The sequence below is a fragment of the Diceros bicornis genome, chromosome 6 (assembly GCF_020826845.1).
Source record: "Diceros bicornis minor isolate mBicDic1 chromosome 6, mDicBic1.mat.cur, whole genome shotgun sequence".
In the NCBI taxonomy this organism is placed as follows: domain Eukaryota; kingdom Metazoa; phylum Chordata; class Mammalia; order Perissodactyla; family Rhinocerotidae; genus Diceros; species Diceros bicornis.
The window spans coordinates 81897784-82028125 of record NC_080745.1 but is presented as its reverse complement, the minus strand read 5'-3'; the positions used below and the strand labels follow the sequence as shown (position 1 = coordinate 82028125).

General features: G+C 43.4%; 5 protein-coding genes and 2 non-coding genes across 10 annotated transcripts; 5 read left to right on the top strand and 2 right to left on the bottom strand.

Annotated features, from left to right (window-relative positions):
• Positions 1-15738: 15738 nt before the first annotated feature.
• Positions 15739-24323, top strand: PRDX3 (peroxiredoxin 3). The gene is made up of 7 exons (XM_058544107.1): positions 15739-15809; positions 17161-17296; positions 19131-19272; positions 19881-20016; positions 20847-20950; positions 22997-23162; positions 23504-24323. The coding sequence occupies exons 1-7, from the start codon at positions 15774-15776 to the stop codon at positions 23552-23554; spliced, it is 771 nt and encodes a 256-aa protein (XP_058400090.1). The 5' UTR covers positions 15739-15773; the 3' UTR covers positions 23555-24323.
• A 2190-nt stretch (positions 24324-26513) lies between these two features.
• Positions 26514-48130, top strand: SFXN4 (sideroflexin 4). Of its 2 annotated transcripts, none has more exons than XM_058544105.1 (14): positions 26514-26622; positions 27993-28058; positions 30549-30623; positions 31540-31566; positions 31653-31707; positions 34217-34242; positions 35002-35055; positions 35140-35196; positions 35322-35387; positions 35986-36064; positions 37200-37315; positions 41343-41428; positions 43414-43531; positions 47728-48130. In XM_058544105.1, the coding sequence occupies exons 1-14, from the start codon at positions 26584-26586 to the stop codon at positions 47803-47805; spliced, it is 942 nt and encodes a 313-aa protein (XP_058400088.1). In that variant the 5' UTR covers positions 26514-26583; the 3' UTR covers positions 47806-48130. The 2 variants fall into 2 exon arrangements, with proteins under 2 accessions (XP_058400088.1, XP_058400089.1); XM_058544106.1 differs by lacking the exon at positions 26514-26622 and adding an exon at positions 26829-26985.
• A 2016-nt stretch (positions 48131-50146) lies between these two features.
• On the bottom strand, positions 50147-71171 carry DENND10 (DENN domain containing 10). 3 transcript variants are annotated; one of them, XM_058544102.1, is made up of 9 exons: positions 71084-71171; positions 67809-68005; positions 66134-66213; positions 62689-62837; positions 61539-61650; positions 59586-59686; positions 56359-56466; positions 54070-54164; positions 50147-51687 (listed from the first exon to the last, which is right to left on the bottom strand). In XM_058544102.1, exons 1-9 carry the CDS (start codon positions 71136-71138, stop codon positions 51511-51513), a joined length of 1074 nt encoding a protein of 357 aa, XP_058400085.1. In that variant the 5' UTR covers positions 71139-71171; the 3' UTR covers positions 50147-51510. The 3 variants fall into 3 exon arrangements, 2 of the variants coding, with proteins under 2 accessions (XP_058400085.1, XP_058400087.1); XR_009220500.1 differs by lacking the exon at positions 50147-51687 and adding an exon at positions 54427-54628 and having other exon boundaries at positions 54105-54164; XM_058544104.1 differs by lacking the exons at positions 66134-66213; positions 71084-71171 and having other exon boundaries at positions 67809-67896.
• Positions 71172-90119: 18948 nt separating this feature from the next.
• On the top strand, positions 90120-123495 carry EIF3A (eukaryotic translation initiation factor 3 subunit A). Its single transcript, XM_058544101.1, has 22 exons — positions 90120-90289; positions 95971-96161; positions 96330-96466; positions 96948-97111; positions 98803-99002; positions 100307-100515; positions 102302-102473; positions 103445-103549; positions 103930-104028; positions 105458-105574; positions 105825-106010; positions 106625-106972; positions 107420-107524; positions 107611-107724; positions 108942-109064; positions 110193-110346; positions 110942-111126; positions 115741-115829; positions 116419-117107; positions 119913-120120; positions 121233-121414; positions 122278-123495. Exons 1-22 carry the CDS (start codon positions 90241-90243, stop codon positions 122505-122507), a joined length of 4056 nt encoding a protein of 1351 aa, XP_058400084.1. The 5' UTR covers positions 90120-90240; the 3' UTR covers positions 122508-123495.
• On the top strand, positions 103664-103793 carry LOC131407769 (small nucleolar RNA SNORA19). Its single transcript, XR_009220634.1, has one exon. It is a non-coding gene; the product is annotated as a small nucleolar RNA SNORA19 (small nucleolar RNA).
• On the top strand, positions 104988-105117 carry LOC131407768 (small nucleolar RNA SNORA19). Its single transcript, XR_009220633.1, has one exon. It is a non-coding gene; the product is annotated as a small nucleolar RNA SNORA19 (small nucleolar RNA).
• A 3430-nt stretch (positions 123496-126925) lies between the features above and the next one.
• NANOS1 (nanos C2HC-type zinc finger 1) lies at positions 126926-129032 on the bottom strand. The gene has a single exon (XM_058544100.1). The coding sequence runs from the start codon at positions 128818-128820 to the stop codon at positions 127936-127938; it is 885 nt and encodes a 294-aa protein (XP_058400083.1). The 5' UTR covers positions 128821-129032; the 3' UTR covers positions 126926-127935.
• Between the last annotated feature and the right edge of the window lie 1310 nt (positions 129033-130342).

Here is a 130342-nt window from a genome sequence, read left to right as displayed (position 1 = left end):
ATGGGCAATCTCTCAGGCCCTGGAATTTCCAGTTCTCTGACTATATCTCCGTCCTCAAATCCAGTTCTCTCCTGCAATCAGCCCAGTAGTTAAAACAATCACACAATTTTAAAGGACACTAAGCAGACTAATTTCAATTCACTTTTCAGACTGAGTGAAACACAAGATATTTACCCCAAAAATGGCATACGAAAAGCTGGGCATTTTTTGTTTGGTTCAGTGCTGAGCAATCAGATGGATTTAGATGGAGGAAAAATGTTCAGATTGGTAAGGAAATTACCCAGCAAAAGTATAAAAATTAATTCTGCACTTTCAAAGTAGGAGGAGGAAAAATGGCCTCTTCCCTAGTAATCTACTTAAAAGCCAATGATTTTCTGTTAATATGGATAAGGAAAGAATCCAAACCATTACTTGTAGTCTTTTTATGACTAGCATCTATCAGGTGATGACACGACCAAAGCCAGGCTCATTTGTTTGAGCCTGGTGGCCTACAATGGAAACGTGGATACAGTCTTGACAACAAAGGTAGAATTGCTTCTTAAGGAGAAGGAGAAGCTGAGATGAATTGAATGCAAGGTTAGGAGCCCTTAAACCCAGGTGACTCATAGGCGAGATGGGCTCCAGCAGTTTCTACCTTAATGCTGCAATAACATAAGCTTTCTCTTGCTCCAGAGACTCAGGGGCTAATTACCTTTGAGATCTTAATATGAAGCTTTTACTGTCCTAAGGTAGGCCATTGCAGGTATGTGAATATTTAATTGATTCAATAAAAGGAGGGCATACTTGCTTCCTCCTTAAAGTCACAGCTAGCTAGGTATATGCTAAATGGAATCTAACAAATACTCGGAGTTTAAAAAATGTAATGCTTTGCACAGATTGTTTTTTTGATCATTACATAAAATAAAATATAGTATCTAATTTGCCCAATTGATTTGGGGCAGCTTAATTCCCTCCTGTAGAAGCAAAGTCACGGGTTACCGTGCCATAGAAGTGAGCTTGTGCGGCAACAGGCAGGTTGGAGCACTCATTCCACAAAGCTGTCATAGTCTCCTCCATAGAGAGAGGATGCCATCTAGCATGGACTCTGGAGAGCTGCAGCCAGCCCCCAAATGGCAAAAGTAAGCCTTGGGTTCCACGTTTTGTGGTCTAAAATGAGGCCATGAGTGTGCTAGGCCAGTTGGTATACAACACAAACAGTTCCCATGTGCTCTTGAAGTGGTTATTGAGTCATAGAACATTTCCATTAGTGCTTACATCTCAAGCTCTACAATCCTCACGTGTTCTAGGATCCAACTGGGAGTCCCTCCTACCGAGGATGAATCTAACCTCTGTGTGTTTTGGGGAAGGTGTGGGGGAGTTGAGCTTGTTCTCATTAATGACACAGGATATTCATTCCATTGAATGGCTGGACCATAACTCATTTAACTAGTCCACTGATAAACATGTTTATTATTACAATCTTTTGCCCTAACAATGAGACAATGGTTTTTTAAAGAGTTAATGAGCATTTTTTTTCTTTTTGTCATCTACCTTTTAAATTTACATATAGTAAAATAAAATTCACTCTTTTTGGTGTTTAGTTCTGTGAATTTAGATAAATGTTACACTTGTGTAACCACCAACACAACCAAAATATAGAATAGTTCCATCACCCCTGATTTTTTAACATTCTTTCTTTCTTTCCAAAAAAAAAGTCTGAGTTCATGAAAAAATTAAACAGAATTAACATATGATCCAGCAATTCCACTCCTAGGTATATACCTGAAAGAATTGAAAACATGTGTCTACACAAAAACTTGTACACAAACAACGTCCATCAACAGATGAATGGATAAGCAAAGTATGGTATGTCCATATAATGGAATATTATTCAATCATAAAAAAGAATGAAGTACAAGGCTACAAGGAAAATGAACCTCGAAAACATTTTCCTAAGTGAAAGAAGCCAGACGTGAAAAAACAAATATTATATAATTCCAGAAAACTCATAAAGACAAAAATGCAGATTGGTGGTCAGATTGTCAGGGGCTGGGGGAGGGGGAATGGGGATAACCGCTTAATGGGTATCGGGTTTTCTTTTGGGGGGATGAAAATGTTCTGGAACTAGATATGGTGGTTCCCTAGCATTGTGAATGTACTAAATGCCACTGAACTGTTCACTTGAAAAAACTGTTAATTTTATGTTATGTGAATTTTGCCTCAATAAAAAATTTTGTAATCCAAGTAATAGTTGATGAATACTTGGATTAGACCAAGTGATGAATACTATCAATGCACTAAACAATTTACAAACTACCTGATGAGTAGGTAGACATCATTCCAATTTTTTAAGTAAGGAAATTTCAGGCCAGAGAAAAAAACGACCCCTAACCAGAGAGTTGCAGAGTTGGGACTCCCAGACCGGTCCCTGATTCCTTATACAGTGTGTTTTCCACTCTACAGTAGGGTCTCCTCGAATGATAGGAAAGGGGTAGCATTTTTGCCAAGTGGCACCCATCTTGCAGGGAAGAGAGAATGGGGCAGGAGGCCTAGAGTCCAGGGAGATAGACGAATGGACAGAAGGAGAGGCAGAGGAGAGGAGGAGGAAATCAACAAATAGAGGACCTGAGCATTAGATACTGAAAGAAACCATTGGGGAGGAGGGGGACACAGACAACAGGCAGACTGTCTTGCATGGGGGTGGCACAGTGGGACTCCTCTGCAGGAAAGAGGCTTTGAGCCATGATAAGCATTCCCCATTAGGAAATTCCAAATTAGGAGCTGTGCCACCCCACTGACCTAGAGGGGGCGGGCTAACCCACTGGCTCCCCTCCAGCGGCCCTCTCATCCTCTCTTCTCCCTGAGAGATGTCATTTTTCCCGCTGGAAGTGACCATAGACGGACAAAAACTGAACAATGTCTTCATTTTCAGCACAACCTCTTGTCCCACCTCTACTCAACCTCTCACTCCCTGGGCCCCAGCATCTCAAGCCCTCAGGGAAATGAAAGGCAGCTTCCCTTTGCACATGATTTGGGGCCCCTCACTAAGTAGCCTTAACAGCGTGAGAAGATGGAGCCCATAATAATGCTCTGAAAACAGTAAGGTTTAGTGTACAGGTTACATGCTTGTAACCTGGCACCAATATTTCTGAAATGTTGATGACTAAAAGGGATCACAAACTAGGCAAACAGTAGTTTTTTATTGTTATGGAAGGGGTAGAGGAAAAATGCATCTGAGGGGAAAGAAGGCTCTTTTGTTTTGGGAAAACACTTTGAGGGGCTTTTAGTTATTTGAAAGTCAAGCCATCTTCCTACTCTGGGATGGAGAAGTTGGAAACAATGAGGAGTTAAACTGTGCTGCATAATACTCTAAAAAGCTGTCTTCATCAGGGGAGGCTGATTGCTGGGGATTATTCTCTTTCTGGGAGAAGCCAAGAGTAGGAGTGCAGGGGGTGGAGTAGGGCTGAGATGGGGGAAAAGAGGCAAGATCAAGGGTGATCCATATGGTGTCCTTCCAAGTGAGCAGATCACTACAACATGAGGGAAGAAGGGGTATTGCAAAGGAGAAAGATGGCCCCTAAGGGGTCCTGATGGAGCTAGGAAGGTGAGAGAACATATGAACAGGATAGCTCACATCTGCTTTAGGTTTGCCTTGTCTGCATTATAATTCCTGTCGGTTATCCCCAAGCCTTCATCTTAAAACAATCACTTGTCTTAGCTGGCATTAGGGAATTGAAAGAAAGGCATGTGACCACCCTGGGGCCCAGAGGTACAAGAACACCAGCAGCAGCCCAGAGAAGCTTCTGGAGCAAGGGTAAGAAGGGAGCCGAGAAGCTCAGAGCAGTTGTCTGCAGTGGGGTGGATGCCTGAGGTGAAGAGCATGCCTGGGATCAGTATGGACAAGATGTGAAGATTGTTTGGGGCTCCGGAGAGGTCCTGGGAATGGAGGCTGGTAAAAGGCTGGACCACTTGCTAATCTGGGCTGGTGGGGGCTCTGGTTGATGGACTTTGGAATACCAATGTTGATGACATTTTTGCTAGTCCAGCATGTCAGAGCAGAATCTAATGATCACATAAGGTATCATCATTCAGTCATTTGTTACTTCCTTCCTTTGACATTTATTGAGTGACTATTGAGTAGGAAGAATCAATAGGCAACATGGGAGACCACAAAGATGAATAAGACATGCAAGCATTACCTTTAAACAGCTCTTAGGCTCTTAGGACCAACCAGCCACACAAGAAAGAAAGTGGAATAGAAGACAGATCAGGGGCCGGCCCAGTGGCCTAGTGGTTAAGTTCAGTGCTCTTCGCTTCGGCCGCCCGGGTTTGGTTCCTGGGCGCGGACCTAAACCACTAGTCGGCGGCCATGTTGTGGTGGCCACCCACATACAAAATAGAGGAAGATTGGCACAGACATTAGCTCAGAACAAATCTTCCTCAAGCAAAAAGAGGAGGATTAGGGGGCCGGCCCAGTGGCATAGTGGTTAAGTTCTCGCGCTCTGCTTCAGCAGCCCAGGGTTCACGGGTTTAGATCCGGGGCACAAACCTACACACTGCTCATCAAGCCATGCTATGGTCACGTCCCACATACAAAATAGAGGAAGATGGGCATGGATGTTAGCTCAGCGACAATCTTTGTCAAGCAAAAAGATGAAGATTGCCGATGGATGTTAGCTCAGGGCCAACCTTAAAAAAAAAAGAGAGAAGGAGTGACAACAGATGTTAGTTCAGGGCAAGTCTTCCTCAGCAAAAAAAAAAAAAAAAAGGAAGAAGAAGACAGATCAACGTGAGAAGCACAGACTGCCATAAGAAGGATGTTTTAAACTGTTTGGATCCAGTGTCAGCAAAATCTCCTAGAAACTGTTCCTTTCACTCACTGTGGAGGGAGTGTAAACTAGCCCAGCCTTTCTGGAAGGTGGTTTGATGAAATGTATCAAAATTCATAAAACACACATAACCCTTAGCCATAGCTGTTCCAGTTCTAGAAACACACCCTAGAGAAATCGATAAGAATGTGTACAAAGATTGGCTACAGGATGTATAAAGATCACAATATTGGTTATAATATAAAGAAAAATTTAAAACAACACAAATCTCCAACAACAGCAAATTGGTTAAGTAAATTATGGAACAACACTTCAGTGGTGTTCCTGTCAACAATGTTTAATCTGAATCTAATCAGGAGGAAAATTCAGACAAGTGAACTGAGGGGCATTCTACAAAGGAGCCAGCCTGTATTCTTCAGAACTATGAAGGTCAAGAAAGATAAAGAAAGACTGAGGAACCTAAAAAGGAGACTAAAAAGACCTGACAACTGAATGTGATGTGTGACTTTGCATTGGATCATTGCGGGGTGGGGGAGGGTTGTGTGGCCAGCTCTAAAGGACATTGTTGGGACAACTGATGAAATCTGGGTACAGACTGTGGATTACACAGTAGCGTGTCAATGTTAACATCCCTGATTTTGATCATTGCAATGTGGGTATTATATAGAAGAATGTCCTCGTTCTTAGAAAATACTCTCTCAAGTACTGTGGGGCGTTAAAGAGTGAAGTAAACAGTTATTCGATCTGCAAACCAGGATAGCCATCAGAAATGATTAAGAAACAAAACATAACTCAAATAACAGTTCAAGGCAACAGTAGAAGGTTTGTGATAAAACACACAGGATCAATCACCAAAAGAATTATGTTGAGGGCCGGCCCCGAGGCTTAGCTGTTAAGTGTGCGTGCTCCACTACTGGCGGCCGGGGTTCGGATCCCAGGAGCGCACCGACGCACCGCTTCTCCGGCCATGCTGAGGCCGCGTCCCACATACAGCAACTAGAAGGATGTGCAACTATGACATACAACTATCTACTGGGGCTTTGGGGAAAAATAAATAAATAAATAAAATTATATAAAAAAAAAAAGAATTATGTTGATGGTAACTGCCAAAGGCATTTAGCGAAAGGAAGTGTCAGCTGGAGAGGTCAGAAGTGGCTGCACGTGGTGAGTTTTTAGCCAGGTGTTCAACCAGATTCATCTAAACTTACTAGGAGTCTGCCATGGACCAGGCGCTGTGCTAGGTGCTGGAAATAGAAGAATGAACAAGAGGGGTGAGATCCTTGCCCTGTTGGGGCTTCTCCTCCAGGAGGGAGCCTGACAAATACCCAGTAAACAGACAGATAAAGTAATTGTAATTGTAAGTTAATCATCAAAGGAAACAAACAACAGCCAAGACAGAATAACAGACACAATCACCAGGGAAGTCCTCTTGGTGAGGATGACAGCTAAACTGTGACCTAAATAAGGAGTAGGAGCCAGCCAGCTGTGATCAGAGAGCCTTCTGGTCAAAGAGCACAGCATGTGCCAAGGTGGGAGGTGGGGGTGGGGAGGTGGGAGTGAACCACTATGTCTGGAGCAGGAATGGGTGGGAGGAGCCCAAAATAAGTTGTCTGAAAGCAGGCAAGGGGCCCAGATTGTGTAGGGCCTTATACGAATTTGGGTTTGACTCTAATGAAGTGGGAAGCTGTTGAAGAGTTTTAAGTGGGAGATGGAATGACCTGGTTGGTGTTTGAAGAAGAACCACTGTTGCTGCTGAGCAGAGAAGGGGTTGGAAGGAGGCAAGATGGAGGCAGAGAGCAGGTGAGGAAGCTGCAGGGCCCTCAGAGGAGGGGAGAGGGGAAGGAGGCAGACAGGGGTGGGCTCATGCTTGGACTTCTACAGTGTCTCCAAATCAAGTTCTCTGGACCAATACAGAGAGAGGTTGACAGGACTAACAAAGATGGCCTCCATCCCCCTGCCTTTCAACCTGGTTCCCATGACCAGCTCTCCCGGCCTGGAGCATATTACAAATACTAAATATTTCTCCCTAAATCCTATAATCAGCCTGTGGATAGCATTTTATATCACAGTTTTTGTAGTGCTGTGTCTTGGTTTGGGTTCTCCTAGACCTTGAGACTAGGATTCAACACAAGTAGCTGATTTGGGATGTGCAGGAAGTGTAGGTGAAGGAGGGGAAATCCTACCGGAAAGCAGCTGGTGAAAGTGGAAGTAACTTCTTTGGGTGACTAGAACTTAGTCTGGGAGGAAACTCTGGGAAACATACCTCAGCTTGTCCACCTCGGGGGCGAGGGAGCTGGGGTATGTGTACACCCACTCCCTCCACCCAGTCATCGCCCTAACAAGGGCTGCTGGGCAGGGGGTTAATTCTCTCACATTTCTGCCTGTCTGCAGGGATGCGCAGAGCAGCCCTCCCCAGTTCTGAAGAAAGGCCCAGCACGGAGGTGCAAGTATTGATGGTTGGAAATCTCCGGAGCCCAAAGAAGCGGCAGGGTGTGAGGGATACCAGAGACACGTGCCATAGTCGCCTGGACTCTGTGTGGTATTTTCTTTCACTTTTAAAACAGACCTCACATTATGAAAGTGACCTAAGCCTTTCTGACCGCCAAGAGTCCCTGAGAAGCTGTGAAAGCATTCCAGGGAAGAAAGGATAGTGGCCTGGACTGAGATAGGGGCAGTGGAGGTGGAGAGAAGATAGTGTATCTTTGGGTGCTGGTTGGTGCAGGGTCGGGGGAGGGCATCGAGGAATAGGTTTGAGGAGAGAAAGCAACAGTTTGGTTTTGTGTTTGTTGAGTCTGCAGTGTGAGAGACATCTGAGCAGATGTTGGCAGGAGACACAGGTCTAAAAAGGGGGCAGCTGGCCAGGGGTTGGGGGGACAGAGGGCTGAATGGGGGAGCAAGAGGGTTTTTAGGGCAGTGAACTATTCTGTATGATACTACAATGGTGGATACATGTCCTTAAACATTTGTCTAGATCCATAGACTACAACACCAAGAGTGAACCCTAATGTAAACTGTGGACTCTGCATGACAATGTAGGCTCACCTATTGTAACAAATGTACCACCCCAGTGTGGGATGGCGATGGTGGGGGAGGCTGTGCACGTGTGGGGTCAGGAAGTATATGGGAACTCCCTGTACATTCACTTAATTTTGCTGTGAACCTAAAACTGCTCTAAAAATTAAGTCTATTAAAAAAAAAAAAAAAGGCCAAGGGATAGGCTGGCGATAGGGAACAAAGATAAGGAAGGGAAGGGCTCAGAAGAAAGCCCAGGTGTGCTGGGAGGTGGGCAGAGAAGGGAACTGCAAAGTGTAAGTGAACACTGACTAACCGAGGGTTATTGTGAGGGTCTCTCACTCCAGCTTCACAAGAAGCCTGTGAGGTGAGTGTTTTTAGATGGAGACCCTCAGACTCTGCAAGGTCAAATCATCCGTGGGGTTTGAAGTGAGGACAACTCGATTCCTTCCGTTAATCTGCTGCCTGCCTTGGAGGAGATCAACTTGGAGCAGCATAGGGTCATGCAGGAGAATGCTAGGGGCTTACGTTGGAAGACAGGCCTTTGCTGGGAGATGCGGCTCAGCTTCAAGGCTTCATCTTCCCTGAACCCAGGATAGAGCTGAATCTGGGGCTCCTCGTCAATGGGAAAAGAAGGAAAAAAAGATGAATGCTTTTTGCCATGGACAGAGGAAGAACTCAGCAAAACCCAGAGTAATGTTTGCCATCCTTAATTGCAGCCCCAGCCACCAGAATGTTAACTTGTGGTTCCAGGGAGGTATTTTCCTAATCATCATAAAAAGGAACATATATCTTTTCATTTGCCTTTCTCTCAACTAGATCCAAAAATTCTTCTCCCAAACTCAAAAGGGAGAATTTCAGTTACTGTCTACTCTTTTGGTAATGAGAACAAGGTCAGTTTGTCTTTTTCCTTTAGGGAAACAATTTGTGTCCTTGTTGTGACAGCTAGAGAAAGCCAAATAAAAAGATGTTTTTTTCCAGAATGAGTATGGAAAGAACGTTTTGGCCACCGTGTCAGCCACTGCTTATTCATTCATTTGACAAACTTTTTCTGAGCAGTTGCTATGAGCCAGGCTCTAGCATAGCCATTGGGACCACAGAGATGAGTAAGACATGAGCTCTACCCTCAAGAGGTTCACAGTATGGTTAAGACATCAACAAGGCAATAGAAAATTCCAGGGGGTGGCCCGGTGGTGTAGTGGTTAAGTTCACACGCTCTGCTTCAGCGGCCCAGAGTTCGCAGGTTTGGATCCCGGGTGTGGACCTACACACTGCTCATCAAGCCATGCTGTGGTGGCATCCCACATACAAAATAGAGGAAGATGGGCACAGATGTTAGCTCAGGGCTAATCCTCCTTACCAAAAAGAGGAAGATGGGCAACAGATGTTAGCTCAGGGCCAATCTTCCTCACCAAACAAACAAACAAATAAAGATAAAAAATAAAAAAATAATAATGATTAAAAAAAAGAAAATTCCAATGTGATGTGACAAGAGTGATGAGAATGAGAAAGGCATTTGCACAACACTTTCTAGGCACCTGAGAGGATTCTCTAACCCAGACAGATGGGCGAGGTGGTGAGGGAAGACTTGGCAGAACAGTACTGATACTGGTGATCAAATCCAATCATGGTTATCTTTTCTCAGAATGAACAAATGAAGGACTCTTCTTGTCCTTCCAGAGGAAGTCTTTGGCTGCAGCCTGGGCTTAGCTGGAGGCCACTCACTTGGCCATTCTGAACAGGACATTGGAAGGCTCATGTATGAAATTCCTTCTGGGCCTCTGGGCCTGAAACTCTAGAGTATTTCAGTCCCTTTAGGACAAGGGAGCTCAGACTTTAGACAGAGATCAGCAGACCAGGAGAACAGGTTCACCGGAGAGTTCTTGGTTCTAATGTCCCTGAGCCAATGAATCCCTGCGTGACTTGAAGAAAGCTCTTTAACCACAGGCAACTGCCTCAGCTTCCTGCTTGGAAAAGAAGTGATAAGCAGTGAGACTTCCTCTCCAATGGCCAAAAGACCTGGGAATTAGGCTGCAGTGCTGGGCCTCTCCTTGGTGTGAGGGAAATAGTAACACTTTGTTGGGCATGCCTAAAATGCCGACGTGAAGACTGACTGTGGAATGATTGAGATTTATGGAGATCAAAATTACAAAATGTCCTAGCTTGATTTATGTCGAGGGAAAAGGCAAAAAGACACCTATCAGGCAGTACATTCTTAAGATGAAAATTAAACCATATAGTAAAAAGGAAACATAAAAATGTAGACACAAGTTAATACAGTAGAAGTTGTCTTTCCATATGACAAAGAGAATTTTTTCAAAATTGTACCAAGCTATTGGATACCCAAGAAGTAAGAAACTGAAATCTGCATCCATCTTAGAAATGGTCATGATTTCTTTCTAATCATAACTAAAACCTATTTCAGGTACACGGATGTCTGGCCACACACCCCATTGCACAAGCAGTGTGTGATAGGTTGCAGAGAGACAGAAGAAAAGACCTGGAGACAGCGTACCAGACATATAGGTTTATTGGGACTTACGTACAGGGAGTGTCCAGGAGCGGCTGGATGGATGGAGTTTTGCACCCGCTACCGAGGGCAGAGAAGGGTTGCTTATATAGGCGGGGAGTAAAGACTACGTGCTTGCCCAGACGGACTGTCCTTGGTACAACCAGCGTTCCCAGGAACAGTAGCACATGTGGAAGGGCTCTGTGTTCCTTCAAGACATGATGTTCTTTGAGTAAGATAAGTTAAGATCCGGGTTGGCCAGGCCCTGTATAGTTATAAATCCCAGATGGTTGGCATCCTGCCCCGAAGGGGGCCAGAAAGACACATGGTTGCTATAGGGCACATAGGCTAGTGCCCCTACAGCAGGGGTCTGATAAGTGTCTTACCATTGTGGTCACTCTTATTCCTCATAGTTAGCTTCAAAAGAAAAAAAATTCAAGGTTTCCTGAGTCAGAACGTAGTCCAGGAGCAGGGGCTTTAACGCAGGAAAGATTAAGCTGCAGTGAGCAGGTAGGTACCTGGCATCTTCCTTTCCTTGACTTCGCATCCTTCTAGCTTCCAGAAAAGCCTAATTTGAGCCTGTCTGGATCAGTGCTCGTGTAAAACTCTCATCCTTCACTCCTGAAGGAAAGGAGGACGAGGAAGTTCATCACTTTGAGAAAAACAAAATGTATTCAAAGTCTGTGCCAGTTGTTTGAAAATGTAGCATGTCTGCTTGTGGGCAAAATAATAACTAATATCTATTTAACCCTACTCTGTGCCAAGTACCCCCTAAGCATCTTGCATGCATTATCTCACTGCTCACAGCTAATGCTTTGAGGTAGTGAGAACGGAGTGGACCACACCAAGCAAGTCCCCAAAATGGTGACCATCAATTGCAAGTGCAGAGCCCACTAGAACTGCTCAGACAAAAGAGCAGAGGGATGGGAGCAGAGTATTTGAAGACATTTCCCCGAAGGATAGATGGCTAATACTCCCCCATGCTCCAACACAGACCACCTTTTTAGCAGCATCTCCTATTACCAGCATCTCCCATCGAGTACCTGATGCTCCAACAATTACTGCAGGAGGTGGGACAACACTGTTAAGCATGGGGGCTCTGCAGTCAGCTTTTGGGGTTTAAATCCTGGCTCCTTCCCTTTCTAGTTGTGCGAGATTGGGCAAATTACTAAACCTCCGTCAGCCTCAGTATCCCCACCTATGAAATAGAGGTGGAGAATTCAAAACAGTACCTGTCTCACAGGGTTGTGTGAAGATCAGATAAGCTACTGCCTTCAACCCAGACACTGGCCCCATAGTAAGTTCTCAATAAATTTTGGCTGTCAATAGTGACAAACCGAAGGGATAAAGGTCACGGATTACTTCTATCTGCCATTTTCCCCCATTCCTCCCTCAAGGACAGAATCCATAAATTCTGATAGCACTTTTTTTCTCTATGAGACCCTTCTTGTCTCCCTTTCTCTAAACTCTCATAGCATGTTACCTGGACTTCTCTTTTATTTAACATAACAAACCTTTATAGTACTTACTATGTGCCTGCAGACTGTGCTAAGTGCCTTTGAAATATTAACTCACTTATTCCTCACAACAACCCTTGGAGGAAGTATTAATATCATTCCCATTTTACAGATGGGAAAACAGGCAGACAGTTAAGCAACTTGCCTGAGAGAGTTAAGTACGAAGCGGCAGAGTTGGAGTTTGAACCCAGGCTATCCACACTTTTATGCCCCTTAAAATGTTGGATCTTGGATTTTGTTTTTTTTATGATTTTGTCATTACTCTCTGAATACACGCGGAGTTCCTTGGAAGCACTGCTTGCACGATCCACTCAATATATGCTTATTAACTGATTCAAATCACGTTGATAATTGATGCACATTCATCCAACCCCAGTAGGCTGTACCTGGGACCTAAATAGGAAAGGAATGCATGACTCCAGAGGCTAAAATGGGCTGGGGCGGGGAGGATGCACCTGAAATTTCAGTAACTGAAATAACTGAAAGGCTGCAGGAGGGGCGTGGGCTAAATGGAAAACAGAAAGTAAACTCACCTTTCAGCCTAAAGAGGCCCCAGCCAACAAGTCAGGACTAACTGAAGTATCTCATCTTTAAAACTGAAACCAGGCTGAGTAAGGCTAATCCTGAGGGACTCCACTCTGTCCTGTTGCTTTGGCTGGCACTTGCTGTACATTACAGTGAAGTTTAGTTATGAACCAAACTGCCTATGTGTGGAGACTAGACTACATGTGCATAAAATAGGAGGGAGAGAAGGAGGTGCCCTCCAAAATGAGGAGAAAACAAGGGGTAGGCAGCAAAGGGCTACGGGCCTAAGGAACACGAAAAGAGATAGCTACCCCTTGGCTTTTCCTGGCTTAAGCTATGGCAACTAAGTATCTAAAACCTGCAGTATGGGGGCTGGCCTGATGATATAGCAGTTAAGTTCACACTTTCAGCTTCAGTGGCACTGGGTTCGCTGGTTCGGATCCTGGGCATGGACCTGCTCACCGCTCATCAAGCCATGCTGAGGCGGCGTCCCATATAGAAGAGCTACAACTCTACAACTATGATACACAACTATGTACTTGGGCTGTGGGGAGAAAAAAGAAAAAAGAGAGGAAGATTGGCAACAGATGTTAGTGCAGGGCCAATCTTCCTCAAAAAAAACCAAAAAAAAACCAAAAAAACACACAAAACCTGTAGTACGAGGGAAAAGATGAGAAGACTAGAGCGTCCCTCATGTCATCTCACAAAATGGCTGGTGAAGTGGTGCCGAGGCTGAACTCCAAGCCAGCCACAAATACTGGCATTAGGTATGAGGAGGTTCTGGGTTCTAGTCCTGCCTCTGCTTCCAACTGGCTATTGTTGGAAGGTGGGGTTCTCCTACCCAATGTGCATTAAAAAAGCCAATTATTACAGCAGCAGCTTTTGCGAAAAGAAAGCAGCTTTATCGCCAGATCAATCTGCAAGGAGACAGGAGGCATATGCTCTCAGATCTGTCTCATCGATCCAGGGGTTGGGGCAAAATTTATGGGATGAAGGGCAGGGCAGTCTGAAGTGTGGAGATAGACAATTGGAGGTAGGAGAAGTGAGGTAACTGATGATCTGCACAAGCGTAGTCAAGCTTCATGGCTCTTCATAGGATGCGTGTTCACAAAATGGCGGCATCACCATGACCTGAGGGTGGAGTTTTCAGCTCCTTGACGTCAAAAGGTCACTTATCAAGCATTTACACAGGCCCACTTGATGGGTTGGTGGTCTCAACCCACCTGAACTGGACAAGGGGGAACTCTCAGATCCTGAAAAACAACTCTTAATTACTCTGTTGATAAGATGTGGTCAGTTGAACTGGTCCTAGTAGGCCTATGGTTATACTCTATGACTTTGGGAGAGTCTCTCCATCTCTAAAAGTCTCAGTTTTCTCGTGTACATAATCACTGGGCTAGACTACAGCATGCTTTTTGTTTTTTTGTTTTCTTCTGTTTTGTTTTTTGGCTGAGGCAGATTCACCCTGAGCTAACATCTGTTGCCAATCTTCCTCTTTTTGCTTGAGGAAGACTGGCCCTGGGCTAACATCTGTGGCATTCTTTCTCCATTTTGTATGTGGGTCACCACCACAGCATGGCTAATGAGTGGTGTAGGTATGCACCTGGGAACTGAACCAGCGAATATGGGCTGCTGAAGTGGAGCATACTAAACTCAACTATTACGCCACGTGGCTGGCTCCATGATTTTTGTTTTTGTTGTTGTTCCCTATTTGTTCTTCTTTTTAAAAACTGAGGTAACATTCACATAACATAAAATTAACCATTTTAAAGTGGACAATCCAGTAGTATTTAGTACATTCACAATGTTGTGCAACCACCACCTCTATCTAATTCCAAAACATTTTCGTTACCGCAAAAGAAAACCCTATATCCATTAAGCAGTCAGTCTCCTTGCCCCCCAGCACTTGCCAGCCACCAATTTGCTTTCTGTTTCTATCAATTTACCTAGTCTATATATGTCATATGAAAGGCATAATATAATATGTGGCTTTTGCGTCTGGCTTCCTTCACTTCGCATAACGCTTTTTTTTGAAGTTCATCGATGTTACAATATGTATCAATCCTTCATTCCTTTTTATGGCTGAATAAACTTCCATTATAGACTACAGTATGATTTTGAGATCCAACACTATGATCCCTTTTCCTGTTCAAACATTTGTTCAACAAACACACGACGAGCACCAATTAAACACAAGGCAGGTGCTGAGGGGACTTGGTCAAGAAACCTGTGGCCTTGTGCTTCTAAAGCAGTCCTTTCCAAAGCATGGGACTGGTACCCAGGGCTGTACCTAATGGTCTCTGTGATGATTTTAGGAAATGCACTGCTGGAGGCGTGGGGAGCAAAATAAATAACATCAAACCCCAAAGTGAGAAAGTTATTGTCCTTTTAATGCTCTTTAAATCCTGATTACACCAAAGTCTCACGTGATTCTAGGATGTCTCCAACTACCTCTCATTCTCTCTTTTTAATAAAAGACTCAGACTTTCAGCAGGCAACTGTATCTAGTTGATACTGAATAACATTTTGTTTTAATGTATTCATTTTAAATTACTTTCTATTTATAGAAAATTATAAATTTTTTCTATCTTAGTTATTTAACATTTTCTTTCAAATAAATTCACTTAAGTTTTTATAAAGTGAGTCAAATTAAAGAAAATAGTAAATTATATGCAGACTCAAGGAACTAAGTTGGTATTGGAATGACTGGTGTTTAGAAAATACTCAGAGGCTGCAATTGGTACATTTAGTGTAAGCCCAGTGTGCGATTTTTATCTGTGTTTGATGAGCTTGCTTCAAAGGATCATGCTCACTACTGAGCAGTTGGCTTTACTAATCGACAGAAAACAAATTTTAAATTTGTTCCAATTCTCCCAATTTGGGGAAGAGAGGCCAAAATGGAAGCCCACACACGATCCCAAAGTTTTCTGGACACCAAAACCTTGATGTGTCTGACCCACTTAGCTTATTAATAGACTAAAATTGAATTAATAATTCCATTTCATGCAGAAGCCAGAAGACTCTATCTGAGACCGAAATAGGAAAGAGATCCTTTTACAGAAATAGTAGAAACAGGAATCCACACAGATTAACAAAAAAATCAGCAGCAAATATAGAAATAAATATCTAGCTCGCTGCGTGGATAGGTTGTTTTTAGGTTGGGGCTACAAATAGAGACAAGTGTCGTTTTCCCAAGTATTCAGCTACTCAGAAGCCATAATGGTAATGTTCCCCTCAGAATCAGGGCGGAGGGACCCAACAGTAGACGTTCACAGGCCCGGGGTCCCCAAAAGGCGGGAAGACTCCTCCGGGCCCCGCCCCGCCCGCCGAGGCCCCGCCCTCCCCGTAGGCCCCGCCTCCTCCGCTTCTCCGTCGACCTCGCGGCTCCCGCGCGCAGTGAAGATGGCGGCCGCGGTGGGAAGGTTACTCCGGGCTTCGGTGAGTGGCTGCCGGCTCGGGGACACTGCGGTGGCTCCAGGAACGTGCTTCCCGGACAGGATCCCGCTCCCCTGCGGCCTGAGGGCCTTTTGTCCTTCTTGGAGGGTGCCAGCGGGTAACCGACCGGCAGGTCTCCTCCTCCACCGCCCTCCCCCACCCCTCTGCGGTCCCCTCCCCGATCCCTCCTCGCTGCGAGCCGCGGCTCCCCAGTCCCCTCTCCACCTAAGCACCTGGTTCTGGCCCTCGAGACAGGCGACCTTGGCTCTGGCCCGGGTTCTGTAACCAACTCTATGACCTTGGACAAGTGACTTCGCTTCTGCGAACCTCAGTTTTCCTGTCCTCACCTTAGGATAGAAAGAATGATGCCTCCATCAAGGCGTTGCTCTGAGGATCCGCTACATGCTGGATGGAAACCACAGTGCTACAGTAACCAAAGTGCTAACGTGCGAAAGGCACTCCCTCCTCCCCAGGCCTGTCCCCTCGATTTTCTCCCGGCAAAGCCTGGTACCCGCTTGCTACCCACTCTCCTCTTTCTCGTGGCGGGTTGAGCGCAGGCTCTTTCTTCTTCCTGAGTCATGCTCGACCCTAAAGTTGAGCAAACATTTCCTTTGAGCCCTGTCCAAACTCTTCCCAGAAGCTGAACTTTGCTCTACTTGTTTACTTGTCTGTGGGGCTGGAAGGGCCTTGTCTTGTCTAAGGAAAACCTTGACGTGGTAGAAAATGCTCAGCAAATGGTGCTGGTAAAGGGCTGCATACCCGGGCCTGGCCAAGTGCCCTTGGTTTTTGAACCCTCGGATTGCTGTTAAGAGCATGGAGTCTTTGTTCTTATAATTCCCCTCTGCTTGCAGTCTTTTTTTTTCATTTATATATTTTTTAAATAAAAATTATATATATATAAGGTGTACAACATGATTTGATATACATAATGAAATCATTTCGGTAGTCATGCTAATTAACATATCTTTTCATGTAGTTAGCATTTTTATGTGTGTAATGGGTGCACGGGAAATCTACTCTCTGAGCATGTTCCCAGTGTTCAATACAGTATTAAGTATAGTCGATATGCCTGTACATTAGATTTGTAGAGTATTCATCCTACATAATTGCAACTTTGTACCTTTGACTAACATCCATCTCCCCATCACCCACCTCCCCTGCAGTCTTGAAGGAGGAGGAAGCAGAAGGGAATGTTAAGAACACGGAGATTCAATCCATGCTCTGAGGGTTTTGGGTTTGGTATTTGGTTCACAGGAACAAGGACAGCTGAGGCCACCCCTGGCCTGATGCCCTTTCAGCAGGGCCAGCCTTTTGGCTGGGACTACTTCCTAATATAAAGTGTCGCTCTTTCCAGGTTGCCCGACATGTGAGCGCCATTCCTTGGGGCATTTCTGCCTCTGCAGCCCTTAGGCCTGCTGCTTCTCCAAGAACATGCTTGACAAGTGGATTGTGGTCTGGTTCCAGTCAGGCAAAACTCGCCTTTAGCACCAGTAAGTGTTGTTATGCCTTGGTTTGTCCCAGGTAATGGAAACATGAATAATCGTCTCTGGATGGGAGCTCGAACCCTGGCTGTACATTAGACTCAGCTGGGGAGCTTTTAAAAACAGAGCACTGCCCCAGTCCCACCCCAGACAAATTAAGACAATCTCTGGGGTGAGACCAGGACGTCAGTATTTTTTAAAAGTCGCCAAGTGATTCTAATGTGCATTCAGGGTTGAGAATCACAAACTGCCTTGTGTCACATTTCCTTGTTGGTTGCCAGAGGTTTTGATCCTCTGTTGAGGAACATGGAGGGAGTAGGGGGTGTGTGTGGGGGTGTGTCTCAGATGCCTTCTGGCCTGCTGTGTGTGTGGGGGTGTGTCTCAGATGCCTTCTGGGCTGCTATGTGTGAAGGGGTGTGAGATAACTGGGAGCTGACAGTGTAGCTCCTCCAAAGGCTTTTGGATTCAGACCTCTGTGCTGGCTCCAGTTGGCCACATTAGACCAATCTGATGGACTCCTCTGTGATCTGAGTGAAGCATAGCTATTTCTTGAAGTTTACACTCCATTCTCTAGAATGTGGACTTTACTAAGATCAGCCTCAGATAAATGGTATTTGAAAATGCCTCCTTTAGATCTGTCCCACCTTTTAAAAAGCATGCATTTAACATGTAATGGTTTTGGGGATATACTTTAGCAAAGCCTTTGTTTGTGGGTGAAATGTTCTAAAAAGTTTCACATTTTACTACCCTGGGGCTTTAAAAGATTTTCTACTAGTGATTTGATGCCACAGGTTTAAAACTTTCCTTGTCACCAGTCCCAAACTCCTGCTCCCAACAGCTCCTCCTGAAGTTTCTGAAGCCCAGGCATTTTGACACTTAATCTCCTTTGTCCCATGTTCCCAGGTAGAGGCAAGTCCTTTCCAGTTCTGACACATCTCTTGCGTCCTTTTCTTTCTTCCTGTTTTCTCTTGCCACACCCCTCCCCTCCATACCTCTCACTTAGATAACTGAAATCACCTCCTAACATCAGTCTCCCCTCCTCCTGCTCCCCTCACCCCCCCTTGCCCGACTAATCTTCCTAAGAACAGCTGACTCATCTTCCGTCTCCTCCATGAAAACCTCCAGTGATTTTTATCTCTTCTTTTGAGAACAAGCCGGTCAGCCTGATGTTTAAGGGCCCTCACAGCACGGCTTCAGCCATTCTTGCTTTGCCTCTTACTCTTCTTCCTTCCACACACACCGCTTCTCTCTGTTCTCATCAAATTGTGCCACAGGCTGTTGCCCACACCTGCCCCGTTCTTTCCTCTGTGCCATTTGCCCTGTCCTACCTGGGCTTGGAGAAATCAGAACCACGTTTAGAACCCACCTCTAGGGCCGGCCCCGTGGCTTGGCGGTTAAGTGCGCGCGCTCCGCTACTGGCAGCCCGGGTTCGGATCCTGGGCGCGCACCGACACACCGCTTCTCTGGCCACGCTGAGGCCGCGTCCCACATACAGCAACTAGAAGGATCTGCAGCTATGACATACAACTAGCTACTGGGGCTTTGGGGAAAAATAAATGAATAAAATTATTAAAAAAAAAAAAAAAGAACCCACCTCTGATCTCATGTCTTCCTTAATTCCATCCCTACACTCTTCTGTCTTCTTTTTGGTCTCCAAAGCACTTTGAATTGAATTTCTGTACAATCTAGAACTATGGAAAGACAGAAGTTACCTAAGATGTACAGTTGAACTGAACCTTTTAATTAATTTATACTGATTAATTATTGTGAGAATTTTAAATAAAATTAAATAGGTGCTTGATTAGCAAATAAACTATATATGCCTGTGGTTTCTTTTCTTCAGGTTCCTCATACCACGCCCCTGCCGTCACCCAGCATGCACCCTATTTTACGGGGACAGCCGTTGTCAAGGGAGAGTTCAAAGAACTAAGCCTTGATGACTTTAAGGGGAAATATTTGGTGCTCTTCTTCTATCCTTTGGATTTGTAAGTGTAATTTCTACAACACTTTAATGTCATTTTGAGAGTGAGCAAAGATCCCTGCTTCCCCCTAACTGCCTGCCTCTAGTTTCTCTTGGCAAGGGCAGGGTTCTTGGTCACCCTTTATCACTGATGGCCTTGTCAATACAGCCTGCATCTGTAGCTAATGTACAAGTGATAAGTTTAGGGGTGGAATGGCATTCCTTTTCATGGGGTAGGGTTTTAACGTGGCTCTGTTTTATGTGCTGTGGAGCAGTGGCTCCTGTAAGCCAGTCTACGGGGAAATTTTCACTGGTCTAGGGGAAAATGAGAGAAGTAAGGATAATAAAATGAATTTTCTCATAAAGCTACTTTATTTACATAATTTTTTTAATTCTTAGAATATACCTCCCCCTGCTCACTCTCATTTTTTGATACAATTCTTAAATAGAAAGGTGATAAATGTTTTTTTTTCACTGGAGTATCATTGTCACCAGGAGTCCAGTGAGGATGGTTAACCATTTTGCCTTTTTTACCTTCAAGAAAATTGAACTAGTTTTTAGACTACTGACTGTTCAAATTTTAAATCCTTGTCTTTGCATTCTCTGATGAGAATTTCTGCCCTTTGTTCCTAGCACCTTTGTGTGTCCGACAGAGATTGTTGCTTTTAGTGACAAAGCCAATGAGTTTCACGACGTGAACTGTGAAGTTGTCGCTGTCTCAGTGGACTCTCACTTCAGCCATCTCGCTTGGATAAATACCCCGAGGAAGGTATGAGCATCATTCATCTTGGCTTTGCACTTACAATCTTAAAAACGGAAATGATCCTGTAAAAGAGCAAGCTAGAAGTTGTTAATGCATCGCTGGTCTGACATGGGCTATTTGTAAGTCCTAAGCTACTGGCAAATTCTGTTAAACTCTGTCCATATCTCTCTTGACATTGCATGTGTTTACTTCCCACTCTGCTTGTATTTTCCAAGGTACAGACTAACACAGAACGGGCTCAGGGCAGGGGGAACAGCTGGGGTCATTGCCTCCCCGCTCACCTGTACACTGCAGATCTCATGTACCTTGCATGGCATGTGGGATGGTGGTTAGGTTCTCTGATTTCATTGTTCTGTGTGATCAGGATTCTTGCCTAGACTTGCTTAGGAGAATCAAAATTTTCAGCTATGCTGCTGGACTATCAATATCAAATTATTCAGAGTATTTTTTTATTACTCTTCCATTTTTGTATTTCAAAAATTAATCTTCAACTAAAAGAATACTTTAAGAATTAGAAAAAGAAAGGTCTCTAGTATTAGCTGGGTTTAAATCCTGCCTCTGCCGCTTTCTACCTGTGACCTGGAGCAAGTTACTTAACCTTCGTGTGCCTCAGTTTCCTCATCTGTAAAATGGTGATGATAATGCTGTCTCCTCAGGATGGTTGAGAGGAGGAAGTGAGTTAATAGGAATAGCATAGAGCAGTGCTTGGCGCGTGGTTGGTGCTCAGTTACAGCCACCTATTGCTGTTATTGTTGGTCTCAAACGTTGTCTATCCCAGCTGAGAATGTTGCAAGAGCGCACAGTATAACAGCCAATCATGTTTGCGTTTTTATTAGAATGGCGGTTTGGGCCACATGAACATCCCACTCTTGTCAGATTTAACTAAACAAATTTCCCGAGACTACGGTGTGCTTTTAGAAGGTCCCGGTCTTGCACTAAGGTAAGATCTTGTTTCTTATGAACCTAAAATTGTTCATGTTTAGCATCATCCTACTTCGTAGGGGTTTTATGGAGACCTTGGTAAACCATTTTTAAAACCCCAAATCCTTAATTTTAGTCATTTAATAAGCATTAATGGATGCCTCCTACAAGGGTTGGCAGTCTTTCAGAAATGGCTGAGACATATTTTCCCCCTGAACCACCCTGGGTCTGTTTCCGAAGAAGGATAACATTTCTTGATTGTCACACTGCTCCGCTCTCCCTGACTGTCTGGGAGCCACTTCTGTGGCTCTGAGTATGAGGGGCGTACTCCTGGCACTGAAGCTGCCAGAGTGTTTGGAGAAGCGGGGGACTAGCAAGGTAGGAGTCAGTATCCTGGAATGGTGAAGATCTCATACAAGCCCTGGAATCAGATTGGAGTTTGATTTTATTTTATTGTTATTTTTTTTAACTCAGCTACTTAGTAGCTGTATGACTTTGGGCAAGTTATTTAACCTCTTTGAGTCCGAGTTTTCCCATAACTAAAATGAGAATGTACCTCCCAGGTTGGTTGTGAGGATTGAATAAGGTGAGGCAGCTGAAGTTTTTAGCGCGGGTCCCGGTAGCTGTTGTGTCCTGGAATGTATTTTCTGCCCTCATTCATTCTGTGGTTAAACCTTTATTCCTTTGAGTGTGAAAGCTTTCCATCTTTAACAGTGCCATATTCAAACGCAACCTTCCGGGGAGGGATGAGAGTGTAGGCCTCAGAACTGGCACCTTGGCTGCTGAGTGAAGGAGGGCCTGGGCGGAACTTGCCCTCCAGGAAGCTGGCAAGGACCCCACTTTGATGTGCCTAACAGTTTTGCTGGGTTCTGGCTTGAAGCCACTCAGCTGCCCTCCTGTAGCTGACCTCTGGCCTGCTTTCTTCTTGGGTCACCCTGGAATTTTAGCTCTGGGAGCCACCTTGGAGCTTGGGCCTTTTTGACTTCAAGGAGATTACTGTCTTCCTTTAATAAACTAAAGTCTAGCTTTGACAGAGCTGGCAAGAGAAGGAGAAAAGGAGTGCCGGCTTTTCCCCCCAGGGTCCCCTTCCCTGTAGGGTCTTGCTAATTTCGCGGTTACCTCCCTCCTGGTTTCACTATTGGGATTGACAAGGGAGAGGAGCCGAGCCTGGCTTGTAAGATGAGGTTTGCTTTCTGGAGTCCGTGGGCCCTGCTGCATCCTAGCTCTGCATCTGCACCATGGGCTCAGCTGGGCTCCACTTTCCAGGAGCATGCACCAGGACCTGTTAAGCCTCAAAGTCTAGATCCCCAAGGGCCTGGCCCAAGGAGGGAGAACCACCTTTTTACGTTGTGAGTTTTCTCTAACTCACCTTTTCCCTGAGTGATTAACACTTGGAAAGCCACACCCTTTTAAGACAGACTGTTAAAACCTGTGGGTTGAACATATCTGCATATGTCATAGTAACACCAACACTCATACAGAAGATGAACACAGGCCACAGGGCCAGTCATCTCAGGACAGTGCTGCCAAGTGATAAAGAGTGACGGGCTTGGTTTGTCCTTTAGCTTTCTGCTCTGCATAGACCTGAGGTTAGTACATTCTTCTACAAAGATTTTCCCATGGGATTTTTCCCATTTACCCAAGAATTCACTTATTTCATATTTCCTGAACATAGTTAAGATACATCTCTGTCCTTTCCTATTGTTTACGGTTTCTTGCCAAGATTTGATACAGCAGCCTAAAGAATGCTAATAAGTAAAGAAGCCTTTGCTCTCTCTAGTTCAATGACTTTCAGATACTGTGTGACATTCAGGTCACATTTGTAAATGTGACCATACTGCCTGTTTTCCATGGTGGCCTGGTCCAGTCCTGCCGTTGTTAAAGCATCTGTCATCAGTAAGAGATGATAAACTTTTTGTGCAACGAGGAAAACACCATTTTTAACCATATGATAGTGCTTAATAAATGCTTTATTAAGGAGAATTAAAGACAGAAGAGGGAGAAGTTAAGCATCTGTCTAGCTCTGGTACTGTTGAGGTACTAATGAGGATAAATTCTGATGCAGAGGGCTCTTCATAATTGACCCCAATGGAGTCATCAAGCATTTGAGCGTCAATGATCTCCCAGTGGGCCGAAGCGTGGAAGAGACCCTCCGCTTGGTGAAAGCATTCCAGTTTGTGGAAGCCCATGGAGAAGTCTGCCCGGCAAACTGGACACCAGATTCTCCTACAGTAGGTTTCTTTTCCAAAAACAATGGGACCCCCACAGAGGGTCCCAGGTCCTCACTGCCTCAAGGGCTGTTGGCTTGGAATATCCACAAAAGGAGGAGCCCACCCTTGGAGCAAGGGTGCAGATGGTGTGCCAGTGGATGGAGCTGCTGAAGGGTGGGGGGTGGGGTTGGGACCAGGCACCAGGCAGGCTGTTAATGTAACTTTCATCCATGTATTTTTAAAGAAACAGCCCAATCTTTAAAAAGTTAAAGAACTTTAGGTTAAAATCGAGAGCTTTCAACTCTCTTTTGAGACTGTTGTCATAAAGTCTGTTACCCAATGAAATGTTGTTGTATTTTCAGATCAAGCCACATCCGACCGCTTCCAAAGAATACTTTGAGAAAGTAAATTAGTGTGTCATCCCATGTGCACCTGAAGCTTCTCACAGCAGAAAAGAACCACAGTTGGAACTCACTTTTAGCATTTCAAAGATTATTATTTATGGAAGGCAAAAAATCAATTATGCTTGTATTCATAAATAATACTCTAAATGTTTTGTTTTTGTAACATTGGCTAAGGCTTTTTAAACATGGTTAGTTACTAACATAAGGAGCCCTTTACTGGTAACGTATTGATGGCTAGCGAGTTTATGTAGAATGCTTATTTCACCTGTCTCTTAGATCATGTCTTCACTGGGAAAAGGAAACACTCTTCTTTCTTAGTCTTACTTGAACCTTTGTGTACAACAGAGTAGTATGACAAACACTGAAAACTTCTGATCAAGGGTCCTGAAATTTTCTTCTTGAATTTCTTTGATTTAAACAATTTTCTTTTAAGGTAACAAAGATCATAGTTTTAAGTTGTTAGCATCAGCGGTCTAATTTAACTCTTGCAATGGATGTATATGTGATTGAAACAAATGTGAATCATGTTTTTAAAAAAACACGGTGGCAAAGTGACTTAACTGATCATGCATGTTCCCGATCCCTGAGATTTATAGTTTATATAGTTATTTTACTTATTTTGTTAGCTGACTTAATGTCTACATACATTTCTAGATATTGATTGGGTGTAATTATGAAGGATATTTATTAAATCCAGGTATTACGTTTTGAAATCATTGTAGTTATTTTCCTTTCTGAAGTGCTCAAAGTATATAATAAATAAACATATTTTAAAATATTTGCATTTTAACACCATTCATTGTTGGTTCAGGTTATGTTGTGGGGCTCTAGTTTTCCTTCTGATTATATCAACAAACATTTACTGAGCATGTAACTTGGAGCCCAAAAGATGAATAAGATGCTGGCTCCACACCCGAGGAACTCAGTTTAGGGGACAAGAGAGATTTGGAAGCATTTGTTCATTATTTCACTAAATCCTTGAGTGCCTACCATGTGCCAGGTGCTGTTTTGGAGGAACATGAGTGAACAAAAAAAGACAACCCCCTTCCTGCATGCACTTACATTCTAGAGGGGGAAACACAATAAATATAATAAATATATATAGAATGTTTGGAAGCATTCCAATAAAGTGGAGCAAGGGGCTAGAGCAGGGAGTTGCAGAGGTTCTAGATCGAGTTGTCGGGGAAAGCCTTAAGGAAGAGTCAGTCTCTCCAGGTCTATTTTCTCATCTGTTAAATGGGGGCAATATCGGGGTTTTGATGTTAAATCTCGGGGTTTTGATGAGGATCAAATGAGATAAAACATGTAAAAAGTGAGGGAGTTAGGGGGATAAGTTTCTAAGCAAAGGGCATGGCAAGTGCAGAGGCCCTGAGGCAATAGTGGGTTTGGGGTGGATGAAGAATTGAAGGGCCATATGACTAGCGGGGAAGAAGAGAAAGGTAGTGGGGAGCCCAGAGTGCCTCATGGGCAAGCTGAGGACTTGGGATTCTATTCTGAGTTAGGAAATGTCAGAAAGGTTTTGAGAAGAGTTACATCAACTTGTTGGAAGAGATCACTCTGACTCCTTTGTTAAGACTAGACTGTAAGGGTCCGGGGAGGAAGCAGAGAGGTCAGCTGGGCTGGATTTGTGACATACTTGAGGGTAGAGCCAACAGAATAATACAGGTGTGCTAAATACTATGGTTCAATACATGCATTCCTGGGTCATAAGGGGAACACAGGAGGAGCACCTCGCCCAGCTATGAGTGTCAGGGAAGGCTTCCTGGAGGAAGAGGAGAACTCTTGAAGGCTGTAGAAAAGTGAGCCAGGTGCGCTGAGCAAAAACGAGCCTTTGAAGTCACATGGGCCTGAAGAAAACCACGAGCTGGTTTCATCTTCCTGGAGGGGAAGGCAAGGCAAGGGAGGGAGGAGGCCAGCTGGGTGTTAGTGGCCCAAACTGAGCCCTTCCAATGGGCCCAGCGCTGTTAGGGCTTCTACGTGTTTTATCTCATTTGATCCTCTGAGATGGATAGAATTATTGTTCTTATTTTACAGGTGAGTAAGTAGACCTGGAGATATTGACTTGACTAGGGTCATACAACTAAGAATTGGTGGCACTGGGTCCCCACCCCAAGACTGTTGAGGACCCCCTGAACACCCCAAACATCCACACTGGCTTCCACTAACACACATAACCCCTACCCACACCATTGGGCCTGGCGTGGCAGGAGAAAGGAAGACTTATTTTTTCTCTACAAATGGACCGTACTTGATCTGGTATTTAACAGAAGAACCTGCTGTGCCTCAGCGCTGGAGAGAGACTGTTGGCGCTGAGAGTGCCCTATATGCAGGGCCGGCTTCACCGGCTGCGGCAGGGCCCCGCACTTAGAACGGCCGTGGGTTTGGCTTAATGCTCTGATGTTGACTTTTTGAAACTCTTACTCTTTTTTTAATAAAGGGCGCCACATTTTCATATTTCACTGGGCGGCGAAAATTATGTAGCCGGTCCTATCCCCAATACGGTGTGCACTGGACTTGCAGGGCAATTGAAGGGATTTTCTAGGGTAATGTCCGAAAGCTTGGGCGCACTTGTGCTTCGGGTGTTCTCGGTAGGTACCGAGATATGGGGGTTCCGGTAGGTGACCCCTCGGGGCGAGGAAGCGGCCGCGCTACCCCTAGGGGCGGAGCAAGGTTGGGAAGACTCGGTCTGTGGGAGAGGTGGGCTCCCGGGAACAGTGGGTGCGCGGGGACGTGGGGGTGGGCGCGCGGGACCGGGCGGGCCGGCAGGCGGTGAGACCGAGCAGCGGGCGTGCGGGAGCCCGGGAGCGGGAACAGGGGGCGCGCGCGCGCCCGGGGCGGGGCACGCCGCCCGGCTCCTCCTCCGCGCCCGGCCTGGCGGCGACCTGTCCGGCCATCACGTAGGTCCCTGAAAGAGGAGCAGAAGCAGGAGGGGGAGGAGGAGGAGGAGGAGGAGAAGGAGAAGGAGGCGGAGGCGAAGGCGAAGGCGAAGGAGGCGCGGGGCCTGGGAGGCTCCCGGGTGCAGCGCCGCCGCCGCCCGCATGGAGCCCAACGTGCGCTTCTGGATCACCGAACGCCAAGTACGGCCCGGGCCGCGCGGCTGGGGGCGGGGAGGGAGTGGGGCCTCGCCGCGTGGAGTCGCCAGCTGGCCCAGGTGACCTTGGGCAGGCCACGTGGTCGCACCACCGCCTTCCCACCTCAGACCCCGAGAGGGAACGAAGGGGAAACCCAAGCTTGCCGGATCTCGGCGGCCAAGGCGGTTACTGTGTGTCACCCCTGCCCCAGGCCTGGCTAGGGAGGGTCGTCACAAGGTCACCCTGCAGATCGCCCTGAGGAGCCAGTGCCCCCCTCGCAGGTGTCTGCACTCTGCTGCCTAAGCTGTTGCTGAGCACCAGGTTGAAGAGGCAGAGGTCCTCCCAGGAGCCCCCAGCCTCCCAACCTCGGTAGGCTCAGCCGCTCAGAGAGTGAGACTTTGGGGCTGTGGGAAGCCTCCGGGGACAAGAAGTAACAAGCCCCGCCCCAGGCAGTGTCCAATAGAAATGTGATGGGAGCCGTATAAGTAATTTAAAACTTTCTAGTAGCCTCATTAAAAAGGGTAAAAAGAAACAGCTGAAATTAATTATAATAAGTCGTATTTAGCCTAACAGATACAAAATACTAACATTTCAACATGTAGTCAATATACAAAATTATTAATGAGACATTTTACATCCTTTTGTGTAGGAAGCCTTCGAAATCTGGTGTCTGTTTTACACATAGAGCACACCTCGATTTGGCCTGGCCACATTTCAGGGGCTCCCTAGCCACGTGTGGCTAAGTAGACAGCACAGTCCTGGGGTGTTCTCTTTCAGCCCTCACCTAAAGTAGGGCCTGGCCCGGTGTTTTGAGAAGGGCCGGGGAGTTCCGTTTGCCCTGACAGAGCCAGGCTTCAGCCAGAGCCACTGCCAACTTTGGGGGCTTTTTGGAGCAAACCAGACCTTTCTCCACATGTGAACCAAGCTGCCTTTATTGAGGCCTCGCTGGGATGTCCCGTCCTTTACGACTGGAGTTAAGCCTTACGCCAACGCTAAGGGGGTGAAAAACAGACTCTGAGACCTTTCTAGGTAGTTGCTTCAAGGTCATATGTGCGAAGTGAACGTAGGCCCTTTTGACCCCAAAGTCTAGGCTTTTCACCCTCAAGAGCAATTTGATGTTGGAGTGGTTAAGAGCACAGGTTGCTGAGTCATTTCCTGTCTGAGTTTCCTTGAGTACATTCATGAGCCCTTCTAAGCCTCAGTTTCCTCACCTGTAAAATGGGGATGTTGTAAGGATTCCAGGAGATGCTGCAGGTGGAAGGCAGATCACAGTACAGGGCCCTATTAGGTTCTCAGAAAAAATGTTACCTGTTATTATTACCATAATCTTTGTTTTTCTGCTGCCGTTAATCTCTGGTGCTTTTCCCTGTCTTAAGTCTTTTGTTCAAAGGTTTCTTCAGTGGATGGAATTATTGGATCCTACAAATTTGGTCCTTTCAATTGTAAGTATGTTCTTGTTTTCAAAGATAATGAATTTACATCTTATTCTGAAACGTGAAGACTGCGTGTCCCTTTGGAAAGCAGTTGAAATAACAGAATCCATATATCATGTTTTTATTCCTTCTGAATGAGCTTGTTAGATTGGAAGGGTGATACATAAAAGAAGAAATCCATTTTAGAGGTAACATCAAGCCCTGGGCCAGGTGCTGGTGATCACAGGGGATCAGAACCCCCCTGGTAATGGAAGACTGATGGGCAAAGCTAGTCACAGACCTTGACCTAGACCTCTAAGGGTGGGAGTAGCAGGAACCAGGAACAGAGGAAACGCTTCCTTCTGTCGGGGAGGGTGTTGAGGGAAGGCAGAGAGGGAGGGGGCAGTGAGGACACGACAGGGAGAGGGAACTAGTATCTCGTTTTATTGTACTTCGCTTTATTGTGCTTCGCAGATACTGCATTTTTTACAAGACCCTCCAGCAAAAAGATTATGACTTGCTGAAGGCTTAGACGATGGTTAGCACTTTTTAGCAATAACACATTTTTTTTGTTTGTTTGTTTGTTTTTGTTTTTTTGAGAAAGAGTGTCCCTGAGCTAACACTGTTGCCAATCTTTCTCCTTTTTATCTTTTTTTTCTCCCCAAAGCCCCAGTAGATAGTTGCATGTCAGAGTTGTACATCCTTCTAGTTGCTCTATATGGGACACCACCTCAGCATGGCTTGATGAGTGGTGAGTAGGGCCACACTCAGCACCCGAACCGGGGAACCCTGGGCCGATGAAGTGGAGTGCATGAACTTAACCGCTCTGCCACCGGGCCGGCCCCAGTAAAATTTTTTTTAATTAAGGTGTGTACATTGTTTTTTTAGACATAATGCTTTTGCACACTTAATAGACTACAGTATAGTGTAAACATAACTTTTTATATGCACTGAGAAGCCAAAAAATTTGTATGACTTGCTTTATTGCAGTAGTCTGGAAATGAACCTGCAATATCTCTGAGGTATGCCTGTATACGCCATCCCAGGGTGGGAGAGCAGGTCGCCCAGTCACTGGGGCTTTTCATGGGGGGAACCAGGCAGTTCTTAAAAGGCCTTGTGTGCCATTCAGACAAGTGGGGTTTGCGCTCAGCCTATAGGGCTGGTGGTGAGGTTAGTGTTTCAGAGGGTCTCTTTGGTGGCCATGTGGGGAGTAGCCAGAGGGGACCCGACTGTAGGCAAGGTGATCAGTTCAGGGGATGCTTAGCTGTGCAAGTGAAAGATGAGGGTTTGAACCAAGTGTCGCTGAGGGATGAAGAGGAAGAGATCCCCTGTCACCGGCAATGACCCTCAGGGCCAGACCCAAAGGGACACGCCATCCTTGTGCTCAAGATGTTCCACACAGCTTTGTTTATAATAGAGAAAAACAAGAAACAACCTGAATGCACATTGGCAGGGAAATAGAGAAATAGTACATGGGATATTCATACAGTGGAATACTAATTAGCTGTTAAAAGTGATGATCTAGGGGCCGGCCCAGTGGTGTAGTAGTTAAGTTCATGTGCTCTGCTTTGGCGGCCCAGGGTTCGCAGGTTCGGATCCTGGGTGGGGACCTATGCACCACTTGTCAAGCCCTGCTGTGGTAGGCGTCCCACATATAAAGTAGAGGAAGATGGGCACAGATGTTAGCCCAGGGCCAATCTTCCTCGGCAAAAAGAGGAGGATTGGCAACAGATGTTAGCTCAGGGCTAATCTTCCTCACCAAAAAAAAAAAAGGTGATGATCTAGTTATCAACATATTAAGTGGAAACATACGACATATATGATAAGTGGAAAAACATATCTGTGATGTGTGGTGGAAAGGAAAGATGCATATATACAGCATTTATGCAAATTACAACATAAAAAACCAATACTACGTATTTGTTTATCGATACATGTATTCATGTATGTATAAGTATAAAAAATGGACGGAAAGTTTATACCTTGAACTCGTAGTGGTCCCCTCTGACAGAAGGGGAAGGGAAATGAGATGGGTTGATGGCTGTTTTTGGAAAAAAAATTAGAAGCAAATATAACTGAATGTTTACTGTTAACTCTGGGTGAGGGAATTATGAGTATGTAATCATTCTTTGTATTTTCTGTATTTAATTTTTTTTTCTCAAATTAAGTAAAAAGGAAGAAATAAGGCTGAGCTGATTAGATGTGGGGGTGAGAGCAGGGACTTCCAGGTTTCTGCTGGCACAACCAGGTGAACAGTGGTGTGGTTCACTGAGACAGTGGACATCAGAGAGGAATGGGGGCAGATGGCAGCGCCAGTGGGTCAGCTGCTGGATCTAAGAAGCCAGGGCTCTGAATCTGAGGGACACATGGGACTATCCTAACGGCAACTCTCAGGGCGTAGAGAACCTTGGCTACATGTTGCATTGAAATCAGGTGTGAATGAACAAGTGATTCTTAAATCTGTGGATAAATCTGAACAATATTGACATCAAGGCTTGATTTCTTTATATCTGATTATAGGAAAAAATAGAAAAATCAAGGCAACTATTGTTAACAAATCAAGATGCATCCGTACACGACTTGGAGGACCAAGGGGTATGTCTCATGTGCTCAAGTGTGCCTGGTTGAAGGCTGGGTATGGTTGCCTTCAGGTGATTCTGCGTGCGTGGTCTGAAATCAGGTGGAAAATTTTTCATCGTAAACACTGCCCCGGGGATCCGCTTTTTAAACCTGGGTTAGTTTTTTAAATATGTTAGAATTCCTTCTCATAAACCAGATTAGTATTAGATACTAGTAGGAGGAACTAGTATTAAGGAGAAAAAAGCTTGGGGTTCCTCCTGTGCAGTGGATATTAGGGGGGATTCTCTGTAGCTGGTTCCTTGAGCCCCGTTGAAAACTCCAGAATTCAGGCAGGCCTGCCAAGTCAGAATCGATTTCCCATTAGAGGCAGCATGCCGGCAGGGTTACAACCTGCCCAAAGACTCAAACCAAGTATTTGTTTTCCATCTTGCAGTGTATGGGGCTTGCCGGAGCCCAAGATCAGTCCCGTGAGGCAGCCTGTGGAAAGCTCGTATATTTAATTTGGTTTTTCTAAGAACTTGTCTGGGGCCTTTGGGCTCACAGCCTGGCTCTGTTGCAAGTGACTTGGCTAATGGTGTGGTGTGTCGTCTGCACGAAGCCTGTTCTGCTCTGAGCCAGGGACAGGCTGGATCCAGGGACTCACCTGAGGGTCACGTTGGGTGTTGGCCTTGAGTCCTCTTCAAGGTCAGAGACTTAGGACTTTTTAATGTTCTGGTCATTTTCTTTATGTGGATCATCTCTTTGCTTGTTAGTTCATTTGTTCATTTGATTCATTTATTTTGATTTGTTCTGTCCACGTGGTGTTAAACAGTTCTGCCTTCACTCTCTGAAAGGCAGAGCAAAGGCAGCGCCAGAAATGAGACTGAAGAGCAGATTTCATTTGCTGCCAGACCACCTTTAAAAGCTATTGCTTTTTTTTTTCTCTTTTTAGATACAAGAAGCTTGGAAGAGAAGTCTCGTAAGTTTCAGCCCCTTCCTAATTCTTAGTCTCCTAAAATAACAAAACCAAACATCAAACCAACCTTTGTGTTTATCCTTTTGAAGTCCACAGTGCATCCTGACAGCAGCAAACTGATCCCCGTTCCTTTTCGACCTGCAGGTGAGTTGATTCTCATTTTCAGAAGTGGGTTGGGAAGATGTGGTTTGTAACATTTGCAAAACTCTGCCTGCCTTATTTTAATTTTTGGTTTTTCCTAGAAGGATTTCTGACTGTGAGTCTTTTTAAAAGACTTAAAAAGAATATTTGAAGGGCTTAGGGTTAATAGTGGAGAAGGGCAGGTTGGGGGCCCAGAGCTGTGTCCAGTCCTGTGGAAAGACCTGGACTTTGGGAGTGAGGGGACAGGCCTGGGGGTGAATCCTGCCCTGCCCCATCATGCCCCAAAGAACATAACTGGTTATTTCATTGATGGTTCATAAGTGCTAGAATTAGGGATTCCATTAGTATTGTCTCTCTCTCATATCTTAACTACGATGAGGGGAATAAAATCCGTGATCGTATAGGATCCTTCCAACTATCAAATTCTCTGTATATTATAAACAAGAAACTGGAAACAACATAAAGATCCAGCAGTTCAGACTGTAGTTAAATAATTCATTAAAAAAAATGAGATACCCCTTGGCTTAGTGGTTAAGTGAGCGCGCTCCACTGCTGGCGACCCGGGTTCGGATCCCGGGCTCGCACCGACACGCTGCTTCTCTGGCCATGCTGAAGCCGCGTCCCACATACAGCAGCTAGAAGGATGTGCAGCTATGACACACAACTATCTACTGGGGCTTTGGGGGGAAAAAATAAATAAATAAAATCTTTAAAAAAAAAAAAATGAGATAAGGGGCCGGCCCGGTGGCGCAAGCCGTTAAGTGCGCTCGCTCCGCTGCGGCGGCCCGGGGTTCGCCGGTTCGGATCCCGGGCGTGCACTCACGCACTGCTTGGCAAGCCATGCTGTGGCAGCGTCCCATATAAAGTGGAGGAAGATGGGCACGGATGTTAGCCCAGGGCCAGTCTTCCTCAACAGAAAAAGAGGAGGGTTGGCAGATGTTAGCATAGGGCTGATCTCCTCACAAAATAAATAAATAAATAAATCCTATGTGCTAATGTGAATGAATGGATCTTCAGGAACTAGTATTAAGGAGAAAAAAGTGAAGTATAAACAGTGTATAGTGGTTCTAGTTGTATAAATAAGTGCTGTGTGTATATGAGAAAGAGTGGGAGAATTTGCGTAGATCCTGATAGATGTTGTGAAAGAAAAACACTCGTATTTCTCCTCTCAACACTGTGCTCTCAATACTTCACTTCTGACACCAGATGTGTGGGCTTTTTCCCACACCCATCAATTCTGTGACACGCTCTCTCCAGGCATGCCACCCTCCCAGCACCTCCAGTGCTCACCAAGCCAGAAGCTCTCCAAACCCTCCCAGTTAGCATTTTTAAATGGAGGCTTTGTTAGTAGGCGTGGTTGATGATTATTATTTTTGTGTGTGTGTGAGGAATATCAGCCCTGAGCTAACATCCACGCTAATCCTCCTCTTTTTGCTGAGGAAGACCGGCTCTGAGCTAACGTCTATTGCCAATCCTCCTTTTTATTCCCCCAAAGCCCCAGTAGATAGTTGTATGTCATAGCTGCACATCCTTTTAGTTGCTGTATGTGGGACGTGGCCTCAGCGTGGCCGGACAAGCGGTGCGTCGGTGCGCGCCCGGGATCTGAACCCGGGCCACCAGTAGCGGAGCGCTCGCACTTAACTGCTAAGCCATGGGGCCGGCCCCTAGGCATGGTTGATTAAATCACTGGCCATGGGTGATTAGCCCAACCTCCAGCCCTCTCACCTCCATTGGAGGTTGGGGTTGGGGGGGCGGGGGCTGAAAGTTCGAATGCCCTAATCACCTGGTTGGTTCCCCTGGCAACCAGCCCTCATCCTCAGGGGCTTTCTGAAAGTCACCTTATTAACATTATCTCAGGTGTGGTTGAAAGGGGCTTGTTATAAATAACAAAAGACACTCATTTCACGTTTATCACTCTTCTCACTTAGTAAATTCCCAAGGTTTTCGGATCTCTATGCTGGAAAGAGGGACAAAGAGCAAACATATACTGTCATATGTCACTTAATGATGGGAGTACATTCTGAGAAATGCCTTGTTGGGTGATTTCATCTTGTGTGAACATCAGAGAGTGTACTTACATGAACATAAATAGTATAGCCTACTACACACCTAGGCTATATGGTACTAATCTTATGGGACCACCATTGTATACGCGGTCTGCCATTGACCAAAACGTCGTTATGTGGCGTCTGTATTTCTTATTATAAATCACAGTATCCCAGATGTATTAAATTCATGTGGAAGGATGAACAAGCGACCACTTACCTTCAGTGAGAAGGACTGGGAAGGCTGGAGGGAGCCTTGTCAGGTCTCCCTATACTGTGCTGATTTAAATCTTTGCCACATGCACATAGTTATTATTTTTATTAGGAAAAAAAAGAATGACTAAAAAATGTCCTTGGATGTCTGTGCCTTCAGGAGGCTGGAGAAGAGGTTTTTGGGTGGGCGCTGCCCCTTTCCGGCCTCTCTGCCTCAGCAGCTGCACTCACTGACCTCTTCTCTTCTTTGCCAGCTTTCCTGCCTTTCACGGCGCCCATGGTGAGTAAGCTGCCACTCGAAGTTATGAAACTGGGGGTTTAGGAAGATATCCACCCGTCTCCTAACCTCGGTGGCTTGTGTCCTCCGGCTCTGGACCTCTGTCCCATGACTGCCTGATAGATGCTTATGGACCCCCACCTCTGACCCATGTCTGCTGTTCGTATAGTCCCACCCCCACCCCCCACTTACCCATCCGGCACCCAGGCCTCTTGAAGGTCCACAGTGTCACAGGGTAATCCTCTCTTTGACTACCTGCTGTGCACAAAGGACTACAGAGGAGATTGATGAGTTAAGACGTGCTCCCTGCCACCAGCCCACGTAATTGTCCATCACCTCCTCTCCCCAAGCCCTCCCCCTGATACGGGCCCTCACCTGGGACCTGGAGTTGTCTCCCAGTGAGGCTATCCCTCCTTGGCTCTCCCGAGGTGCTCTCACAAAGTGACATCAGCTGTCAGTTACTTCTCCCACACCTGCCCTGTGTCTGCAACCCCTGGAAAGTGCCTACTTCTCAGCTGCCCTGCTTGACTTCAGGTGTTGGAGACAGGGACCACTGTCAGGCTCCCAGCGTCCCAGTGCCCAGTAGGTGCTTATTCAGCGTCGCATGTCCACTGAGCAGTAGCCCCCCTGCGTCCACACCTTCCTCTCCTTGTCCCAACTCCGGGGGCTTGGCTCTGCATCTCCCCTAGGAAGTTCTTTGCTCGTTCAAGCTCTCCCTCCCCTAAAACACTTATAACTGTACTCTATTTTTTTTTTTTTAAGGTATTTCTGTCACTGCTGTCAGTAAAAAGGCTGAAGTCCATGATTTTACCTCAGGTAACAATTATTTCTATTTCACGATTACTCAGTTTTGTTTGCTTGGAACCAAAATGTGACCTGTTTGCCTCTGTCTCTCTGCAGGTTTCCTTCTACACCTACACTACAGCATTCAACATCATCAACGGAAACGCAAGTTACGTGAGTATTGCGAGGCCCAGAGGGTCCACAATTTTGTATCATTTCTTCTGGAGTTTTTCTTTGTTTAATTATCCTTACTGGGTAAAACTGGTATTTGCTAAATATGTGCTTTTGCTTTTCCATAGAATCGGCAGTCACATGAGAGTGTGTTACTAGGGACAGGAGTAATCGCTTCTTCAACTTTTTTTGGAGTAGGTATTTTAAAAATTGGTCCAATCCTTTTTGTTTCTCAAAATCAAAAAAACTTGATTCTGATTACAAATTTATGTTCCAACTTAAACATTTAGAAAGTATGAGTAAGACATAAAGAAGAAAATAAAAGTCACCTGTAATCCTATCACCCCCACGAATCATGTGACTATTCCAAGTTTCTAGGCATATGCTCAATGTTATCTTTTTAAAAAATGAATTTATGCTACAGAAACATACATTATGTATGTATGTAAATTTATAGATACAAATATACAAATTGTATATTGCTTTGGATGTCACAACACTGTGATGGTTAACAATGTAGATTGTTAGAGTCGAGGAAGCCTGGTTCATATCCTGGCACAAATCCTTAATGGCTCAGTGACTGGACAAGTTATGTGACCTCTCTGAGCCTCCATGTATTCCTCGAATGATCAGAGAAAACAGCTCAGTGTTGCAACAATTACAGAAGACATGGCGAGCACGTGCAGTGTCAGATTGTAATGAGAGCGAGCTCAGTGCTACCTCTCTGCTGTGGAGTCTGTGTTGCTGGTTTTTGGTCCCATGCAATAATGATTTCTCTCTTTTATTTTCTAGTTACTCCCTCATTTCCTCCAAATGAAGTTTTCACCGAGTAACATTTTGATGAGCAAAGCCCTTCCTGTCGTTTTTCTCAGTAAGCAGGAAGCATGCCGTCTTTCTTTTTTTTTTTTTTTTTGGTGAGGAAGATCAGCTCTGAGCTAACATCCATGCCAATCCTCTTTTTGCTAAGGAAGACTAGCCCTGGGCTAACATCTGTGCCAGTCTTCCTCCACTTTATGTGGGACGCCGCCACAGCATGGCTGGACAAGCGGTGCCTCGGTGTGCGCCCGGGATCCGAACCCAGGCCACCGGCAGCGGAGCATGGGCACTTAACTGCTACGCCACAGGGCCGGCCCAAGCATGCAGCCTTTGAGCCTTCCTCCATCTTCAGGGACACCTAGGTCCCTAGGCCACAATGTGGCTTGACAGCTGCCGTTTGCAGTTCGCCAGGACTCCCAGGCCCAAATTGGGTCTTCGGTTTGAGAGGTGACATTTTCTCTGTAGATACCCCTTTAGTTGTCAAAGGATGAACACAAACTTGGAAATACAAATTACATTTTAAAGACTATCTATACAAGCCCTCTACATGTATTGGTTTAGTTAATCCTGACAACAATTTATGGGTAGGTAGTAGTATCATTCTCATTTACAGATGAGGAGGCCAAGGCAGTGGGAGGTTAAGTAACTTTGCTAGGGTCACACTGGAAGAAGTGGTGGTATAACAGATTCCAGTCTAGTCTGACTCCAGAGGGAATGACAGAGATATTAACTGACTGTTTTAAGTTTGCCAGCCTGCAGATTCACTAGTTCACACTCCACATTTGGGTTTGGGAATTGTAGCAGTTTGAAGGAGTGGCAGAATGCTGTCACTGGTAAAATTTGGAAAATTATGTAACAGAAACCTGGTCAAACCAGCTTAAGTAAAGAAGGGGGGCATATTTCAAGGATCCTGGGGTTTCTCCTGGGATCCTGTAAGGGAGCCGGGCTGGACTTTCAGGGGTGCTGGAACCTGGTGCTGAGTTGTAGTGAGGATCCAGGACTGAGAAGCCAACAGTTCTGACCCCAGCTCCACAGCCCCAGAAGAGAGCTTGGTTTTCACATGTCAGGTGACCAACCGAGGGTCAAGGAAGCGCAGCCATCAGGGAAAGAGACTTGACACCAGAAAAGGTTTTCCTTCCCTGGACCAAAACTCATCCCTGTGTTGTGTGTTCTCTCCTTTACATCGACAGCCCAACTCAGTGCAGTGAATGTTATTGCATCCCGAAGTTTTGAGCCCACGCGAGGGATTGAGGTCATGGACAAGGAAGGCAATGTCATAGGCTATTCCAGAAAAGCCGGGACAAAGGTAGGGGGACACGATGGAGCCGTGGCTGCTTGTATTTTGGGCAAAGAATTGAATTTTCTGTTTGAGAGCTGATAAAAAATTCATGTCTCCTTTCAACGTTTCCTTATCATATCTTCCCTCATTATGCTGAGAGAGAGATTTTATATTTTGCACCCCGATGTTTAAAAAATGCTGCATTGGTCTGGGTTCTCCAGAGAAACAGAACCAATAGAATATATATATAAATATATATATTTATTTATTCATTCATTCATTTCAGGTCATTGGCTCATGCAGTCGTAGGGCTGTAATTAGGTGATGTGTAGGGCAAGCCGGCAGGCTGGACACTCAGGAGCTGATGCTGCAGTTTTGAGGCAGAATTTCTTCTTTGTGAAACTTTAGATGTTGCTCTGAAGGCTTTCCAACTGATGAGGTGAGGCCCATCCACTCTATAGAGGGTAGTCTCCTTTATTTAAGGTCAGTATGATTATAGATGTTAACCACATCTACAAAATAGCCCCACAGCAACACCTAGACTAGTGTTTGATTAAATAACTGGGTATGATAGCCTAGCCAAGTTGACACATGAGACTGACCATCACAGATGGGCCTCCGCCAAATGCTAGGCCCCTGTCTGAGTGTGAGATCTTGTTCCTTAAGCCTAGCATCTGCCCTCCCAGTCTGCTCTGTGCTCGTGGAAGTCAGTGGACACCCTTTCTGGGTTTAAGAGAAGCCCTCCCTCTCCAGCTCACAGCAGATTTTCTTATAGTCTTCATCTGTAAGGACCAATTTGCTGTCAAGGATGGCCTAAGGAAATCCAGTGCTCTGACCGGAACTCTTCTAAAAGGCCTCAATTTTTAATAAGTTTTATTATTAGAGAGTTTATTCTTTTGCTCAATTCAACACAGTGGTTTCTGTGTACATTCAGCTCTAAGAACCTGGGATAGGCTATGGTGGTTTCGTTTTGGGTGTGGACTTTTTAAAAAATATATTTTCAGCAGGTAAGATCCTTTTTGGTGTCTGTGAAGTGACTTTAGCTAAAGAATTGTAATGTGAGGGAGTTGTTTGCAACTGGCGTGAAGAGCAGCATGGAACAGCCCCTGATACAAAGCAAAGGGAATAACTGGGCTTCTCACAGTGTCAGCCTTCAAAGGGACTCCCTTAGCCAGCTGGACATCCTTCTGCCCAGCATGTCGGTGGAAGCGGAGGTCAGAAAAGATGGCTGCTTATTCAGTTGATATTCATCGTTAATCGGCTCATGAAACATATTACTCTAAATCCTATCAATGATTGACAGCTGAAATATAAACCATCAGATACCTGCTACCGTATTTCTACCAGACCATTTAGTAGCAAGTCTGAAAATAGTGGCCACCTTTCTAGATGAGTTACAGTAGGGACATGCTAATTACAAGAAACAAGGGGAGAGATTGCTGCCAGAAATAAAAGACCTCGTTTTGGAAATGAAGGTTCTGTGCCTAAGGAACCACCCTAAAGAGACTTTTTTTGGGGGGGGGGGAGGGGGGGTTGTGAGGAAGATGGGCCCTGAGCCAACACCTGTTGCCAGTCTTCCTCTTTTCTTGCTTTAGGAAGAGTGGCCCTGAGCTAACATCTGTGCCAGTATTCCTCCATTTTGTGTATGGGACGCCTGCCACAGCATGGCTTGATGAGTGATGTAGGTCCATGCCTGGGATCCAAACCGCAAACCCCAGGCTGCTGAAGCGGAGCGTGCGGACTCAACCACTGTGCCACCCTAAAGAGACATTTTTAACAGCTTTATTGAGGTGTAATTGACATGCTATAAGCTTCACCCATTGTGAGAGTATAGTTTGAATTTATATAGTATGAATTTTAGTAAATTTAAACAGTTGTGCAACCATCACCACAGTCCAATTTTAGAACATCTTCATCACCCTAAACATTTCCCCCCGCCCATTTACAGTCACTCCCCCTCCCACCCCTGGCCCCAGGGAAACACTGATCTGCTTTATGTCTTCATAGTTTTGCCTTCTCTAGAAATTTCACATAAATGAATCATCCAGTAGTCTTTTGTGTCTGGCTTCTCGCACATTGAGGTCCATCCATCTGTGCCATGTATCAGGAGTTGGTAACTTTTTATTGCTAAGCAGTATTCCATTGTATAGATATACCATATTTTGCTAATCCATTCCCCAAGCGATGAATATTTGGATTGTGTCCAGTTTTTGGCTATTATGAATAATGCTGCTCTGAACGTTCATGTGCAACTCTTTGTGTGGACATGTGTTTGCGTTTCTCATCAACTCAACTTTAACTACAGGGCGTTAGTGTTGCTGTGAATTATTCATGCAGCTGAAGAGAAGAAGGACAGCAGATGTTTCATCCACAAGTTGTTCTCAGCACCTCCTCCCCGCCAGGCACTGTGCCAGGCTCCAGAGACCCAAACCCTCACCAGTCAGAATCCCTCTGCTCCAGGAGCCAGGAGTGCTCAGCCTCCCCTGGGGGAGGCAGCATCAGGTCCTGCTAGCTATCCAGATATCTAGTCCACCTCACTAGGAGAAACTTCATTTTTCACAGGAAGGCCGATTTAGGGCAAAAGAAAGTTTTGATGATCTCCTTTAAAAAAAAAAGTTTAGCTTTCTCTTAAGAATGAAGTGTCTGCACCTGTACATAAGTATAAGCATTCTTTTATCATTTCCCTGTCACTGAAAGGTGTATTTTCTTCAGCTAAAATTTCAGAAACTGCGTAACCGGCAATATCTGATTGTAATAGGGCCCCATTGATCGGATTTCAGGAGCCTAGTGCATGTTGTTTTCCCTTGACTGGCCTTGTAAGCCACTCAGTTGCAGACGGTACCGTGTCTCCCAGCGCCTCCTCATGACGGGTGTCTGGTTTGGGGTGTCTTCCCATGGCACTCGAGACAGCGGGGGACAGGCTGGCCACGCCCCACTGACGTGGAAACACACCACGCTCAGCAGCCACTTTTCTCTTCCTGGAATGGAGCTACTTTATTTTATATTCCTGAAAGTTTATTTTAAGGGCCACCTCCTTGGCTCCCTCTGTCCTCATGGAGGAAAGGCATTCCCTACAGAGGGATCTGATGAGCCGAGCATTAGTGTAATAATCAGAGAGCATGGGTGCTGGGCTCAGGAGAGGATCCCGGAAGGTAGACTGTAGCCAAGTCATGGAAGCTGGCCGTGGAAGGAGCGGAGTTGGGGGAAGGGAATGGTGGAATGTGTGTCTATTCATCGTGTGCAGAGCAGTGCTGTTGGTGGAGCTGTGTCTTACCCAGGGGCTGGATTCTGAAGTTAACATGCAAGTGTCATCTACAGTCAAAATTTCCCTGGAAAGTCTCTAACATTCCCCTTGAGTGCACATGATTTTGTGCTTATAACCCATACGGTAAATTATATGTTTAAATGTTGAATATATAGAGTAATGTATATTATAGAAAAGATGACCAAATGTTATAAACTCTACATACATGTTTATGCAAAATGAAATTTATAGCACATTTTTAATTACGCAAGCAAAAGATGGGTGCGTACAGGTGGACTCGTGCGTGTTACGTGTGGGTGTGATGCTACGCCAGCACATTCAAAACTGGGTTCTTGGGGGATTCCTCCACCGGAAGGGGTGGGAATAACTGGGGAGCTATTCAGGATAGAGAGGCCAGTGGCCGAGTCCTGGATTGAAAGGAAAACATGTGGCATTGTCCTCAGTGGCAGATAGGCAGTTCCACCGAGGGGGTTGCCATTTGGTTCTAAGTGAAGATTGTCCATAAGCTGCCTTTGCTTGTACTTAGTATTTTATTTGTGGTGGTTGGTGGACTGATGGAGACCATTGCGGAGTCAAGGGGAGGTAAATCCCATCTCCAGTTACTCCTGGCACCAACCCCAGCCGTCCTCCATACATGGGCACATCAGGTGCTACCTCACTCTCTTTCCACATGCACTGTTTTTCTAAGTGAGAAGGGAGAGTTGCTTTGCTTGTCTCGGTCATGTGTTGCAGGATCCCTGGAAATCGTCTCACTCTGTGTGCTAAGTGGCTTTCTTTTATTTCCACTAGGCTGTTAAAGATACAGCAACATCCAGAGTCGTGCTGTTTGGGACCTCAGCTTTTATCCCTGAAGTCTTCTCATATTTTTTTAAAAGGTAAGAGGTACGCTCATCTCCCCGGGTAGGAATAAACAAGTTGACAGTCAAAATCTTTGTAAAACTTGTCAAATCCTGACCCTGGTGGGAGGGGTGGGAAGAAGTTGCTTCAGTAATCTTCTACTAAACACTCTTCATCGCAGTTAAGACGGCAGGATTGATTTGGGGCAGGCGTGGGAATCCAGATGTGCGTATTCCAGCACACCTGGAATGCAGCCCAGGCCCTGTCCTCAGTTTGCTCTGTGTTCTTGGGCACGCCCCAGCACCTGCTGAGGCACGCTTCTGCACTTCTACAGTGAGGAGTTGGGATGATCTGCAGGTTCTCCCAGCTCTGAGGTGCTGTGAAGATTGCTCAAGCCTCTTTCCCCCCTTGATTCCAAGCATGTGATAAATTAGCTTAAGAGGCCCAGATTCAGTAGACCATCATCCCTTTTGAGAAGAATAAATGGCCTGTGAGGAGGAGGGCCTGAAGGGGCTGGCGTGGTGGCGTAGTGGTTGAGTTCGCGTGCTCTACTTTGGCGGCCCGGGGTTTGCAACTTCGGATCCCGGGCACGCACCGACGCACCACTAGTCACACCATGCTATAGCAGGCGTCCTGTATAAAGTAGAGGAAGATGGGCACAGATGTTAGCCCAGGACCAATCTTCCTCAGCAAAAAGAGGAGGATTGGCAACAGGGCTAATCTTCCTCACCACCAAAATCAAAAGGAGGAGGGCCTAGGGACCAGCCAGTATGAGAAGCCCACTTGCAGTAGCTCAGACAGAAGGGAGATGTGTTGGTTTCAATACTGGGTACGGACAGGGAGCATAGCTTATGGCAGCTGAGCAGAAGCTCCAGGGCAGGGACAGCTCTCTCTTCTCCTTCGTGGGTGTTGGCTTCCTTCTCACCTGCTACACATTGGCTTCTCCTGACACCTCCCACCTCATATCTTAAGTGTCCTGATGAGAAATAGCAACACAGCAAACCCCAGGGGAGGCAGATACTGTCTTCCACTCAGTTCAGAAACTCCCAGGGAAGGATTCTCTTGGCCCAGGTGGGGTCACCTGCCTGCTGCTGACCCAGTCCACTATCTCCAGCATGGTGAGCTAGGAAGCCGCCACTAGGACCGTGTAAGGCGCACCTTTTCAGGAAGCAGCAGCGTCCTGGGCAGAGCCAACTGTTACTTCCCAGGGTTGATCCGGCTGGATGGGTGTGGAGACTTCTGCTGGTCAGTCTTCCTGAACCACTCTGGCTGGCCTCAGAGCTGGGGCTGCTGGGAAAGCTGGGGCCCTCCGGTCTGTCCCCTGAGGCCTACATAATGGCACCAGCTGCCTGGTGGGGAGAGATGGTCCTCATTTCCCAGTGGGCCTTGGGGTGCCCAGAAGGACCACGTGCCATCCCACAGCCGTGATAGTATCCAAGCTGGAGTGACCTCAGTGGCTCTTCCAACTCAGCCCTTTCATTTTGCATCTGAAAAAACCCAAGGCTCAGAGGGGAAAGCGACTTGCCCGAGAGCACACAGTCAGCCAGTGGCAGAGCCCCAACCAAACCCCAGAACCCCAGGTCTCTGACTCCCAAGCCAGGGTTCTTTGCACCTTCCCACACTGTGACTCACACTCAAAGGTCAGGGTCAGAATGTCACACCGTGTCAGCATAGCCCAGGTGGAGAGCAAAGGCTCTAGAATCTGACCTCTCACTTTTGAGCTGTGGGATTTTAGACAAGTGACTTAACCGGTCAGTGGCTGCATTCTCTTGTTTGTGTGAAGGGGATGATGGTAACACTAACCTCAAAGGGTTGTGGGGGGATCAGAAGAGCAAATGCGTGTGAAATGCTTAACCCCGGGCCTGACAGGTATCGAGCGCTCTGTCAATGCCACTGCTGGTATTTCCTGTTCGTAGGGTGAGCGGGAACCAAGGTGTGGGCTGCAGCTGCACGCAAGACAATGGCCACCATTAGAGGGGAGGGCCAGCCTCTAAAAAAAGCTTTGTGTCCTTGTCTCTTACAGGACCCAGTTTTTCCAGCAATATCCGTGGTCGTTATGGACCTTAAAGCTGTCTTGTACCATCTTGGTAATGGGACTCATGGTGCCACTTTCTTTCAGTATATTCCCACAGATTGGACGGGTAAGTGCCCCCTCATTCAACTTCCTCTCAAAAAAATAACTTTTCTCCCCCCTCGTGATAAGAATAAAAGAAATTATTCTCCTTCTAAAAAATCTGCAAAGTTTACAAAAGTATAAAACAAAATAACATTATTTATACATAATCCCATCCCCCAGCTTTGCTTGTGCAGTCTTGGATTCTCTTTTTCCTTAACAGTGTATGAAAAGCGTTTTTCTGAGGCATAAAAAAAACTTTGAGATATTTTAAATACTCCGAATATTCTATAGCGATGCCCCATCCAATGGAACTTTCTGCAGTGATGGAAATGTTCTGTATCTGTGCTGTCCAATATGGTAGCCACTAGCCACGTGTGGCTGTTGAGCACTTGAAATGTGGCCATTGTGACTGAGGAACTGAATTTTAAGTTAAATTTAATTTTAACTTAAGTACTCGAATGGCGCAAGTGGCTACGATATTGGACAGCGCAGTTCTGTAGGCTAGGATGTGTAATTTGTGATGAGTCAGACTGCCTGGATTCCGATTCCCAGCTCCTCCACGACCTTGGTCAATTTGCTTAAACTGGGAGGCTCAGTTTCCATGTCTGTTGAAGAGAAATGAAGATAACCATATCTCTACGAAGGGTTGTTGCTGGTGTCAAGGACATTAGTGATGTAGTAGATATTAGCAATTTCTGGCATTTCTTGGCTGAAAATTTCAAATGTTTGTTTCTGTCACTGAGGTTAAAAATCAGTCATGTCCTCAAAAGCATTTATATTTGTGGAATGATCTTGTTCAGAACCCAAATTCTATGTTTAGGATTATAGAATCATTAATTCAGGCAACTCTGCTAGCACCTAACATAGAAGTTTTAAATTATTTTAGATAGTCGCTATACTCACTATGAGGGTGGTGAGGGGTGGGGGAGGAGGGGTGGATAGCATCTCCGTGAAACAAATTTTAGAAGGAAAAAAATATTTTTAATCCTCACAGGCCCACCTATTAGAACACAGTTTGTTACAATAAGATTGCAATAAAAGTGAATCCTTTTGCAAATAATTACTTCTGATTGCGTCGGTACTCAGAGAGTGAAGCCGGTGCCTTATCTGCGGGTTAGGTCATTTACAGAAGGCTTTAAATCTCGTGGGATTTCTTGCCGCCATGATCTAGACTCATATTCATTCCACAAACACTGACTGAGGGCATGCCCTGGTAGACACAGCACTAGGTGCTGGGGTCAGCAGTGGGTGAGTTAACGGGGTCCCACCCTCAAGTTGTAGTCGAGGCCAAGCAGCTGTGAGAAAGCAGTGACATGTGGCCACCATGGGCTTTGATAGGGGAAGTGGGGTGCAGTGGAGCCCCAGAGCCCAGGAGTCCAGACCTGGCTAAGAGCGGAGCAGGGGCCTTTAGGAGATCCAAGGAAAGGAAAGGCCTCTCTTCCCAGTTTGTCTCGTAGGGATTCAAGTCATTCTGAGTAGCCAGATTTGTTTTCCGGTGTCAGGAGCAACTTAGTTCCTTACTCTGTGGTATCATTTTGGTCCTTGGCTAGTGGCCTCTTTCTGTGTTGGGGTCATTGTGGGCACGAGGTTGCCCATCTTCTGGAAAGGCTGGATCCAGGACAGCTTGTCAGTGGTCAGGACGAGAGGCAGCCGTCTCTCCCTTCACCACTGCTGTTCTCTGTTCCCCACTGCAGGCCGATGCCACTCACTGGCCTTCTCGAGTCAGGTGGCCACTAGACTTAAGGTTACAGGGCTGAAGGGACGTGCTTGGGTCCTCGGGCCAGTAAGGAGAGACTCCCCCACAGAGAGGTAGCTGCAGACGCAGTGGGATTGTGGTGGAACACAGACACGCACAGGGTGGTGTGGGCACAACAGGGCAGCGTCGGCACGGCTGGGACAGGGGGCAGTGGCGGGGGACGCACTGGGGAAGGGCAGCGAGGCAAAGGGAACAGCTTGTACGCAGGCATGGAGATCTGCTCTGGTGTGGCCCACCCAGGACACTCCGAGTGGTCCAGGTGGCCGGATTGTGGGAGAGAGGAAGCTGCAGGGTATTCCCACTTACAACAAGCACGGCTTCTGTTTATCCAGCACCTTCTGTGTCCTGGGCACTGTGTCAGGCAGTCAGTTTCTTGTCTTCAAAACAGCTCTTCAGGGTAGTTTTTCCCATTTTACAAATGAAGAGCCTGAGGCTCGGGAAATTCCTGTGTAGGTTACTCGGCTATGGAGTGGCAGGGCAGGGTGTGCCCGGGCTCAGGCTGGTGGTGAAGGACCTCACAAGCCCCATAAGGTGACAGAACTTTATTTTGGGGGAATGAGGGAGATGTGTTGGGGGGAGTAGCTTAGGTTGTATTTTAGAAATATCGCTCTCTGGATCGCACACCGTGGTGGGGGCAGTCCAGGAGGCTGGGAGCCCTGAGAGGCTATGGAAGTGTTCTGGCTGGAGGTGATGGGGGGCTCAGAGTAGGTCCGAGGTAGTTGGTTAGAGAGAAGTACTTGAATTGGACAAGTCAGAACTTGTGAGCGTCTGGATTGGGGGTGAAAGGGATCCAGGGGCCACCCAGATTTCTGGCACAGGCGCGATGCCAGTAGCCAGGACGGAGAACACCAGAAGGAAGGGCTCTGTGTTAAGTAGGATTACATTTGATTGTAACTGAGATCCAAAATGACAGTGCCTTGAACAAGGTAGAAGTTTATTTCTCGTTCACGTAAAGTCCAGGTAAGGCACCTGTGTGTCTCGAAATCATCCAGGACCTGATTCCTTTCAGCTCGGCATGCCATCATCCCTAGGGTTTGGCCCTCAGCCTCAAGCTCCAGGATGGCACCATGCTCATTCCACACAGCCACGTGACACTTCTGTTTCCACCACACTGGCCAGAACTTAGTCACGTGGCCAGGCCTTCCTGTAAGGGAGGCTGGGAAATGAGGTCTTTACTCTGGACCTATCTGAAATTCTGCTGCTGTGAAAGAAGAGAACAGGCATTGGGGGCAGATGGCAGCCTCTGCCACAGGCTTTTGCGGGAAGAAGAATGTGTCACATATGGAAACAACTGTTACATGCTAGAAAGTAAACATGACTGAAAGGCTATGGGAAGATGAGGGAAATAGAATTGCCAGCTGATTCAGGAAGGCTGCACTGAAGAGGGAGCCTTTGGAAACGGATGATCTAAACAGGCGGAGATGGGGAAGCGAGGAGGGCATTGCCTGTGGAGGGTGCAGGAGGGCTGAGGAATCCAGTGTACCTGGGCACCTGTGGCTGACTGTGACTGGCACGATGCTTGGGGCCAGGTGGCAGGGCCTGCACTGCCAGGCTGAGGAAGCAGGCTCTACTCTGAAGGCAGCAGGGGGGTCGTGCAAGGCTTGAAGGGGGCAGGGCTCTCAGAGGCCAGAATGGAGGCAGGAAATGGAGTCCATCTCCCCTCCAGAGCCTCCTCTCCCCCTCCTCCACCAGCAAGCCATGGCATTTGCTGGACCTTGAAAATACCCTGCTGGTCCAAGGTGGGTACTGGGGTGGCTGAATGGTGGTCCTAGGCTGGTGGGGCCCTGCCTCCCTGTCCTGCTTGGGGAGGCCACCTCCACTTGCAGAGAGAGCCCAAAGCTAAGGGGGATTCCGCCAGGCACCTGTCCGGGACGTCTCCTCAGACGTACCACAGGCTGCAGCGACTGTTGTGTCTGGAGCCTCAAAGACCTGTCAAGGAAGCTCTTTTTCTATCAGCTGCCTCTGCCTGCCCGTGTCAGCTAGTACAGCTGCCGCCTTGCTAGACCGGAAATGTGGCTGGGTATTGGGGATTACTGTTAGTTTTGTTGGGTGTGATAATGGCACAGTAGTTATGTAAGAAAGTCTTTATCATTTGGAATTTCATGGTGAAGTATTTGTAGGTGAAATGCCATATCTGAGAATTGCCTTAAAATACTCCAGAAAAATCCCCCACAACTGGGCATGGGAGGTGCTCAATGAAGTCAGATGGGCAGATTGTTAACAGTTCAAGCTGACGACAAGTACATGAGGGTTCATTATTTTCTTTCTGCGTTTGTTTATATTTGAAGTTTTCCCTAAGAAGGTTTTTAAGAAGTTAGGTTATGTTTTTTGCTATAGATTAGACATCACTGGTAAAGTTGGACTGCGAAATAGATGCTTTCTGAAAATGTTTTTTTTTTAAACTTGGCTTTTAAGGCCAGAAAAGTTCTTAATATAAATATTAAAAATTTAACTTTGCTTTTCAGATACAGTGCAGTATGCTTGAGAAGGAAATTCAGTCTGCAACAGAAGAAACAGAGCTCTTCTATAACAGAGGGGTGTAGGGGGGAGTTGAAGGTGAATTTGTCTGGTTCCTGCTTGAAAACCCTCCTCTCACGTTTCAGTTTTGAGAACTCTGCCAGAGGTCTCCTGGAAACCCCAGAGCTGTCTGCGCCCACAGGATGGCTTACACACAGCAGGACCATTTCAAGGCCAGTCGTGCCTGGGATTCTTAAGCCTGGGTGGAAGAGGGGAAATGGGAAGCTGTCCTGTCTGACTCACCCCCACGGGGTTGCCGAGGGGATGGGTGATGTAAGATTCAGTTTTCTGTTTGTTCGTCAGCCTGTGAAAGGATACTGTGAAATTACTAATAAACTTGTCTAAAGTTGAGTATTTGAAAAATAAAGGAGAAGGGTCCACCAGGCCCAGGGCCCAGGCATTAAGTGGATGGCCCATCTCAAGGTAAACATGAACCTGTGGTGCGCTGTTGACGGCCTCCAACCCCCAGAGCAATCCTGTTTCCCTACTAGCTTACTCCCACTTTGGACAACTACTTAAAATCTTTGCCACCTGCCAGCCAGCTCCTTCTTGCTCTTCACTGGGAAACGACCCTGCCTCCTCCTCCGCAGTGAAAACCAAGGCTGTTGGCCAGCAGCAGAACCCCTTGGCACCAAACTCGCCGACCTCACTCTGCCCACGCCCAGCCTTCCCTCTGTGCCAGGTCAGCCGTGCCCTAGGCCCTGGGCCCGTCCCTTCCTATTTCCTCAGGGCCTTGCTTTGTAGCCTCTGCGTCCCCTCTGTCTGGCTCCAGCCTCCTCTGTCTGCTCCTTCCCCGTAGCATTTAAACTGCTTCAGTCACCTGCCTCATTAAAAAAGCAAAAACCCCCCCGTTCACAGCCACATTTTTTCAGAATTGTCTACGCTCCGTCTTTCCACCCCACCTTCGCTCTGCTAAGACTGCTCTCATCCATGCCCCACCCAAACGCTGTGCTGCCACTCTGCCAGCTGCTCTGACCCGTCATGGGGCCCACATCCAGCTGCCCCTCCCTGCACTTTGCCATTTGGTGCCCACTGGAGACTGTCTTCTCCTCAATCTCAGGAAATGGCACCATCACTTACCCAGTTGCATCAAGATCACTGGCATCACCCTTATTTACTCCTCCCTCCCCCCACCCCCATTCCAGTCTCTAGAACTTACTCCTCCATGGCCACTGCTGCTACCCCGGCTCAGTCCCACAGCATCCCCTGCTGGTGTTACTCATCTCATCTCCACCTGGCTCCCTCCAATACAGGCTCCAGCCTGCTCTTCTAAACCACACCTGCTTAAAAGCCTTAAATGGCTTCCCACACGTCAGGATCAAGTCCAAATTCCTTGCTATAGCAGGCAAAAGCCTTTACCTTACTCATCTCTTTCCTCTGGACCAACATCCAGTTCTCAAATGGGCTGTGGTCCCTATGCTCTGGGCTAACTCCTGCTTATGCTTCAGGTCTGACTTGGACATCAATCACTCCCTCCAGGAAGCCTTCCAGGATTCACCATACTGAATTAGGTGCTTCTCCTATGTGCTCCCATAGCACTTACATCGTGTCTAGTACTTGCCACACTGCAGTGCAATGGCCTGTTTGCTGACCCTGTGCCCCCACAGGCTGTGCGCCATGAGAGCAGAACTGTGTCTTGTGCATCAAGGAAGTCCCAGGATACAATATAGTACACAGCACAGAGTAGGCACCCAAACATTTGCATACTGGGGGAATGTTTCCAACACAATCTGCCCCACATCAAGGAATGTACCTGTAGCTTTCAGTTTTCCCTAGGCCAGAATGACGGTTAGCTCCAAATTTGGTAAAAAGGGTTTCACAACGGCTTAAAAAGGACCAAGTCAGTAAAAATGATCTACCAGATGGCTCAGTATAGCCACAGGCTTACACTAAACAAAATTAAAAAAAAAAAATGTGCAAAGGCTCCAGGTGGAAGCTTAGCCACCAACAGTAGATATGTGAGGGCATCTTTTTCAAAGGAGAAGACACTACCGTTAAGAGTCAGCTCTAGGAAGTGGGGGATGGAGGAGGGCTAGGGCAGGGAGAGAACGAGCCTGGACCCCTTAACTTTCAAATAGGTCTCAATTCCCCAGTGCATTTGCAGTTGACAAAAGGGGTTTTTGAGCCAGCCTTGATGGCATAGCGGTTCAAGTTTGGGGTTCTCCACCTCGGTGGCCTGAGAACGGAATCATACCACTCGTCTGGCGGTAGCCATGCTGTGGCAGCGGCTCATACAGAAGAACAGAAGATCTTACAACTATATACAACTATGTCCTGGGGCTTGGGGGGAAGAAGAAAAAAGAAGGGGGTCTCACTTTTGTTTGGAGTGGGGAGAATTAGAGAAAGAGCAAAATTCTTCATCTACCTAAAACTTTGTTGAGTATCAAAATAATTTTATTTCTGCATCATAAATTTGTAATTTTAACAACTTTGATCATTAGCTAATGTAGTAATACAAAAAATGAGGGAGAAAAGATGTTTGTTAGTATTCATTTTCATAAAGTGCAGATTTAATTTTCAATTGTTTGCCTAAGTAAACATCATCTCATCTCACATCATCCCCTGCCCCCACCCAAGGAGGCAGGAGAAAAAGGCTCTTGCTAAGTATATCTAACACCAAGAATAAAGGAAAGATCCAATAAAGATTTTTTTGCAAATGTTTTTCTGGGTAAGATTTCTGAGGACAACAGTACTGAGTGTAAAATAACCTTTCATAATTAATATGAATACATATGATAAAATAGCAAGTACATAATTTAGATCTCCATGCTTATTTTGCAATTTTTTGGTCTCCAATTATGAAAGGTACATAACTGAACAAGAATGGTTACCTTCATATGTGGCCGAATTATCTTTACTGAAGTTGTTTGAAGACATTCTCTGCTTTAGGCCCTTGCAAGAAGTTAATTCTCACCCTCCCTTACCAACTGTATAAAGTTGCTGTTTCAGTCAGACGGACATTTATATTCAAATGGGCTTCTGATTTTACTCTACCACATAAGGACTGGCATCTTTTTCAAAAGAATATTGCTAGCAATAGGGCTAACTGAAGAGTATGAATGGCTTAAGTTTGCCAAATGCTTTTCTCTGCAACAGTATAAATATGGATTATTAAAATTGTCTACTCAAGTATAAAATCTATGCAAAACCCTCATAATATAGGCAAAATGTTCAAAGGCCAAGAAAAAAAATTTTTTTTCTTTTACAAGAAAGTGCAACTGCAGGGTCTTTTGAATGATCTTCCAGACAGTTCTGCAGAAAACTTAGTAGTTTGGCTCAGAAAGTAGAGTTCCTCATGAGGAATTAAGGTTCTTCCTAGAAGAATACAAAGCAAAATTTCAGGCAGCTTTCTGAAAATAAACCATTAGTTTGTGGCTACACAATGAGACAAACTGGGACTTATAACAGTGAAGGCTTTTGGATTTGCTGTGATTTGCATGAGAACTTGACAGAGCTTGTTTCTCTTACTCCAGGACGTCGGGCCGTTCTATAACGTTATATACGGTAGTCACAGCCCTTTGTCCAACACTGACAGTAGGCATGAAACTAATCAGGGAGGAGAAAATCAGAAGTGTTTTCATATGTGTTTCAGTGCTTTTTCAGGTCAAATCTCAATACTTTCAAATAAATCATTAAAAATAGAACATTTTCTTTGTTATTTTACATAGTTAATAGATAATCACGGTGAAGGAGCTTTCTATCAGTCGTCAGTGACACATGCTGTCCCATGGTCAGATTTTCAGCATTTGTTCGGCTGCTGCTAGATGGTAAAGGAAGTTTTCCGTTGCTGGTGGAAATCGTCTTTGCTTTAGTGCCTCAAAATTGAGAACCAGCTTTCCTCCATCACCCGAAACTTCTGAGAATGGTGCCAGGTTGGTGAAGATTTCTTTTGTTTTTAGGGAAATATCCTTTAATAGAACAGGAAAATACGCAGTATGTTAGCATTAAAAAGTCTGAATAGTTGTTGCATTTGAATAGAATTCCTCCTGCTTTTTAAAAAATTTTATCAAACTAACTTCATTATAAATTAGGAAAAATGAAACAGACTTAACTTAGAAAAATCAATATCGTAATTTTTTAAAATCATTTTAGCGTGTACAATTCAATAGCATTAAGTATACTCACAGTGTTGTGCGACAATCACTACTATCCATTTCCAGAACTTTTTCATTATCCCAAACTGAAATTCTGTACCCATTAAATAGTAACTCCCCTCTCCCTCTCCCCAGTCCCTGGTAACCACCATTCTACTTTCTGCCAATATGAATTTGCCTATTCTGGATACCTCATGTAAGTGGAATCATACAATATCTATCCTTTTGTGCCTGGCTTATTTCACTTTGCATAATGTTTTCAAGGTTCATCCATGTTGTAGCACATGTTAGACCTTCATTCCTTTTTAGGGCTGAATCATATACCATTGTATTTATATACCACAGTTTTGTTATCCGTTCATCCACTGATGGACATTTGGGTTGTTTTCACCTTTTGGCTGTTGTCAATAGTGCTGCTAGGAACGTGGGTGTACAGATATCTGAGTCCCTGCTTTCAATTCTTTTTGACATATACCCACAAGTGGAATTGCTGAATTTATGGTAATACTATGTTTAACTTTTTGGGGAAGCTGCTGTTGTTTTAGAACAAATCTCTTCCCAAAGTCCTCTTCTGCTTGGGATAAGTACCCAGCACCCGCCCCACAGCTTTACTCCTCGCTGATGGGGGTTCCTTTGGGTGGCTGAGGGTTCACCAGAGCTCACATTAAAGTCATGTCTTTTTCTTGGTTTGCTGACAGCCTTAAGTCATTCAACTATTTCTGAACGCCTACGGCATGCCGGGCACTCGCATCATACATTATACTGAGTCATCTGTGTATCACTTCTACTCCATGAAAAACACAATAATTCAAAACTCAGATTTACATACTTCACCAACATTGTAAAGCGTCAGTGTTTTTACTCTAATGCTGACAGAGGGATGGATGGGCAATGACGATCCATGTGGTGGGAAAGGAGGGTCTCAGTGTTCAGGTCCTCAGGAGAAGACCCGCCCATTCTTCCTGGCCACAGCTGGACGGGCCACCAGCACTGGACAGAAAGAACAGTGCTGCTGGCGGGTCCCTGTCAAGCACTGGGGCTTCTCTCACCAGCACCCTTCAGCTCACATGTCACCTCCTCAGAGGCCTCTGACCCCTTCTCTAATATTCTCTACCTCAACCCCTTGTTCCTGTGCCAGCAGCCATTTATCACGGCTCACAGTGATCTTGTTGTGTATATTACTGTGTCCATCTGCTCCACTAAAACACACACAAGGGCAGGGGCTCTGCTTGCCCTGTAACCTCACTGCCTGTGGGATGCCTGACATAGAGTCAGTACTCAATAACCATCACCTAAGTAAATGAATGGGTAAATGAAGAAGAGCCACCAGGTCTGACCAGGTGAGCAGGGTCTGCTCATCAGAGGTGTCCCCCAGGAGGCACAGGTGCAGACAGGGAGAGACAATCCTTCCCGGCCCCTGGCTCCCAGGCTATGAGACAGGGGTCTAGATGAGGCAGCTCCTGGGAGAGGCTAGGCTGGAAGTGTATCCCTGCAGGAGAGGAGCAAGGAGCTGGGAACCGGCACCATGCAAATAGGCAGCAGACAGGAGAGGAGACTGGGCAAGCTGCGGTGCCCAGGTGGGGTTCTATCACCACACGGAGAGGCATAAATAAAACCCATTTGCCACCCCAATCTGGCAAGGGTAGAGGAGACGGGCCACATGGACACTGTGGTCAGCTTGACACGTAGACCCCAGAGAGGAGCTGGCCCTGCAGGGTGTGACGCCAGAGTCTGCGAAGTTTGGCAGGGGTTCTGATTACATGCTTACCAATGTCCTGGAGACAATACACCAAAGCTAGATTAAGATGCTTGATCTAGTTCCCCACGCTCAGAAGCAACCTTCACTTTACAATTTGTTCCTCCGTGAAAATTCCACTAGGAGGAGAGAATGCACTGGCCAGCCCAGAAAAGCATTCAGACCACTTGGCAGTTACATTTCTCACTATAAATACTTAGCTTCACCACCAGCCCCCGCATATATCTGTCCCCAGAGCGATCGGCCACAGCAGCTGCCCACCTGCTCGTCTTCACCAGGGCCATCCTGCAAACCCTCTTCTGAGCATCTGCCCACCGGCCTCTCCCAGTCACTTCACTCTGTTTACACGAACAGCAGTGGGTAACGAGCAGCTGTCCGCCACACACTGCCCAGTGACGCCATTTCAGGACTCTCAGTAAGTCAGATAATTAAGGAATTACCTGTATAACTTGGCTGTTTGATTTCTCTGGATCTTCTGCAGACTGAACAATCAACTGACCCATTTCTTTGTGCAGTTTGCCCATTGTCATGGCCTCTGGTGAGATCAAGAAGAATAATGTTGTATGAATATTTAGACATTTACATAATAAAAAATAATCATGCCATCTACCTGAAAACGTGAAAGATCACACAGAGGGAATTTTCAAAAAGCAACTGACAATCCCCCACATTTCCATCTTATTACTAAACATAGATATGATGACATGCTAGGAGGTAAGACATAATTATGATTTATAGACTTCATGTCCTAAAGAAAAATACGCCAACACCAAACCAAAGATCTCCTTCACACCTACCTGATAAGAATTTTTATCTTTTCTTTCTAGACAAAACCTAATGAAAACTCCTGACTACAAATAAGTTGTGATTTTAAGCCAAGAGCCTGTCCAGGTCTTCACAGCTAAGAATTCAAGTTTATCTTTCTGGCGGGAATATTGTGAATGAAGCACTTCCTGTCAGCTCTGCAGAAGCCAGCAGAACATTCAGTGTGTAAAGGCCCTTAGAAATGAGAAAAGGAAACAACCTAATTACATTAATTATATACATTGCTACTTTCTGCAGCAAGAAGAGTAACAGAAATTTCTGTTTGTCACTTCAAGGGACAAACTCCATTCGAATGGGGCCAACAGGGATGAGCCCATTGTATAGACTCAGCAACAGATGGCAGCAGGGAGACAGCCACCCCTCCTGGTCCTAGTGCTTCAGCAACTTAAGTGGCCCTGGCCACAGCTAATTTTCTATCACTTTGGCTTTACAAAAGGCAGTATCTCCTAAAGAGCTGATTCTATATTTTGAATTTTTCACCATGAACATGCATTATATGTTTGTAATTTCAAAACAAATTAAAAGAAAACTAGTTCTGGTTCCATTAATTTGAAATTGCTAGATAAAACCTCACATAATCAGAATCTATCTAACAAAAATCCCTAATTAGCCAGCATTCAGCTGCTCCTACTTTTAGGAGAAAGAGAAATGACAATATAAAAGCTGTTATCAGTAATTCCCATCTAAAACCAACACCTCAGTAGTGCCCCAGGCTCAACACACACTTAACCCAATCTTTACCACTTTATGTAGCTGTAATTTAGGACAATTTAAAGTTTCATAGAGATGACACTATGACACTAGAACATCCTTTCTTTTTTTTTGTGAGGAAGATCGGCCCTGAGCTAACATCTGCCAATCCTCCTCTTTTTGCTGAGGAAGACTGGCCCTGAGCTAATGTCCGTGCCCATCTTCCTCCACTTTATGTGGGACGCCGCCACAGCATGGCCTGACAAGCGGTGCGTTGGTGCGTGCCCGGGATCCGAACCCCAGCCGCCAGCAGCAGAGCGCGCGCACTTCACCACTACACCACGGGGCCGGCCCTTAGAACATCCTTTCTTAATCATTAGCTCCAAGAATACATTCATTCCCTTGTGCTTACTGAGACACCCTTCAAAAAGATTTTCCACACAGGAGTCATATACAACCTTTGTGTAGTGGTAAATGTCTATACTCTTTGATACTCCTTCCTCCATGAGGTGGAGCCTAGTCCTTTTCCCTTAATAATTTGCTTCTAACAAGCATAATATGGAGGACGTGATGGTCAGGACTTCTGAGACTAGGTCATAGAAGGCACTGTTGTCTCCTCTCTCTTGGATCACTCACTCTTGCGGAAGCCAGCTGTCATGTCACGAGGACACTCAAGCTACCCTGTGGAGAGGTCCATGTGGTGAGGCCTCATGCCAAGAGTCATATGAGGTAGCTTGGAAGTGGATCCTCTAGCCTCAGTTGAGCCTTCAGATGACTGCAGCCCTGGCAACATCTTGATTGAAACCTCATGAGAGATCCTGAGCAGAACCTCCCAGCTCAGTCACTCCTGAATTCCTGCCCACCAAAACTGTGAGATAATATTTGTTGTTTTAAATCACTAAGTTTAGAAGTGATTTGTTATGCAGCAATAGATAATTAATACACCTTGTTTAAACAGAAAAGTGGAGAAACAAGATGAACAGACTATCTTATTAACATATACTGTGCAGCATCAGCACCCAGGATGTATTATTAACATGGCTAGGTCTATGAGAATAAATGCTGTGTTCTAGACATGGAAGAATCCCTCTAGCTTTGGCACAGAAGATTAAGCAGGCCCTCAAATACTGGTTTTAGATAATTAGCCCAAAAAATACCACTGCCTGGCTTACATCTTGTGGTAACAACAGAACAGAATAGAATAGAGAACTAACCTTTCGCAAGTGGAGCAATGGTAATCTCACTCTCTGCCAGATTCACAAACACGTCATAGAGGTCTGATCTATTGCTCACCTCCAAGTGCACAAATCCGGCGATGTAACCTGCATTACAAAGAGGACCAACATTACTGGAGTAGGAAGACATCATATTGTGAACATACCAAAAGAGAATGGGGTCTAAAAGCTCATTGGCTGCTTTTCATCACTGCTTTATTTATTCAGGTTGCATTAGCTGTACCCTGTGGCATTTATTAAGACTACATTATTGTCAACTGCCTGAAGGAACTCACACAACCCAAAACGTTCCAAATCTAGACTTCAGTATCAGGAAGAAGGCTGAAGTAAAGCATTTACTTTTGAGTCGTTGCTGTTCGGGTCAAGAATGGCAGACAAGGCAGAAGGTGGCAAGGTCTCTCTTGACTAGTGCTCTCCCGTTAGGTCTTTGTCTCCAAGAAATCAGAGCCAAACACCTGGGTTTCTCAGAGTCACATGGTGGAAAGAGCATCATCTTCCACCAATTTAAGATCAGATACAATAAATGCTAAAGGAATCAGTGCAACTCAAGAATTAGCAGACCTCTGGAATTGGTGTTAAGATAATGGTTCTCAGACTTTTAGGATTTCACAGAACAGTACAATAAAAAAAATTTTTTGAGGACCAATTTATCATTGCTCAAGTTTTACTTTACCAAGTGAGGACATGTAAAAAACAACAACAGCAACAAAAACAAAAACTTACCACAGAGCACCCAGACACAGACTCACACACATAATGAGAAAATGTGATATATGACAGAAATGATACTGCTCATTACTGGAGAAAGGAGGACACTATTCAATAAGTGTTCCTGGGCCAAGTGGCCATCCAAATGGCAAAAAGTGAGATCAGATCCCAAACTCACACACTACCAAGAAAGTAATTCCAGGGAGATTAAGCTTTTAAATGGGGAAGAAAAAAACTTTTAAAATGTTGACAAGAAAATATAGGAGAATATCTTTCTACCTTTGGGATAGAGATTTTCTTAAACAAAATATAAAAACTAAAGTCATAAAAGAAAAATCTAATAAAGTCTACCACATTAAAATTAAGATTTCTATTCATCAAAAGATGAGGAGAATGAAGTGTTAAAAAACACTTAAAACTCAGAGAATTTTCAAGCATATATAACCAACAATGGATTCATATCTTGCATATATAAAGAATTCCTATGAATCAATAAGAAAAACAACCCAATGGAAAAATGAATAAAAGAAAACAGTCATTTTGCAGAAGAGGAAACACAAATGACAAAAACACAGAAATATGCTTGACCTCATTAGGAATCAGGAAAATGCAAATTAAAATCACAATGAAATATCACCATATACCCACCAAGTTGGCAAACATTTTAAAGTTTGATAATATCAAGTGTTACTGAGGATGTGAAACAACGGGACCTCTGCCACACTGCTAGTGAGAGGGTAAATTGGTACAATCTCTGAAGAATACATCTGGCATTATCCAGCAGCTGGAGGACTTGCACACCTTACAACCCAGAGATTCTACTCCCCAATGTATAACCTAGAGACAGTCTTGCATATGTGCAGCAAGAGACCCACAATAAGAATGTTCATTGGGCCGGCCCCGTGGCTTAGCAGTTAAGTGCGCACACTCTGCTACTGGCGGCCAGGTTTGGATCCCGGGCATGCACCGACGCACCGCCTCTCCGGCCACGCTGAGGCGGCGTCCCACATACAGCAACTAGAAGGATGTGCAACTGTGACATACAACTATCTACTGGGGCTTTGGGGAAAAAAGGAGGAGGATTGGCAATAGACCTTAGCTCAGAGCCGGTCTTCCTCAGCAAAAAGAGGAGGATTAGCATGGATGTTAGCTCAGGGCTGATCTTCCTCACAAAATAAAGAATGTTCATAGCACCCTGTTTTAAAAGTGAATAACGAGAAAAGTCCAAATGAACAGACTATGGTATATCATTTAATGGAATCCTACACAGCACCAAAAATGAATGAGACTATAGATATCCACAGGAACATGGATGAATTTCACAAAAATATGAAATATTAAGCAAAAAAAAAAAAAAACCCACAACAGGCCACAGAAGAATTCATCCATCATGCGTCCATGTGTAAGAAGTTAGTTTAGTAAAACTAAACAATACGTTGTTTAGAGATATGTGTTTATTTTTATGTGGCCAGAGGAGGGGAGTGAGGAAAAACAGTGGAATGAGATGAGAAGGCACATGGAGTGCTTCAAAGTACTGACAACATTCTACTTTTCCATCTCTCTGGCGAGTCTATGAGTGTTTATTTTATTTTTTATAACTTGCAGAAATATTACATATTATTTTATATGTAAGAAGTACTTCATAGTTGAAAGAACAACAACAAAAGCCCCTATCATCTATCTTCATCATCAGTTTACAAAAGGACCTTTAAGACCACAGAAGTATAAAGGGCCTTATAGGTAAAAAAACAAAAACAAAAAACTGTATCACTACAAAGTTAGGATTCCTGTAGACATAAATAATACTGTATTTGGGCCGGCTCCGTGGCTTAGCGGTTAAGTGCGCGCACTCCACTGCTGGCAGCCTGGGTTCAGATCCCGGGCGCGCAACGACGCACCGCTTCTCCGGCCATGCTGAGGCCGCGTCCCACATACAGCAACTAGAAGGATGAGCAACTATGATGTACAACTATCTGCTGGGGCTTTGGGGGGAAAAATAAAATAAATAAATAAAATTAAAAAAATAAATAAATAAAAATAATACTGTATTATTAAATTATTCCCAGAATCTTATTATTAAAAATTATTATACCAAGTATAATAACATCACTTAAAAATAATTTTCCTTTGAGAAAAAATAAGGAAAGACTCAAAATAAAATCTAAATGAAATCACTAGTAGGGAAACTTTTAAGATGAGAAATTCACAAATTAAAAATAAATTGCATTTTGATGATAGCTGCACAATAATGTGAATGTACTTAATGCCACTGAACTATACACTTAAAAATGACTAAGCTGGTAAATTTTATGTTATGTGTATTTTACCACATTTTTTTTAATTAAAAAAACTTTTTTTAAGGAGAAAAAAATTGGCTGCATCTGCCAAAGAAATACTAAATGATCAGTATTCCCCCTAGGACATGCGCGCGCGCACGCACACCCCCACGACAACCCTGGTTCAGCCGAGTCTCTCCACCCTGGGAGCCTGTTGTCTACCTGGGCACATCTGCAGGGCCTCCAGCTCGTCGGCACTGAGGTGCACAAAGGAATGCAGTATGCTCCAGTCCTGTCGATGCCACACCAGGGCAGGCAGCGTCCTGGGGAATGAAGGCGAGAACTCAAATGGTTGCTGGCCACACCTTAGAGACTCAGCTTGCCCTCTTCCTGCCTCTTCCTGAGGTCAACGTGCAGACAGTGGAGTCGTAAAGCTATCAGAGGCAGAGGCAGACCAACCCCTAACCAAGCCAACACCTCCAGGCTACAAAGTAAAGTTCTGCAATGTTTTAAACTCTGCTTTTTGGGTCAGATTAGCTACAAAAAGCTCAAGGTGAAGTTTCAAAAGATCTCTATGGTGGCAAGGAGCGATGCCTTTAAAGTTTCCTCCACACACCCCACTCTGCAGACTGCACAGAGAGGGCATCTGAGGGTAAAATCCAAAGTGAGTCCAGCAAGCAAGAGGTTTTTTGCAGTCTCTCATTTTATATTTAAAATTCTGGTCAAACTGACAAACCACTTTGTGTTTGTTTTTATACAAAATAGGTTTCCTTTAAAAAAAACTCCCAGTAAAATAGCTATTGCAGGAAGATGTGCCGAATTTATCCGTGATTTCGTGAACCCCCTGGTACCCTGCTACATATCTCAGAAGCTGTGGACACCCCAGATTCAGAAGCATGACTGCAGAAGAAAAGGGTAATGGGGTGGAAAAATACAGGGTTTTAGAGTCAGAGCAGGGTACAAATTCCGGCTCTCTCACCTAAAATCAGAGGCAATCACAATCATAACAATAATCGTTTCTAAAGTGCACACTATGAGCAAAGAACATACCAAGCACTTTGCACAGATTATTTCCAATCCTAACAACAAACTTATGAGGTACGGATGATTACCTTCATTTCACAGAAGAAGAAGCTGAGGCTCAGAAACACTGAGTGTCCTTTATGTGCTCACAAAGCTATCAAGTTGCCCTCCCAGGATTTTAACCCAGATCTTTCCGACTACCAAGCCTTTCTTCTTTCCATTACCTAACCATGTAGCCTCTCTGAGCCTCGATTTTCTCTTCCATAAAACAGGCTAATAACACTTCCTTGCAGGGTTCTTGTCATGAGTAAATTTAATAATTTAAGGTGACTTATACAATGCCTGGCATTCAGTAAACACAGCATAAATGCTAGTTCCTCTTGCTTTTAAAATAGAATCTTAAAACAAGTTAGATTTGGCAAAGAAAGAAAAACTAAAACAAAATATCTATGTTTATTATAAAAACAAGAGAGTCTGTGGTAACACTGAACAAAAGAAACAACTTAGGGCCGGCCCCGTGGCTTAGCGGTTAAGTGCGTGCGCTCCGATGCAGGCTGCCCGGGTTCGGATCCCGGGCGCGCACAGACACACTGCTTCTCCGGCCATGCTGAGGCCGCGTCCCACATACAGCAACTAGAAGAATGTGCAACTATGACATACAACTATCGCCTGGGGCTTTAGGGGAAAAATAAATTTAAAAAAAATTAAAAAAAAAAAAAAAAGAAACAACTTACCTAAAACAGGGGTCAGGAAACTATGGCCCATGCGTCAGCTGCCTGTCTTTGCACGTAACGTTTTACTGGAACACAGCCATGCTCATTCATTTATGTATGTATTATCTATGGTGCTTTTATGCTACCCACGGCAGCTGAGGAGTTGGGACAGAGACCAACCATATGGCCTGCAAGTCTAAAATATTTACGGTCTGGCAAGGAAAAGATTGCAAACTCCCTGTTTCAAGAATCTGTCCAAAGTCAGTGACCTTGAACTACTAAATCTAAACTGAAACATTCGACCAAAATGGTATTTCACCCCCAGCCTAACACATTCTATTTATACCAAATCTGCAACGGGATAGAGCACACAGTGACATCGAGTGTCCCAAACTGGCTGCCAACAAAGCTTACACTTTTAAATGATTAGAGATAATACCTGGTAAACTCCTGGACAGCTTCTATTTTGGGGTGATAGACGACAATTCTTTTCTTTAGCATCAGTGCTGTGTGTAAGATAACAGTTTCCATTCCAAACTGAGATACAATGTCTTAAAACAAAAGAAAATATACTGTTACTGCATTAAATATTATACAAGGAAATAAAGTTTTTATTGGAAAGAATTCTTATCATATGAATGCAAAATTATTTTCACTACAGAGAATAAACTTAGATGTTATAAGTTCAAATGTTATAAGTTCAGAAGCACCTTATTTGGTGGATGGGTTTATCTATCCATATGTCTGCTCACCGGGATGGGTGTTAGAGCTGTCTACACTTGCCTCCCAAGGGACTTTATGCTGGATGAATACATGAAACCAGACTCAAAAGAAAGTGCAATAAATGATTTGAAGGAGAACCAGCAGCTTTCTGTGTCATAAAAGCTTCTTAAGTTTTAAAAAATGTTCTCTCATTGCCCCCCCCCATGTCATTACTTAAGTCCTTTTCAGACAGTGTGACAAAAACCTAACACCTCAGCAGGGATACTTAGAAACCGTACAGAACAGTGGGATCAAGAGCAAAGACAGGTGCTGTGGGAGGATGAGAACGAAGGCCAGCATTGCCCTCAGAGTTCCCCTCTCCTCCCTTTTAAGGACCCCGAAGTCTGTGGCTCAGCCCTGGGCTGTCTCTGCCATTCTGGATTTTCCAGCTAGGAGAGAGAGGTGAGGACTTAGATTAGGAACTCGGGGTCAGGGGCCTGAGCTCTCCAGATGCAGGAGGTAACTGCTAAGAACTAAGGAAAGAAAAACCATGGAAGTCAGTGGAGATCTCGAGCCATGAAATTAAGCTTACTGGTGAAAGAGCATTTCTGCATTAACAGTCAGAATCACACGGAAAGGAACACCACAAAAATCTGCTTTCCTAGGACAGAATTCTAACCAAATAAGGAAGTGCAGAAGTTGAACTACCCTCCTGTATAGGAAACAAATATTATGTAGATGAAAATATATGGAAAGATGGAATAACAGAGTCTAACGAGAGACTATCCTTGGCTTGGGGGCTTTGTTGTTGTGGGGATGGAATCATCTGGGAGGGGTTTTTGTTTCTTCTTTTGCTTTGCTTTTTTTTTTTTTTTTTTTTTTTTTACCTTTGATGGAGCCTGCAAGGTATGCTTTTCGGGCATCAAAGTCCTTGCTAAGGAAAGAGCCATTTTCTTCACTCTGGCATATCCCCTTCGTGAGAACTGCAATATAACTCTCCATCATTTTCACTGGGCTCCCATGTTTCAGGTACATTCTGTAAGAGAGGACGAAAAGCAGCTGTGCTACTATTTAGCATGAACCACTTGGAGAAAGACACCAGGCCAGGCATGGGTACTTTCTAAAGAATCTAAGCCAACTTGCTAGTACAATTCTGAATTATCTGCATCTTTTCATGACATGATAACTTCTATAATTTAATTATAAAATGTATTTTAAAAAAAACAGCAACCACTTGAGAGACCTTGAACAATTCTCTGAAGTCAGCTCTCTCTTTTCATCTGGAGAAGCCTTCGATAGTCTACTCAGGCAAGAGAAGGAACAATGGACTTTCTGAGGCCCCATTATTCTCAAGAATATTGCATACTTATCTCTTTTTATGTCTTACATTCACAACTGGTTCTTAGTCATAACCACTCTGTTTTATTGCCGGCATTTCCTTTGACAAGAAAGAAGTTTTATGCATTGTTCACAGAGAAAACAGTAATTAGTTGTAGAACCTATACTTATTATCAGAGTTCCCAGAGGTAGCCATAATTAGATAATTAAGAAATCAAACTCCTTTAAGTTTCTGGTGATAAAAGCACACTAGATACATTTATCATCAAGTTAAAACTTGCAGAAAATGCTGACAGGAAACTGGCTGCACTTAGAGCCCAAACGTGAACTCAGTCCCTTCCCCTGAAATCTCTTCCTGTGAGTAACTAAATCTAAATTTTGCTTGAGAAGCTGGACTGGGGCTACATGGGCCTTTTAGTAGCTGAAGGGATAGAAAATTGGGAAGAAAATAAAATCATTTTTTAAGACAGATCACTTGAAATTTATATTTATTGTAGATAAGTGAAAAAAAGCAAGTGTTTTAACCACTTACCAAATTTTGTCAATCATCAGTTTTTTAACTATTTTAATGCACAAATTGAGAGAAAAAGGTAGAGAACAATGAATATGGTAAGCTATCATGTATATAAAATACAGGCAAACCCACGAACTCATACACATGCTTCTGTATGGAGAAAATAACTCTGGTAGGATGCAAACCGGCCCAGGAGCTGCCTTGGGGTGGGGGTCAGGAATAGGGGAGGCCTGGAATAGGGGAGGAAAAGACTTAGTTTTCACTGTATACCCTTCTGTGTTGCTTGTATTTTTTTTTCACTATGTGCTTACATTACCACCACCAACAACAAAAAAATAAAAATACCACTAAAATTATAAAATAGAAACAATATACAGTAATGGAGAAGAGAAACACAAGATGGGTAGTAGGTTAAGATGACTTCCTACATGACAACCCTGGGCCATGAGAGATGGAGCAGAGGGAGGAATCCCTCAAAACCACTCCTGAGGAAAACCACACAGGGCAACCCAGGGGGCTTTATTCAAATGGACATCCACAGACTACCACCTAGCCTGGACAACCGACTCCGAGTGTGCATGAAACTCCAGGTCTCTACCAGGGCCACTAGCTGGAGGGACTAGAAGAGGAAGGGGATCATGGCAGCTGACCTGGATCCCCATAGGGAATGAAGCCCTCTCATGTGGGCTCCCACCTCCACTGTGAGCAGCACGCTGTGAAGGCATGCCTGCCTGCTGCTCTCACCAGAAACGGAAGGGAGCACCTCCTCGGTAACCTCACCATCATCAAAATGTGCTTGTCTACATGTGTGTGCACGTGCACACATGCATTTGTGGGGAAAGAGAGCGTGTGTGTGCCTGAGCACGTGGATGTGTACACACACAAGGGCAAGCCCTTGAATGTGGTATGGGGTAGCGGGCAGAGGAGGTGGCTGGCAATAGCTCTGAGTCCTCTTTTCTCTCGCACTGTGACAAGAGAAGAGAATCCAGAATGCTACAACGCCATGGCTCTGCAGGAGCTGAAAAACTCTTTGGGCTTCCTCCTGGGCAGGAAGTGGATCTAAAGCAACCTTACCTTCTGGGCCCCAGAATACTTCTCAGTGAATTTCAGTTAAGTTACCTAACTCTGACTCAATCAAATGAAATGGGAGTCCAATGTTTGTTCAAAAACACCTTTGCAGTGTTTTTAGTTCACAGCTTCTGGATAGCATCTCTTCTAGCAATAATAATCTTTCCGTGTCAGTGCCATATTAACAGACAACTTTTTATATTCCACAGTGAGTCATACACCTGGAATTTATCTTATGACAGCAAGAAATCTTTCTTATTGTAGCTGGCTACAAAAACAGTACAACTTCATCTCATCAAAATACAACGTAGGGGCCGGCCCTGTGGCTTAGCTTAAGTTAAGTGCTCACGCTCCGCTGCTGGCAGCCCAGGGTTCAGATCCCGGGCGCGCACGGACGCACCGCTTCTCTGGCCATGCTGAGGCTGTGTCCCACATACAGCAACTAGAGGGATGTGCAGCTATGACAAACAACTATCTACTGGGGCTTTGGGGGGAAAAAAATAAATAAATAAAATCTTTAAAAAAAAAAAATACAACCTGAAACTCTTAGGTAATGAGAAAGTATTCTTACACTATGTTATATGTGTGTGCACATAAAAATGGCAAAAAGACAACTATTTATCGGGCTTACACTGGGAAAAACAAAACTCCCCTCGTCCCCTCCCCACAAAAAAACTACTTATTGGGCGTGAGCCTGAGCGTAATACATAACACCTAGAATTATAATTCTATCTAGTGACAACAATATTAAAGAAAAAAAAAAAACTAAACTAAAACCCTGCAAAAGCCTTCATTATAGAAAAAGCCAACATCCCTAACATATAAGATTTCATTAAGTCCACTAGATATATTCACCAAGGCCAGAAAGTAGACTGGCATATTTTAGACAAATTTTTCAACAACTGGGATGAAACTAAAGGAGTCTACTTGCATCACAATGAACCAATTAATCACTTTCTCAGCTCCTCAGATTCTAGCTAAGAAATGTTTTCCTGTGCTTTGGCATAATTCAAAATGCCCATTAACTTTCCCCAAAAGGACTCCCACACGCAGACCTTGACACATATGAACCAGCTTACTACTTCATAAAACACTTAATTATCCATCCTGCTAAGGAAAATTCTAGATTGGAAGTGAATAGAAGTAACAGACCAAAGTGACAAGTGACTCAAAATACCCAGGAACTACAATAGTTGTGCCAACTGCTTTTTCTCCTCCCGTCTACCATCTTCCCAAATAAGAGGAGCAGTATCATTGAAGCAGAAGAGAAAGTTCCTCTTCATAAAATGGTCTCTGAAGGGTTGGGGAGACAGGGCTGAAACTTGCTTCCTCAGTGTAGAAATCTGCTATGTAACTATTGAGTAAGATCTTCATTTTTGTACATTAGCATTTAATACAGTTTTCATACAGACCTACACAATATCCTAGTGAAGGCGGCATATTTCTCTGGGTTAAAATCTTTCGCGGTCAGAACAATAGAAAAATGAGTCACCTGTCCAAAAGAAAAAAAAAAGTACGCTTTTTAAAGATACTTTTAATAGAATAAATTTTTATTACCATATTCTAACAAACCTCTTATATAAGACACACCAGCATTAAAAGGAAAAGACCAAAATGTAACAAAGTCCTCACTTGCTTCTTTATACTTTTATACACACATAAAAATATATATTTATATCTACATACATATTTAATTTCCTATATAAGAATATAATACTTTTGGAGTTAGAAATTTTTTTTCAAAAACACAAAAATATTTCAAATATCAAAAATGTGAGTTTTTATTTAAAGTCCTGAAACCTCATCAAAGCAGAACTAGGAATGCTATACAGACATACTAATTTAGCAAATATTTTTCATTAATGAAATAGAAGGATAGAAGAAAACAACAAAAATATGTCTCAGTAAAAATCATACAGTTCTCCAAATAGTCAATTCTCTGTAGAATGCTACATAATTTAAAGGGAACTGTTATAATAAGCTTCATTTATTTATATGCCTCTATTATTATAAATATAAATTTCTGATAATCATATACCTATTATTTCCATTAATGAGACAAAATTCAGAACTTTATATAAAAAGTAAAGCACTTGAGAAATAAATTTTTAAAAATCACATTTTGAAGTATAAGAACTATCTCTAAATCTTGCTATTTTTCAAATCTGAAAAAGATTTGAAATCAATGTTGCTATAAATTGGCAGTCTGTAGTGCTGAATATGGATAAATCTACTTGAGGATACATCAAGGCTTTTCAGCAAGAACTTAATGAACATAAACCAAAGATTTTATAACACAGTGAAAACTATCTTTTTGCAAATTTATGTTTTCTAATTATGAATCTCTGTTTTGTCTTAAATTTCTAAGTTTCTAAATGGTTGCCTTCCTGTTATTTTAAATATAAGTCCTTAAATTTAAACCGGTATCTTGGATATGCTTCATACAGTCCAATTATTGGCTACAAAATTAGCCTTGAAAAGGGAAGAAGTCCCCACCCAGGAGCTCAGCCACTTCTTCCCAACATTCTTTCCTTTGAGAAAACCTGCTGGTTGTTTGGGCTTAGGAAAGTCCACAATGACCACATACTGGTTTTCAGCAGGTCACACTAATACTGTTCACATCATATGACACACACAGAGATCCTACTGAAAACATGAGTTTCCTTAATTATTCTTTCTATTCTTAATATGCCCTTACCATCCACAAACAAATGAAAAAACATCTTAACTACGCCACAGATAATTATATCCTTTAAAATAGTTTTTAGTTATGGAAAAATACTTCTTCCCACTTTTAATCAGAGTCATGGCTTTGAAACTACTTCTACAATTCTACTCCATCAGAGCAAAAAGGAATCCAAAAAAGGCTTCCCTACACCAACCACAGAATCAGTCATACAATATACACCAATAAATATTTATAGAATGAATGAGAGCAAAATGTGAGAGAGAACATTCCCAATGAAAATCATATTCAATATTTTTCAAAGGCATATTGTGAATGATAAAGTCTAAAGCTAAGAGTTACTGGAATAATCTTACATCATTTTAAATATTTTGAGGTTTTTGACCTTTATGCAGTCATACCTTTTTCAAAACTGAAGAATCTGGAACTTCAATTGTTGTGATATAAAACCATGTTCTTCTGTACTGACCAAAGACGAAGGGATGGAGAAGTTTGTTTTCATCTGTAAGGCAGCATTTTCTCAGCAGCAGATTCCTTAAAGGAGCTGTCGTGGAAGGATAACACCATACCCACAGAACTTCTCCATTTGTGTCCTTTTCTACGGTGGAAAGATGGTCACTGTGAGAATGTCAAACAGCAGCAAGGAAGTGAATTGATTGGTTACTCAGAAGCACTTAATGGAATCAATTTTAACATCCCATTTACAAAGCAACCTGGAGCACATGAGATACCAAATTCCCACCTACCTCTACTGGTCAAATTATCTAGCTCTCCTGATCTTCAGTTTTAGGCCACCCGAGTAAAAAGCTTTTATAACAAATCATGAATGAAAATTCAGCCTTACAAGTTTGGTAGAGGTCTTCTCTATCTCCTCCCACACAAATTCTCATCAACTTATCATTACTTTACTTTTTTATCTGGTTAGAAGGATCTTTAATAAATACATAAAAAAGGTTTATTAAAAATAAAACTGGAGGGCCGCCCCATGGCTTAGCGGTTGGGTACGCGTGCTCCGCTGCTGGCGGCCCAGGTTCGGATCCTGGGCGCGCACCGACACACTGCTTCTCTGGCCATGCTGAGGTCGCGTCCCACATACAGCAACTAGAAGGATGTACAGCTATGACATACAACTATCTACTGGGTCTTTGGGGGAAAAAATAAAATAAATAAAAAATTAAAAAAAAAATAAAATAAAATAAAACTGGAGGGCCGGCCCTGTGGCTTAGCAGTTAAGTGTGCGGCTCCGCTATTGGCAGTCCGGTTGGTATCCCCGGTGGCGCCGACCAACACACTGCTTCTCCGGTCATGCTGAGCCTGCCTCCCACATACAGCAACTACAAGAATGTGCAACTATGACATACAACTATCTACTGGGGCTTTAGGGAAAAAAAAAAGGAGGATTGGCAATAGATGTTAGCTCAGAGCTGGTCTTCCTCAGCAAAAAGAGGAGGATTAGCAGGGATGTTAGCTCAGGGCTGATCTTCCTCACACACACAAAAATAAATAAAATAAAATAAAATAAAATAAAACTGGAGATGAAGAAAATGGTGAAATTTCTTTTAAATCTTGTTACTACTGATTGTACAAATTCTATATTTAAAATTTTAATAATAATAATAAATGTTATCCAGTCACATATGTAGTTTCATCATCAAAGTAAACCTCAATAACAGAAGCAATATGCTAATAATAAAAACTCCAGCTTAAATTTGGAGAAAGTTACTGCACATGTAGCAGTAAGAATCCAGATTTTGATCTATAGTTTTAAAAAAAACTTTTATTATAGAAAATATCAAGTATATAAAAAAGTAGATGGGGCGGGCCCATGGCTTAGAGGTTAAGTGTGCGCCTCCGCTGCTGGCCGCCCAGGTTCGGATCCGGGCGCGCACCGACGCACTGCTTCTCCGGCCACGCTGAGGCCGTGTCCCACATACAGCAACTAGAAGGCTGTGCAACTATGACATATAGCTATCTACTGGGGCTTTGGGGGAAATAAATAATAAAAATTAAAAAAAAAAAAGAAGTAGGGCCGGCCCCGTGGCTTGGCGGTTAAGTGCGCGCGCTCCGCTGCTGGCGGCCTGGGTTCGGATCCCGGGCGCGCACCCAAGTGCCGCTTCTCTGGCCATGCTGAGGCTGCGTCCCACATACAGCAACTAGAAGGATGTGCAGCTATGACATACAACTATCTACTGGGGCCTTGGGGGGAAAATAAATAAATAAAATCTTTAAAAAAAAAAAAAGTAGAGAGAATAATAAAATGAATTCCCTCTCTCCATCACTCAGCTTCAGCAATTATCAACACTTGGCCCTCCTTGGTTCATAAGAGGGCGGAGCGCCCCTCTCATTCTTTTGAAGCAAATCCCTTTTAAATGCATGTCAACGTGAAAAATAAAAAACATGCTGAATTGAAAATATAAGTCATCTTTTTCTTCGCTGTTACCAGATAAAAGTCAGTTTAACTCTGCCTCAATTCAGAAGTACCTTCAAGCAGGACTAAGATGCCTCAGGTACTTAGGTTTGACTTTGAAGCAGTTCTAAAACCATATTACAAATGAATACAGGAAGCCGTTCCCAGATAAACGCACTCCTTTGAGACACTGAAAAATAATGAGCACATTTCGCCACTTTTGCTAAACCCAAGCCATGTTCTTGTACACTAGGGGAACACAGAAGAGTGTCGAGGGGTTTGTAAAAATCTCAATAGAATAATGCTTTCTCAAAGGACAATGCCACGCAGGGAACCGACAGACTTGCATTCGAGCCGCCCCGCGCTGGCTGTCGCCTATAGGACGAACGGTTCTTTGAAACACCGCACACGGCTCAGGCACACATTCCGGCTGCCCTAAGATCTCAACGTACTTCCTCATCCGTTAATTCCTGAAAACTAACCGGGATCCGCCGTATGTGATTATGTAGACCCTCCTGCTACACGCATGAGCCCCATCCTATGATGCAGGAGTCCTCCACCGGTATGAGGGGGGGCTCCGGGCTAGACTGCAAGGGTCCCATTCTGGCTCCGCCACTTCCTAGCGTGCGCCCGTGCACAGATGACACCCTGGGCCTCCATCTGCTCCCCGGTAAGGTGGGCATCAAGCGACCCACACTCCCCGGAGCCGGGGTAGGAGTTAAACGGCAGATAGTCCACGCAGAATGCGCAGCACCCGGGACCCGCACGGTTGGCCACCGTGTCTCCAACTGCTCGATCACGCGATCGGGGCCAGCCAGGCGCCAGGCGGGCAGTCACGCGTGGCTCCCCCACGCTCCGTGGGACCCGGACCCGCCGCCCCTCGCCGCGCGGCCCGCGAGCGGCTCTCGGCCCAGCCGGGGCCCCGCCCGCGCAGAGGCCCCCTGCAGCCCCGGAGCTCGGTCACCTGGGGCGACCAGGAGGAGCGCCCTCCCGGGACTGGGGAGGCCCCGGGGGTCCCTCCGCCCCGCCGTCCGGCCCGGAAGGGCCCCACGCGAGGCCGCGGGCGGCCGAGCCCACGGCGGCTGGCCGGGCCTCCGCGCCGAGGAGGCCAGGCCCCGCCGCCTCCCGCCCAGGCCCAACGCGGAGGGGCCGCGCCCTCCCCACCCGGGCGGCGCCGGGGGCCGCGGGAGCAGGGGCCGCCCCGGCCCGCACGGAGGCGGAGGCGGAACTGGGGTGCGGGCCTGCGGGGCAGGGCGCCTGCGTCCTCACCGATCAGCCCGATTCCGAGCATCAGCTGGGTGTCCGCCGCCTCAGCCGCAGCCATCTTCCGCCGCCGCTGCCGCCTCAGCGCGCCGCTCCCAACCCCCGCTCGCAGGCCACGCCCCTCCCCAGGCCACGCCCCCAACCGCAGGCTCCGGCCCCGCCTCCCTCTCCAGGCCCCGCCCCCTGGAGGCCCCGCCCCCTCCCGCTCTCCCGGACTTCCTCCGCTCCTCCGCTGCTCTTCAGCCCGTGTCTCTTCACGATCAGCAACGGTCCGCAGTTTCTTCCCTCCAGATCTTCATCTGCCTTCTCCTCAACCCACTCCAGTCTTCCCTCCGCTCCTCAGGCTTTTCTCATTCTACCTCTGCCCTCCAGTCAGGCTCAAAAGAGGCGTCCTGAGGGCGAGGGAAGGGTCGCCGTTCATTCATTCATTTATCATCCATCCCCCCCCCCCAAAACTGAGGTATTAAAATGCCCTTGGGAATATGGTGTTGACCAAGACAGAACATTCCAGTGGCGGAAGACGGACAATTACTGAGTAAAATAATACTACAGTTGCCCAGAGCGATAAGCCCATTGCAAGAAAATAGTGCATTGTGTTAGAGAGAGGATGGGAGTGTGCTGCTTTAAAATGGGGGTCAAGGAAGGCTTCTCTAGAAACATAGTTAAAATGTCCATGCTACCTAAAGCAATCTACAGATTCAATGCAATCCCAGTCAGAATCCCAATGACGTTCTTCACCAAAATAGAACAAAGAATACTAAAATTCATACGGGGCAACAAAAGACCCTGAATGGCTAAAGCAATCCTGAGAAGAAAGAACAAAGCTGGAGGCATCGCAATCCCTGACTTTAAAACATACTACAAAGCGATAGTAATCAAAATAGCATGGTACTAGTACAAAAATAGACACACAGATCAATGGAACAGAATTGAAAGCCCAGAAATAAAACCTCACATCTATGGGCAGCTAATCTTTGACAAAGGAGCTAAGGACATACAGTGGAGAAAGGAAAGTCTCTTCAATAAATTGTGCTGGGAAAACTGGACAGCCACTTGCAAAAGAGTGAAAGTAGACCATCTTCTTTTGCCATACACAAAAATTAACTCAAAATGGATCAAAGACCTGAAGGTGAGACCTGAAACTATAAAACTCCTGGGGGAAAATATAGGCAGTACACTATTTGACACTGGTCATAAACGGATCTTTTCGGATTCCGTGTCTACTCAGACAAGGGAAACAAAAGAAAAAATAAACAAGTGGGACTTCATCAGATTAAAGAGCTTCTACAAGGCAAATGAAACCAGGATCAAAATGAGTAGACAACCCACCAGCTGGGAGAAAATATTTGCAAATCATATATCCAACAAGAGGTTAATCTCCATAATGTATAAAGAACTCACACAACTGAACAACAGCAAAAAAACAACCCCATCAAAAAATGGGCAGAGACAGGGCCGGCCCAGTGGCGCAGCAGTTAAGTGCGCGTGCTCTGCTGTGGCGGCCCAGGGTTCGCAGGTTCAGATCCTGGGCGCGCACCGATGCACCGCTTGCTAAGCCATGCTGTGGCGGCATCCCATATAAAGTGGAGAAAGATGGCCATGGATGTTAGCCCAGGGCCAACCTTCCTCAGCAGAAAGAGGAGGATTGGCATTGGATGTTAGCTCAGGGCTGGTTAGCTCAGGGCTGGTCTTCCTCACAAAAAAAGAAAAAACAAGGGCACAGGATATGAACGGGTAATTTTCCAAGGAAGATATACAGATGGCCAATAGGCATATGAAAAGATGTTTAACATCACTAATCATCAGGGAAATGCAAATCAAAACTACACTAAGATATCACCTTACACTCTTTAGAACGGCTATAATCACCAAGACAAAACGCAACAAATGTTGGAGAGGTTGTGGAGAAACAGAACCCTCATTCACTGCTGGTGGGAATGCAAACTCGCACAGCCTCTATGGAAAACAGCATGGACATTCCTCAAAAAATTAAAAATAGAAATACCCTATGATCCAGCTATCCCACTACTAGGAATCTATCCAACGAACCTGAAATCAACAACCCAAAGAGGCTTATACACCCCTATGTTCACTGCAGCATTATTCACTATAGCCAAGAAGTGGAAGCAACTCAAATGTCCCTCTACTGATGACTGGATAGAGAAGATGTGGTATATATATACAATGGAACACTACTCAGCCATAAAAAAGACAAAATTTTCCCATTTGCAACAACGTGGATGGACCTGGAGGATATCACGTTAAGCAAAATGAGCCAGAGAGAGAAAGACAAACACTGCATCATTTCACTCATATGTGGAATATAAACTAACACATGGACAGAGAGAACTGTATGGTGGTTACCAGGGGCAAGGGGGTTGGGAGGTGGGCACAAGGGGTGAAGGGAGGCATTTATATGGTGACTGACAAACAATAAGGTACAACTGAAATTTCACAATGTTACAAACTATTAAGACATCAATTTTAAAAAAAGGGAAGGCTTCTCTGAGGAAGGGATATTTGAACCAAGATCTGAATGTTGGAAAGGAGCCAGAGAGTTTGGGTGGTTCCAGGATCCTTCCTTCTGGATCCTCTGCACCTCCAACCTCAAATCACACAAAGCTAATTAGGGAGGGACCTTGGTGTCCACAGGAATACAGTCCCACCCCCATCTCGTTTGATATTTTTTTAAAGTACTTAATATGAAGTATTTCATACATACATACCAATCTAAGAAAAACATGTGTTACCACCCAGCTTAAGAAGTAAAGTATTACAAATGTAGGTGAAGATCTTTCCTTGTCCTCCCTAATCTCCTTCCCCTCTCTATCATACAGGGGTAAGCACGGTTCTGAATTTGGTGATTGTCATTTTCCTATATGTTTTTAAACTTTGGTATATGTGTATATTTCACTCAACAAAATATTATTTTCCTTTTAAAACCTTATACCAATGCAACAATAGCTAACATTGAGTGGCAGGCATTGTTCTAAGCATTTTACTCGTATTACTTCCTTAAATCCTCACAATAGCCCTGTGTCTAAGCCCTGTTATGATCCCCAATTTACAGACGAGAAAACTGAAAGGTGGCACAATTTGCACAGGATCACGCAGCTTGCAAGTGGCGATGCCAGGATGTGGACCCTTTGTGCTACAAAGCCTGCCATTCTATAGCATACTGTTTGGACTCATTTGTAAATTGCTTTTTTTGCTCAACTTTATGTCTTTTTTTAAAGATTTAACCAAGTTGGGCCGGCCCCGTGGCTTAGCGGTTGAGTGCGTGTGCTCCGCTGCTGGCGGCCCGGGTTTGGATCCCGGGCGCGCACGAACGCACTGCTTCTCCGGCCGTGCTGAGGCCGCGTCCCACGTACAGCAACTAGAAGGATGTGCAGCTACGACCTACGACTATCTACTGGGGCTTTGGGGGGGGGAAATAAATAAAATAAAATCTTAAAAAAAAAAAAGATTTAACCAAGTTAATACTTATAGTTCTTGTTCAGTAATTTAAACTGTTGAGTGATATTTTGCATATGAAAATTTCCATTGCCTGTTAATGGACATTAAATTTGTTTCCTGTTTTTCACTTTATCATTACAGTGCTGCTGTATTTTGAACAAGTCTCCTTGTTCTACCTGCTCTTTACCTTGGGAAATTCTACATCATCAAGGCTTAAATACCATTTCTTCCTTAAACCCAGGCAAAACTCTTCTTCCTCTTCCGGGGTCTGATAGCATCTGGCCATAGAGCTAGGACTGGAGTATATTTAGGTGTGTGTATGGCTCTTCTGTTTCTCCCATTAGGCGGAACTCCTGGAGGGCAGCACCTTTGGACTCCCTGTGCTTACTATGGTGGTAAAGAGTTGTTAATGTTTCTAGTTCTCACAGAGAATACAAAGGTATTAGGGGCTGAGGCAGGGATGCAGATTCAGAATCAGTTTGGAAGCCAAGGAGACACTTGCACTCATATCTCATTCGCCTTTGCAATCTCTATTGAGGTTCTACAGATAAAGCGTTTACAAGGAAAATAGATCCTCTTGTGGATTCCCTTTAACAATCTTGACAATACATCAAATACCTGCTTTTGGTGAAGGGCACTGCCATCCAAGCACCTAGGGTAATTTTATATAAAATCCTAACATATTTCAGCTACTGTTACGGGCTAAAATAACTCAGTTATCTAGTATAGCCCTAACCCCCAGTACCTCAGAATGTGACTGTCTTCGGAGACAGGGTCTTTACAGAGGTGATTAAGTTAAAATGGGGCCATTAGGGCGTGCCGTAATCCAATCTGACCTGTGTCCTATTAAGAAGAGAAAATTGGACACACAGAGAGACAGCAGGGATGCCCGTGCAGAGAGGAAAGGCCGTCTACAAGCCAAGGAGAGAGGCCTCAGAAGAAATCAAACCTGCTGACACCTGATCTTGGACTTTTGGCCTCCCAAACTGTGAAAAAATAAATTTCTGTTGTTTAGGCTGCCCCGTCTGTGGTACTTTGTTATGGCAGCCCTGTGAACTAATACAACTACTCTTAGGCAATTTGTATTCGATGTATATGGAGTGTTCTGCTGGAGATTATACTTCTGTGGGGTTTTCCTCCTCTTCTCTTGTGAAAGAGAAGCTTGGAAAAATTAACTTTGAATCATCAAAGATAACTCCCTCTTCTCTCTGCAATAAAGGTGTGGGCCCCTTGAGTTCACTTACAGTCTTCCTTGGATGGGTAATTGCTCTCTTGCCTGGGATTAAGATGCACAGTCACATCTTTTTGTGTCTGGGGAGTTTAAGAGAAAATGTGCCCAACACCCGAGCGGATCCTAATACCTCCCAGGAGAGAAAGGGACAAGGGGTCTGTGTGTGTGGAGTCATGGGCCCTGGAACCAGCACTAACCTACTGCCCCTGGGCAGATGGTTCCCCAGAGAGGCTGGGTATTAGAGGCAGAGCAACAGTTTATCAGTGAGGGGGCTGGCCGGTGGGAGTAGCGGTTAAGTTCATGTGCTCCGCTTTGGTGGCCAAGGGTTCGCCGGGTTGGATCCTAAGCACGGACCTACTCACCGCTCGTCAAGCCACGCTGAGGCAGCATCCCACATAGAAGAGCTACAACTCTACAACTATGATACACAAGTATGTAGTGGGGCTTTGGGGAGAAAAAAGAAAAAAGAGGAAGATTGGCAACAGATGTTAGCGCAGGGCCAATCTTCCTCAAAAAAGAAAAAGTGTTCTGTACTTTAAAAAAAAAAAAAAGAATTTGTCAGGGATAGCATTCCCCCTCCCCCAAGAGCCAGCACAAGGATCTGTGCCCTGAGGAACATCTCAGGGTCCAGTATGGCAGCCAGATCCTGCAGGCTCAGACTTCAGCAGTGATCTGTGAGGCCTCGAGAATCACAATCAGAAGTGAAGTGCCCAGAACTACTTCACAATCTCCCTGGACTTGTTTGATAGCCAGAGAGTAAGACCCTGGGGTCTGGTACAATTGGAAAGAAACCCTTAAGAAATACTGAATTCACTGCTAATAAGGCAGGTAGATGCTCTAGATTTTAATACAAAAGATAAAAGCAACATGACCATATTTGCTTATTGGGTTTGTGGTAGTTCGTACCAATTTCACTGGGAAATACTCTATTTTGTTCAACATGGGTTTTATGTATTTAAAGAAGATATGTTAATGAATGAAGCCTTTCTAGAAGGCAGTTTGGCAGTATCTATCAAAATGGAAAAGTACACACTCAGCATTTTACTTTTAGGAAATACTTACACATGTACATAAATATGCATGTGCAAGGATGTTCATGCAGTTCTGCTAGTAACAGCAGAAATGTGAAAATTACCTTAATATTTATTAATGAAGAAACTAAAAAAATGATGGCAAATTCCATATTCTTGAATGCTATGAAGCTATTAAGGAGAGTGAGGTTGACATCAACTCACTATGATCCCATCTATGTGTAAAACCCCAAGCTGATATGTAAATATATACAGGGTTGGATGGCTGCACACCCGCTCCGGACAGTGGTTACCGCAGAGGAAAGATGTAGGGGACAGTGTGGAGGAAAGTTTGTGCTATGTGCCAGGCAGCTTTTATTCTTTTACACTGAGAATATATTCATATAGGAACTGTATAATAAAGAGTCAAATATAAATATTTAGAAATGTATAATATATAAATGTATATATTTATAAATGTTTATTAGATATATAAATGTATTAAATGTACTATATATGGTCCATAATTGTAAAAATATCAGTGAAAAATATCCAAATGCCACTAACAGTGGTTGTCTTTCAGTGAGTATGGCTTCGGCAATTTTTCCTCCTTCTTTTACTTCTCTCTCACTTCTCTCTCATAATTTTTATAATTATTTATTTATTTATTTATTTTTCCCCAAAGCCCCAGTAGATAGTTGTATGTCGTAGTTGCACATCCTTCTAGTTGCTGTATGTGGGATGCGGCCTCAGCATGGCCGGAGAAGCGGTGCGTCGGTGCGCGCCCGGGATCCTAACCCGGGCCGCCAGCAGCGGAGCGTGTGCACTTAACCGCTAAGCCATGGGGCCGGCCCTCTCATAATTTTTAAAATACTATATTTCATTGCTTCCAATAGTTCAGATTAAAAAGCATTGAAATTGGGATTTCAAAGGTTATGGTTGGGAAACAAAGATTATAGTTGGGAATTTTTTTCTTTTTTTTTATGAGGAAGATCAGCCCTAAGCTAACATCTGATGCCAACCCTCCTCTTTTTTTTTTTTTTTTTTTGCTGAGGAAGACTGGCCCTGGGCTAACATCCGTGCCCATCTTCCTCTACTTTATATGGGACACTGCCACAGCATGGCTTGACAAGTGGTGTGTGGGTGTGCGCCAAACCTGTGAACCCTGGCCGCCGAAGCAGAGGGCACGCACTTAACCACTGTGCCACTGGCCCAGCCCCTTTCTTTCTTAATGATACATAAAATGATATGCTTTACTACTGATGGCATTTCTAGATTTAATGAAACGGCAAACAGAAAAAATGAGAAAATATGTTAAATCCATAGACCCCAGATCTCCTGTTCTTCCCACTTCACCAAGGTCATTAGCTGAATCTTACAGAGACACATTTAGCTCAAGATACATCATATAATTTTTTGTGGTATTTGGGTTTGGGGAGTCATTTTCTATTAAATTAGCAAGAATGTAGGATCAGTAAAACTCCATTTCCCTTGCCCCCGTGTTCAAACATTTGCAAAACAGGTGTGACATGGGCTAAAGGCTGGGGAGATAGGTACAGAGAGAACCACAGCAGAGTTCTTGTGACCACCTTATAATCAGGTGGGAAAATAGGAACGGGGAGACGGAAGGCTAGACCAGATCTATTGCTTCTGGGATTTCAGACCTAGAGATCCAAACTACAGAAGAGAGAAAAAGGTGAAAAGTCTCAGAGGTGGAACAGGATGAAAGCATCTTAGGTTCATCGCCTCTCCTTGCACCTGCTGGAGTTGCTCATGCTGTGTCTCCTGCAGTCCCTGGCCCAGGGCAGGCCCTCTAAGTATTTCCTCGGTGAATAAGTTAGGGAGCAGCCCCATGTGGCAAGGGCCGTAGGTGCCTTTGTCTCTGGCACGTAGGAGGCATTCAGAAAATAAATGAGGATGAAGACAATGATGAATAAATACTAAAAGGATTTGAGTTAGATGGTAGTGGGTGCAGGAAGGGAAGGATAAAGAAGGCTGTGGCCAGGCTCTGATGGAGTGGGACACGGTGAGGGCTGGAGAGGTTATCTAAGGGAAGGTGGGAGGCTGACTGGAATTGACGCCTCCCTCCCTCCTTCCTTCCCATTTCACCACTGGGTGCTGTCAGACCTGCCAGACAGGTTCTCAGAGTTAAGGGGAAAGAAGTAGAAGGTGGAGAGAGGGGAGGCCTTCCTAACTTTTAGCAATAAGACCAACAGCTGCACTCTCATAGACAGAAGGAGCTGGGGTGTGGAACCAGACAAACTGGAGTGTTAATCCCAGCTCTGCCCATTTTAGCTGTGAAATCTCACTCACGTTGCCTATCTGCTCTGTGCTTGTTTTCTCAGTGATCAAATGGAGATAATCATACTTTCCCTGTGCCTCTCCCAATGAAGGTTTAAATCAAGAAAACTCTTTACGCTAATTTTATAGATAAGATAAAGATAGCTTTGCGTAGGAGTCCCCAAGAGCACCCCCAGATTCGATGATTTGTTATGGGGACTCACTGGATTGAGCATATAGCTGTTCTCATGACTACGATTTATTACAAAGCCATATCAGGGAAGAGAAAAGGCACATGGGGTGATGCCCAGAGGAAAGAAACCCAAGCTTCCAAGAGTCTTCTCTGAGTGGAGTCATACAGGACGTGCTTAATTCCTCCAGCAACAAGCTGTGACAACACGTGAAATGTTGTTGACCAGGGAAACTCATTAGAGACCCAGTGCTCATTAGAGACTCAGGTTTTTATTGAGGGCCAGTCACGTGGCACCTTCTGCCTAGCACGCACCAAACTTCCAGACTCTCAGAAGGAAACAGGTGTTCAGCACGAACCCCATTGTTTGTACAAATAGTTTAGGCACAGTCAGTCACTCTTTCAATTCTGGGAATGGTGGGAGCACTCTTGAAATCCAAGTTCCCAAATAGTAGCCAAGGGCCTATCTCACCGGCAGGCTTTTCCAAGGGTAGCAGCCTCAGGCCTGCTATGTCTTGTTTGCACAGCCTGCTCGCTCCTTGCTTCCCAGGAAAAGTGTGAGAAGTTGTTGGCACTGATGCAGATTTGGAAAATGCCCAGATTGTCTGGGCATGTGGATAAGGGACCCCAACATTTTCCACAGATGTTCCAATTCCCAGGTCCCTGTGAGCTAAATGTGGCTCTTTTTATCTGTTTCCATAACTGTATTTAATCAGAGATGAGGCATGTGTCAGCCAAGAGAACCATTGGGGTGGCAGCTCTTTTAAGGGATTCCAGGCCTGCTTGGGGACTGGGGAAGTCACCTCTGGAAGGAGCTTCAGTCAACTGCCTTGACCCTCTGTCCTGATGGTTGACTGGCTTCCAGACTATGTGAGGCTTCTAGAACATTCCCAAGAGGAAGTCATCCTTCTTGTGTTCTCCGAAGTTTCAGGGTGCTGATACTGGAACCTGAGCAGATCCTAGGCCCCAAGAAGCCCAGCTTTGAAGTTGTGTTGCATTAAAAGAAACAGTTCAGCAAGAAAAATGTAATTAAAATGAATTCTGATCTTTGTTTGTATTTTCAAAGAACATTAAAGATGATAGGATTCATTGCCTACAGTGATATGTCTTAAAATCCCTTTCCCCTCATATTTTTTAAACATTTTATTTTACTGTATTATTTTTTATTTTTAAAAAAATTTTGGTACTGTAACCTGGGATAAACCTTTTTAGAATAGTTTTAGATTTACAGAAAAGTTGCAAAGATAGTACTGAGAGTTACCATATACCTCTCCCCCCGTTTCTTTTATTATTAACATCTTACATCAATATGGTACACTTGTCACAACTAATGAACCAATATTGATACATTAGTAACTAAAGTCCACATTTTATCCAGATTTCCTTAATTTTTACCTAATGTCTTTTTCCTGTTCCAGGATCCTATTTAGGATAACATATATTTAGTCAACACGTTCTCTTCGGGTCCTCTTGGCTGTGACAGTTTCTCAGACTTTCCTTGTTTTTGATGACCTTGACAGTTTTGAGGAGTACTGGCCAGACACTTTGTAGAACATCCTTCAGTTAGGATTTGTCTGATGTTTTGCTCATGATTAGATTAGGTCGTGTGTTTTGGGGAGACAGAACACAGAGGTCAAGTGCCGTTCGCCACATCGTATCCAGGGTACATCAAGGTGTTAACCTTCACCACCTGGCTGAGGTAGTGTTTGTCAGGTTCCTCTCCTGAAAAGTGACTCTTTTTTCCCCTTTCTATACTATCCTCTTTGTTTTTTTTTTTAAATAATTTTATTTACTTATTTTTCCCCCCAAAGCCCCGGTAGATAGTTGTATGTCATAGCTGCACATCCTTCTAGTTGCTGTATGTGGGACGTGGCCTCAGCATGGTCAGAGAAGCGGTGCGTCGGTGCGCGCCCGGGATCTGAACCCGGGCCGCCAGCAGCGGAGCGCGCGCACTCAACCACTAAGCCACGAGGCCGGCCCTATACTATCCTCTTTGGATAGAAGTCACTGTGCACGGCCCACAGTCAAGGAGTGGAGGGTGATGCTCTGCCTCCTTAAGGGCAAAGCATCTACATAAATCATTTGGAATTCTTCACAGGAAATTTGTCCACGCTCTCTGATTCATTCACTTATTCAATCATTTGTTTATGTTGGTCTGGACTCGCTTCCATATTTTTGTAAACCATCTCTCATTCATCCTGCACAGGCTGAAATCTCTCCCTGCTCTCCTTACAAATAACTCTTCCTGTGGCCATCTTCTTCTCTCTTCTTTCCTTTTCTTTCCCATTAGGCTTTTTTCCACCCCTCTATACTTCCCGTTTCCTGCCTGAATCTCCTACCCGACTTCTCTATATGTCCTCCCAACTGATGACCCCATGTCCCTAATAAAATATAAGTGGAAAAAAGGTGGAGGGAAAGGAGAATGCCCATTAGTCAATATCAGAATATTTCAGCTGAGTTAATACTTTAATTAAATAACTAAATATATTTAGTTGAGGGGGCAGAAAGAGGCTGTGAATATTTTATGCATTGATTATTTTGTCCCTCTTATATGCATATATGTGAAAATGGTTTCTAGAGAGCTGTGTCAGGAACTGTGCTAAGAAGGCTACATGTAGTATCTTATTTAAACCTCACAACAACCTCATCATGCCTATTTCCCAGATAATAAAACTCAGGCTCAGAGAGATTACTTGTCCAAGGTCATAGTGCTGGTAAATGGCAAAACTGGGGTTTGAAGCCATGCCTGACTCCAAATCTGGCATGCTTATGGGATGAACTGAGATGTATTTATAATCCTAGTTCTCTAGGGAATGAAACATACCTCCTAGTTCTAAAAACCCCAGTGCAGAGTACTATAACATGTTCATAGTCTCAGAGTCCTTCTACAGGGCTTTTGAATTTGCATAGTTAAACCTTACACAGTCTTGCCCTTGTCTTCCATTGAGCTGTACCTTTGTTTCATTTCAAGCAAGGCAAAGTCACCTCAGAATTTTAGACTCCATTAGTGTTTCATTCTTCTTCCTCTATGAGTGACTATGGAGAAAACTGTTCAAGTCTTTGTATTAGTTTTCTATTACTGCATGACAAATTACTATAAACTTAGTGGTTTAAAACAACACCCATCTATCAGCTCACAGTTCTGTAGACCAGAAGTCCAGCTGCTGTGTGACTACGTTCCCCACTCAGGGTCTTGCCAGGCTGAAGTCCAGGTGTTGGTGAGGCTACATTCCTTTCTGGAGGCTCTGGGGAAGAATTTGCCTCTAAACTCATCTAAATCGTTGATGGAATTGCAGTTGCAAGACTGAGGCCTCTGTTCACTGGCTGGCTGTTGGCTGGGGGCTGCTCTCAGCTCCTAGAGGCCACCTGCAGTTCCTTGCCATGTGGCTCCCTCCATATGCCCACTCATGCTTTGAATCGCTCACTTTACTCTGCCTATGACCTCTAGGTCCAGATTTAAAGGGCTCATGTGATTGAGCCCTTTAATCTCCCCTTCTTTTTTTTTTTTTGTGAGGAAGATTAGCTCTGAGCTAACATCCGTTGCGAATCCTCCTCTTTTTGCTGAGGAAGATTGGCCCTGGGCTAACATCCGTGCCCATCTTCCTCTAATTTATATGAGATGCCGCCATAGCATGGCTTGATAATCAGTGTGTAGGTCCGCACCTGGGATCCGAACCTGCAAACCCCGGGCCACTGAAGCGGAGTGAGTGAACTTAACCACTATGCCACCAAGCCTGCCCCGATAATCCCCTCTTGTTAAAGTCAGCTGTGACCTATAACATAACCTAATCACAGGAGTGATACCCCCTCAGATTTATAGTCCTGGGTATTATACATGGCATGTACTCCAGGGAGTAGGAGTCTTGGGGGACATCTTAAAATTTTGCCTAACACAGTCTCCACTCCTTTATTTATTCACATATCACATATTTATGGAGTGCCTGCCCTGTGCTGGGCATAGTTCCAGGAGCTGGAGATACAGTGATGAACAAGACAAACTTGGCCCCTTAAAGTTTATCATCTAGTGTGGTGAGACAGACAGTAACCAAGGAAACAAAGAAAACTTGTGATAAATGCTCTGCTGAGAATTAAAATAGGGTAGACTTTAGACTTAGATTGGGTGGTCAGGAAAGGGCTCTCTGAGGAGGTGCCATTTACGCTGCTCCGTGAGAAGATAACACAATGAAAAGGTCCATGTGAAGATTGTCTAATATCCACAAACTCAAGAAGAAAGCCCACACCCTGTGGTTCCAGGGCTCCTTCTAATCATGTTTAACACATTTAACAGAGAAGCCTCTTTTCAAACCACACCTGAAACCACTATGTACATTGTCTTACTCATTCTGCTTCCTTGGCCCTAGTTGGTTTGTGTAGCTTTGGGCATAACTCCTTAAATTCCCAAGTGGACGCTGGGCTTTGTGGCATGCCAGCAACGGCATGTGTGGGTATGTGCACCAATCCCACAAACATGCTCCCCTACTTCCCCTCAGCCTTCTCCTGGAGGCCGGTGGAATATTTGTGGGTAAAGACTCCTGACTGTAAGACGCATTTCTCCCAATAAATAGCAAATACCACCAGGACATGTTTCTGCTAAACATATACTTAACTGAATTTGCATTCCAATTTCCTGCTTTACATTTGCAGAACCCAAAGGTTCAGTGAGAACTGCCCGACACAGGCAGGCACAGTGCACCCCACATCTGCCCTTGGTACACCACTGCTGAAGACTCCCAACCCCAGCGGGACACTCTCATGGTTAGGAATGCAAGGCTCTGAGGTTTCAGACCTTGTTTGTTACCATGTAGTTGGAACCATCAAGGTGCTCTGAAACATACACTGAACAAACACTTTCTGGGTGTTGACCACATGCCAGGCACTGTTCACACACAAGGATGAACTGCTCTAGTTGCTACCTTCAAGGGACTTCCAGTGTCACAGAGGAGACCAACATGCAAGTGGGCAATCTTAATATAGGAGATTTGCTTTAATCAATTAGGTCATTTTTTCAACAAATATTTACTGAGTGCTTACTCTGTGCCAGGCACTGTTGTTGGTGCTAGAGATACAGCAGTTGAACAAAACAGACACAGATCCCCGCTCTCATGAAGCTTATATTCTAGAGGGGGAGACAATAAAGAAATAAACTCATAAAATATATCAAGGATCAGATGGTGATACACAAATAAATGCTATGAAGGAAAATAAAGAAGAGAAGGGTGCTAGAAGTATGGGAGGAAGGGAGGTTATTACCAGTTTAAAGAGCTGAGGGAAGACATCACTGAAAAGGTAACACTGGCATGGCATGGGAGGGACAAGGGGACGGGGAGGAGTTGTATAGGGCCTTGAAGGCCATTATGAGGACCCGGACTTTCACAGAGTGATCTGACTCTGGGGACTGACATGATCGCCTCCCTTCTGTTTATAAAGGATCCCCCTGCTTGCCACATGGAGAACAAAGAGAAGGGAGCCGGAGGGAAATAGAAAGACATGTTAGTAGGTTATTATACACTCCAGATGAGAAATGATGATGACCTGGACCAGAGTGATAGCTCTGGAGGTGGTAGATATGGGATTTGTTGATGGATTGATTGGACGTGGGGATGTGACAGCAAAAGTGGAGTCAAGGATGTCTCCAATATTTTTGGCTTGAGCAACTAGAAGAACGGGGTTGCCATTATTTACATGGGGAGGAAGACAGGAGGAGCAGGTTGGAGGCAGAAGAGACCAGGAGTCTGGTATGAAGAAGGCTGGGTGTATGCTGTGTGTTAAACACTTAATGGATGTGTCAAGTAGGCATTTGGGTGTGAGACTGGCTTTCAGGAGAGCAGCCAAGTGCTGGTGATGCAATTTTGTAACATAAGCATAGAGGTGATGTCTGAAGCTATGAGCTAGAACCGAGCGATGAATGTGGTTGGAGGAGGGAAGAGGTCTAGGGGCTGAGCCCTAAGACTTTTCAACCTTAGAAGTCAGAGAGATCAGGAGACATCAGCAAAGGAGACTGAGGAGTAGGCAGAGAAGTAGGAAGAAGATCAGGAAAGGGTGATCCTGGAATCCAGGGGAGGAAAGTGCTTTAGGGAGGTGGAGTGATCAACCCTGACTGTGGAAGATGGAATGCAATGCACTAGAATATAGGGGCTGGCTTTAGACGAGAGCACGGACTGAAGAGTATCAGGAGGGAGGCAGGATGTGTGAGGACAGATGCTGGTGGGTGGGTAGAAGGCAGAATGCCAAAGTTCTCTTCTAATTGCTCCACTGTTTGCAGTGCTACAGAAAATGAGGACATCGGCCAAGAGGAGAGGATTGGACACAGGGAAAGTATGAAATAGTCCTCTGGGAGAACGGACACATGGCCTAGAGAAGGTCATAGGATAGCTGAACAGTATCATGGTGCTTGTTGAGGCTTATGGCCGTGAATTTAAGGTGAGGCTTGCCAATACGGCTGTGCATTTTTCTCCAGTCATAGTAGGCTGCAGGCAAGGAACATGTGGAGGGTTGGATTGGCCAGGGTTGGGGCTTTGCCAGGGGTTTGGGTAGAATAAAGGAGAGCCAAGCATGAAAAGAACTAAATGATGGCATCCAAGTTGGGTACGGAGCAGATAGAGGACATGCGGAATGAGGGGTAGTGGAAAGGAAGTAGGACTGATGAATGGACTACAGGTCCCAGTCAGGCAGCAGGGCCGTTGGAGTTGGGATACAACAGAGTTAACCATCGGAGATCGTGGCCAGAAAGTGAGATGCTTGAAATCAAGACGTGAAACTGAGATAGCTGGTATGACAAGGTCTAGGGTGGGAATCGGCAAACTATGGCCTGTGGGCCAAATTCAACCTGCTGCCTGTGTTTATACAGCCTTGAGCTAAGAATGGTCCTTACATTTTCAAATGTAATATGCAAAAAAGAGAAAGACTGTTATTCTTTAAGCAAGAACAGTTGCTTCAAGAATTGAAGACACTGTTTTCAGGCCTGCAAAGCCTAAAATATTTACTCTATGGCCCTTTTCAGGGGTTTGCTGACCCCTGGTCTGGCTTGTAGAGTATCACCATGTGTGTGAGTGAGTGGCTGAGGTAAGGTAGAGGACACAAGCTCAAGGCCAGGTGGCCAGGATATTGGCAGGATCATCTACATGGGTATAGAAACCACTGATAATTATGACAGTAGTGTTGGAGAAAGTGACAGGGAACCAGAACCAAGAGTCAACGAATGAGGGGGTGTGACCTGGGATCTGTAGATGCCAGAGAGGACTGTAACACAGAGGAACTGCTGGTGGTCTAGTCTGACGGCATGAGGTTCAAAGGTCAGAGTTTAAGGGAGGAGAGAGAGAAAGAGAATGCTCTGGAAGTAGCTACTAGTGGGAGGAGCTAGTTGGTCTTTGATCTACCTCCAGGCGCTGGTGGTTTGAGGGAGGAATATGCCACCCCTTGCAGGGTGGCTGGGCAGCAGAGTGCTCAGGGATGGCCAGAGCAAAGAGCACAAGCAAAGGAGCAGTTAAGTCAGCCCCAGCTGGTGGGAAAGGCTGTGCAGAGGAAGACTTTGAGCTGAGGCTTGAAGTCTTAGCAGGAGTAAGTCAGGACACAGCGGGTGGGATGGGGAGGAGGAAGGGGAAACATAGGTGTAGGAAAGCATGATATCTTTGAACGGAGACCTCAGAAAATCACAAATGAACTTCAGTACAGCTGGAGGTTCAGAACCAGCGCTATTAGGAGCTTTGGGTGAAGAACATTATTGTTTCTTTAATATCTGCATGCTGGAGCTTAGGTATATTGAGAACAATGTGTAGATGAGGAGATGCTCTATGAATGAAAGAAGACACACATTGGACTTTCAAACTTGTTACTTCCCCACAGGTATAGTAGGAAACTGTTGCATATAAATGTTTATATGGAGATTCATTCTTTTATCTCTCCAGCATTTTTTGAGAGCATCCTTTCTGCCTGATGATCTGCCAGGCATCGGAGATACAGTGGTGAACAACACAAATATGGTCCTTCCCTTATTTGAGCTTATAGTCTACAAGTAATTACATTGAAGCATGATCAGTGCTAAGACAGGATGTTACTGGTGCTCACTGCCTTGGCATCTAAACTAATCTGGGGGCCAAGGAAGAATCCTGGAGGAAGTGACATTTAATCTGAAGGAGAAATAGGTGCTTGTTTTGAAGAGCAAAGAATGGGTGGTGGTGAAGAATGTTCCAAGTGAAGTGATGGCATGCATGGGGTTGGAAGTGGGAGAGAGGGCTGATTAACACACTGAAAGACAGTGAGTGTGGCAAAAGATGGGGCTGGAGAGATGATGGGGGCCTGGACTGAAGTGGTGTCTCCGTCTTCACGGAGCTTCTGGTAAATGTTCAAAATCTTTCCTCTCTCTAGACTGCAAAGTCTGAGAAGGCAGGAACCAAGTCTGTCCTGTTCACTGCTGTTTACCCACTTATTGGGTGCTTACTTCCTGTGCCTGAAAATGGTTTGTTGAATGAATGCATGACTGTGAACCTTAGTTTACCTCTCTGAAATTTACATTCATCAATATAAATACCTTCATTACAATTCTTGTAAACAAAACAATGAACGTGAAAGCATTCTGTAAACTGTAAAACATGATACTTGTTTTAAAGCAGTAAGACACTATGTTGCAAATATGTATAATGTAGTACCTCTGTTGTGCCCCTAATAACTGTTTTTTTGAGAATCTTATTTACTCCACTCAAGTCGGGAAAAAACCCCAAAACATTGTATTGGAGAAATTATCCAGTCCTGTGTAGTACAAAAGTAGCTTGATTAGGGAAAAAGCCTTCATCAGCCTGATCATTTCCTTTCACCACTTCCTAAAGTGGCTTCTAGCCTATTCAGGTTGCTTGTTTTCCACTAAGTGAGCATTAATCAACAGCAAGTAATTATGCTTTTCTCCAGGCCCAGAATAGATCCTATCTTGTCCCTCACCGTGTACTCATCTATCTTCATCAGTGAATCATCAGCTCCTTGAAAGCAGGCATCTTGCATCTTTTCAGCCCCCGCATCTAACATTATGGCTGTTAGCTGGTACTGAATACTTGTTGGTCGAGTTTAATAGGTGAATTTATCCTGAAAATTGACATTATACCTTTACTCATTCACAAATAAATATATTTAATGCACTTAAATGATCACTAGCTATTATATTACCAAATGCTTCATATACTTTAAATAACTTGAAAGAGAAAAGGATGAAGATGTAGAGATATTAGATTTCATTTTACCTCCCAATTTTCTAGCGTTTGTATTGTTTTAGGTCTACCAAATAATGAGCAATAATCAATGAGGTCATTTTACCTTTTTTTTTGAGATATCATAATGCAAAGGTAAGAATGTTGGAAAGTTTTTTCTGATACTTAGGCCAGGTTTCCTTTTATTTTATTCTGTTACATCTCCCTATGGCCTACTAAATAGTTTTCTATCTAAGCATTTAAAAGCTGTAATTGCTCTTATGTTTAGCTTTTTAATTTTGACTTAATTATTATATACACAGGCTAGTCTCTTGATCCTGCCCCATAAAACAGTTTCTACAGCTTCTTAGTACTTGTTGCTCAACCATGTCTGGCTCTTATTTTGGGGGGAGTAAGCTCAGACATTTAGAGTGGTCTAAGCATTTTGGAGGAAGAACTGTCTGAAATTAATTTTAAAATGACCTTTTTTTAGAATTTGTGATTTATTTTTTGTCTATGTCTGCATTTCCCCAATTTTTTTTCTTTATAGTGATAAATTTAGTTAAATAGAAAAATCTCTTTGCTGAGGTAGAAGGAATGAGGGGGAAATGTTTTTTGTAGGTATGTACTGTGGTTTCTTCGCTCATGAATGTAGTACTGGCATTAATTCGCCTATCCCATCCATTATAACAAAATGTGTAATAAATTTGCAACAATTTATTCCACTGCTCCTTTCTGAATTTTTCTTCTGAACTCATCTTAATTTCATACCAAGGGCTTGAGTAATTAGATTCGGTTTAAATGGCTTTCAAGTTCTAGGTATAATAGTTACTGTTTGAACATTAAAATTGTTAATCAATAACAAAAGACGGTGCCAAAGGGCCTGTTATAAATCGATTTTGTTTTCACTGACATTCATTTTTCTTTTGTTTGCTTGTGATGTGGGCTGAATGTAAAGATGACAACACACCTATGTATTTTCAAACATCATGCAGGTCTGTTCTGCCGCAGGGCTTGTGCCCTCTGCCAGATTGCTCTGTCCCGTGTGTCCCCATCCCTCAGGTCTCAGCTCAAAACTCGCCTTCTCTGAGGGCCCCCATGCCCCAGGCAATCTCTGTGTCATCAGCTTTTTTATTTTACCTAGAAAGGAAATAAGCTTATTTGTTTAGTTATTTAGGACTCTCCTCTCCATGGTAGGCCGTCCTGTGACAGGTCACCACTATTTCCCAGTGGGAAGCAGCTCTGGCTTAGTGATACCTGCTCAATGCCTTTCCGTTAAACGGACAAATTCGGCATTTTGACTCAGCCAAGACAGGCCATTCCCTAGGCGGATGGGATCTGATTGTAACTTTGCATGACTCCGCACAAATCACGTGAAAAATGAATCCGTGCAGACCCCTGCCTTCTCGCCGGACAGAAACTCGGACCCAAATCTCACCCTTTCCACCACGATTCTCGCTCGAGGAGCGAGGGGCTCGAGAAACACCCGCCTAAGGGTCCCCTCCAAGTCCCGAAGAGAAACGACAGCGCGCGGAGGACGCCGGCCGTCGCCACGTCAGCCGGGTCGCGTGACGCCAGCGCGCCTGCGCACGGGGGAGGGGCAGCGCGAGCGCAGACGCCCGCCCCTACATCCGGGGCCTAGACGGCGGCGGCGCCGCGGCGCGGGGGTCACGTGGCTTCTTCCTTTCCGTCTCTGGCCGGCTGGGCGCGGGCGACTGCTGGCGAGGCGCGTGGGAGCTCGCGCTGGTTCCCCTTGGTCTCGTCTCCCGGCTCGGGCCACTGAGGAGTTCGCTGACGCCGGGTGAGCCGAGCCTGCCGCCAAGATGCCGGCCTATTTCCAGAGGCCGGAAAATGCCCTCAAACGCGCCAACGGTGAGTAGGAGATGGGGCGCGTCGGCTGGGACGGCCCGAGGCCTCGCAGGTCGTGGGGTCCGGGCCTGCTTCCCGCTGCTCCGCCGCCCGGCTGCGGCCGGGGAGGAGGCAGTGCGGCCCGCCCGCCCCCGTCCCGGTCCCCGGCCGTGGTTGGGCATGGTCCCCCTTCTGCTGCAGCCGACCGGGGCGAGAGGCGCGGAACCGGGAGCCGTCGTCCTCCGGGCCCTTCTTTCCCCGCGCTCCTGCTGCGTGTCGGGGGCTGCGGCCCCGGGGACAGAGCTGCCGGGACCCGGGCTCCTCTCCCGCTGTCCGCCTCCGCCTGGCTCTCTCCAGGCCACGGGGCTTTCGTGTGCTTGGGCCCCGCGCCCCCGGCCGCCATCTGGGAGTGCCGAGGAGGAGGAAACATGGCTCCCTCCCGGGGACAATGCACGCGAGAACCTCGGCTCCACCTCCCGCCGGGGCCGGAGCCGAGCGGTCCCACCCCCGGCCCTCCCGCAGACTCCTCCGCCCCCCAAAATCCAGCGCCGGGCTTGGCTGGGTCAGGGTCCACCTCCCCTTCCCCCAACCCCTGTATCGCCGCTTCGGGGACTCTGACCCATTTAACCTGTTTCCTGTTTTTCCTGGCATTGATTATTGGCAGCCCAAAAGTCTGTTCCGAATCACAGGAAGTTGGAACAGAGTTAATACTATGAGAGAGAGACTTCAAGTTCTCTCTTAAAGATAACGAAACTGAGGCTTAAAGAGAGAATGGCTTGCCCAAGGTCACTCCGCGAGTTAGTTGTTGAGCCAGGACGCTAAAACCAAGGTCTCTTGGCTTCCAGATCAGTCGTTTTTTCGCCACAGCGATGCTGCCTGCGGTTTTTGTTTCCATATGTGTACTAAGTCATGGGCGCTTTCCAGCAAACTTGTGCGTTTATTACGTTGGTATTATGGGGGTGCAGATGTATTATACATGTCTCTGATCTTTAAAAACTTTCTTGTTTAGGGTTTTTTTTTTTTTTTTTGAGCCTAACATTTTGTAAGTGGTGGGGCGTCCATAGCTCTTATCTCCACTCTTTCTCCACTCAAGGAAGTTAGGGGTCTTTTCCATGCTGTAGATGGAGATGCCGTGTCTGTTACAGTTTTATGTTTGTGGAGCCTGTTTTGTTAGCTTGTTTGAAAATTGCTGTTGTGGAAAGGTCAATTTCAGTCGTTACATAAAATTGATCCTGCTGATAATCTGTCAGGGCCAAAGATGTGTTTGTCACGTGGTGGTTCTTTTAACTAAAAGTAACAATTTTGGGCGGGATAACAGTCTGAAATAGTATGGTTCCACATTCTGTGGAATAGAGTGGTTGTTTTAAAAAACAAAAGTACAACTTAGATCTGATCACTACTCATTCTAACGAGTGGTCTAATGGTTAGAACAGGCAAGAAGTTTAAGGACGTTAATTTATAGGGAAGAGAATAGATTGAAATGGAAATTTATCACTACAAAATAAACTGTAGCAGAGTGAGGAAAAATTTCCTTTTTGATATTTCGAAATTCAGAATTGTGTTATGGTATATTAAATGGCTCAGATGAAATTACTGCTCTAATCGCTAGAGTCATTTGGATGCTTTACCAACGGGCGTTTTTCCCCATGTGAATAGGCTGAAGCACTGTAATCTGGAGGGCCTGAATAGTACACATTTGATGTGTTCAGGCCTTGTTTCATCATTCCTCACTTCTGAATCTTCATGTGAACTTAGTATTTCAATAACTCTAAACTTTTGTGTAGTTTTAAAAAAGGCTGTATTGATTCCCCGTTGCAGCCCTTTTGAGCTGTAGGGTGGGTGTTTCTGTGGAAGAGATGAGATGCCTTACCTTTCAAGAAGTAATTTCTGTGCCTTTGATCTTGTGAATGAGAGATCCCTTCTCAGAGTGTCAAAGTGAGTGGAATGTGGATGGCCCGTGGCACTGCTTACGAAACTTTTAATAGAATGATGAAAGTACATTTCATTCAATGGAAGTAATCTTATTTTATCTAAATGTTTTATCTATAATTTTTGTAACGTCAAACACATTTAGACCTAATCCATTACCTTATCTTAATAAAATGTGAATAATGTAAGTGTAATAGTCCTTCAGGTCACCCTGAGTTTGTATATCAGAGCAGTATTTTTGGAAACAGTGATTATTCAGGAAGATGAGAATTTGGTCCAGTAGTTACAGGCAAGAAATTCATACCCCAGAATCATTTGGAAAAAGCTCTTTTTCCAGATTAGATTGTTAGTAGTGCCAAATTAGTTGTTCCTGACCCTGTAACATCCTTTTAATTAGCACTCTATAACCAATGACTTAAAAAATAGTTATTAAACCCACAAATTGTGTAACATTATAGCTTATCTACTTGGTCTGTTGCAAATAAACTAGTAAAAATAAAGGGCTGATCTAAACTTTTTCTTTATAGATAGATACATAGTTTCGGTCATTGTGTCTGAAAGGTAAGCTCAGAATGCTCACCATTTTAGTAATAGTTTATAATTCCAGATTTTAATTTTTTTCAAGAATATCTATCTGGAAATGAACATTTAAACATTGCAGTAGAGCCTTTTGTGACCTTTCTTTCTAGCCTCAAAAACTGTTTTTTCCCAGTTAGATAATTCAGAGGAACTAAATCCTCCTTGTATGTAGAATAGGGTAAAAACAGAAGCGCACCATGGTAGGTTATCATGATAAATTTGTTCTCATTCCAGTTTTTTCTTTTACAAACATCCTTGCCTGGTATCCATGTTTTCTTTTTTTGTTGGTGATGGTAGGGGTGTCTGCTATGAAAAATTATTTTTTAATGCATTTATTATTTTTAATGCATTTTCAAGCCTTGGCTTGTTTGAACTTACTGCTTCAGAGTTTGAGAGTATGGGATTTTGAATCATAAGTTTTGATTGTTTGATCTGTTTTGGAAGTGAAAAATAGTTTTAGTTCTATCCGTAAACATGACTTTTGATTTTTTAGAATGACGTAAGAAACCACAATCTCCCATTTAAAAATAAGAGATTGGGAAAGTGAATTAATTTTAGACAGTTCAGTATTTTGTCATCACGCCATGCTGGGGCCAGCTCTCAACTTGAACTCTCTTTGTGCCTCTTTCATGTTACAAGCAGATTGACAATGCTTGTGTACAGTAGTATAAGATTTAAATCCTTATCCGATTGGGAATTGGATATAATAGGTCATTTTAGTGCTGCTCTCTTGATATTCTTAATGTAAAGGATAAATTTAAAAACATTGACTCTCAAATTTTTGGATGATAGAGATTTTGTTAAATAGTTGTGAAAAACACGTGAAGTACTGTTGGATTTTAGAAAATAACCTTGTATGCATGCTCCAGGAAGAACCTAGGTAGATCCTCCTGCTTATTATTCCAACCGAGTATCTAGTTGTGTTATATCTTTGTTTTGTTTAGTAGGACTTTTTTTTTTTGGTAGTAAAATTGACTCATCTGAGAATGGTCTTTATCCCATAATGGCAGGATTAATGTTGAGATTATTAACTTGAAGTAGTGAAGAGAAGGGGTTTGTATTCATTTGCATGTGAGGAATATGCTTTAATATAACATGGGATGACGTAGGATATTGTGTACTTATTTCAGTATGTTGTTTTGTGATTTGTCCCGTTGCAAACTTTTTAGTGTACTAGGGAGTTGGAATATTGTTTGTAGTTTTCCTGGATGAAGGAATGTTCTGAGGCAACATTCCTGAAAGCTGTGATAGTTGGAAGAAGAAATAATAGAGAATTAATAAATCTGTAGATCTAGTAAAACCCCCAAATAAGGGACATTTGTGCCAGTTGTTTGCCTAGCACAGAGTTACATGGTACATAATGCTGTATATTGTTATGTTAACTCTTTTTTTTTTTTTTTTTTGTGAGGAAGATCAGCCCTGAGCTAACATCTGCCAATCCTCCTCTTTTTGCTGAGGAAGACTGGCCCTGGGCTAACATCTGAGCTCATCTTCCTCCTTATGTTAACTCTTAAAGAAGAATTCCTTATCAGAGATTTTTTCTTAGGAGGAAAATAAACAATGATTTTTAAAAACGGACATGTAATATTGTACGACATTTTTTATAGTATAAACATGTTTTAGTTTGTTTAAATTATTTTTCAAATGTTCAGTGGAAAGATTTTTTTTGTGTGAAATATGGCATTACTGAATTTTAAGTTGAACATAACCAGATAATTTAGGTTAAATAAGTCCTTTTTAAGTGTTTATGCCAAAGAAAATAAAGTAAAAGATGAGAAAAAATAAGCTAAATTTTAATCTTGGTCATTATTATTAATGTGATAGAGGAGCCTTTGCTTTTGACTGAATTTCAAAATGAGCAATATACGTAAGACCTAAGGTTGAAACTGGATTTTGAAATATTGCCATGTGCAGAATGCCTTCAGATTTAGGTGGTAGTAAATTCAAAAGAGTATAAGTTCTTTGCCCTATGTTCTAAGATCTTTTTTTCCCAGCTTTTAAAAATAAGCTTTTAATTTTAGGAGTTTGAGATTTACAGAATTATTGCAAAGGTAGTACAGAGGGCTCACATATAGACCACACACAGTTTCCCCTATTAATTAATATCTTACATCAATATGGTACATTTGTCACAGCTAATAAATCAATACCGATATGTTATTATTAACAAAAGTCCACATGTTCAGATTTCCTCAGCTTTCTCTAATGTCATTTTTCTATTCCAGGATCCCTTCCAGGATCCCACATTACCTTTAGTTATTGTGTCTCCTCTGCTCCTTTTGGTTGTGACAGTTTCTTATATTTTCTTGTTGATGACCTAGGCAGTTTTGAGGAGTACTTGTCAGGTATTTTGTAGAATGTCCCTCAATTTGAGATGTGTTTTAACATTTTCCTCATGTTTAGACTGGGTAAATGGGTGGAGAGAGATTCTGTGCTCATGGATTGGAAGACTAAATATTGTTGTCAGTTCTTCCAAACCTGATATATAGATTCAGTAAAATCCCAATGAAAACCCCAGTGAGCTATTCTGTAGATATCTACAAACTAATTCTTAAGTTTATAGGGAAAAGCAAAAGACCTAGCATAGCCAACACGATACTCAGGAACAAAGTTGGAGCACTCACACTAGCTGATTTCAGGACTTTACTGTAAGGCCACAATAATCAAGACACCACGGTATTGGCAAAAGACTAGACGCATTGATCAATCGAGAAGGATCAAAATAGAGAGCCCAGAAATAGACCCATATGAATAGTCAGTTTATCTTAAGGGAACAAAGGCAGTCAAATGTGTTTTTCTGCATCAAGTCTTAGCATGAACTAGCAAAAATTTCATCAACCAGATCACTGACTGAAATCATACTTGAACTTTCTATGTTTGCAGGGGGGAGATACTTTCCTCATGACTTCAATTTCTGGAACTTTAAAGTCACTTTTAAAAGACACAATTGGTATAGTGGAATTGAGTGAAATCCAGTTTCACCTGTAGACCATATTTTGAAATAGTACTAGGTTTCATTGTTTTATCTTGAATGGTTTTGGTATAGCTTTAGAAGTCAAAAATAAATGTGACTTAAATATGACCTAAAAAGAGATGGTAATAAGTTCTGAAATTAAAACAGCCAATTTAAAAAACAAGATATAAACTTTTGTATAGTATACATAACTGATTTTAATTCTCCTGAATTACTTTTCCAGAATTTCTTGAGGTTGGCAAAAAGCAGCCTGCTTTGGACGTTCTTTATGATGTTATGAAAAGTAAGAAACATAGAACATGGCAAAAGATACACGAGCCGATTATGTTGAAATACTTGGAACTTTGCGTGGATCTTCGCAAGAGCCACTTGGCTAAAGAAGGATTATACCAGTATAAGAACATTTGTCAACAGGTATGGATCGAGCGGGGTTTTATATTTTTAATAAATGCTTTTAGTAATTTTCAGAGGAGTTTACCTTTCAAAGTTAATATATTTTATATCTCATAAAATTTGCTTTTAAAATATTTTATGGTTGGGAAAGGTGTTTTAAGTTTTTTTTGTTTGTTTGTTTTTGCTTAGGTGAACATCAAATCTCTAGAGGATGTTGTTAGGGCATATTTGAAATTGGCAGAGGAAAAGACGGAAGCTGCTAAAGAAGAGTCCCAGCAGATGGTCTTAGACATAGAAGATCTGGATAATATTCAAACTCCTGAGAGGTATGTGGGTTAAACTGAATACATTTTTCTCAGTGTTTTTCTCTACGTGTCTCCATCTCTATTTGAAGTAGATGTTTATTAGAAGGAATGCTTACATGATGTAATCTATGCAGAAATAGAAGTATAATGATGTACACCTGAAATTTTTACAGTGTTAGAAACCAATGTTACTGCAATAAACAAACAATAATAAAAAAAGAATGCTTAACTTTGAAATTTTAAATGTATAGTAACTAAAAAAATCATGTACTCTTCAAAATTCATAAAAATGAAAAATTACAACCTTCAGATAGGAGGGCGTGTACTAATTTAAGTAATTGTAATACTCATTGGGAATTCAAATTAAGTGACAGCTTTACAGTATGTCCAAAGTTCTAGGGAGAATTTGCACTGTTTTGTAATGATCATTGTTGGTTTTGGTTTTTTAATCATATGGCAAAGTAGGAAAGCATGTCTAAAATTATTTTCAACTTTTCTGCAGTGTTCTCCTAAGTGCTGTAAGTGGTGAAGACACTCAGGATCGTACTGACAGATTACTTTTAACTCCTTGGGTTAAATTCCTGTGGGAATCATATAGACAGTGTTTGGACCTTCTTCGAAATAATTCTAGAGTAGAGCGTCTCTACCATGATATTGCTCAACAAGGTAAAACGAGAACTGATTTGAAAAGTTGACTTAAGAATAGATTTTGCAAAAGATTAACTATTAAAGTTAACATTTCTTTTCTCCACAGTACTTATTTTACATAGTTTTTATCCTTATTGTAAGATTTGGTGTTCATTTGAATATTAAAGAAATTCATTTTACTAGTTAAGATTATTCTATATGAAACGTAATTCATTGACGTCTGAAAGACCTTTTAAAGTCATTTTGGAATTTTCCAAGTGACTGAAAGAATCAACTTTTTGATTGCTTTCTGGTAAACTTGAGTTCTACTTTTGACTCCATTACTGCATATTCTTGGGCAACCTGCTTTACTGTGCACTGGGTTTCTAAGGTCTTTTTAAACTCTGGATTTATATGATTCCATGAAAAGTATGTATGTTTCCTTTCTTGAACATTACTACTGAATATAGAACTAAGCCTTTTTGATGACTCAAGATTATCATAAAAAGTATCCAGTTGTTATACTGCATACACTTTTAATCTGAAGAACTGTATTGTCTGTTTTCCTAGTCTTTTTCTTTTACTGTCACTTACCTTGCTGTCAGTGCAGCCTATTAACTATATGTGACTGGGATATGTGTGACTATATGTGACTTGAGAGTGGCTCTTGGCTTTTTCTTACTTTGGCCTTAGCATGGGCTTGTGTTGCCATTCTTTTTACTATGGGGATGATTGGCATTGTTTACTCAAGTTTTAAGTGACTTTGTGACTAAGAATATTTTAATGGGAGGGTTAGAACCTGTGTTGCATTTTGCTTATATGGCTAGCATGTGTGAATTTTCACTTAACACAAGTCACCTTGGGCTTTTTAATAACTGTTGATACAAATACTAACTTGAGGTTAAACTGCATCACTTAAAGCCTATTGAAATAGAAATACTGTTTTTTTTTAAAAGAAGGGCAAAGTAATTCCAAAAAAATTATTTTAGTATTGCGCATATAACAGTAGAAAATTACTGTGTATTTTAGTGATGGAGCAAATAGTTCATGTACACCCCTATATATGTAGTTGAAATTAGGTTACCATAAGCCCCCAATTTGTATTATGCACTTTTTTTTTTGTGAGGAAGATCAGCCCTGAGCTAACATCCATGCCAATCCTCCTCTTTTTGCTGAGGAAGACTGGCGCTGGGCTAACACCTGTGCCTGTCTTCCTCCACTTTATATGGGACGCCATCACAGCATGGCCTGATAAGCAGTGCGTTGGTGTGCGCCCAGAATCTGAACCCCGGCTGCCAGCAGTGGTGCGCGCGCACTTAACCGCTACGCCGTGGGGCCAGTCCCTTGTATTATGCACTTTTAATTAGTACAAAACCTTGTTGGTTTCTGTGTAAGTTAGATAACAAGATTCATTGTATTTCAGACTACAACTTTTTTGCACTTTTAGGCTTTGAAGTGATAAGTGTTTGAAAGGTGAGTCTCTCCTAGACCTAAATTTAAATAGTTTTCCATTTGTAAACTCCTGGACACATATTTTAGTCCTACGCCAGAACTGATGACTGTGTCCAAGAGGTGATCATGGCATATAGTATGTGGTGACTGATCACTTATAAAGACTGATAATGAGTTTGGTAAATCTTTTTAAAATAACTGATATGAAATAAAACCTATTCAGATACTTAGGTTGATGATAGAAAGTACCTAATGATACTTTACAATTATGCTTATAGCTTTCAAATTCTGCCTCCAATACACTCGTAAGGCTGAATTTCGTAAGCTGTGTGACAATTTGAGAATGCACTTGTCGCAGATTCAGCGCCACCATAATCAAAGTACAGCAATCAATCTTAATAATCCGGAGAGCCAGTCCATGCATTTGGAAACCAGGCTTGTTCAGTTGGACAGTGCTATCAGCATGGAACTGTGGCAGGTATGTTGTGAACTGTTAGCTTTTCTTTGTTGTAATAATAGCCCATATTACTATTTTTTCCCTTACTGAGTGTCTTCATCTTGATATCTATTGGTTAATTTCAATAGATAGGTGAGAAATTTAAGATTGTCTGATGGAGTAGGAGGAGTTCTGGACAGGAAATCTCAGAATATTTTGGTTCTAGTTGCCTGCTATGAAATCTGGGCCAAATCTATAATCTCTTTGGACCCAGTTTCTTTCCATGTAAAACAATTCGTCCTCAGTGCTGCTCAAACTGTGGGCCAGTGCCTGGTGCTAGTCTGTGAACTGTTTACTGGTCTGTGATGAAATAAGTATAGAGGAGAATATGCATTTATAAAGTTTTTTTAATAGCAATTTTATGGTAATTTTGTGTCTGTCTGATTTTAAAAAACTGAGCTTACCTTTCCATTTTGTTTTTGTAGTAATTTTATTATATTTTGTAAAAGTATTGGTGGCGACAGTTTAGAAATTAAAAAAATAAAGACCTAAAAAAATAAACTTGGTCTTTACTACAGATAGTTGGAACAGCGCCACAGTAGATTGTCTCCTAGGTTTCTTAGTGTTGCATTAGCTTAGCACCCATGCATGGTGAATATCCTACGGTGGAGATCTCAGCGGTGTTGAGAATCTTGTCCTCTACTTGGCCTTTTTTGCTCTAAGAATTCCTCGAAGGCATTTTCACATGATTTTGTAGTCATAACTTGAAGCTTTTATATATTTGACCAAAAAAAATGTGATTGAAATTACAGAGGCAGATACTGAAAGTTGATAGTTTTTCAGCCAAGTGAAGATAGGATTTGAGTTCCCGTTTCTCCCCTGATATTTTCCTTTTCTGTAGGGACGCCCTTTAAATATTACCTGATATGAACTAAGGAAAAAAAAAAAGTTTTATAGAAGAAAACAAGTAAACATGCTCATTATAGAAAAAATGGATAAGTAAAAAGAAGAGAATATTCATCCATTATCTTACCACTCAAAAAGAAGCTCTATATTGTGGTTTATTCCTTCCAGATTTTTTTCTATGTATTCTTTCAAGTGGTATAATAATATGCACAATTTTTTTTGGTCTGCTCTGTCTAAGAAGTTTAAGGATTTAGTATTTTTATGATTATGGCAGTTTTCTGAATTGTTTCAGATATTATAGATGATAAAAAGAACCATACACGAAGGCATTTTATTTGCCACTTTCATTTTTAAGTATTTTCTGTTGCAGGTTTCATAAAAAGATTTGAATGTTTTTTTTGTTTGTTTAGAATGCAGTGACTAATTTATACTAATTTTAGGAAGCATTCAAAGCTGTGGAAGATATTCATGGGCTGTTCTCCTTGTCTAAAAAACCACCAAAACCTCAGTTGATGGCAAATTACTATAACAAAGTCTCAACTGTGTTTTGGAAATCTGGAAATGCTCTTTTTCATGCATCTACACTCCATCGTCTTTACCATCTGTCTAGAGAAATGAGAAAGAATCTTACACAAGAAGAGATGCAAAGGTAAGAATGTTACAGTTGGGTAGTATTGAAATTATGAAACAAATATCTTCCACTAAAGGCCATGGTAGTATCTTCTAGATTAGGGTTTCTCAACCTCTGCACTTTTGATGTTTGTGGTTTGATAATTCTTTGTTGTGGGGGACTGTGCAGTTAGGATGTTTAGTAACATTCCTAGTCACTACCCACTGGATGCCAGTAGCAATCCCTCCAGTTGTGACACCCGAAAATAGTCTCCAGATATTGTACTACTCAGACATCTTCTTGGCCTTCAGTAGCTGTCTTTTGTCCGATAACTCTACCAAAAGCCCAATTGAAAAAATTGAATATTAGGAAAAGACAGTGTTATGGTATGGGCTTTCTGTATTTAGAATCTATTCTTAGAACAAACTAGACAAAAAAAACTACTTCCATCAAGTCAGTTTTTTTTCCTGGTTATAAAATATTAACTGTGTAGACTATTTGGGATATATGTATAGATGAATATTAAAAAGGTCTATAACATAACAATCTAAAGACTTAATTTTTTTTAACATAGCCTGTTTTCTTTCAGTCATGTTTGGTTTTTGTTATACGTTTCTTGGACTTAGGCAACTCACATACCATTCTTTTTCTCTTATTAGTAGACCACGTTATTTTGGCCTTTAGTAGAATTATGTACGCGAAATTGTTTTTCTTTCAGCTTTAGAGCAATATATGGAACCAACCAACCAACTGAATTTTTCTAGTGTATTTTCTTTGAAACTCTTGAGGACAGTGTTCATTATGTCATTCAGTGTGCCTTATGTAATTTATGTCCGTTTGAGATAAGAAAAACTTGGTTTCCTTTAGAGTACTCCTGTACCCTCCCTTTAGAGAGTACTCTAATAACAAGCATTAGGCTATATTTAGCTCTGTGTATGTTATTTTGCTTAATCTTCACAACGGCACTGTGACTCAGAAAATTAAGTATCTCATCTAAGGTTCCAGTCTTAGAAATGATGAAGCTGAGGTTCCAACCCCTGACTCTTGGGCTTCAGAGCCCACAATCCTTCGTATCCAACAGTGCTCTGAATTCAACCTTTCTGCTTGTGGGTTTGTGTTTTTTTTTTTTTTTTTTTTTTTTTTTTTTTGCTGAGGAAGATTGGCCCTGAGCCAACATCTATTGCCAATCTTCCTCTTTTTTGCTGAGGAAGATTAGCCCTGAGCTAACATCTGTGACCATCTTCCTCAATTTTGTGTATGAGATGCCGCCACAGCATGGTTCAATGAGCGCTGTGTAGGTCTGCACTGGGGATCTGAACCTGTGAACCCCAGGCTCCTGAAGCGGAGCACGTGAACTTAACCGCTGCGCCACCAGCCTGGTCCCTCCTCTTGTGTTTTAAGGAAGCTAAAATTTAGCTTTTGCCCGTCTTACATAATTGTGTTCACTTATGGTCCTTGTAATTTTTTTCCTTTTCTTGTCATTTTTTTCCCTTAGTTTTTAAAGCTGCCTTAATTGTTTTTGTAAGGAGTGTGGGGTATACAAATATGTTTTTTCTGCCATTTAACCCAGTCTTTTTCTATAGCCAGAGAATATTGACAATAGTAAGTGGGTGGATGAAGTTCTGAGCCTCCAAGTATTCATTTTAATTCGGTCCATTTCTCTTTTAATCATGCTTTGATGAATAATATTTATGAATACAGTTTCCCATAGTGGTATACATATTCTGTCACTGGCATATCTTACCAGACAATTAAAGAGAAGTTTGTCTTTCTGCTTATCAAACAACATTCACAAATTTAACAAATTTGTAACTTTGTCCTCCAGAATGTCTACTAGAGTCCTTTTGGCCACTCTTTCCATCCCTATCACCCCTGAGCGTACTGATATTGCTCGACTTCTGGACATGGACGGCATTATAGTTGAAAAACAGCGTCGTCTTGCAACACTGCTAGGTCTTCAAGCCCCACCAACACGAATTGGCCTAATTAATGATATGGTTGGTATAAGTTTGAGCATTCTTACAGCTTTGAACAGACAACTTGTATGGTCAGATTTTATAATTCATGATTAAATACTGGGAATTCTGATACATTGCTAGGGGATTCTGATGCATAGGCAAGTTTGAGAACCAGTGGTGTAAGTGAGCACTATGTTCAGTTGAGGTAATTAATCTCTAGTTGGTGAGCTGGAGTTAAATTTGTCGTAGCAGATGAGACTTGGACTAGCTCTGAGGAATAGTATAGACCACTCAGCAAGAGAAAAAGTAACGATGGGCGTTTCAGGGGGCTATAGGAAAAGTAATCAAGCTGACAGATGGTCAGTCACCACTCTCCCATATCTGTCCCCAAGAATAGGCACTGTCCTGATTTATAACACCACAGATAAGTTTTGCCTGTTTGTGTATTTTATATGAAATTTAAAATAAATGGCATAATATGTGAAATTCTTTTTCTCACCATTATATTTGTGGGATTTATTCATGTGTTCTCTTCTTTGTAGCTGTTCTTTCTTTGACCATTCGTGCACATTATGTGAACCTATGCCTAATTGTCCTGAGTTTTTTCTATTTTGGGGTTATTGTGAATAGTGCTGCCATGATAACTTTTGTGTAATAGTTATTTTTTAAACCCTGGTACTTTACTTGTTGGTAATAAATTAGTTTATGTTGGCCACATGAGTTGTCTTCCTAAATATTTTATTGATTGTGTTGATTTAGAGTTTTATATTTTCTTTTAAAAAGTTCTTGTGGGGCTTTTCACTGTAGGTAGCTGCATAATTTGGGGCAAGAGACTCAACGTAGTTGTCCTGGGTTATTCTTTGGTAAATTTAAAAGAGGTTGAGGCTAACAGTCCTTCAATCATTTTCCAGATTTCTAATCCTATATTTTTCTTTAATTTATGCTCATTTCAGAATCCCAGTTGGAAAATTTTCTTCAGGAGTTAAACCTTTTGTTTTGCTTACTTGTAGGTCAGATTCAATGTACTACAATATGTTGTCCCAGAAGTGAAAGACCTTTACAACTGGCTGGAAGTAGAATTTAACCCACTGAAACTCTGTGAGAGAGTCACAAAAGTAAGCCTTTGTGTTTAAGTTTTGGTTACATTACCATGTAGCTGGCCCCATTGCAGTTTTAGGTTGTATTTATATTTGTTAAGAGAGAAGTAGTGTCCTATGCATTTGAATTCAGTGCACATTTCATTGTCTTTTTTTCTTTATGTCAGGAGAAAAGATATTTCTGATGTGCTAAACAAACCTTTGGAGGTAAATTAGCAGCATGACTAATTTAGCCATTGCTGTCAGTCACCTTCAGACAAGTATCAATAGCTTCATGTCACATTTGTATTTCTTTGCATTGTGTGATGTTTGTGTATGTTAAGAAAATTGAGAAAGTTTTGCAGATGTTTTAGTATCTGTTAATAGAAACTGTAATTTCAATTTAATGGATTTTGTAGGTTCTAAATTGGGTTAGGGAACAACCTGAAAAGGAGCCAGAGCTGCAGCAGTATGTCCCACAGCTGCAAAACAACACCATACTCCGCCTTCTGCAGCAGGTAAGGATGTAAAAATGAATGTTGCATGTAAGAACTGGAATTTCTCCCCTTGATTGTTTAGATTGCAAAAATAAAAAATTTAGGAATGTCCTAGGAAGTGAAAGCCTCCCCAGATTCTACCCCCTGCCCAAATGATTCTTATTATTTATCTGATTTGAAAAACCGTTATTTTACATAATTTCTAACTGCTTTTTTTGCTCCTTTTTTGTTGAACACTATCTTGGTATATTTTCTGTTGTTAGTCATGTAGGTCTACCTTTTTCCTTTTAATCCTACATGGTTTTGCATTGTCTAAAGGTACCATGATTTATTTATTTAGACTCTATTGACAGAAATCTGTATTTCTAGGTTTTTTGCCATTAGAAAATGTTGTAGCAGTGAGCATCTTCTGTACATGTGTCTTTGCATACTGTGACATTCTGTAGCATAAGTAATGGTATTAGTCAGGGCTGGCCCCGTGGTGTAGTGGTTAAGTGCGCATGCTCCGCTGCTGGTGGCCCGGGTTCGGATCCCGGGCGCTCACCAACGCACTGCATGTCAGACCATGCTGTGGTGGCGTCCCATGTAAAGTGGAGGAAGACAGGCACAGATGTTAGCCCAGGGCCAGTCTTCCTCAGCAAAGAAAGAGGAGGATTGGCATGGATGTTAGCTCAGGGCTGATCTTCCTTACACACACACACAAAAAAAAAACCATAAAAAAAAAAGGAATTAGTCATAGAGTTGACACATTTAAAGCTTGAATAGCTCCTCAAAAGATTTGATTAATGGACCTTTCCGCTAGTGCTGAGTGAGAAAGGCTTTTTTCTGCTGACACTAGATATTATCAATCTTTTAACATATTTTAGTGTAACTTCTTACCTAAGTTTGGATATTATGGTCTATAATATGGCTTAAATGTTCCTGTTTTGTCTTCCATTTGTTTCATGTGGGGGGGTTACTATGTGTTCACTTCAGTATTTGTGCACATTTCATTGACCTGCTTTCTCTTGTATGTGTGAGCAGTGTTATTTCTTATGTGCTATACAAATAGTTGAAGGTTAATTAGCAGTATAACTAAATAGTAATGCTGCCAGTCTCCTTCAGACAAACAGTTTTATAAAAAGTGTTCAGCTGAATTAGGTAAGTAGCAGATGTTTATCTACAAATATGTGACCATTTAGGGCTTTTTTGTTCTACGAAACTAGGATTTGAAAAGATTATGCTTTTGAGGAATGGTATGTGATGGTTCAAAGCATAGGATTTGGGATTGATAGCCTTGGATTGGAATTTTAGCTCCTGCAGGATGCTGTTAACATATACTCTGAGCTTCCAATTTCTTTTCTTTGAAAAATGGCCATAATTTCTACTTCCAGTGGTTGTTAAGAGACTCCACATAAAAAATGCTGAATAAATGATAGCTATTATTACTAACCTTGTGTTTTTTATGCAGGTGGCACAAATTTATCAGAGCATTGAGTTTTCTCGTTTGACTTCTTTGGTTCCTTTTGTTGATGCTTTCCAACTGGAACGGGCCATAGTAGATGCAGCCAGGCACTGTGACCTGCAGGTATGTGCTGTAAGGAGACACTGAGGTGGAAGGCCTTTAAGGACTAAAAACACACATGCCCTTTGTTTCTCAGCTTTTGGTACCATGATACCATTTTAAAACTTTGAGTGAATCTTCTAGTTTTTGTATTTAACATTCTTTTGTTAATTTTTTTCATCAAATTCAGTTGAGAGTTTTTATCAAAGTTATTTGTAGAATGACTTCGTATTTGCATATAGATTTAATTATTGATAATATTTAATTTTCGAAGGTTCGTATTGACCACACGTCTCGGACCCTTAGCTTTGGATCTGATTTGAATTATGCTACCCGAGAAGATGCTCCAATTGGTCCTCATTTGCAAAGCATGCCTTCAGAACAGATAAGAAATCAGCTGACAGCCATGTCCTCAGTACTTGCAAAAGCACTTGAAGTCATTAAGCCAGCGCATATACTGGTATGCATCTTTGGGAGAAATGAAATACAGAATTTTTGAGGGGTCTTTTGCTATGTCTTTCACAAAAAGGTTTGAGATGATGTCTAAGAGAAGGTATTTACTATATATTTCCTGTTCAATTGTATTTGATAGTTTTGGTGTTTTATCAAAGGTCTTTATCAGATATACAGATCATTGAGCTGCCTTCCATGGGTAAAATAATAACACTACACAGGTAATATAATATGAGTAGTGTTATATGAAACAGCAGCTATGCATACGATGATCCCCCAAATAGGGAGAACTGTGATTGGACTTTTCTTTCCTGCTTAAGTTATTTCTTGTTTGTGAGCTCTGTTAGTTTTCCTCCTTGTCTTGAACACTTTAAGGTAGATTTGGTGCAGAGAAAAGTTGAGCTAGCAAATAAAGGTTGTTCAGCTATGTCATTGCTATTAAAGACTCTGAAAAGGAGTAGTGCCATAGTATTTGGTTTTGGGAACCAGTACTTAAAGTCATCTTATGTTATTAAATGCATACACATATAAGGGTAATGCATCAGGATTACTTAGTAATTTTTTTGATGCCTAATACCCTGGTATATCACTTAAAATTTTTTGATGCATTTGTTTTTGCAGCAAGAGAAAGAAGAACAGCATCAGTTGGCTGTTACTGCATACCTTAAAAATTCGCGAAAAGAACATCAGCGTATCCTGGCTCGCCGTCAGACCATCGAGGAAAGGAAAGAACGGCTTGAAAGTCTGAATATTCAGCGTGAGAAAGAAGAACTGGAACAGCGGGAAGCTGAACTCCAGAAAGTACGGAAGGCTGAAGAAGAGAGGCTGCGACAGGAGGCAAAGGAGAGAGAGAAGGAGCGTATCTTACAGGAACATGAACAAATCAAAAAGAAAACTGTTCGTGAGCGTTTGGAGCAAATCAAGAAAACAGAACTGGGTGCTAAAGCATTCAAAGATATCGATATTGAAGTACGTAGCATATTATTCATTAAAAACTTAGTTTTATCAGATCTCTTAGAAGCTTTGGTCCTTAATCATTTGTTGGTTTATTTTGGGTTATTTGGTTATTTCACTCATTTTGGTACAGCTGTTTCATTAACTATAATCTGTGAAATAAGCGTTTGTTTTTTAATGGTTCTGTGCAGTTTTTAACCACTGTTAAAATGGAGTTTGGGTGCATGTAGGTTGGAGGAATGAGAAATAGATGTTAAGATTACATACTTTTTCCCCTACAGTCAAGTGGAAATAAGGCTATTGTGAAACATTTTTACATTGCCTAAATTTACGCATTGCAAGCATTTACCCATTGTAAAAATGAAGTAATTTAGGATTTGATTCTAGAAAGCAGTGCTCCGTGTTGACTGTTACACGTTTCTTTTATATTCTTATTGATGGTGCATTTGTATTATTTTTCAGGACCTTGAAGAATTGGATCCAGATTTCATCATGGCTAAACAAGTTGAACAACTGGAAAAAGAAAAGAAGGAACTTCAGGAACGCCTGAAGAATCAAGAAAAGAAGGTAAATGAAAGGACTGGTAAACTTTTAACATGCCAAGTTAAAAGAGATTTTTTTTTTTAAACTACATTTGTTTTCATGTCATTCAGATCGACTATTTTGAAAGAGCTAAACGTTTGGAAGAAATCCCTTTGATAAAGAGTGCTTATGAAGAACAGAGAATTAAAGACATGGATCTGTGGGAACAACAAGAAGAAGAGAGAGTAAGTTTTTCATTTAATTGTAGTATTTTTAGACTGTAAGCTATAATTAAATCCTCTGCCAGTAATGGGACCAGGGTTTCAAAATTGGTTTACCTTGTAGTTTTTTGCCAGAAATGGTGCTTTAATGGCTACATACTAATAGATAGAAATTTTCACAATAGAGATTTAAAAATGAAACTTGTAAAATACAAAGAACAGCTGAAAAGTTAATTTTTTAAAAACAGCTTTGTGGAAATATAATTTATATGCCATATAATTTACCCATTTAAAGTGTACATTTGATGGTTTCAGTATATTTACAGAATTGTGCAGCCGTCAATTTTAGAACATACCCCAAAAGAAACTTTGTACCAATTAGCAGTTACTCCCCATTTCCCTCCACCACCTCAGCCATAGGTAACCACTCAACTCTTCTGTCTCTAGACTTGGGTATGTTGGGTATTTCGTATAGATGGCATCATACAATATGTGGTCTTTTGTGACTAAACAGCTTGTAGTGGCCAAATTTGTAATAAAAACGAGTGACCTCGTTCTGGTTTAAAAAAAGTAACTGCAGACAGGAGACAGCCTACATTTGTGGGGACACAGTGTGGAGAATGCAGCCTCCTCTTGGTTCCATCGGATTGTTGTCATTCTGGGCCTAGTGTTGCTAGTTCTTCCAGTTTTTTTAGAAGTTGGAGTTTTTGTGATAATTCACTTAATGTATAAAATTAGGAAAAGAAAAGTGCTGGAGACCAAATAAAATACTTAAGATGATTTGCTGCAATCTCTGCCATGACGCCTTCCATTTTTTCACTTGGAGCACAAAAGGAAAAGCCTTCTTATGTCAGTAGTTCATCCTGCCTTAACTTCCAGTTTTTTTAAGGAAGAAAATGCCTTTAATAATTGACCCATAGTGCTTATTACCATGAAGTATTTATTATTTTGTTTTACCATATGTATTATAGCTTTTCCTTTATAAAAATTTGTGGTATCATGGGGCTAAATAAAAACTGTTTCTTACAGATGCCCCAAGACTCCTTTGTCCATCTTCTGTCCCTGTTTGCCTTCCTAGGGACATGTTGGCATGGATGATAGTTACTCTTCTATTTCTATAGCAAAACGGAAAGGGCAAAGGAGCTTCTCGTAATTCTTCAAGAATATGTGAGGAATTTGAGGTAAATTAGTAATTAGATAATGAATGCTTTGAAATTGAACTTCGTGTTATGTATTTGCAGATTACTACCATGCAGCTAGAACGTGAAAAGGCTCTTGAACATAAGAATCGAATGTCACGAATGCTTGAAGACAGAGATTTATTTGTAATGCGACTCAAGGTGGCACGGCAGTCTGTTTATGAGGTGAACTTACTGATTTCAAAATGGGAAATGTTTACTCGTGAGCTTTTTAGTTTTTTTGTGTGTGTGTGTGTGTGAGGAAGATCAGCCCTGAGCTGATGTCCATGCCAGTCCTCCTCTTTTTGCTGAGGAAGACCAGCCCTGAGCTAACATCTATTGCCAGTCCTCCTCCTTTTTTTTCCCTTTTTCTCCCCAAAGCCCCAGTAGATAGTTGTATGTCATAGTTGCACATCCTTCTAGTTGCTGTATGTGGGACGCGGCCTCAGCGTGGCCAGACAAGCGGTGCGTCAGCGTGCGCCCGGGATCCGAACCCGGACTGCCAGTAGCGGAGCGTGCATACTTAACCGCTAAGCCACAGTTCCAGCCCCGTGAGCTTTTTAGTTTTGCCTTAAGAATTCTTCTTTAACACAGTGGTACATTTTGTCTTGAGCTAACATTTATAATGGTTACTTAAATAATGTTTTAATAGAAAATTTCTTGAAAATATTTTATGGGCTAAGTAGTTAACCATCACTATGAACAATTTTTGTTTTAAAGATTTTATTTATTTATTTATTTTCCCCCGAAAGCCCCAGTAGATATTTGTATGTCATAGATGCACATCCTTCTAGTTGCTGTGTGTGGGACGCGGCCTCAGCACGGCCGGAGAAGCGGTGCGTTGGTGCGCGCCCGGGATCTGAACGCGGGCCGCCAGCAGCGGAGCACGCGCACTTAACCACTAAGCCACGGGGCCGGCCCTTAACCATCACTATAAACAAATTTTTCTGAAGGTGAAAGTGGAGTGCATAAATTTGCTTTTGATACAAGCTTTTATTTACTGTTTGACTCAGAAAGGAAAAAACTAGATCGAAGCGTCCTACTGTTAGTTTCTAATTTAATCATTCAATTTATTTTGTATAAAAATAAGCCCACTGCGTATAGATAATATTGTTAACAGTCCAAAATTTAAAAACTTAGACGTGAAAAAAACTTCAGTCACTTGAAAATTCTGGTTTTTGTACTTGAAGGTTGTTTTCTATGCTTCCAAGAAACTTGTGATGCTTTTGTAAGCGTAAAACTTACTGCTAGTTTGTAGCTCTTCAAAAACATTGATTTTTTTTTTTTTTCTTTTTGGTAACTATTCAATTATAGGAAAAACTCAAGCAGTTTGAAGAGCGATTAGCAGAAGAAAGGCATAATCGCTTGGAAGAACGTAAAAGGCAACGTAAAGAAGAACGCAGAATAACCTACTATAGAGAAAAGGAAGAGGAGGAGCAGAGAAGGGCAGAAGAACAAGTGCTGAAAGGTAACCAACCGTATAGGCCAAGATCGGAGGTCTGGTGGTGGAGGCGTGATAGCAGGTCCAGTTCACAGCAGTCTTATTTAGAACATATAGGCATGAGGAATCAGGATCACTGGCTTCTTAACTTCACCTCACTAGTTGTTGGGTTCTGAGAACCTAACTTTTGGTTATTTGCAGTTTGTTGTATGAGGACATTACATCCTCTACCAGCTGATTTCCACCGTTTTGGTGTTTTTTTAAAAATTAATAGTGTCTTTTAATTTTTTTCACTGTAGTCTGTGTAGTATTAATATATATTGAGGAGCACATGCCAGATGAAGTCTGTCAAATGACCTTTTATCTGGAATCTCAGATGCTCAGGAGCTGGGGAGGGATTCTAGTATCTTCTTAAGTCATGCACAAAACTATTAATGTGAGTGGCACAATAGTGTTTTCTTGAATATCTTCTGCCCTTTAGCTGATTGTAAACTGTTTTAAAATTCTTCAAAAAGAATTTCCTTCTACATTATGTCACCTGTTTAATACGAGAAAAGTAGATCTAGCCCTAGGGGAAAGGTGCGGGTAGGAGGCATACATTATAACCTAATGCATTGTATAGAGCGTGAAGAGAGAGAGCGTGCCGAACGGGCAAAGCGCGAGGAAGAGCTTCGAGAATATCAGGAGCGGGTCAAGAAATTAGAAGAAGTAGAAAGGAAAAAACGCCAAAGGGAGTTGGAAATTGAAGAAAGGGAACGTCGTAGGGAAGAAGAGAGAAGACTTGGTGATGATCCACTTTCTAGAAAGGTGAGTATAGACATTGTTTTTTCCTGATGTGTGTTTATCAGTCAGTTCTCTTGTGTGATACATATGTCAATGCATGTGTCAGTATCTGGGGTCAGTGTTTTAAATTGGTTACATTCACGTTTCTTTTAAAGTGTGGTATTGCTTTGTCTTCCCAAAGAGAGAAGGTTCCTGAGGGGGGCAAAATTAGACTTGTCTTAGCAAAGCTGGGATTTTCTAGGCTTCAGTTTAGAATACATGTCATTAAGAACAATCTTCTGAGACTAAGTATTTGACGAAAGTTAACACTCATTAGTGCTATGGAGGAGAGACTGTTCTGTGTTCCTTGAAAGGAGTTGCTGTGAATTAAGAGGTTGATGGTGAGTTCTGTAACTCCTTGGTACTCAAAGATGGGTCTGGTGGATGAGCAATATTCAGCATGCTCTAGGAGCTTATTAGAGTTGCAGAATCTGGGGCCGGCCCAGTGGCGTAGCGGTTAAGTGCGCGCGCTCTGCTGCGGTGGCCCGGGGTTCGGATCCCGGGCGCGCACCGATGGACCGCTTGTCAAGCCACGCTGTGGCCGCGTCCCATATAAAGTAGAAGAAGATGGGCAGGGATGTTAGCTCAGGGCCAAGCTTCCTCAGAAAAAAGAGGAGGATTGGCATTGGATGTTAGCTCAGGGCTGATCTTCCTCACAAAAAAAAAAAAAGAAGAAAAAAAGAAATGCAGAATCTCAGGCCCAATGCCAAACCTTTTTAATCAGAATCTGCATTTTTAACAACAATCCCAGGTGATTCAAATGCTGCTCTATTTATCTTTAATATGCACTCATGTCTAAAACTGACCTGTGTTTCCTCCTGTCTCGTGTCTCTTTACTTCCCTCTCCAGATTGGTGGCACTGTTACCCAGTTAATCATAGAGTTTTGCATCTACCCCTCCCTCTTCTTTCTATCCCTATATTCCTGCCTGAATTCAGATTTTTCTTTTTCCTGTATTAGTTACTGGCTTCCTTACTGTTCTCCCTGATCATAATCTCCCCCCTGCTTCAGACTATCCTCTATATTGTGGCCTGCTTGGTTTTTCATAATGTAGGTTTGATCGTTAACACCTGCCCTTGGGTTTCTAACCTCCTTTTGGTTGGTACTCATTACTGAGAGCCAGAGATAGTAAAACAGGCCTTAGCAGTTGAGGCCTTTCATATTTACTGCTTTTTTCATTAGCTTCATCTGTCACCATTTTCTTCCTAGTCACCTATGCTCTAGCTATTATTCTGAGCTAGTTTTATGCCTTTTGTGTGTCTGTGACATCTACCTGCATGCTTTTTTTTTTCCCGTGGAATGTGCCCATGCTGCCCCTTAAACAAAATATTGCTTATTTTTCAAGGTAAGAGGTAAGTAGCAGAAGAATTTCTTGCCTGCCTTTTCTTTGCTCCTTTATCTGTGCCATACCTGTATCAGATACTTATCTTTTTTGGAGGACATGCTGTTTATCTATGTAGTCTCCAGTTTCTGTTTTATAATATGTGTAGATAGGTTTTTAGTTTTGTTACTCTTAATAATTTCTGTTTTTACTTCCTTGTTATCAGTGAATGTGGCCTGTGTGATTTCTGATTTTTTTGGAATTTAATTTTTTTCCCTTTTGTCCTAAAACGGGGTCGCATTTTTTAATGAGCATTCCTTTTCTGTTAGAGGGCACAAAGTTCTGTGTGTGTGAAATGAGAGCTGTTGTGTTAATTTGCTGCATCCTGTTAATTTACTTGATCTTCTGAAGAAAGTAAGGTTTCTGAAGAAACCTATGATTATGGGTTTCAAATTTTTTTCTTTGAGTTAGTTTCTGCAAATCTGCCTGTGTTGTTCATTTTCAACCTTCTGTTTTTGTTTTGTGCTCCCTCCCTCTTCACCTTCCCTTTCAATTGGAGAGTCTTTAGTTTTATCTATTTACGTTTAACATGGTAACTATTGTATTTGGTTTTCTTCTTAATGTTTGGTTTGGAACTTTTTATTTGCTTCCATGTCCCTGCCACACCTTCCTTTCTTTAAACCAAATTTATGAACTTTTCTCAGTTCATTTTTGTTTTCTCTACTCTTTTAGTGATTGCCATCAAATTTTTCCAAAAATCTATCTAAACTTTCACAGTCTGTAAATTTGAGAACTTTCTGTCTCTTCAGAACAAAACAAAATTCTGAGCATGCCTTTACTACTTATGCTTTTTTTTTTTTTTGGTGAGGAAGATGAGCCCTGAGCTAACATCCGTGCTAATCCTCCTCTTTTTGCTGAGGAGGACCGGCTCTGAGCTAAGGTCTATTGCCAATCCTCCTCCTTTTTTTCCCCCAAAGCCCCAGTAGATAGTTGTATGTCATAGTTGCACATCCTGCTAGTTGCTGTATGTGGGATGCAGCCTCAGCATGGCCGGAGAAGCGGTGCATTGGTGCGCGCCCAGGATCCGAACCTGGGCCGCCAGCAGCAGAGCGCGCTCACTTAACCGCTAAGCCACGGGGCCAGCCCCACTACTTATGCTTTACTGCAGTAAGCTGAATGTTTGTGCCTCAGAGGATTGGAACATGTTCTCTCTCTATTTAGGACTCATTTAACAGTTTTACAGCCGTATTGGCAAACATGATTTAGTTTCAGATATGTTTACACTGTATCACCTTTTCCCCTTTGCAGGTAAATAGTTTCGTTTTGTATGTCTTCTCAGGGTTTTTCAGGATGTCTTTGTATATTTCTCAAAAGAGGTTTTGTTTTTCTGTCACAGTTGAACAATGGTTCAGTGGTTTGGCCAGTTGAGAATCCCCTTCCCTCAGAAGTTTAGAGACCCGTGCTCACTGTCCTAGGATACAGTGAACGGACACACACACACACACACACACACACACACACACACACACACGACAATGATAGTCTTGGTCTTGTTACTTCTGTAGATACTCATTCCTTGGAAGCTTTTAGAATTTTCTCTGTCTTTGCGGTAAAGGGAGTTTACCACCCAGACTGTGTTTTTGGTACATGTATCCTTTCAGTCAGAGGATTCAATTTACTTAGCTTAGAGAAGATTGAATTTTTTTAACTTAGGGAAATTTTTTCTCCTTTTCTCTATTCTGACCTTTGGAAGTCTTGTTCTTTATATCTTTTACTGTTTCACTTGCTCTCTGCATCTGTTTGTCCTGTTGTAACTGGTTCTGAGATTCCTGTGCAGTTCATATGTTCATCAGCAGGGCCTAGTCTGCTGTCAGTCTGTCAACAGACTTAAAAATTTGGGGCCATCATTGGGGCCAGCCCTCTGGCATAGTGGTTAAGTTCGCGCGCTCTGCTTCGGTGGCCCGTGATTCGCCGGTTCAGATCCCGGGCGTGGACCTACACACCACTCATCAAGCCATGCTGTGGCGGCGTCCCATGTACAAAAAATAGAGGAAGACGGGCACAGATGTTAGCTCAGGGCTACTCTCCTCAAGCAAAAAGAGGAAGAGGGGTAACAGATGTTAGCTCAGGGCCAGTCTTCCTCACCAAGAAAAAAAAATCGGGGGTGATCATGTTAATTTCTTAGACTTCTCTTTGTTTACAGGCTATCATAGCCATCTCTAAAATTTCTTTCTAATATTTGTATTAAAACCTCTAATAACTTGAATTATTTGTTGAGTTTAGTTGCAGGGCAAGTGTGAAGGGTGGGAGAAACTTGGTCTTCCGGGCGTTGACTTTCCCTCCATTGTAGTGACCATAGTTGAGTTCATATTTCTTCCCACAGTGTCCACTTGGGAAAGTCTCTTAAGCCCCATTTTAAGAGACAGCCCAGACTCAGGAGCTATGATGGCAGATGACTTATCATCTGGCCATTCTTGTCCTTTGCTGTTCCTTATCGCTAGTTGTTGTTGGTGGGTTTTGTTGCCAAGACACTCTTTAAAACTTAAATAATGATCCTCTTATATACCTACTTGGGATTGTAGTTATTCTCACCTTCGTTAGATTTTTATTTTAGTCCTCCCACCTCACCCATAGATCTTGTTTTGTATCTTTCAGAGCGATCTTACTTGTCTGATTGTGGCCTCAGCTTACCTTTGTAGGGGCAGTCAAGCTGTGTCAGAGGTGTCAGTGATTCCGGTTGTATGCGTTGCTCATTACAAGAGTTGTATCAGATTTGCATTTTCACTTTAGGGGTGTTGAGTGTCTCTTTACATTCTTTCCATAATTTTTAATGACAGCATAATACTTTAAAGAGGGAAATACTGCTAATGTGACCACCCCCTGTTAGACATTACATTTACTCTACCTCTGTTTGTTTAGTAGGTACTGTGATGTACATTTTGGGAGACTGGGCTTTTTTCACATAGTCTCAAAGAGGAATTTCTAGGTCAAAGGAAATACCTAGACATTTTAGTGATTCCAGTGGGCTGCTGCCTGATTGCTTTCAAGTGGTGTTCTGTCAATTTTTAAAGCTACCCACGATACATGAGAATACCAGTTTCACTGTACTGTCGTTCTGATTTTCAGGTTAAAAAAGAAACAGAATTTTAAAACTTGCTTATATTTAAGAACTTAAGGTTGTTTTAATATAAGTACAAAAACGTTTGAATGGTAATACTAGTAGTTGTAATAAGTAAGTGTTGCCAATATAGCGCCTCTTATTAACTTTGGTCAATGTAGGAGTCTCGTTGGGGAGATAGAGATTCAGAAGGCACATGGAGAAAAGGACCTGAAGTAGATTCTGAGTGGAGAAGAGGCCCACCAGAGAAGTAAGTAGAGTTAAGGAAAGTAGTACCACCTAGGCGTAGGTCCTGTTAATATCTTATTAGTGGCTTTCTAATTTGGTTCATTTTGTAGGAGTGGGGAAAGGAGAGCCGTGAAGAATTGTATGCATGTCTATTACTGAAATGTTTTTCATGGTTTACTTCAACACTGTTGTAATTACTGACTTCTAAACATCTTGAGAAATACATGCGGCAGATTTTTTTATTCCCTAATTGAATAGTATTGAGGTTAGAGTATGAACAGTTCCCTAACATATTTTTGTTTTCCTTTAAATTTCTTAAGTAGATCAAACCATCCTTTAAAATGACTGCTCATAGTAATAGATTTAGAAATTGCCAAGGTACTCCTGGTAAAGTGCAGATACCTTTTTAAGGCAGTTATCTGCTTACTGGTTTATTTGTTGATGTAAGATTTTGAATTTCATGTCTTTTTGTTAGGAGAACGTATTCTTTTAGGACCAGGATTAATGAATTTATACTGAAGTGATTTTTAAAAATGAGTTAAATAATTCCCCAAAAGATTGTGCTTTTTAGAAATTTTACTCTTAAAGATGTTTGGCTTGTTGCTCTCTAGGGAGTGGAGACGTGGAGAAGGGCGGGATGAGGAGAGGCCTCATAGAAGAGATGAAGATCGACCAAGGCGTTTGGGGGATGATGAAGAGAGAGAGTCTTCTCTTAGACTAGATGATGATCGCGTTCCTCGGCGTGGCATGGATGATGACAGAGGTCCTAGACGTGGTCCTGATGAAGATCGGTTCTCTCGCCGCGGGGTAGATGATGACCGGCCTTCCTGGCGTAATGCAGATGATGACAGGCCTCCCAGACGAATTGGCGATGAAGACAGGGGAAGCTGGCGTCATGTGGATGACGACAGACCACCTAGACGAGGACTGGATGAGGACAGAGGAAGCTGGCGAACAGCTGATGACGACAGAGGACCAAGACGTGGGATGGATGAGGACCGGGGGCCGAGGCGAGGAGGTGCTGATGATGAGCGGTCATCCTGGCGTAATGCGGATGAGGATCGGGGTCCTAGGCGGGGCATGGATGATGACCGGGGTCCCAGGCGCGGGTTGGATGATGACCGAGGACCTTGGAGGAATACTGATGATGATAGAATTTCCAGGCGCGGTGCTGATGATGACAGGGGGCCTTGGAGAAACATGGATGATGATCGGATTTCAAGACGGGCTGATGACGATCGGATTTCCAGAAGAGGTGATGACTCAAGACCTGGTCCCTGGAGACCATTTGTGAAGCCAGGTAAAATTCTGGTATTCAGAAAACCAGATTGGATGCTTTATAGAATCCGCTTGGCGTGTTTACAAATAGAAAGTGAAATTTTACAGCAGCTAATCTCCGCTCTTCTGTAGATGATAGATAGCAGGTTATTTCAAACAAGGAACATCTCAAATGACTGATTATGTTTTGGTTGTTAAATTTCAAAATGTTATTTTCCAACTGAAAAAAAGAGGAACTTTAATGGATATATGACAGATATTGGACCATATTATTAGTTTCTAGATAAAGTGGTCTTTTTCTCTATCCTTGAATATCTGCGCAGTGACTTTTATGTTAAAAGCTTGCCTGAAATACCCCACACACCAAAACAAATAACCTCACCCCTTTTTCTACTTTAGTGATATCACGCACTTTGTTTTCCTTCTGCTTTGTTGACTGCTTCTCTGAGGGTTCTTCTTCCCCTGCCCATCCCTTAAGTATGGGTGTTCTTTAGGTTCTGTCCTGGACCAGCCTCCTCATATAAATAAATAATGACAACCAAATATACTTACAGAACGTTTGTACTCTTGCCAACGTGGGATTATGCTCATTTTCTTACTTTCTCAGTCTTGGGCCTGCTTGTCTTTTCATATTTTGTTATTCTTGAGCAATTGTATACAAGTTTGGGACTTCTATTACCATCTTCTCCAGATGGCCTTTTTCCTTACCTTCAGACCTGTGTTTCCAACTGCATACTGCACACAGCACGTCTCTACCTGGAAGTATCACTGACACCTCAGACTCAATGTGTGTGCATCCACACACATACACCTATACACATACACACACACACACACACACCTACCTGCTTCTCTTCAGAGGCACCACTGTCCATCTAATTGTAGAAGCTGGAAATCTGGGAATTCTCCTTTGCTCTCTTTTTCATCCTTTATAATCATTTAGTTCAGTTCTACCTTTTCAGTGTTGCTTAAATCCACCCACTTCTCTGTTCCCCTCCATATGTACTTGGGTCTGGGCCTCCATCATTCTTTCTTTGAACTCTTGCTGCTACTGGTCTCTACTGGCTCTTCTCCCTCCAATTCTAGTCTTTATAGAATAACCAGAGTAATCTGTTCTAAATGCAAATTTAAGTGAGCAGCTTCCTTGCCTTTATCCTTAGTGATTTCTGTTGCACACTCTGTCTCTTCTAGTCTCACTTCATTCCACTGTTAAAGCTGTGTGGCTTTGGGCAAGCCACTTAACTTCTCTGTGCCATGTGTAAAATGGGGATAACAGTATAGTAGTCTCATTACTTCCTGATAGTTATGTTCTGTAAAGTCGCTGTAAATACTGAACCATTGCTCCTAGGGGCAATTGAAGGTTAGGTTCCTGTGAGCTCTCTGGTCACAACAGTTTTGTCAACCAGTCAGTACATAACCTTGTTTTATACTTTTCTGTTTAGAGGTACCTTATTATATTATTGATTCATTAACATTGAACTCAACAGCACTGTAACTCATTCCTGCATGAAACGTATTTAACACTTGTATTTTCTCCCTAAGGCATATCGTTGCCTTCTTTTGCTTGGGAACACTAGACAACACTTCAGCACTATGCTTGGGCCATTTTAAAGAGTGAAGTCACCAAAAAAAGATATAAAAATTTGAAAACGTGGCATTAAATGGGCCACCAAAAGGACACTTTTTAAAACATGAGAGCTGCAGCAAGAAGACAGAGCGTGGCCTTGTTCGACCTCAGTTGAGAATGTGCTTGTCAGGCGACTCAAATATTTTGCCACTTTGCATGTGTCTGCGAGTGGCTGTAAAAGTACTTAAGTATTAATTTTGGGGTTACAAATTTTAGCAAGTTTGGAATAATCTACTTAGCTCAGAGCTATGGCTAGGATTGAAAGAGTTAATACACGCAGAGGGTTTAGGCTAGTGCTGCAGCACATGGTAGTGTTGGCAATGATGATAATTAGCCTTGCAGCTGTAATACATTTTCATTGAACTCTCTGCTCTATTTGGCCTCTGGGTGTGTGTGTGTGTGTGTGTGTGTTCGTGTTTGTATTTCTAGATTTGGACACCCCATGGCTAAGTGTGAGATACTGGGCAGGGTCAAAGGCTTTGTCATTGTTTCATGACTGCATGGATGGTAAGTGGTGGAGGGCACGAATATAAAAGGAAAGTCTTTTTGGTTATAAAGGTTTTGAAAATGTTGCAAGATACAAATGAACTCATAATGGGGGCCCTGTGATCTAGATCCTACCCTTCCCCCTTTAAGTTTTCTGCTTAAATGAGTTGTCTGTTTAGCATCAGAACAGATTTTTTTATTTTTTTATTTTTATTTATTTATTTATTTATTTTTTTCCCCCAAAGCCCCAGTAGATAGTTGTATGTCATGGTTGCACATCCTCCTAGTTGCTGTATGTGGGACACGGCCTCAGCATGGCCAGAGAAGCAGTGCGTCAGTGCGCGCCCGGGATCCGAACCCGGGTCGCCAGCAGCAGAGCGCACGCACTTAACCCCTAAGCCACAGGGCCGGCCCAGAACAGATTTTTATACTCGGAATCTCTGCATACAGAACGCTTAGCCCAGGCTGTGCAAGTTTCCTGTATGTTATATGTTCCTGTAAATTAGAAAAACCACGATAGGTGGTCAAAAATAGAAGCTGGTGGTTCTGTGAAATGAGGTAAATGGGTTTAGTTTTTTGTTTTAAATAAGGTTGGAGTGTCTTAAATTAGCATTTAGAATGGTGATGGATTGATGTCAACATTAAGATCTCTATTCATAGTTGCCAATCTGCGTTTCTTGAGTGGAAAAAATTTTTTGCTTCTTTAAAAAATAGGTGGATGGAGAGAGAAAGAAAAAGCCAGAGAAGAGAGTTGGGGTCCACCTCGAGAATCAAGACCATCAGAAGAACGTGAATGGGATAGAGAAAAAGAAAGAGATAGAGATAATCATGATCGTGATGAGAATGACAAGGACCTGGAAAGAGAAAGAGACAGAGACAGAGAGAGAGATGGGGATCGAGAGGATCGCTTCAGACGACCGAGGTTTGATATTCTAATTAAAACTGTTAGTGGAGTTAGTTAAGATTCTCTTAAATGTTGTCCTGTGTATTCTCAACTATTTTTGAGAAATGGTGCCCCCCTCCCTTCCAATTTATCTAGTGTAGATTTAAAAAAAATTTTAGAGGTCATGTAATCGAACCCGTTCCCTCTTTAACAAAGTGAGAAAATGGAGGCTTGAGCTGTGTGGCTGTCTACAGGTTGTATAACTCTTTGGTAATGGAACCAGTCTAGGTATCTTTACCAGTCCATTGTTTTTTCCCTGTGCTTTAGGTCAGTTTTATTGCCCTTAAATTATTAAAAGCCCCTTTACTTTTATTAATAGTAACAGTTCTAGCCTGCTTCCTCTGGTCAAACTGGCTCTGTGCTAATAAATCTAGACTAGCACAGTTCAATACAGTTTTCTGCAAGGATGAAAATACCCTTTATCTGTAATGGCCAGTATGAAAGCGAGCGGTCACATTTGGATATTAAGCATTTGGAATGTAGTTAGGGCTACTGAGGGAGGGTCTTGGTTTTATTTTAGTTTATTTATTTATTTATTTATTGTGAGGAAGATCAGCCCTGAGCTAACATCCGTGCTAATCCTCCTCTTTTTGCTGAGGAAGACTGGCTCTGAGCTAACATCTATTGCCAATCCTCCTCCCTTTTTTTCCCTAAAGCCCCAGGAGATAGTTGTATGTCATAGTTGCACATCCTTCTAGTTGCTGAATGTGGGACGCGGCCTCAACATGGCCCAAGAAGCGGTGCATCGGTGCGTGCCTGGGATCCAAACCCAGGCTGCCAATAGCGGAAGGTGCGCACTTAACCGCTAAGCCACCAGGCCGGCCCTGTTTTAGTTAATTTAAATTCAGGTAGCCACTTGTGGGTAATGGCTACTGTGTTGGACAGCACAGATCCAGATGTTCTCATTTGAGCTCCATGCCTGAGGCATCAGATTGAGATCAAGTTAGAAGTTTAAACTTTATCCCTGTTATATTTGTAAACTTTTTTGAGCACCAACTTGGATATGATGTATTCATATGATATATATTCATATTACAATTACCCATGTAGTCTAACAACAGAACTTAACATATCATTTTGAATGCCTGCAGGGATGAAGGTGGCTGGAGAAGAGGACCAGCCGAGGAATCTTCGAGCTGGAGAGATTCAGGTCGCCGTGACGATAGGGATAGGGATGACCGTCGTCGTGAGAGAGATGATCGCCGGGATCTAAGAGAACGACGAGATGACAGAGACCGAAGAGGACCTCCTTTGAGATCAGAACGTGAAGAAGGTATGGATGTTCTACACAACTGCTAAACTATTGGACAACCATAATTTCTGTAGGAATTTTGGGTTTTACTTAATTATCTCATCAATTTGTATAAACACCAAAAATAAGGTAGACAGTAGATATTTATGCAATTTAGAATTCACAGTTCTCGTAAACTTACTCAACTCAACGGTTGCTCTTTGAAGTTAGCATATCTCTAAATTCAAAGTATAGTAGTAGACTTAAATTGGATAGTAAACAATATATAGTGAATAAAAAGTTTATGTAAATAGGAAACTATCAGTTATTTAAAAGTAACGTTCTGGTAGATAAGCACAAAATGTAAAACATTTTTTCTCTTAAATTGTAACAATTGAAACTTTAGTAAAAAATAGTTCTGTTTAAAATGACCATTGCACTTAAGTAAGGAGTTGCCTCACAAACTTTTAATATTTTGTTTGTACAACTGGATTAAAAGGGTATTTCTTCTGTTATGTAGCCGTAATGAAAATATTCTTATGGCTAATTTGCTGTTGAAGTTTCTTCAACAAGAGCCAAAAATCCTTCTAATTTTAAAATTTTGTCAGCCAGATTTTGGTCACCTTGTCTTAAATTTTTTTTTAACAGTCAGGACACTTTCCAGGCCAATGATTTCTTCTTGTTTGCAAATTTGAGTTATATCTCTTAAGTCTGTATGTTGTTTTGAAATTGTATCAAAATGATTAAAATGTATTTAGCTTTTATTGGTTTTTGATGGAGATTCTATATTATTATCTTCAGTACAGAATTTCTGAGTAATTTGAGGCATTCCTTTTAAGTTCTGTTTAGTCTTAGCCAGTAGAATACATTACAGAGTTATTCTCTTTTTCTTTTAAACTTTTTAGCAAGTTCTTGGAGACGTGCTGATGACAGGAAAGATGACCGGGCGGAAGAGCGGGATGCCCCTCGTCGTGTTCCTCCCCCAGCTCTTTCAAGAGATCGGGAAAGAGACCGGGACCGAGAAAGAGACAGTGAAAAAGAGAAGGCCTCGTGGAGAGCTGAGAAAGATAGGGAATCTCTTCGTCGTACTAAAAATGAGACTGATGAAGATGGATGGACCACGGTACGACGTTAAGTCTCAAGATAATGGATTCAAAGTCACGTCTTACATAGGTTTGATCACATTCAAGGATTATTATACTTGTGCTTCAACCAATCTAAATTGGATTCTTTAATGTTCTCTCACCATAACACAAAAAGCATGAACTTGTATTAATCCTATATAATAGATTGATCATGCACCGTATCCACAGAAGGTTGGAAAACCATGCCATTTTCTGGGTGTTGCATTATTTCATCAATCATTTGTTTACAAAAAAGAAAAACTAAAAAATAAATTTAAAATGTGAATCCTTCAGGTATTGAGTAACACCTGTATCTTGGTATAGAACTGATCTTTTTTCTTTTGATTTTGAAATATCTGATATTAATTTGGAATGAGGTAAGGTTCTGTTATAGAAAATATATTTGAAGACTTTTAAAGCAGGGAGCTGAAACACTTGTCACACCATTAGTAGTTGAGACATACCTCTAGGTACTTTGAGGTATTTACTATTAACTTGAGGAAGTTTTTAGGTTCATTATACGTGCAGTAAACATTACAAATGTTGGATACAGTGGGGTTTTCTTTAGATTTTACTTGAGAGAAGGTGAGTATAAAGCAATTTGCAGTCATTATTAATGACAAGAATACTGCTCAAGGGTGAATCCAAAACAGAGCTTTTAAATTTTAAAGCATTTGGTAAACTATTGCTGAATTTCTTCTGTTGCCAATAGCAAACTGCTTTTCCATTAATGGAGAATTCATGCCTTTCAAGCATTTTAAATATGACAATATTTATAAATGTGTGGTTTGGAGGAATTGTTTAAATTCTTTTTCCTAATTTCCTTTCTCTTCAGGATAGATTTCTTTCAACAAGTAATTTGTAGTAATGACTGGGTTGACTTCAATTTTGGAGCGTAGTAGCTATGTTAAAGATTAACTATTTGGTCTTATTGAAGCCAACACAGAACTTGCTGCTGTGTTTTTTCTTCAATGATAAATAAAATACTTACAGAATTTGTTTCAGTGTTGATTTGTGGTTATAGTCAGAGTGTTTTGTTTATAATGGTGAGTTTGCATGTTCAGTTGAGTTTATTTTACTTCTGTTTTACCAATGCTATTAAATGTCTCAGTGTTCAGTATCAAAGAAAATAACCTAAATATAACAGAAAGCAAATGTGGCTAGGATGTTTCCTCTAAGATGTCCTCCTTTATTAATTGAGGAACCTCATAGTTTTCTTATAATGCTGTCTTCTCTGTGAGCCCGTATGCATGATGTGTGTGTCAGTGCACCATCTTGGGTTTTCCCCTGAAATTACAAAAATCATAATTAACTTCAGAGAATGTTAGTTGCAAATTTATAGTGGCTATAGGCACTTACATTATTTCCGATATTGAGTAGTGGTGAGAATTCCTCTTGGTACAGCTGTAAGGCCAGAAGAGGGAGTATTGATGCTTTCTTATTTAAATAATCAGATGTAGTAGCCTTTTCTGTTTGATGTTACCGATGATGGAAACCACTTTTTTAAAAATATTTAACTTTCTTAATATCTAGTATTTCAAACAAGTAGAAGTCTTAAATGGTCTTTTCTGAGGAGAGGGCCTTTTCTTTTTGTAATGAGTAAAAGAACTTGGGGCAGTACCTGCTCTGAGTCTTAAGTTAGTAGAGCAGGACTGCCCCTGTAACATCACAGATAGGTCCCAGCGGACAGTTTGTTTAGATGAGTTACAGAAGCATGTCTGATGGTTAGGTTCCAGTCTGCAAACCATCCCTTCCTGCCCAGACCCTGTCCCAGACGTAGTGTTCTCCCAAGTTCTTTGTCCTGGGAGTCAGAATCCAGAGCATAGGATGAGGGCAGAAGCAGCTGCTTTGTGACTCTGCTCTTGCGTTTTTACTCTCAAGGCTTCACAACCCTACCCGCCTCCGCTAGTATTTACGCACAGGTGTCAAAGGAGCTGACAACCAACCTACTCACTGCTGTGCTAAAATGTCTTCCACGTTCCCCATGGCTTCTGCATTTTAAACGAGAATGTCTGAGAATGTCATTGCTGTTAAGACGGATGGATCTGAGGGTAGAGACGGCAGCCCAACAAAGACTCGATGTCCTATTAGCTGTCTGTAGTGGCTACTAGGGGGAGGTCGGCATGCATCTGCGTGGGATTCTTTATGTCAGGGAATCACCTGCGTTTTATTTTTTACCAAAGACATTTTGACGGTAGATTGGTTTATAATTTTACAAGTCTAGTTGAAATATATGGGACGTTCTGGAAGGAATGTTAACGTTGTGTTGTGGCTAAGAACAGACCAGAAAATTAGGACTAACTGAAACTTTTCTTTCCTTTGAAGTATATATTTGTGATGTAATTTTAGTTTACTTACAATAAATCTATGCCAAAAGTTTCCCCCCCCCCAAAGCCCCAATAGATAATTGTACGTCATAGTTGCACATCCTTCTAGTTGCTGTATGTGGGATGCGGCCTCAGCATGGCCGGAGAAGCGGTGCATTGGTGCGCGCCCGGGATCCAAACCCGGGCCGCCAGTAGCGGAGCGCGTGCACTTAACTGCTAAGCCACAGGGCCGGCCCTATGCCAAAAGTTAAATAATAGTTCTGCAGCTTCCAAAAAGGACTTCATAGGATTAAAGTTTAAAGAAATTAAGTCAGTGGAAATGGCTCTGCAGAAAAGGACAGTCACGTTTGAGTGATCTGTGCCTCCAGAGTTGGTTAAAGCTCTTTTGAGGATTCCACACATTTTTTTAGCCAAATATGCAGCATGTTCTTATAAAAACAAGGTAATTTTGTCACTTTTCATGTATTATTTGAACTTTGAAAAACTGGGTTTCTTGTACCCTAAATTTAATTTTGCAAGTGTTTGTTTCAGATTGAGAATTCTAAGGTTGCTTTTAAATGTATCAGTGTGTGGTTAGTATACTTTTCATAAGAGATCTATAGAAAATTAACTATTAATATTCTCTGTTCATGCTTTAACTCCCAGAATTTTAATGTTAGCTGGAAAACTGAGACAGATTTGAGGAGGGCTGATATGGGATTTTTTTTTTTTTTAAGATTTTATTTTTTTCCCTCAAAGCCCCAGTAGATAGTTGTATGTCATAGCTGCACATCCTTCTAGTTGCTGTATGTGGGACTCGGCCTGAGCATGGCAGGAGAAGCGGCGCCTGTGCGCCCGGGATCCGAACCCCGGGCCGCCAGCTGCGGAGCGCTCGCACTTAACCGCTAAGCCACGGGGCCGGCCCTGGGATGCTTTTTAAATGGATTAACATAATGGTTGTCCGATTAGTTGCGAGAGTCTTCTGGATACCTTTCCCAGTAATCTCCTGGACTTCAAGATCTAAACTCCATGTTCAACATGTTCCCAGTTCAGGTACAATAGTAATGGTGTCAGAATGTCAAATTCTTGTTAGGCACGTCCCATCACTGAGGGATTCTCATGTTGAAGATATTAAAGCCACATGCCTGAAACCTGAAAACAGTGTAATTTGGCTCATTTTAAATATACCAAGTAGCTGCCTGCTAGTCCTGTTCTGGAGAAGGCACTGATCTGTTTATAGTGACTTGAAAAGGTAGAACAGCAGTGCTCCCACTGGTGACAGGAATTCATATTGACCTGAAAACTACCCCAAAAGCAAAATAATTTAAACTGGTATATTTTGTAGCAAAAACGGAATAAGTAGTTACATGGTTTTATTAAGCTGCTTAAGTTTAGGACTAGTCATATCTGAAGTTCTCTGGTCTGGGGCTAGACTAGCAGGAGTAGATTATTTTTTCCTGGCTGAGAAACAGTTTGCCTACCCCACCCCCTTGTTCTGATTCTCCTTCCTTGGACCACAAAGGCTTACAGCTATCCAGTGTTATATGCCTCAGCCTCTATTACACCTTCAAAGGAGTGTTAAAATCCAGCCAATCTGCTGTGGAGGAAGTTTGCTGTTTAATATGAAAACAGTCTACTCTCTAACAACCTAGCTAACCTCGCCTACTGAAATCTTTATATACATAGACCACATCTCTTGCGGGTATTTCAGATAGTGATGCATTTTGTGCATTTCAGATGCATTCCTCTTAATTGACTTCCGTTTTTGCCTCCTGTCTGTCTTGATGGTAGATAAGCTACATGCCAGGGTGTGGCATTCAGCATGGTGGATTTAAAATTAAGGGTGAGAGGTAAAGTAGGGGTTAAGAACCTTTGCCCAAGGATCAGGTTTAATCTCATTTGTGGATAACTGGTGGGATTCCAGAAACGGATGGGGCTTCCAGTGAGAATGGGAATATGAGCGAGGCTGTGTTCGTTTCCAAGCCCCACTCCACAATTAGTTTCTTTAATTAGTGCTTATTCTGGTTTGAGGACTGCCTGTGCCTAAAGCCGATACAGCCCAGAGTGGAACCTTCTTGAATACAGGTTATTACATTAACTTTCCAGAGCTCAAAGGATTCCATTTAGTTTGAGAGGCAACAGCTGGCATGAGCTAGGAACCCTGAAATTGAGCAGTTCAGGGTGAATTAATGCTGCTCCTGTTTGATCTTAATAGTACAGATGTTTTTAAAGAACTGCAAATGGAGAGCGGGTGCACAGACAAAAAGGCCAAGTAGCAAAGTTATAAGCAAGATTAATGAATTCATATACTGTTACTGTATAAATACACAAGTCTTTTAAACAGCACCATTTCGAAGTGTATACACAATATGATTATAACTTGGCACAGTTTTTAAGGGTGGATAACGCTAGTTCAGTAATAAAGATCTGGTACATCAAAGGATAAGGAGCTGTATTCTACCTGCTACAGATTGTGCATTTTTACACCTCCAGCCAGGACAGAAACGAGCCACAAGGGAGGGATACCCCTCCAAGTTAATCCTGGCAAGTTTACTAAACCTTCTCTCTCAAAACGGTGATGCTGCCAGGGGCTGGCTTCACCTGAAATTAGAATAGGTGATTAAGGACAACGAAGAAATATTGTTGCAAACAATAAAAGTCATTTTGCCAACATTCCATAAAATCCCCAGTTTTAAGTTCAGTCAAGAGGCTTTTAAAAAAATATTCTAGACCTAGTAAAGAGCCTCTCTTCATAAAATTAAACATCCAAGATTAGAATGAGACAATTTCATACTGATGCGCATCTAAAATAGGTCGACGTATACAGTAAATAAACAGCGCCTCTAAATTGCCATATTTCAGTTAGTGGAATACCCAGCCTTCACCGTCTGGATGTGCACAAACTAGAGATAAATCAAGATTTTAGCGTCTAGTCTCAACCGCTCTTCAACAGGAAAGTACTCCTTATGGCCGGCAGGCGTGCTTTGAAAAAACCAAGACTACTTCACAAGTTGAGCCAACTCCTGAACTCCAAGCCTCCCCAACAGCAAGGGAAAGACGGTGCGCAGACCAAAACAGTGCGCAGGCGGTGACCCTGATGGCGTCAGGTGGCAGCAGAGCGGAGCCCAGGCGCTCAGCGCAGCTTCTTGCCCGGCAGGCCGTCCCTGGCGCTGCGCGGCGGCGGGCGGGCGGCGGGCGGTGGCGGCACTTTGGAGAGCGGGCAGTACTTGATGGTGTGCGCGTTGTCTCCGTTGGCGCCGCACAGGGGACACGTGTAGCGGCGCAGGACCGGGCACAGCACTCGCCCGTCGGGCCCCTTCAGGATGTGGGTGGTGTAGAGCGCCACCGCCTCCTTGTTGTTCCGGCAGAACACGCACACCTGCAGCTCAGGCTTGAGCAACCGGGCGGCGGCCGCCCCCGAGGCGGCGTGCAGCCGGGGCTCGGGCGCCCACGCCGGGGCCGGCTCCTCGCGCGGGGCCGTCTCGGCCGTGGTAGCGGCGGGGGCAGCGGCGGGTGCGCAGCCCAGCAGCACGGCGGCGGCGCGACCGGCGAACGGGCTCAGCTCGGCGAAGCGCTCCTCCAGCAGCCCGGCCTCGGCGGGGCCAGCGCACAGCTCCAGCGCGCGCAGCTCCAGCGCGCCCCCCAGATACCGGCCCCGGGACCCCGGCTCGTCGCTGTCGTCGTCCTCGTCCTCGTCGTAGTCGGGCGGCCCCAGCGCGGGGCCCAGCGCCCCAGGCCCGGCCCCCGCGTGGGGGGAGCAGCAGGACGAGGAGGAAGAGGAAGGCGGGGAGCCGCCGCCGCCGCCGCCGTCCCCGCCGCGGGCGCAGCCGAAGCGCGGCTCGCTGTCCACCGCCTTGGTGATGAGCGTGGCGAGCCCCAGGTAGTCGTTCCACGAGCTGAAGGGCTGCGGGTGCCCCGGGCCCTGGGCGCTCACGTAGCGGGCGCTGGGCACGAGCGCCATGGGCGGGGGGGCACGGCCGCGGCGGGGCGAGCGAGGCGCCCAGGGAAAAGCCTCCATGGGCGGGCTGCGGGCCGCCTCCCCGCCGCCGGCGCGGGCCGGACGGAAGGGACGCGCCGAGCCTGCCGCGGGGTGGGGCCGCCTCGCCGCCTTTTATCGGGCCCCGCTCCTCCCCGCCCCCCCGGCCTCGCCGCCGCGGCCCTGCCCCCTGCGCTCCCCCGCCCCGGCCACCTCGCCTGCGCCCCGGACGGAGGCGGAGCGGAGGCCGGCGTGCCGGGGGCGGGCGGGCGGGCGGTGCGCGCGCTTCGCTCCGCTCCGCTCCTGCCCGCGCGGCTCCCGCGCCCCGCGCGCTGCGCCAGCCTTGGCAGCTGCGGGCGGCTTTCATTCTGGGAGGGGGCGGGCGAGGCGCCGCCTCGGGCCCCCGCGCTAATTGGCTGCCGACCAGGGCCCCCCTGCGCCGTGGGCGCCGCTCCGGATGCTGATTGGTGAATTCGGGGGAGGGGCGTGCCCTGTCCGCGCAACTGGGAGGGGAGGGGAAAGTAGAAGCATGGAGGACCCGGGAGGGGCGGCTGCTGTGCCCGGTCGTCGCCTGAGCGCTGTGCCCTGGGTCTGGAACAGGTGACCAGGCCTGGGTCTCCCTCGGCCTGGTGGTGAGCCTCACCAAGGACGGGGGCAGGCATGGCGATAGGGGAATGCCCCAGGGTGCACGCACCCGTCTCCCAGCTTTCTGAGAAGCCCCGTTACCTCCTCCGTTTCTCGCCGGCATCAGCAAGAGAAGCTGTGGGGAGGCAGGACGTGGCGCGATCAGAGGATGCAGGTTCAAGTCAGAGCCGCCCAACAGTCAAGTACCTTCCGTGTGCACAGTGCTTTGGAGAGTTTCAGCCGGGTGAAATCCTCGCACAAACCTCTGAGGTTCAGAGAGGTTCTGGTTCTCGCTCTAGGAAGTAGTGGAGGGACGCAGCGCTTCCCCACGGCGCGCAGCTTCCCAACAGCTGCTCAGAGGCTGGGTGGCTGTTAGCCCGTGGCTGAGGTAGGGGTGAGGGCTGGGCCAGAAAATCTTCCAGCCCTAGGACAGTGGTTGGGGTGTGTGTGAAGCTCCTCACCCCCCCGGGGGCTCTGTTAAAATCTGGGGTGTATGTGCAATTTGAAAAACAAAACATAGCATCACAATTTAATACTTTTAAATGAATAAAATATTTTTGTAAAAATGGGAAAAAAACAAAGATTTTTGATTAGGAGGATGTGAGGTGGTCATGCCCTTCCCAGGAGAAGCAGCAACACTTTTTCTAAAAAAATGAAAATTAAGAAAGGTTTTGGGTACTGGGAAGGTTCCTTGTAGGGTTCTGTAGGACCGGGAAAATGCCTCCTCTGGTGGCTAGGCTGGCAGGCAGGGTGGGCTTCAGGGGGCAGCTCAGGGCTCTCCTTCCCCTCTCTGGACGTGCTGTGGCTATTGAAACGAGGAGACAGGGTGGCTGGTGCTGGCAGCCCTCATTAGGCATGCAGCCATGCTCATGGGTCTGGCTGTGCCCAGCAGGTTAGTGGCCCAGCTGAGGATGTTTGGAACCTAGTACTGGCCCCAGTT

Bases quoted from the DNA above. Each gene is read 5' to 3' on its own strand.
- EIF3A (XM_058544101.1), top strand. From the start codon at position 90,241: ATGCCGGCCTATTTCCAGAGGCCGGAAAATGCCCTCAAACGCGCCAAC. The intron at 104,029-105,457 runs GTAAGGATGTAA...TTTTTTATGCAG, and splicing joins TACTCCGCCTTCTGCAGCAG to GTGGCACAAATTTATCAGAG. The intron at 110,347-110,941 runs GTAACCAACCGT...TGCATTGTATAG, and splicing joins AGAAGAACAAGTGCTGAAAG to AGCGTGAAGAGAGAGAGCGT.
- NANOS1 (XM_058544100.1), bottom strand. From the start codon at position 128,820: ATGGAGGCTTTTCCCTGGGCGCCTCGCTCGCCCCGCCGCGGCCGTGCC.
- PRDX3 (XM_058544107.1), top strand. From the start codon at position 15,774: ATGGCGGCCGCGGTGGGAAGGTTACTCCGGGCTTCG. The intron at 19,273-19,880 runs GTAAGTGTAATT...CTTTGTTCCTAG, and splicing joins TTCTTCTATCCTTTGGATTT to CACCTTTGTGTGTCCGACAG. The intron at 20,017-20,846 runs GTATGAGCATCA...CGTTTTTATTAG, and splicing joins GGATAAATACCCCGAGGAAG to AATGGCGGTTTGGGCCACAT.
- SFXN4 (XM_058544105.1), top strand. From the start codon at position 26,584: ATGGAGCCCAACGTGCGCTTCTGGATCACCGAACGCCAA. The intron at 37,316-41,342 runs GTAGGGGGACAC...TATTTCCACTAG, and splicing joins CCAGAAAAGCCGGGACAAAG to GCTGTTAAAGATACAGCAAC. The intron at 43,532-47,727 runs GTAAGTGCCCCC...TTTGCTTTTCAG, and splicing joins TATTCCCACAGATTGGACGG to ATACAGTGCAGTATGCTTGA.
- DENND10 (XM_058544102.1), bottom strand. From the start codon at position 71,138: ATGGCTGCGGCTGAGGCGGCGGACACCCAGCTGATGCTCGGAATCGGG. The intron at 59,687-61,538 runs GTATTATCTCTA...TTCATTCCCCAG, and splicing joins GCTGTCCAGGAGTTTACCAG to GACGCTGCCTGCCCTGGTGT. The intron at 54,165-56,358 runs GTTAGTTCTCTA...TGATCTCACCAG, and splicing joins CATTGCTCCACTTGCGAAAG to AGGCCATGACAATGGGCAAA.